General features: G+C 43.7%; 4 protein-coding genes and 1 long non-coding RNA gene across 15 annotated transcripts; 3 read left to right on the forward strand and 2 right to left on the reverse strand.

The window, feature by feature from the left end:
- The first annotated feature begins 12,742 nt into the window (after positions 1-12,742).
- Positions 12,743-36,552, forward strand: LOC135559068 (MAU2 chromatid cohesion factor homolog). Of its 2 annotated transcripts, none has more exons than XM_064993420.1 (19): positions 12,743-13,193; positions 13,406-13,423; positions 16,590-16,655; positions 17,037-17,132; positions 20,732-20,826; positions 20,971-20,998; positions 21,299-21,454; positions 24,770-24,916; positions 25,007-25,097; positions 25,234-25,337; positions 25,425-25,502; positions 25,626-25,691; positions 25,791-25,874; positions 25,969-26,018; positions 26,096-26,173; positions 28,429-28,540; positions 28,660-28,750; positions 31,889-32,016; positions 34,867-36,552. In XM_064993420.1, exons 1-19 carry the CDS (start codon positions 12,960-12,962, stop codon positions 34,942-34,944), a joined length of 1,800 nt encoding a protein of 599 aa, XP_064849492.1. In that variant the 5' UTR covers positions 12,743-12,959; the 3' UTR covers positions 34,945-36,552. The 2 variants fall into 2 exon arrangements, with proteins under 2 accessions (XP_064849492.1, XP_064849491.1); XM_064993419.1 differs by having other exon boundaries at positions 12,745-13,193; positions 25,626-25,700.
- Positions 36,553-46,510: 9,958 nt separating this feature from the next.
- LOC135559069 (transcriptional repressor p66 alpha-like) lies at positions 46,511-103,051 on the forward strand. Of its 8 annotated transcripts, none has more exons than XM_064993421.1 (12): positions 46,511-46,663; positions 61,249-61,384; positions 79,088-79,606; positions 83,369-83,498; positions 86,974-87,123; positions 87,405-87,482; positions 87,602-87,730; positions 88,321-88,521; positions 95,897-96,185; positions 96,352-96,791; positions 100,113-100,344; positions 100,541-103,051. In XM_064993421.1, the coding sequence occupies exons 3-12, from the start codon at positions 79,092-79,094 to the stop codon at positions 100,675-100,677; spliced, it is 2,301 nt and encodes a 766-aa protein (XP_064849493.1). In that variant the 5' UTR covers positions 46,511-46,663; positions 61,249-61,384; positions 79,088-79,091; the 3' UTR covers positions 100,678-103,051. The 8 variants fall into 8 exon arrangements, with proteins under 8 accessions (XP_064849493.1, XP_064849501.1, XP_064849499.1 ...); XM_064993429.1 differs by having other exon boundaries at positions 100,113-100,227; XM_064993427.1 differs by having other exon boundaries at positions 88,342-88,521.
- On the reverse strand, positions 99,558-104,948 carry LOC135559071 (uncharacterized). The gene is made up of 2 exons (XR_010458429.1): positions 104,729-104,948; positions 99,558-100,311 (listed from the first exon to the last, which is right to left on the reverse strand). It is a non-coding gene; the product is annotated as an uncharacterized LOC135559071 (long non-coding RNA).
- Positions 104,109-109,226, forward strand: LOC135559070 (NADH dehydrogenase [ubiquinone] 1 alpha subcomplex subunit 13-like). The gene is made up of 5 exons (XM_064993430.1): positions 104,109-104,276; positions 105,642-105,720; positions 105,835-105,906; positions 108,711-108,780; positions 108,978-109,226. Exons 1-5 carry the CDS (start codon positions 104,183-104,185, stop codon positions 109,095-109,097), a joined length of 435 nt encoding a protein of 144 aa, XP_064849502.1. The 5' UTR covers positions 104,109-104,182; the 3' UTR covers positions 109,098-109,226.
- Positions 109,227-119,183: 9,957 nt separating this feature from the next.
- On the reverse strand, positions 119,184-122,892 carry LOC135559072 (cold-inducible RNA-binding protein B-like). Of its 3 annotated transcripts, none has more exons than XR_010458430.1 (7): positions 122,788-122,892; positions 121,955-122,064; positions 121,766-121,872; positions 121,375-121,519; positions 121,035-121,206; positions 120,393-120,458; positions 119,184-120,041 (listed from the first exon to the last, which is right to left on the reverse strand). XR_010458430.1 is itself a non-coding variant. In XM_064993433.1 (7 exons), exons 2-6 carry the CDS (start codon positions 122,052-122,054, stop codon positions 120,394-120,396), a joined length of 558 nt encoding a protein of 185 aa, XP_064849505.1. In that variant the 5' UTR covers positions 122,055-122,064; positions 122,788-122,892; the 3' UTR covers positions 119,184-120,041; position 120,393. The 3 variants fall into 3 exon arrangements, 2 of the variants coding, with proteins under 2 accessions (XP_064849505.1, XP_064849503.1); XM_064993433.1 differs by having other exon boundaries at positions 120,393-120,454; positions 121,402-121,519; XM_064993431.1 differs by having other exon boundaries at positions 120,393-120,454.
- Positions 122,893-144,179: the final 21,287 nt, after the last annotated feature.

Below are 144,179 nucleotides of genomic sequence, written 5' to 3' on the forward strand. Positions count from 1 at the left end.
AGGACTTCTGGAATTGGGAGGAGAAATTGTTCGGAGAAGGACCCTGGAATCAGCCTGGAGAATATCGCCGCCCCAAAGAAGAACTGGAGGCGACGAGAGCTGAGAGGCGCCGGTATGAGGAGGCAGCGCGGCGATGCGGATGGAAGCCCGAGAGTCAGCCCCAAAAATGTCTTGGGGGGGGGCTCAGGGAGAGTGTGGCAGAGTCAGGAGTCAGACCTGAGCTCACTCTCCCTGTTTATCGTGAGGAGCCAAGGAGGAGACCAGAACCGGTGTTGGAGGTGAGCGAAGCAGAGACTGTGAAGGAGTTAATGGGAAATTGGAGGAGGGAGAAATGAGGGAGTTGCTGTGTTGGTGCCTTTTGCATGGAATTCGCCCGACGGAACGTGTCAGGGATTTAATGGCACCTGGGTCAGCGCTCCATACTCGTCCTGAGGTGCGTGTTAATCGGCTGGTGAAGTTGGTGCCAGCCTCACGCACCAGGCCACTTGTGCACATCCCTAGCCTTGCACATCCTGTGCCAACACTGCTCTCAAGATTTCCAGTGCGCCTTCACGGTCTAGCCCATCCTGTGCCACCTCCACACACCAGCCCTCCGGTGGCAGCTCCCCGCACCAGGCTTCCTGTGTGTGTCAGCGGCCCAGTACCACCAGTGCCAGCACCACGCATCAGGCCTACAGTGCGCCTCGCCTCTCCTGCGCTGCCGGAGCCTCCCGCCTGTTCAGCGCTGTCGAAGCCTTCCTCCTCTACAGCGCTGCTGGAGTCTCCCACCTGTTTAGCGCTGCCAGAGCCTTCCGCCTCTACAGCGTTGCCGGAGTCTCCTGCCCGTTTAGCGCAGCCAGAGCTGCTAGTCTGCATGGAGCAGCCAGAGCTGCCAGTCTGCATGGAGCAGCCAGAGCTGCCAGTCTGCATGGAGCAGCCAGAGCTGCCAGTCTGCATGGAGCAGCCAGAGCTGCCAGTCTGCATGGAGCAGCCAGAGCTGCCAGTCTGCATGGAGCAGCCAGAGCTGCCAGTCTGCAAGGAGCTGCCAGTCTGCAAGGAGCTGCCAGTCTGCAAGGAGCTGCCAGTCTGCAAGGAGCTGCCAGAGCTGTTAGTCTGCATGGAGCAGCCAGAGCAGTCAGCCAGACTCTTCCAGATCCGCTAGTCAGCCAGTCTCTTCCAGATCCGCCAGTCAGCCAGACTCCGCCAGTCAGCCAGACTCTTCCAGATCTGCCAGTCAGCCAGACTCTTCCAGATCTGCCAGTCAGCCAGACTCTTCCAGATCTGCCAGTCAGCCAGACTCTTCCAGATCTGCTAGTCAACCTGACTCTTCCAGATCTGCTAGTCAACCAGACTCTTCCAGATCCGCTAGTCAACCAGTCTCTTCCAGATCTGCCAGTCAACCAGAATCTTCCAGATCTGCCAGTCAACCAGAATCTTCCAGATCCTCCAGCCAGCCAGGATCTACCGGAGCCTACTACCTGCCTGAGCTTCATCTCAGTACTGGGCTTCCTCTCAGTACTGGGCTTCCTCTCAGTACTGGGCTGCCCCTCAGTCCCGAGCTGCCCCTCAGTCCCGAGCTGCCCCTCAGTCCCGAGCTTCCCCTCAGTCCCGAGCTGCCCCTCAGTCCCGAGCTGCCTCAGTCCCGAGCTGCCCCTCAGTCACGAGCTGCTCCTCAGTTCAGTGGGGTTCTGGGTGAGGACTATTAGGCCATGGTCGGCGGCGAGGGTGGATTATCCCAGGACACGAAGGGGAGGAACTATGACATTTCGACAAACGAAAAACGCCGTTACACCCACCCCTTCAGCTGGCAAATTTTCCTCCAACTGATTGCGACGGAACATGCTTCGGATGACAACCTTTGGTAATTGTTTACATATTGTGCATCACATGCAATGTGTCAGGAGATTGAAAATACAAAAAGTCAGGTAAACAATACTTTACAGTGGAAATGTTATCTCCACTTCCTACTGTCTAAAGGACCAACAGCACAAACAGCAGGTAAAGTAAGAGTAATATTTTATTCAACATTCTGGCTTGTAGAGACTATTTGCAATCTATTTGAATAATTCTGAGAACTTGGATTGTAAATTACTGAAGATAATAGCGGACGAGATTGCCACATATTTAATTTATAATTGATTTATTTCACCTTTATTTAACCAGGTAGGCCAGTTGAGAACACGTTCTCATTTACAACTGCGACCTGGCCAAGATAAAGCAAAGCTGTCACGTTCTGACCCTAGTTATTGTGTTAATTGTTTGTTTCAGTTGGTCAGGACGTGAGTTGGGTGGGCATTCTATGTTTTGTGTGTCTAGGTTGTTTTTCTGTGTTCGGCCTAGAATCAGAGGCAGGTGTCGTTAGTTGTCTCTGATTGAGAATCATACTTAGGTAGCCTGGGTGTCACGACTCTGACCAAAAGTGGCTCCCCTTTCTGTTCGGGTGGGGCTCGGCGGTCGTCGTCGCCGGCCTACTAGCTGCCACTGATTCTTTTCTCCCCCTCCGTATGTGTTTATTGAGTACACCTGTTTTGAGTTGGTTATAATTAGTGAGGCTTTATTAGTCAGCCGGCCCGCTTGGTTCTTTGTGCGGGATTGATTATTGTAACCCTGGTGTTTGCATTAGATGTACATGTTCGTGTATTTAGTGCTAGACGGTTTTTGTTTCCCTGTGTCTGGGGCATTTGGTTTAAGCACCCGTAAGTGGGTTGACCGTAGTTCACCGTGTACTGCATTAAAGTAGCACTTTATTGAACTCTGCTTTCCTGCGCCTGATTTCACCCTCACGACACCCAGGACCTTACACTGGGTTTCACTGTTTGTTTGTGGGTGATTGTTTCCGTGTCTGTGTTTTACACCACACGATACTGTTTTGGTTATTCACATTACGTTTATTGTTTTTGTATGGAGTGTTCAGTTCATGTGTTTAAATAAACAACCATGGACACTTACCACGCCGCATATTGGTCCTCCGATCCTTCTTGCCTCTCCTTGTCAGACGAAGACGAGGAAAACCATTACAGAATCACCCACCAAACAAGGACCAAGCGGCGTGGTAATGAGCAGCAACAGCAGCCGAAGACACAAGCCTCCTGGACGTGGGAGGAAATCCTCGACGGGAGAGGACCCTGGGAAAAGCCAGGGGAGTGTCACCGTCCCAAGGTGCAGCAGGAGAAGCAGCAGCAACAGGAGCAGCAGCAGCAGCAAAAGCAGCAGCAGGAGAAGCAACAGAAGCAGCAGAGGAAGTGGCAGCAGCAGCAAAAGCAGCAGCAGGAGAAGCAACAGAAGCAACAGAGGAAGTGGCAGCAGATGCAAAAGCAGCAGCAAGAGCAGCAACAACAGCAGCAGAAGAAGCAGCAGCAGCAGGAGAGGCAGCATTATCTGGACTATACAACTTGGGAAGAGATAGACAGGTGAGCGGTCGACCCAGGGAGAGTGCCGGAGCCCGCCTGGGATTCGCTGAAGCAGTGTGGAGAATGAGGTTGGCAAAACGAGCACGGCGGCGCGGTAGGAAGCCCGAGAGGCAGCCCCAAAAAATTATTGGGGGGGGGCACAGGGAGAGTATGGCAGAGTCAGGAGTCACACCTGAGCCAACTCCCCCTGTTTACCGTAAGGAGCCATGGATGGAATCAGAGCAGTCGGCTAAGCTGAGGGCTGAGTCTGAGAGGGTCGAGGAGTTATTGGACAGTTTGGAGGAGAGTGAACGGATGGGAGATGAGGAGACACTCGAGGAGTTGTTAATTGAATTGGAGGAGAGTGAAGAGAGAGAGAGCTGTTGATTTGGCGTAGTATGCAAGGCATTCGCCCTGAGGTGCGTGTCCCCAGCCCAGTACCACCAGTGCAGGCACCACACACCAGGCTGTCTCTCTGTCCCATCAATACGGGTGCTCCCGCCTGTTTGGCGCTACCAGAGTTTCCGCCCCTCAGTCCAGAGGCGCCAGAGACCCTCAGTCCAGAGACGCCAGTGCTCCTCAGTCCAGAGGCGCCAGAGCCCCTCAGTCCAGAGGCGCCAGAGCTCCTCTGTCGAGCGCTGCCAGAGCCTTCCTCCTCTCCAGTGCCGCATGAGCTGCACGTCTGCCCAGCGCCTCCTGAGCCGCCCGTCTGCCCAGCGCCATCTGAGCCGCCCGTCTGCCCAGCGCCATCTGAGCCGCCCGTCTGCCCAGCGCCATCTGAGCCGCCCGTCTGCCCAGCGCCATCTGAGCCGCCCGTCTGCCCAGCGTCTCCTGAGCCGCCCGTCTGCCCAGCGCCATCTGAGCCGCCCGTCTGCCCAGCGCCATCTGAGCCGCCCGTCTGCCCAGCGCCATCTGAGCCGCCCGTCTGCCCAGCGCCATCTGAGCCGCCCGTCTGCCCAGCGCCATCTGAGCCGCCCGTCTGCCCAGCGCCATCTGAGCCGCCCGTCTGCCCAGCGCCATCTGAGCCGCCCGCCAGTCAGGAGCTGCCAGAGCCGCCCGCCAGTCAGGAGCTGCCAGAGCCGCCCGCCAGTCAGGAGCTGCCAGAGCCGTCAGCCAGCCAGGAGTTGCCAAAGCCATCAACCAGCCTTAGCTGCCCCTCAGTCCTGAGTTAACCCTCAGTCCTGAGTTAACCCTCAGTCCTGAGTTAAGCCTCAGTCCTGAGTTACCCCTTAAGTCCAGAGGTGTCCCCCAGTCTGGTGGGCCTGTTGTTTAGGGTTCCCAGGTCAGCGTCGGCGGTAAGGGTCGCCGTTCCTAGGAGACCACAGAGGCGGACTAAGACTATGGTGGAGTGGGGTCCACGTCCAGCGCCAGAGCCAGAGCCGTGGACAGATGCCCACCCAGACCCTCCCATATAGGTTCAGGTTTTGCGGCCAGAGTCCACACCTTGGGAGGGGGCTACTGTCACATTCTGACCCTAGTTATTGTGTTAATTGTTTGTTTTAGTTGGTCAAGACGTAAGTTGGGTGGGCATTCTATGTTTTGTGTGTCTAGGTTGTTTTTCTGTGTTCGACCTAGAATGGTTCTCAATCAGAGGCAGGTGTCGTTAGTTGTCTCTGATTGAGAATCATACTTAGGTAGCCTGGGTTTCACTGTTTGTTTGTGGGTGATTGTTTCCGTGTCTGTGTTTTACACCCCACGGTACTGTTTTCGGTTTTGGTTATTCACGTTACGTTTATTGTTTTTGTATGGAGTGTTCAGTTTGTGTTTAAATAAACAACCATGGACACTTACAACGCCGCATATTGGTCCTCCGATCCTTCTCGCCTCTCCTCTTCCGACGAAGAGGAGGAAAACCATTACAAAAGCAGTTACTAGAAAGTGGAGGGAAGCCAAAGTTATTCCCCTACCTAAGAATAGTAAAAAAAAAACTTACTGGTGCAAATAGCCGACCAATCAGCCTGTTACCAACCCTTAGTAAACTTTTGGAAAAAAATTGTGTTTGACCAGATGCAATGCAATTTTACAGAAAACAAATTGACAACAGACTTTCAGCACGCTTATAGGGAAGGATATTACATTTACATGTAAGTCATTTGGCAGACGCTCTTATCCAGAGCGACTTACAAATTGGTGAATTCACCTTTTACACAAGCGTTGATCTCTTACCTTGTCAATATCCCCGCACCATCTGTGGATCCCACTGAATAAAATATTCACTTGACAGCCTGCCTCCACCCCAGGGTCTAAGGTTATTTCAGGTTAGTGATAGCGATAGAACTGATTCTGCACCCCAAAATAGCAGGGTTAACTACAGTTGAAGTCGGAAGTTTACACACACTTAGGTTGGAGTCACTTGTTTTTAAACCACTCCACAAATTTTTTGTTAACAAACTATAGTTTTGGCAAGTCGGTTAGGACATCTACTTTGTGCATGACACAAGTAATTTGTCCAACAATTGTTTACAGAGACAGATTATTTCACTTACAATTCACTGTATCACAATTCCAGTGGGTCAGAAATGTACATACATTAAGTTGACTGTGCCATTAAACAGTTTGGAAAATTCCAGAAAATGATGTCATGGCTTTAGAAGCTTCTGATAAACTAGTTGACATCATTTGAGTCAATTGGAGGTGTACCTGTGGATGTATTTCAAGACCAACATTCAAACTCAGTGCCTCTTTGCTTGACATCATGGGAAAATCAAACCTGACTCGGTTACACCAGCTCTGTCAGAAGGAATGGGCCAAAACCCAACTTATTATGGCAAGCTTCCGGAAGGCTACCTGAAACGTTTGACCAAAGTTAAACAATTTAAAGTCAATGCTACCAAATACTAATTGAATGTATATAAACTTCTGACCCACTGGGAATGTGATGAAAGAAATACAAGCTGAAGTAAATCATTCTCTCAACTATTATTCTGACATTTCACATTCTTAAAATAAAGGGGTGATCCTAACTGACTTAAAACAGGGAATTTTTACTAGGATTAAATGTCAGGAATTGTGAAAAACTCAAATGTATTTGGCTAAGGTGTATGTAAACTTCCGACTTCAAATATATCTGTCACGTCGATGTTCAGTCTGTCCACGTTTTGCAAACAAAACTCTTGAAAGTTAATCACTTTCGTGTCATTATCATCTTTAGATCCTGGAGGCACTGACATTATTATCTGTTTCATGGCCCAAACTATGACTTTAGTAACTTGCACCTTCCATGTTGTTTGTATTTGCTGTGACTGACACTTTTCGTAGCAAGGACGAATGCAGTGGGATTGTGGGAAATGAAGACAGTGGGAGGTGACTTTGCTTTACTACATTGTCATTGCTTGGATGGTCCGTTTGAGGGACTTTTAGTGGGAATTTCTTTGAGTCTTCTATGAATTTTGCAAGTAACTAAACATACAACAAATATTGTAATTTACGAAAGCGGGCACACATAGTTATATAAAAAAGTTAATATTATTTATGCAGATTCTAATCAATGTGCACATCAAACAGTGCAAGGTCTTCTTTTATAGTTTAGCAAGTGTGTTAGTGATGGGCTGGAGCAAAAGCCTGCACACCATATAAGCTCTTCTGGACCAGTGTCCTATATAGAGATGAAGTTCATGCATATGGCAGCCTAATCGGTTCTGCGTCAAGAATTCAGCACAGCGAGTTTGTATGAAAGTCTGGTTATTAAATGGGTAAATAGTTACATAGTAATATGCTCTAAAACGCTCTGGTGACAAACAAACTTTGCTGCCCAGTTTGCAATCGTGCACATGGCTGGGAGAACCTATTCAAGTAAATAAATACATGTCTAAAAATGTAAAAAAAAACAACAACAACGTAATATTAGCTAACTACCTACAGTGCATGCTAACTCAAATGAGCTGCTAACTTAGCTAGTTACAGTAGCTATCTAGCCAACTTTACATACTGTATAGACAGCTAGCTAAGTGAATTAAATATCACCACCTAACTTGATGTATTTATCACTGTAAAAAAAAACAAAAAAACCTCGAAATGCATGTGTAGGTTGCTGGCTAACAGCCATGGAGGAAGGTGAATTGATAGCAGCCACAGCTGTCAAAGTGAGAGAGTAACAGTGGTTCTCAGTTCTGGTCCTGGGGACTCAAAAGGGTGTACATTTCTGTTTTTTGCCTTAGCACTACACAGCTGATTCAAATCATCAACTCCTCATCAAGCTTCAAGTGGTATTCATGTATTGATTTGTGATGCTATCCTTGATGTGATACTGCTAGTGTCACCTGCTGTATGTGCACGTGTGTGCACATGCATCTATCAATCCAATGTTATCATTGGGGCGACAGGTAGCGTAGTTGTTAGAGCATTGAGCCAGTTACCGAAAGGTTGCTGGATCAAATCCCAGAGCCGGCAAGTAAAAAGTCTGTCATTCTGCCCCTAAACAAGGCAGTTACTGTTCCCCGGTAGGCCGTCATTGTAAATAAGAATTAGTTCTTAACTGACTTGCCTAGTTAAGTTAATAAAAAAATGTCATGATTTGTTATAAGGGATATTATACTTTAGTAATCCACAATGACCTGGTGTTGTCCAAGTCTAACAATGACATTATATTCCTAGATACCTTGTAACTGGAGATTCCTTCAAAACGATTTGCTACAGTTACCGTGTAGGGCATTGCAGGGTTGGGTGACCAGGGCCATTTTGGACGGCCTCCTGGAGGAATTCAGGTGTGTGAAGGCTGCCTGTGTCCTGCATAACTTCATGACAATGGAGGGGATCTGTAGCTCGCCACCGTCTGCTAGAGAAGTCTACTGCTCAGCAGGATGTTTCATGGATGGGGTCCAAAAACACAGCAAACGAGGCAATCCGTGTGTGGGAGATCTTCAACTCCTACTTCTTCAAAGAGGGTGATGTACCCTGGCAACACCACTATGCAAAACCAAAGGCTCTTTTAAGAGCCATCTACATTGCAATAAGAGTATTTACTTAGCTATGTCAACTGGAGATATTCAATTCCCAGTTCCCACTCTCTCCACAATTCCCAATTACCACTTAGTGGACACCAGGTGAAGTCACACACACAGATTCCTATTGAACACTCTCTTTAATAACAACCTTATTTTCTCAATAACAGTCTCTCTCCTTCACTTCATCCCTCTCCCCATTCTCCCTAAATCCTCTAGGTTATATCAGCTGTGTCAGTGAACCCCTCCCGCATCTGAACTGGCTACATAGAGGGCACAGCATGATCAGAGGTGAGAGGTCACATGGTCAATAGGAAGTATTATTAAAGAGATGCTTTACATTGAAATACAGATAGATGCAGTAGTCCCAGAGTTAATGATCCAAGGTCAGTTTATATTATACAGGAAGTATTATTAAAGAGATGTAGTAGTCCCAGAGTTAATGATCCCAGGTCAGTTTATATTATACAGGAAGTATTACTGAAGAGATGTAGTAGTCCCAGAGTTAATGATCCAGGGTCAGTTTATATTATACAGGAAGTATTATTAAAGAGATGTAGTAGTCCCAGAGTTAATGATCCCAGGTCAGTTTATATTATACAGGAAGTATTATTAAAGAGATGTAGTAGTCCCAGAGTTAATGATCCCAGGTCAGTTTATATTATACAGGAAGTATTATTAAAGAGATGCAGTAGTCCCAGAGTTAATGATCCAAGGTCAGTTTATATTATACAGGAAGTATTATTAAAGCGATGCTTTACATTGAAATACAGATAGATGCAGTAGTCCCAGAGTTAATGATCCAAGGTCAGTTTATATTATACAGGAAGTATTATTAAAGAGATGCTTTACATTGAAATACAGATAGATGCAGTAGTCCCAGAGTTAATGATCCCAGGTCAGTTTATATTATACAGGAAGTATTATTAAAGAGATGTAGTAGTCCCAGAGTTGATGATCCAGGGTCAGTTTATATTATACAGGAAGTATTATTAAAGAGATGTAGTAGTCCCAGAGTTAATGATCCCAGGTCAGTTTATATTATACAGGAAGTATTATTAAAGAGATGCTTTACATTGAAATACAGATAGATGCAGTAGTCCCAGAGTTAATGATCCAGGGTCAGTTTATATTATACAGGAAGTATTATTAAAGAGATGCTTTACATTGAAATACAGATAGATGCAGTAGTCCCAGAGTTAATGATCCAAGGTCAGTTTTGCATTTCAGCTCCTGATGATTATGATCACTGACAGTGTTAGAATTTCTATTAAAAAAACTGCAGATGAGCTATGAACCTCAGCTATCATAGCCAGTTGCCAACCCCCAGTCCTGTCATCACTCTCTTGTTGCAGATATGTTTTGATGTGAGAGAGGATGCCAACCCCCAGTCCCGTCATCACTCTCCATCTGTCTCTCGTTGCAGATATGTTTTGATGTGAGAGAGGATGCCAACCCCCAGTCCCGTCATCACTCTCCATCTGTCTCTCGTTGCAGATATGTTTTGATGTGAGAGAGGATGCCAACCCCCAGTCCCGTCATCACTCTCCATCGGTCTCTCGTTGCAGATATGTTTTGATGTGAGAGAGGATGCCAACCCCCAGTCCCGTCATCACTCTCCATCTGTCTCTCGTTGCAGATATGTTTTGATGTGAGAGAGGATGCCAACCCCCAGTCCCGTCTTCACTCTCCATCTGTCTCTCGTTGCAGATATGTTTTGATGTGAGAGAGGATGCCAACCCCCAGTCCCGTCATCACTCTCCATCTGTCTCTCGTTTGCAGATATGTTTTGATGTGAGAGAGGATGCCAACCCCCAGTCCCGTCATCACTCTCCATCTGTCTCTCCTTGCAGATATGTTTTGATGTGAGAGAGGATGCCAACCCCCAGTCCCGTCATCACTCTCCATCTGTCTCTCGTTGCAGATATGTTTTGATGTGAGAGAGGATGCCAACCCCCAGTCCCGTCATCACTCTCCATCTGTCTCTCGTTGCAGATATGTTTTGATGTGAGAGAGGATGCCAACCCCCAGTCCCGTCATCGCCAACTCACCCTCTCTTAAGATAACCTTCGGGGCGACTGGGAACCCAAGGCTGGTGAAGAGACACCACGAGAGACACTTATGTGATTGTGATGAACTGAGAGAATATTAGGGGAGCACTGTGTTTCTGTCTTTTACATCTCTCGCCACCTGATATTTATTACTGCTTTATAATGCACACCAGATGTGAAGTACAGATTGAACCTGTATTTATAATGCACACCAGATGTGAAGTACAGATTGAACCTGTATTTATAATGCACACCAGATGTGAAGTACAGATTGAACCTGTATTTATAATGCACACCAGATGTGAAGTACAGATTGAACCTGTATTTATAATGCACACCAGATGTGAAGTATAGATTGAACCTGTATTTATAATGCACACCAGATGTGAAGTACAGATTGAACCTGTATTTATAATGCACACCAGATGTGAAGTACAGATTGAACCTGTATTTATAATGCACACCAGATGTGAAGTACAGATTGAACTTGTATTTATAATGCATGTATAATACATTATCTATTTTTAACACTTGGATAATGAACTTATTTCAATAAAGTGTTTCACGTTCTCTACTGGTTTAAATTAAGTCTCATTTGATTAAATACTACACCTATTCCGTGTTAATCAGATCAATGTAGATTAAGGAAATTAGATATTGAGATTAACCGGTTTTAGAGTATTTACATGATGCATATGAAGTGTGTACTGTTTAATTTAAAATATATATTTATATATATGAATAACAAATCAGCCTTTAACTAGTTAAATCATGTTTCTAGTCTATTGCATAGTTACAATGTGTAATCATTGATGTCCCAGGACCAGTAGTGTTAAACACTGTTGAAGTGTATAATTGTAATACATACATGCAGACTCAGCATCATTCAAGAACTAGAGTTTAATACTCCTGGTATTGGATATGACTGAAAAACAATCTCAGACATTCATACCTGAACTGCACCTTTATTTGCCAAGGTAGAGTTACATGATCAGTGAACATATTAAATGTACAGGCTACAATGTGGGGATCTCATGCATGGTAATAACTACATGTATATACGACTTGCATCCTTGGCACAAAGTTATATTCTACTCAATACATAGGCTTCATGTCATTCAAACTGTTTTGAATTTGATACAACTGTCTCTGACAGCTGAGATTCATAGCTAGGTTCTGAACTAACATGTATACTGTAACGACCCTGGGTTTATAAGCGCGGATATCGACTCTGCCGCTCGAACATCCTTTTGCGGTAAAGTCGATAGCCCGCTGGACTTCGGGCTAGAAGGTCGAGGGTTCGAGACCTGCTCCCTGCTGTTTCATTACAATACCAAACGTCTTAGAGTCCATACACAGATCGGATACATATCCGTAGGCATACAGGCAATTTTATCCTCCACTGCACAATAAGCAGGAAAATGGTTTAGCTAGCTAGGTTACTTATTTCTGCATTGCATGGCAAATATCAGCAAGAGCAAGCTTACAAAATGGTACATGATATTTGCAGTAAAAAGCTTTAGCTAGATTATTTATATCCACTGTTTCACAAGACGACAGCCTGGTTTGCTCGTCGTTTCGGGAGTCCCTAAAACATTAAACAACCATAATTACAATTTCATACTCATGTCACAACACCCATAAAGCTAGCCAGGCTATTAGTTAGCCAGCTAGCTTGCTAAATCGCGATTTTCGTAAATTAACTTTGACAATAAAATATGCATAATCGTTTGTCTCTACATTAACTAACATATTCCTCTCAACATGATTCGTTAAGACGTTATAATCACATTTGCTTCCATCCTAGTATTGTTGTCAGTCGCCTTTGAAAGTCTCCAGCCTTGGGTGGCATAGCGTCACATTCGTCATGGGAACCACTCGATATGATTGGCCATCGCCCAGCCGTCTCCGCTGGTGATTTGCATAACAGTGTATATGTTTCAGCGCCTTCTTAGCTTCTTTAAAGGCGGGCTATTTGGCCCCATTAACACCCGGTAACCCGTCCGGTCACCCTGTGCACATATAGGCCCAACTCCACGGATAATCTCTCCCTCCAGCAGGTGGTGTTTCGCCCATCAAGCAATACGTTTTGTATGGCGAGTGTCAACAAAAAAAAAGAAACGGTTTATTTGCTACATGAGTTTTATTTGATCGAATATATATTTAATTTGTTACGAGTGTACTGCTGTAGGACACGTGACTCCCAGGAAACAGAAAAAATCACTATCGGAGTTGTCTCGATGGTAATGCATATTCATGTCATGAGGCTCGTCGCACAGCGTCTCTGTCCATTGAATACATGCGGCTGACGTCAACCCGTACCGAATATTTAAAAAGGTGTTACAATAATGAGATGTATCCACCAATCCAAAGCCTAAACTGGACAGCCCGCTTTGTGGATAACGACCCCCACTATTAGGGCGGAGAGACATGTAGTATCTTGTTAGTATATCCATCATCTTTGTCAATGACAATTTACCCAATTTAACCACGACATTCACAAGTCAGAGAGCATAACCGATGTTAGATCAGCGCCCTGGAGCAAACTATCGCTGAACTGCGGCAGTCGTGTGATAGCGACTGTTGCTTTTGTTAGCAAAATGGCGACAAGCGGAGAAGCCCCGGAATCTTGGTATCTGGCTCTGCTCGGCTTTGCGGAACATTTTCGCACCTCAAGTCCCCCCAAGATCCGTCTCTGCGTCCACTGTCTGCAGGCGGTGTTCCAGTTTAAGCCGCCGCAGAGGGTCGAAGCCCGAACTCATCTCCAACTGGGCTCGGTACTCTACCACCACACCAAGAACACGGAACTCGCCCGGAGCCACTTGGAGAAAGCGGTGAGCAGTCCATAGGAAACTTCCTGGATATTGTGGAGGGGAAAGTAAAGGCCGCAGTTATGGCAAAGCGGTCTGTGTGTTGCAGATCAGAAAAGTGAACCAACGTTGTTGATTTCATCAGTGAGAATATTACATTAATTGTTAGGACATCAACATTCCATGTACAAAACGGATGCTTGAAACTAACTTTCGCACTCTGTTTTCTTCCACAGTGGTTCATATCACAACAAGTATCCTTTTGCATTAGAATGGTTTTGTGTGTGTGTGTGTGTGTGTGTGTGTGTGTGAGAGTATGCATCTAACGCAGTAGTTCTCAAACGTCTCCTCGGGGGAGACCGTTCCATTTATTTATTTATCTATAGAACAGCTGATTCAACTTGTTAATGAATCATCAAACCCTTGACTAGGTGAATCAGGTGAGCTAGTTCAGGCCTACAACAACATAGTGAAACATCCTGCGTTCCCCGAGGAGGGGATAGACCGTTTATATGGTTGTTGTTGCGAGCCACATAGTCAATAAGCATCGTTGTGTAAATACTATCTCAGGGATGTGCAACTCCAGTCCTGGGGGGGGGCCTGACTTATGTCACTTTTCCCCAGCTAACACAGCTGACTTCAATAATCAACTAATCCTGATTTTCAGTTTAGAATGCAGATAGTTTAATCAACTGTGTTTGCTAGGGATGGGGAAATGATGTCACGCTGTACTTTCGTGGTTCCTGTTGCGTAAAATGCTGCCACCACTTCCACACTGAGTTCTTGAAGACAAGGCTGAGAAGCAAGGGACTTTTTGGTGGTTCGAGGCCCGGGGTTTTGAATATGGAGGATGGGGAAGGGACTTTTTGGTGGTTCGAGGCCCGGGGTTTTGAATATGGAGGATGGGGAAGGGACTTTTTGGTGGTTCGAGGCCCGGGGTTTTGAATATGGAGGATGGGGAAGGGACTTTTTGGTGGTTCGAGGCCCGGGGTTTTGAATATGGAGGATGGGGAAGGGACTTTTTGGTGGTTCGAGGCCCGGGGTTTTGAATATGGAGGATGGGGAAGGGACTTTTGGTGGTTCGAGGCCCGGGGTTTTGAATATGGAGGATGGGGAAGGGACTTTTTGGTGGTTCGAGGCCCGGGGTTTTGAATATGGAGGATGGGGAAGGGACTTTTGGTGGTTCGAGGCCCGGGGTTTTGAATATGGAGGATGGGGAAGGGACTTTTTGGTGGTTCGAGGCCCGGGGTTTTGAATATGGAGGATGGGGAAGGGACTTTTTGGTGGTTCGAGGCCTGGGGTTTTGAATATGGAGGATGGGGAAGGGACTTTTTGGTGGTTCGAGGCCTGGGGTTTTGAATATGGAGGATGGGGAAGGGACTTTTTGGTGGTTCGAGGCCTGGGGTTTTGAATATGGAGGATGGGGAAGGGACTTTTTGGTGGTTCGAGGCCTGGGGTTTTGAATATGGAGGATGGGGAAGGGACTTTTTGGTGGTTCGAGGCCCGGGGTTTTGAATATGGAGGATGGGGAAGGGACTTTTTGGTGGTTCGAGGCCCGGGGTTTTGAATATGGAGGATGGGGAAGGGACTTTTTGGTGGTTCGAGGCCCGGGGTTTTGAATATGGAGGATGGGGAAGGGACTTTTTGGTGGTTCGAGGCCCGGGGTTTTGAATATGGAGGATGGGGAAGGGACTTTTTGGTGGTTCGAGGCCCGGGGTTTTGAATATGGAGGATGGGGAAGGGACTTTTTGGTGGTTCGAGGCCCGGGGTTTTGAATATGGAGGATGGGGAAGGGACTTTTGGTGGTTCGAGGCCCGGGGTTTTGAATATGGAGGATGGGGAAGGGACTTTTTGGTGGTTCGAGGCCCGGGGTTTTGAATATGGAGGATGGGGAAGGGACTTTTTGGTGGTTCGAGGCCCGGGGTTTTGAATATGGAGGATGGGGAAGGGACTTTTTGGTGGTTCGAGGCCTGGGGTTTTGAATATGGAGGATGGGGAAGGGACTTTTGGTGGTTCGAGGCCTGGGGTTTTGAATATGGAGGATGGGGAAGGGACTTTTTGGTGGTTCGAGGCCTGGGGTTTTGAATATGGAGGATGGGGAAGGGACTTTTTGGTGGTTCGAGGCCTGGGGTTTTGAATATGGAGGATGGGGAAGGGACTTTTTGGTGGTTCGAGGCCCGGGGTTTCGAATATGGAGGATGGGGAAGGGAGGTTGATAGGGGTCAAGAACAAGGGGGAAAACCTGATACAAGAGAGGAGGTTGAGAGAGAGAAGTACATGCATGGGACATAATGCTACAGCAGTTCAGAAGGTGGCCTTGACACGAGGAAGATGGGGACCGGGTCAAGGGAACAAGGAAAAACATTGGGGAACGAGTAGATGGGTGTACAAAAAATGGAAACCATACTTTTAGTGGCTCAGAAAGTGAAACTGATGAGTGACATGGAGTTGAAGAGAGCGAGGATAACGTTTAAAAAAAATACAATGGAGGAGAGGATTTAGTGCGTCGCTCTGTGGAGAGAGTGAAACGGATGCCACTGATGTGAGAAGAGTGCAGTTCGGGCATGAGACAAAGGAATGTGTAGTATCGGTGGGAATAGGTGTGTGTGTTACCTGTAGGGGTACCCATGGTGCTGGAGATCAGAAGGGTCCTGTGAGAGAGGGGCAGGTTGAGGTTGCCAGGGTCAGAGACAAAGGAATGTGTAGTATCGGTGGGAATAGGTGTGTGTGTTACCTGTAGGGGTACCCATGGTGCTGGAGATCAGAAGGGTCCTGTGAGAGAGGGGCAGGTTGAGGTTGCCAGAGTATTACAGAAGGTGTCGTATGTTGAGTTAGTGAAGAGAGGAAGATGGGATCCCTCGCCCTGAACCCAAGAGGCACCCCTTTGAGTAGGCAGAGACCAATAGAGAGTGATGGGAATAATGTGCTTCAGAAAGGTTGGTTTCTTCCCTTTCAAAGCTGTGGTTATCAACTGTAGCGCAGAAATTGACCGTGAATCTCAGAAGATAGATGTGGCGACAACTGCAGAGAAGAATACTCGGGTGTAGATTTTACTGCAGAAGAGTTACAAGGTGTGTGAAACGATAGCGTCCCGTCCTCCAAGGCTATTTTTCTCCACTTTTCCCTGGCCCTTCTCCCTTCACAAAGTTGAATGAATTCACACTCCAGAAGAGTAGGTGGAAACACAGGGCTAAATAGAAATGTAATCTGGCCTCATACTCCAATATAGTAGGTGTATGCACCTCTCGGTTGCAATCCGCCAATACATATTTACAGAAAGGTCTCCAGGGAGGTGTTAACCTCTGATCTAACTGGAGAAGTGTTGACCTTTGCTTTCAATTATCTATATTTTAATCTTCATTGATTGTAGTGTTGTGCAGATTGCAGTGAGACATTTTTTTCCTTTACAAATAATACCAGATCCCTCAGTTTGAAGATGTCAAATTTGAGGCTGCAAGTCTTCTGTCAGAGCTCTATTGCCAACAGGTAAGTGAAGTGTTGTTATCTTTGGCACCCTGTTGCCTTCCTTCACCATGCCCTTCCTTCACCATGCACTAGGCCACTTCCTGCATTCAAACAGTTCTGTTCACATGTTTGTCTTTGTGATTTTATTTGTCACCCTTTCTGTAGTCATTCAACCGTTTTTCAAGACAATGTCATACTCATTCATTTGACTTTTTGGCTGTTATGTCATCACAAAATAAGCTTGATCAGTAATCTTTGCATTGTCTTTTCCCTCATTGAGCTGCTTTTGCATGTAAGTGAACTCTGAAACTAAGATAAAGTAGCATATGGTAGTTTAGAAAACACTTTTGATTGTAGGTTTTGGTATTGTAGTGAAAGTGATTTTCTCTGGTCTGTTTTTAGAATCTGGTTGACTCTGCGAAGCCCTTGCTGCGGAAGGCCATTCAGATCTCCCAACAGACTCCCTACTGGCACTGCAGATTACTCTTCCAACTGGCGGTACGTCAATCTAACAACTAAACTTGTACGTTTTGAAATAACCTCTATTTAGTGCCTTAGGAAAGTAGTCATACCCCTTGACTTATTCCACATTTTGTTGTTACAGCCTGAATTCAAAGTGGAATAAAACTAAAAACAATATCACACATCTACACACAACACCCCATAATGACAAAGTTAAAAAAAATTACAACGTTTTTAAATGCTTGCTAATGTATAGAAAATGAAATACAGGTCTCGTGTTAGAACCACCTTTGGCAGCTATTACAGATGTGAGTCTTTCTGGGTCTTCAAGAGCTTTGGACACCTGGATTGTATAATATTTGCAAAAATCCTTCAAGCTCTGTCAAGTTGTGTTTTGATCCTTTGCTTGACAGCCATTTAAGTCTTGGCATAGATTTTCAAGTAGATTTAACTAGGTCGCTCAGGAACATTCAATGTCGTCTTAGTAAGCAACTCCTTGTGTTTTAGGTTACTGTCTCTCTGCTGGAAAGCCGACTGAACCAGATTTTCCTCTAGGATTTTGCCTGTGCTTAGCGCTATTCTGTTTGTTTTTATCCCAAAACACTTGCTTGTCCTTGCCGATGACAAGCATACCCATAACATAATGCAGCCACCACCATGCTTGAAAATCGGAAGTGGTAGTCAGTGATGTCATATTGGATTTTAATTTCTTTGCAACATTTTTTGTCTACAGTTTTGTATTCTCATTCTCTTTTTTTCCCCTGCAAACTTTGCTCCCCTGCTTACGCAAATGAAATCTGATTTTCAGAGCTGTGGTAGCTTACCACTGTCACTTATAGGAAGGGTTGATGCTGTAAAAATGAACAGTTTACCCAAATTCCTTTATCTATTTCAATCTATCCCATTGTTATTTTTTATAAAGAATTAAAAAATGTTGTTTTTTAAAAGTCAATCAGGCTGTTACTACATTTATCTGGGGAGGAAAGGTACCCAGAGTTAGATCTTTACTTCAGAGATGCAAGGTTAGGAGGGCTGGCACTACCCAACTTTTACACCATTACCGGGCAGCCAACAGAATTGCCATTCTGGTTACAAGTTCCAGATACCCTGTGCTGCCACCTAGAGGCACATTCTGGTATTTCTGCTTCTCTTCCTGCTTTACTCTGCTCTTCTCTCCCAGCATCGCCCTCTCGCTATACTGGCAACCCTGTAGTGCTTTCCACACTTAACGTACCAGTTTCGACAGCATTTTAAAATTCTCCTCTGCATCTACTATGGGCCTTATTGATAAGTCACTTATTCTCTGCTTCCCTAATGGAAAAGGAAAGGTATTATCTAGTGAGAGAAAGCATCAAGTCCTTCCAAGACTTCTATATGTAAATGACAGAGTTTTCCCAACCTGGCCTCTAAATACTCTTTGCCTCCATCTCACTTTTTCCGTTACCATCAGATTAGGCATTGTGTCTCCTCCCAATTTTCTGGCTCCACCCCCTTGCCAACCCTGGGATGGCTTATTGCCTCTGACCCCGACAGAGAGCAGTCTTTTCTCAGATGTATCTGTGTATTATGTCATTGGACAAACACACCACCAACAACTAACTCTGCTTTGGTACGGGAAATGGTTGTTGAATTTACACAGGGGTGGTGGGATGAAGCTATTGATAGAGTAGAGCTCCACCACATCTTGTGCTCGACCTCATACAATTTTAAGGTTTTACATAGAGTGCATCCATCCACCTGACAGGTGTGGCACATCAAGTATCTGATTAAACAGCATGATCATTACTCAGGTGTATCTTGTGCTGGGGACAATAAAAGGCTGCTCTAAAATGTGCAGTTTAATCACACAACACAATGCTACAGATGTCTGAAGTTTTGAGAGTGTGCAATTGGCATGCACGCCAACCCAGGACCTCCACATCCACAGACCACGTGTAACCACGCCAACCCAGGACCTCCACATCCACAGACCACGTGTAACCACGCCAGCCCAGGACCTCCACAGACCACGTGTAACCACGCCAACCCAGGACCTCCACAGACCACGTGTAACCACGCCAGCCCAGGACCTCCACAGACCACGTGTAACCACGCCAACCCAGGACCTCCACATCCACAGACCACGTGTAACCACGCCAACCCAGGACCTCCACATCCACAGACCACGTGTAACCACGCCAGCCCAGGACCTCCACGTGTAACCACGCCAGCCCAGGACCTCCACGTGTAACCACGCCAGCCCAGGACCTCCACGTGTAACCACGCCAGCCCAGGACCTCCACGTGTAACCACGCCAGCCCAGGACCTCCACGTGTAACCACGCCAGCCCAGGACCTCCACAGACCACGTGTAACCACGCCAGCCCAGGACCTCCACAGACCACGTGTAACCACGCCAGCCCAGGACCTCCACAGACCACGTGTAACCACGCCAGCCCAGGACGTCCACAGACCACGTGTAACCACGCCAGCCCAGGACCTCCACAGACCACGTGTAACCACGCCAGCCCAGGACGTCCACAGACCACGTGTAACCACGCCAGCCCAGGACCTCCACAGACCACGTGTAACCACGCCAGCCCAGGACCTCCACGTGTAACCACGCCAGCCCAGGACCTCCACAGACCACGTGTAACCACGCCAACCCAGGACCTCCACATCCACAGACCACGTGTAACCACGCCAGCCCAGGACCTCCACATCCACAGAACACGTGTAACCACGCCAGCCCAGGACCTCCACGTGTAACCACGCCAGCCCAGGACCTCCACGTGTAACCACGCCAGCCCAGGACCTCCACATCCACAGACCACGTGTAACCACGCCAGCCCAGGACCTCCACATCCACAGACCACGTGTAACCACGCCAACCCAGGACCTCCACGTCCACAGACCACGTGTAACCACGCCAGCCCAGGACCTCCCAGCTTCTGAAACTGGGATCATGAGACCAGCCGCCTGGACAGCTGATGAAATGTAGGAGTATTTCTGTCTGTAATAAAGCCCTTTTGTGAGAAACTCATTCTGATTGGCTGGGCCTGACTCCCCAGTTGGTTGGCCAAGTCAAGTGAAATCCATAGATTAGGGCCTAATACATGTATTTTAATTGACCGATTTCTTTATATGAACTGTAAAACAGTTTTTCTTTCAGTATGCTTTAGTGCCTTATTGCAAACAGCATGCATCCTTTTCACTCTGTCATTTAGGTTCGTATTGTGGAGTAACTACAATGTTGTTGATCCATCCTCAGTTTTCTCCTATCACAACCATTAAACTCTGTTAAAATCACCAAAATCAGTCATAGTGAAGTCCCTGAGCGGTTTCTTTCCTCTCCGGCAACTGTGTTAGGAAGGACGCCTGTATTTTTGTATTGACACACCATCCAAAGTGTACAGAGATGAGGTAGAAAAAATCATGTCAAACATTGTACACCGTGAGTCCATGTGACTTGTTTAACAAATTGACTCCTGAACATGTTTTGTCTTGCCATAACAATCTAGATTGAAACCATTTCAAGTTCAGGCTGTAACACAACAACATGTGGAACATGTTAAGGGATGTGAATACTTCCTGAAGGAACTGTATATATCGATCATTAGTGACTTTGCTCTATGGTCCTGTTTTTCTTCCCCTCAGCAACTGCACACGCTGGAGAAGGATCTAGTGTCTGCCTGTGACCTCCTGGGGGTCGGGGCAGAGTATGCCCGGGTAGTGGGCTCCGAGTACACCAGGTAGTGTATCATGGAACAACATAAGTTGAACCATTTGAGCAGTTCTCGTCACACCCGTACATTGTCAGGGTGTTTTACTGCTCTGATGACAAGTAGTCTGGCTATACGATGTTACTGAACCTTGTTTTCTATCCTCCCGCATAGAGCCCTCTTTCTTTTGAGTAAAGGAATGGTAAGTTGAGAAACATACCGATCATCTCAAGTTTCTCTCTTCATTGAATTCAAATTAAGTCATGATCATTTTTATGATGTAAACTCTATTAAATTCTGCTGGAGGCACTTGGACCATTGCTTCCTGCACTGTTTTAATGAAAGTCTCAGCCCACCTAATACACAAGACACGTTATTTAGTGCTGTTTAATTAAAGGGATAACCGCCCCTATCCACTAATTCCTACGATTAACAGTGTTAAATAACACACTGTTCCTTTTTTTAAGGAAAGTGAAATGTCACCCTGTGTGTTTGTCCAAAGCTGCTGCTGATGGAGAGGAAGCTGGGGGAGGTGCACCCCCTGCTGACTCTGTGTGGGACCATCGTGGAGAACTGGCAGGGAAATCCCATCCAGAAGGAGTCCCTCAGGGTGTTCTTCCTGGTGCTGCAGGTCACACACTACCTGGACGCTGGACAGGTACAGAATCAGTATCGCCTTCTATTCGCCAAGAGCATTTACACATACCAGGATAGAATATATATATATATATATTATTAATTACACACACACACACAGTTGAAGTCGGAAGTTTACATACACCTTAGCCAAATACATTTACACTCAGTTTTTCACAATTCCTGACATTTAATCCTAGTAAAAATTCCCTGTTTTATGTCAGTTAAGATCACCACTTTATTTAAAGAATGTGAAATGTCAGAATAATAGTAGAGTGATTTATTTCAGCTTGTATTTCATAACATTCCCAGTGGGTCAGAAGTTTACATATTAATTGAGTGTATTTGGTAGCATTGCCTTAAACAATTTAAACTTGGGTCAAATGTTTCGGGTAGCCTTCCAGAAGCTTCCCACAATAAGTTTGGTGAATTTTGGCCCATTTCTCCTGACCGAGCTGGTGTAACTGAGTCAGGTTTGTAGGCCTCCTTGCTCATGCATGCTTTTTCAGTTCCGCACATTTTGTATAGGCTCGAGGTCAGGGCTTTGTGATGGCCACTCCAATACCTTGACTTTGTTGTCCTTACGCCGTTTTGCCACAACTTTGGAAGTTTGCTTGGGGTCATTGTCCATTTGGAAGACCCATTTGTGACCAAGCTTTAACTTCCTGACTAATGTCTTGTGATGTTGCTTTAAAATATCCACATAATTTTCTTTCCTCGTGATGCCATCTATTTTTTTCATCTATCATCTATCTCCTCCCCAGCTGCCCACAGCACTGAAGATAGGAAACACTGTCACCACCAATAAATTCACTATAACTGAGAATTTCAATAAGCATTTTTCTACGGCTGGCCATGCTTTCCACCTGGCTACCCCTACCCCGGTCAACAGCACTGCACCCCCCACAGCAACTCACCCAAGCCTTCCCCATTTCTCCTTCTCCCAAATCCAGTCAGCTGATGTTCTGAAAGAGCTGCAAAATCTGGAACCCTACAAAGCAGCCGGGCTACACAATCTGGACCCTTTCTTTCTAAAAATTATCTGCTGAAATTGTTGCCACCCCTATTACTAGCCTGTTCAACCTCTTTTGTGTTGTCTGAGATTCCCAAAGATTGGAAAGCGGGGATACTCTTGACCCAAACTGCTACAGACCTATATCTATCCTACCCTGCCTTTCTAAGGACTTCGAAAGCCAAGTCAACAAACAGATTACCGACCATTTCGAATTCCACCATACCTTCTCTGCTATGCAATCTGGTTTCAGAGCCATGGGTGCACCTCAGCCACGCTCAAGGTCCTAAACGAACAATACTGGCCAAGGCTTTCGACTCTGTCAATCACCACATCCTCATCGACAGACTCGACAGCCTTGGTTTCTCAAATGATTGCCTCGCCTGGTTCACCAACTACTTTGCAGACAGAGTTCAGTGTCTAATCGGAGGGTCTGCTGTCCGGACCTCTGGCAGTCTCTATGGGGGTGCCACAGGGTTCAATTCTTGGATCGACTCTCTTCTCTGTATACATCAATGATGTCGCTCTTGTTGCTGGTGAGTCTCTGATCCACCTCTACACAGATGACACCATTCTGTATACTTCTGGCCCTTCTTTGGACACTGTTAACTAACCTCCAGGCGAGCTTCAATGCCTTACAACTCTCCTTCCGTGGCCTCACTACTCTGGACAACTCTGACTTAGAATATCTGGACAACTACAAATACCTAGGTTTCTGGTTAGACTAGACTGTAAACTCTCCTTCCAGACTCACATCAAACATATCCAATCCAAGTTAAATCTAGAATTGGCTTCCTATTTCACAACAAAGCATCCTTCACTCATTCTGCCAAACATTCTTCCACTGCAAATCTACCATTCCAGTGTTTTACTTGCTATATTGTATTTACTTTGCCACCGTGGCCTTTTTTTTTGCCTTTACCTCCCTTATCTCACTTAATTTGCTCACATCGTATATAGACTTATTGTTCTACTGTATTATTGACTGTATGTTTGTTGTAACTCTTTGTTGTGTGTGGAACTGCTTTGCTTTATCTTGGCCAGGTCGCAATTGTAAATGAGAACTTGTTCTCAACTGGACTACCTGGGTAAATAAAGGTGAAATAAAAAAAATGGTTGAGATAGTGTTCTTCAGGTTGCAAGCCTCCCACATTTTCCTCCAAACATAACGATGGACATCATGGCCAAACAGTTCTATTTTTGTTTCATCAGACCAGAGGATATTCCTCCAAGAAGTAAGATCTTTGTCCCCATGTGCAGTTGCAAACCGTAGTCTGCTTTTTTTTATGCCGGTTTTGGAGCAGTGGCTTCTTCCTTGCTGAGCGGCCTTTCAGGTTATGTCGATATAGGACACGTTTTACTGTGGATATCGATACTTTTGTACCCGTTTCCTCCAGCATCTTCACAAGGTCCTTTTCTGTTGTTCTGGGATTGATTTGCACTTTTCGCACCAAAGTACGTTCATCTCTAGGAGACAGAACACGTCTCCTTCCTGAGCGGGATGACGGCTGTGTGGTCCCATGGTATTTATACTTGCGTACTACTGTTTGTTCAGATGGAAGTGGTACCTTCAGGCGTTTGGAAATTGCTCCCAAGGATGAACCAGACTTGTGGAGGTCTACAAATGTTTAGGACTTGGCTGATTTTAGATTTTCCCATGATGTCAAGCAAAGAGGCACTGAGTTTGAAGGTAGGCCTTGAAATACATCCACAGGTACACCTCCAATTGACTCAAATGGTGTCAATTAGCCTATCAGAAGCTTCTAAAGCCATGATGACATTTTCTGGAATTTTCCAAGCTGTTTAAAGGCACAGTCAACTTAGTTTATGTAATCTTCTGACCCACTGGAATTGTGATACAGTGAAATAATCTATCTGTGAACAATTGTTGGAAAAATTACTTGTGTCATGCATAAACTAGATGTCCTAACTGCCTTGCCAAAACTACAGTTTGTTATCAAGAAATTTGTGTTGTGGTTGAAAAACTAGTTTTAATCACTCCAACCTAAGTGTGTGTATCTAAATCAGGAATTCACACTCTCTAGGTACAGTAGCTATATACACTTAACAGACAGTATGGCCTGAGTAATCATCAAAGGCCTGCTTTCTGTATTTGAGAGTGGTCACTAGTCACAAAATATAAGGGCCTGTTATTGAAACCTGTTTGAAATGGGACTTAATCAACACGACAGGAATTGGGAGCAATAAGCACACAGAGATATTATTATAAGAAGTTATTATACAACGCTCAGGCATTATTTCATATGTAGCCCCACTTGCAAAGGCACAGCTGATGTGATGAATGCATTGTATTTGGGCTGATAGGTGAAGAGTGTGAAGCCGTGTCTGAAGCAGCTGCAGCAGTGCATCCAGACCATCTCTACACTCCACGACGACGAGATCCTACCCAGTAACCCTGCCGACCTGTTCCACTGGCTTCCCAAGGAGCACATGTGTGTCCTCGTCTACCTGGTGGGATACAGACACTGCACATGACGTTTGACCTCTATGGGTCATATTGTTGTCACTACATATGTTAAAAAAGGGGGCTTCCTCCCACAGGTGACAGTCATGCACTCCATGCAAGCAGGCTACCTGGAGAAGGCCCAGAAATACACAGACAAAGCTCTCATGCAGCTGGAAAAGCTCAAAAGTAAGTCCTGGGAATCATCACCTATAGAGGTAATTTAATAGGATCTCTGTGGTCCTCTGAACCAAACCCTCTCAGCAGCAGTAGTAGTATTCATGTTTGTTGGTAACGTTCTGTTATTGATTGTTGTGTTTTCCAGTGCTGGACTCCAGCCCCATCCTCTCCACGTTCCAAGTCATCCTGCTAGAACACATCATCATGTGTCGTCTCGTCACTGGTCACAAGGCCACGGCACTGCAGGAGGTGTGGAACTAGCTTAGCATGCGCATTCATGTATACAGAGCGTTAGACTGAAGCGCACGTGACCTGCTTGATTTTTCATCTTCTCAGATCTCTCAGGTGTGTCAGCTGTGCGCTCAGTCCCCAAGGTTGTTCACCAACCACGCATCCCAGCTACACACCCTGCTAGTGAGTATCAGTCATTTCCCTTTTAATGTGACTTATTATATCTATACGTTATAAATGGCAGCCATTTTGTCCTGTTTTTCCTGTGTCAATCACATCCCTTATCACGCTTGTGGTCTGTTCCAGGGTCTGTACTGCATCTCCGTGAACTGCATGGATAACGCAGAGGCGCAGTTCACTGCTGCCCTGCGGGTGAGTGACGTGAGTGTGTCTAAGATACCTATTGCCAACATTTAGTAACCTCTTATATTTCTTGGCGTGTTTACTGAAATACTTGTTTCACTCTTCCAGCTGACGACGCACCAGGAGCTGTGGGCGTTCATCGTGACCAACTTGGCCAGCGTCTACATTAGGGAAGGCAACAGGCACCAGGAGGTCAGAGGGCATCGGCTGCATTCAGAATCGCATGGTTGTAGTGCTGAATGGCACTTTTTGACTTGGGTCTAATGTCCCTTTTTTGTAATGACAGCTTTATAGCCTGTTGGAGAGGATAAACCCAGATCACAACTTCCCTGTCAGGTAAGTGTTTATGTATTTCGGCAGCTCCAAGTGCAATGTTTGAGTCTAAATGGACTCCTCTACCCCTCCTGCTCCAGCTCTCATTGTCTGCGAGCAGCAGCCTTCTACATCCGTGGACTGCTCTCCTTCTTCCAGGGACGATACAATGAGGCCAAGTAAGTTCACCTACGACTCACCAGACATTGTAGCAACAATTTATGTTTCCAATACATGACATACAAATAATACCTTCAACACTTTGAATACTTGCTCAGTTGGAAAGAAAGCCTAAGAGCTGTGAAGCCTAAACAAATAATACCTTCAACACTTTGAATACTTGCTCAGTTGGAAAGAAAGCCTAAGAACTGTGAAGCCTAAACAAATAATACCTTCAACACTTTGAGTACTTGCTCAGTTGGAAAGAAAGCCTAAGAGCTGTGAAGCCTAAACAAATAATACCTTCAACACTTTGAGTACTTGCTCAGTTGGAAAGAAAGCCTAAGAGCTGTGAAGCCTAAACAAATAATACCTTCAACACTTTGAATACCTGCTCAGTTGGAAAGAAAGCCTAAGAGCTGTGAAGCCTAAACAAATAATACCTTCAACACTTTGAATACTTGCTCAGTTGGAAAGAAAGCCTAAGAGCTGTGAAGCCTAAACAAATAATACCTTCAACACTTTGAGTACTTGCTCAGTTGGAAAGAAAGCCTAAGAGCTGTGAAGCCTAAACAAATAATACCTTCAACACTTTGAATACTTGCTCAGTTGGAAAGAAAGCCTAAGAGCTGTGAAGCCTAAACAAATAATACCTTCAACACTTTGAATACTTGCTCAGTTGGAAAGAAAGCCTAAGAGCTGTGAAGCCTAAACAAATAATACCTTCAACACTTTGAATACTTGCTCAGTTGGAAAGAAAGCCTAAGAGCTGTGAAGCCTAAACAAATAATACCTTCAACACTTTGAATACTTGCTCAGTTGGAAAGAAAGCCTAAGAACTGTGAAGCCTAAACAAATAATACCTTCAACACTTTGAGTACTTGCTCAGTTGGAAAGAAAGCCTAAGAGCTGTGAAGCCTAAACAAATAATACCTTCAACACTTTGAATACCTGCTCAGTTGGAAAGAAAGCCTAAGAGCTGTGAAGCCTAAACAAATAATACCTTCAACACTTTGAATACTTGCTCAGTTGGAAAGAAAGCCTAAGAGCTGTGAAGCCTAAACAAATAATACCTTCAACACTTTGAGTACTTGCTCAGTTGGAAAGAAAGCCTAAGAGCTGTGAAGCCTAAACAAATAATACCTTCAACACTTTGAATACTTGCTCAGTTGGAAAGAAAGCCTAAGAGCTGTGAAGCCTAAACAAATAATACCTTCAACACTTTGAATACTTGCTCAGTTGGAAAGAAAGCCTAAGAGCTGTGAAGCCTAAACAAATAATACCTTCAACACTTTGAATACTTGCTCAGTTGGAAAGAAAGCCTAAGAGCTGTGAAGCCTAAACAAATAATACCTTCAACACTTTGAATACCTGCTCAGTTGGAAAGAAAGCCTAAGAGCTGTGAAGCCTAAACAAATAATACCTTCAACACTTTGAGTACTTGCTCAGTTGGAAAGAAAGCCTAAGAGCTGTGAAGCCTAAACAAATAATACCTTCAACACTTTGAATACTTGCTCAGTTGGAAAGAAAGCCTAAGAGCTGTGAAGCCTAAACAAATAATACCTTCAACACTTTGAGTACTTGCTCAGTTGGAAAGAAAGCCTAAGAGCTGTGAAGCCTAAACAAATAATACCTTCAACACTTTGAATACTTGCTCAGTTGGAAAGAAAGCCTAAGAGCTGTGAAGCCTAAACAAATAATACCTTCAACACTTTGAATACCTGCTCAGTTGGAAAGAAAGCCTAAGAGCTGTGAAGCCTAAACAAATAATACCTTCAACACTTTGAATACTTGCTCAGTTGGAAAGAAAGCCTAAGAGCTGTGAAGCCTAAACAAATAATACCTTCAACACTTTGAATACCTGCTCAGTTGGAAAGAAAGCCTAAGAGCTGTGAAGCCTAAACAAATAATACCTTCAACACTTTGAATACTTGCTCAGTTGGAAAGAAAGCCTAAGAGCTGTGAAGCCTAAACAAATAATACCTTCAACACTTTGAGTACTTGCTCAGTTGGAAAGAAAGCCTAAGAGCTGTGAAGCCTAAACAAATAATACCTTCAACACTTTGAATACCTGCTCAGTTGGAAAGAAAGCCTAAGAGCTGTGAAGCCTAAACAAATAATACCTTCAACACTTTGAATACTTGCTCAGTTGGAAAGAAAGCCTAAGAGCTGTGAAGCCTAAACAAATAATACCTTCAACACTTTGAATACTTGCTCAGTTGGAAAGAAAGCCTAAGAGCTGTGAAGCCTAAACAAATGTGCTGTGTCCCGTTAGGCGGTTCCTGAGGGAGACTCTGAAGATGTCCAATGCTGAAGACCTGAATCGTCTGACTGCATGCTCTCTGGTCCTACTGGGCCATATCTTCTACGTACTGGGGAACCACCGGGTGAGGGCACTCCACTGTTTCCCATAATGCACTGTTTCCCAGACCACATAATGCCTCAGAGCAATGCTAGGAGGTGTGATTCAATCTGAACCATGCGTTTGGTGCTGTGTTTCCTCCAGGAGAGCAACAACATGGTTGTTCCAGCTATGCAGTTGGCCAGCAAGATCCCCGACATGTCAGTCCAGCTCTGGTCCTCAGCTCTGCTCAAGGGTAAGATGATGTGTGTGTGTGTGATACTGACTGGGACTGGTTTCCTCCCTGTAGATCTGAACAAGGCGTGTGGGAACACCATAGATGCCCACGAGGCGGTGTGTGTGTGTGATACTGACTGGGACTGGTTTCCTCCCTGTAGATCTAAACCAGGTGTGTGGGAACATCATAGATGCCCACGAGGCGGTGTGTGTGTGTGTGTGTGTGGTTTCCTCCCTGTAGATCTGAACAAGGCGTGTGGGAACACTATAGATGCCCACGAGGCGGTGTGTGTGTGTGTGTGTGGTTTCCTCCCTGTAGATCTAAACAAGGCGTGTGGGAACACCATAGATGCCCACGAGGCGGTGTGTGTGTGTGGTTTCCTCCCTGTAGATCTAAACAAGGCGTGTGGGAACACCATAGATGCCCACGAGGCGGTGTGTGTGTGTGTGTGTGTGTGTGGTGTCCTCCCTGTAGATCTGAACAAGGCGTGTGGGAACACCATAGATGCCCACGAGGCGGTGTGTGTGTGATACTGACTGGGACTGGTTTCCTCCCTGTAGATCTAAACAAGGCGTGTGGGAACACCATAGATGCCCACGAGGCGGTGTGTGTGTGTGGGGTACTGACTGGGACTGGTTTCCTCCCTGTAGATCTGAACAAGGCGTGTGGGAACACCATAGATGCCCACGAGGCGGTGTGTGTGTGTGTGATACTGACTGGGACTGGTTTCCTCCCTGTAGATCTAAACAAGGCGTGTGGGAACACCATAGATGCCCACGAGGCGGTGTGTGTGTGTGTGTGTGTGTGTGGTTTCCTCCCTGTAGATCTAAACCAGGCGTGTGGGAACACCATAGATGCCCACGAGGCGGTGTGTGTGTGTGGGGTACTGACTGGGACTGTTGTCCTCCCTGTAGATCTGAACAAGGCGTGTGGGAACACCATAGATGCCCACGAGGCGGTGTGTGTGTGGTACTGACTGGGACTGTTGTCCTCCCTGTAGATCTAAACAAGGCGTGTGGGAACACGATAGATGCCCATGAGGCGGTGTGTGTGTGTGGGGTACTGACTGGGACTGTTGTCCTCCCTGTAGATCTGAACAAGGCGTGTGGGAACACCATAGATGCCCACGAGGCGGTGTGTGTGTGGTACTGACTGGGACTGGTTTCCTCCCTGTAGATCTGAACAAGGCGTGTGGGAACACCATAGATGCCCACGAGGCGGTGTGTGTGTGATACTGACTGGGACTGGTTTCCTCCCTGTAGATCTGAACAAGGCGTGTGGGAACACCATAGATGCCCACGAGGCGGTGTGTGTGTGTGTGTAGGGTACTGACTGGGACTGTTGTCCTCCCTGTAGATCTGAACAAGGCGTCTGGGAACACCATAGATGCCCACGAGGCGGTGTGTGTGTGATACTGACTGGGACTGGTTTCCTCCCTGTAGATCTGAACAAGGCGTGTGGGAACACCATAGATGCCCACGAGGCGGTGTGTGTGTGTGTGGTACTGACTGGGACTGGTTTCCTCCCTGTAGATCTGAACAAGGCGTGTGGGAACACCATAGATGCCCACGAGGCGGTGTGTGTGTGGTACTGACTGGGACTGTTGTCCTCCCTGTAGATCTGAACAAGGCGTGTGGGAACACCATAGATGCCCACGAGGCGGTGTGTGTGTGGTACTGACTGGGACTGGTTTCCTCCCTGTAGATCTAAACAAGGCGTGTGGGAACACCATAGATGCCCACGAGGCGGTGTGTGTGTGGTACTGACTGGGACTGGTTTCCTCCCTGTAGATCTAAACAAGGCGTGTGGGAACACCATAAATGCCCACGAGGCGGTGTGTGTGATACTGACTGGGACTGGTTTCCTCCCTGTAGATCTGAACAAGGCGTGTGGGAACACCATAGATGCCCACGAGGCGGTGTGTGTGTGGTACTGACTGGGACTGTTGTCCTCCCTGTAGATCTGAACAAGGCGTGTGGGAACACCATAGATGCCCACGAGGCGGTGTGTGTGTGTGATACTAACTGGGACTGTTGTCCTCCCTGTAGATCTGAACAAGGCGTGTGGGAACACCATAGATGCCCACGAGGCGGTGTGTGTGTGGTACTGACTGGGACTGTTGTCCTCCCTGTAGATCTAAACAAGGCGTGTGGGAACACCATAGATGCCCACGAGGCGGTGTGTGTGTGTGATACTGACTGGGACTGGTTTCCTCCCTGTAGATCTGAACAAGGCGTGTGGGAACACCATAGATGCCCACGAGGCGGTGTGTGTGTGATACTGACTGGGACTGGTTTCCTCCCTGTAGATCTAAACAAGGCGTGTGGGAACACCATAGATGCCCACGAGGCGGTGTGTGTGTGATACTGACTGGGACTGGTTTCCTCCCTGTAGATCTGAACAAGGCGTGTGGGAACACCATAGATGCCCACGAGGCGGTGTGTGTGTGGTTTCCTCCCTGTAGATCTAAACAAGGCGTGTGGGAACACCATAGATGCCCACGAGGCGGTGTGTGTGTGGTACTGACTGGGACTGTTGTCCTCCCTGTAGATCTGAACAAGGCGTGTGGGAACACCATAGATGCCCACGAGGCGGTGTGTGTGTGTGATACTGACTGGGACTGGTTTCCTCCCTGTAGATCTAAACAAGGCGTGTGGGAACACCATAGATGCCCACGAGGCGGTGTGTGTGTGTGTGGTACTGACTGGGACTGGTTTCCTCCCTGTAGATCTGAACAAGGCGTGTGGGAACACCATAGATGCCCACGAGGCGGTGTGTGTGTGGTACTGACTGGGACTGTTGTCCTCCCTGTAGATCTGAACAAGGCGTGTGGGAACACCATAGATGCCCACGAGGCGGTGTGTGTGTGGTACTGACTGGGACTGGTTTCCTCCCTGTAGATCTAAACAAGGCGTGTGGGAACACCATAGATGCCCACGAGGCGGTGTGTGTGTGTGTGGTACTGACTGGGACTGGTTTCCTCCCTGTAGATCTGAACAAGGCGTGTGGGAACACCATAGATGCCCACGAGGCGATGTGTGTGTGGTACTGACTGGTTTCCTCCCTGTAGATCTGAACAAGGCGTGTGGGAACACCATAGATGCCCACGAGGCGGTGTGTGTGTGATACTGACTGGGACTGGTTTCCTCCCTGTAGATCTGAACAAGGCGTGTGGGAACACCATAGATGCCCATGAGGCGGCTCAGATGCATCAGAACTTCTCCCAGCAGCTCCTGCAGGACCACATCGCTGCCTGCAGCCTCCCTGAGCACAACCTCATCAGTGTAAGGATCCATCTATCAGGCTATTAATATGTATATAATTCATGTTCATTATATTCATACATATTCATGTTCATATATAATATAATGTCATGTTCATTATATTCATGTTCATATTATAATATAATTCATGTTCATTATATTCATATTCATGTTCATATTATAATATAATTCATGTTCATTATATTCATATTCATATTATAATATAATTCATGTTCATTATATTCATATTCATGTTCATATTATAATATAATTCATGTTCATTATATTCATATTCATGTTCATATTATAATATAATTCATGTTCATTATATTCATATATTCATGTTCATATTATAATATAATTCATGTTCATTATATTCATACATATTCATGTTCATATTATAAAATAATTCATGTTCATTATATTCATATTCATGTTCATATTATAATATAATTCATGTTCATTATATTCATATTCATGTTCATATTATAATATAATTCATGTTCATTATATTCATATTCATGTTCATATTATAATATAATTCATGCACAGCCTTCTAAAGCATAACTTCATTAGGATAAGAACTCGTCAATCGATATCAGTTCGTCATCATACGTCAATATTTTTGTACTGCACCATGGTGAATATTTATCCACCCAAAATGTCCAACACACACTACCGGTCAAAAGTTTTACAACACCAACTCATTCCAGGGTTTTTCTTTATTTTTACTATTTTCTACATTTTAGAACAATAGTGAAGACTTCAACTATGAAATAACACATATGTAATCACGTAGTAACCACAGTGTGTTAAACAAATCAAAATATATTTGAGATTCTTCAAATATCCATCCTTTGCCTTGATGACAGTTAGATGGTGCTTGATGGTTTTTGCGACTGCACTTGAAGAAACTTTCAAAGTTCTTGAAATGTTCCGTATTGACTGACCTTCATGTCTTAAAGTAATGATGGACTGTCATTTCTTTTTTCTTTATTTGATCTGTTCTTGCCATAATATGGACTTAGTCCTATTTGGTAAAAGACCATCTTCTGTATACCACCCCTACCTCGTTACAACACAATTGATTGGCTCAAATGCATTAACAATGAAATTCCACAAATTAACATTTAAAACCTCTTATGGCTGGGATCGACTTAACAGCCAGTGAAAGAGCAGGGCACCAAATTCAAACAGAAATCTCATAATTAAAATTCCTCAAACATACAAGTATTATGCACCATTTTAGAAATAAACTTGTTAATCCCACCAGTGTCCGATTTCAGAAAGGCTTTATGACGAAAGCTTACCATGCGATTATGTTAGGTCAGCACTAGTCACAGAAAAACAGCCATTTTTCCAGCCAAAGAGAGGAGTCACAAAGCAGAAAGAGATAAAATGAATCACTAACCTTTGATCTTCATCAGATCACACTCATAGGACTACATGTATGTTTTGTTCGATAAAGTTCATATTTATATCCAAAAATCTCAGTTTATATTGGTGTGTTATGTTCAGTAATGTTTTGCTTCCAAAACATCTGGTGATTTTGCAGAGAGCCACATCATTTTACAGAAATACTCATCATAAATGTTGATGAAGATACAAGTGTTATGCATGGAATTATAGATATACTTCTCCTTAATGCAACCGCTGTGTCAGATTTCAAAAAAACTTTACGGAAAAAGCACACCATGCAATAATCTGAGTACAGCTCTCAGACACAACAACAAGCCATACAGATATCCGCCATGTTGTGGAGTCAACAGAAGTCAGAAATGGCATTATAAATATTCACTTACCTTTGATGATCTTCACCAGAATGCACTCCCAGGAATCCCAGTTCCACAGTAAATGTTTGTTCAATAAAGTCCATTTATGTCTAAATACCTCCTTTTTTGTTCGCGTTTAGTTCACAAATCTAAATTCATGAGGGGCGAGCACTAGGTCCAGACAAAGTCAAAAAGTTCTGTTACAGTTCGTAGAAACATGTCAAACGATGTATAGAATCAATCTTTAGGATGTTTTTAACATAAATCTTAAATGTTCCAACCGGACAATTCCTTTGTATTTAGAAATGCAATGGAACGCAGTTCGCTCTCACGGCCGCGCGGATGACTTGGCTCAAGGCCTTCAGGCAGACCTCTTACTCAATCAGCTCTTATTCCCTCCTTCTTCACAGTAGAAGCCTGAAACAAGGTTCTAAAGACTGTTGACATCTCGTGGAAGCCTTAGTGTAAATTTGGTCCGATTGCACTTCCTATCTTGGATAGGCAAAGTGTTAAAACTACAAACCTCAGATTTCCCACTTCCTGGTTGGATTTTGTCTCAGGGTTTTGCCTGCCATATGAGTTCTGTTTATACTCAGACACCATTCAAACAGTTTTAGAAACTTCAGAGTGTTTTCTATCCAAATCTACTAATAATATGCATATCTTAGCTTCTGGGCCTGAGTAGCAGGCAGTTTACTCTGGGCACCTTATTCACCCAAGCTACAATACCGCCCCCCAGCCATAAGAAGTTTTAACAAGGCACACCTGTTAATTGAAATGCATTCCAGGTGACTACCTCATGAAACTGGTTGAGATAATGCCAAGAGTGTGCAAAGCTGTCAAGGCAAAGGGTGGCTACTTTGAAGAATCTCAAATTTAAACTCTATTTTGATTTAACACTTTTTTTGGGTTACTACATGATTCCATAAGTGTTACTTCATAGTTTTGATGTATTCACTATTCTTGTACAATGTAGAACATAGTAAAAATAAAAACCCTTACATGAGTAGTTGTTCTAAAACTTTTGACTAGTAATGTACATGCACAGCTCGAGGAATTAATGTGAGACGGTGAGCTGATGGACTGATTGTTGTTGCAGTGGACGGATGGACCACCTCCAGTGGGACAGTTTCAGGCACAGAACGGACCCACTACCAGCCTGGCCAGCCTGCTCTGAGCACCACCACGCCATGACCGGATGAGAGGGGAAGGGACCGGATGAGAGGGGAAGGGACCGGATGAGAGGGGAAGGGACCGGATGAGAGGGGAAGGGACCGGATGAGAGGGGAAGGGACCGGATGAGAGGGGAAGGGACCGGATGAGAGGGGAAGGGACCGGATGAGAGGGGAAGGGACCGGATGAGAGGGGAAGGGACCGGATGAGAGGGGAAGGGACCGGATGAGAGGGGAAGGGACCGGATGAGAGGGGAAGGGACCGGATGAGAGGGGAAGGGACCGGATGAGAGGGGAAGGGACCGGATGAGAGGGGAAGGGACCGGATGAGAGGGGAAGGGACCGGATGAGAGGATAGAAGTGAAGGGAAAGAAAAGAAGAGGGAGACTCGTAATGCTGCTGATCTGCATACAGCCTGGATGCCGGTCTGTTTGAACATTGTTGTTACCATGCCAATGAGAAGCGCTAACTAATGCTGAAATGGAGAGAGAACCTCAGACTGCCACCGGCCATTTAATGAAAGTATAGTACCTTTGAGTTGAAACCTCACATCAAATCTTTATTTTTTTCTCAAGTTTTTACTGATATCCACATGGCAGTCCAAGCTAGCTTTTTGGTCTAGCCGGTGGTGTGTATGGTTGACTTTGAATTGCTGACAACAAGGGTTCCGTAGAAGGTTTTTACACGCAGAGAGAAAAGACACCGCCCCTACCCCAAGCTCAGAGCAGAACAATAAACCAGTGAGAAGACGGTCACTGGAGCGAGAGAACTTTAAAAAAATGGTTAGGTCCTACACAACAGTCCTAGTGGGCAGTAAAGGCATTGGATTGGGTGAATATTTTAGTCGTTTTTATTATTTGTTTTTTTACTCAACTTTTTAATGGCAGCGGTGTTGGCACCCCCTTTTTTCGCATCTAAAAAGTATTGTCCGCCTGAACTCTACTACAGTACCCATTGCAGCCAGAGGGGGGCACTGCATAGTCATATTTGAGAAACCTGTTGGTGAAATGGCAAAGGACACTTAGTTGTATTTTATGAAAGTTTTTAAATGGTGGTAGGGTTTTCAAGAATACCACAATTCTTATTCACTGTGTAACTATATGTGAGTCACTTTTTTCTTTGTATGGTGTATCCCAATGCTGATTCTTATTTTCCAGACTTACAAACCATTTTGCAATGACACCTATGTGTTGTAAATATTAACAATTTATTTTACCAAATGAATCATTTATTAGATTTTGTAAAGTTTAACTATTTATATACCAGGTTTGACAATATATTAGTTTCACTTTTCTTTCTTTATGCAGATATGTTTTTGTAAAATGGCATGTGAACATTTAGACTTTTTCCCCATTGTGTATTCTGCTGTTTTTTATGAATGATTTAAACATTTTAAAAGCCAGGTTTGGTCAGTTGTGGAGCAAACTGCTCGAGCTACGCCAGCCTTATCAAGTCTTTTATACTATGGGGTTATTATGGGTTGGTTATTTTCTTTATGCTGGTATTGTTTTAAATAATTCAACACGTTATCATAAAGTCTCATAGAATTGCTAAATGAAATTGAGTTATTTTGCATTGATTTAAAAAAAATAAAAAAATAATGCTGATCTGAACACTGCAACATACAAACGTTACCTTCAACTTTTCTTTTGAGACCAAATAAATAGGCTATTACAGAGCATCGGTCCTGGTTTGATTTGAGACAACAGATCATCTAACCGCTCTGCTCATTAACAGACACCTCGACCCCAATCCTATGAGAATTGGCTTTACACAACACTTAAAATGCTCATTTTTGCTTAAGGGCACATTTATGCCCACAATGTAGGCTGGAAGAGATGTGTTGAAATGGCTGAAGGCCAGGCAATGGTACTTTGAAAGGAACTATTAATTGTTTCTGTCTCTTCCCCTCTGTACCCCTTCCTGAGAGAATGGTAACCAAAGGTCTAATTGTGTGTAGTAACCAAGGTTTGAATTACACGTTTAAAAAATTGTTGGCCAGACCAATCTTCACCTTCTTAACCTTTCTGGAGGTTTACATGTTGATATTGTGAAGCTTATGGGAGAGCCCAGCCCTTCAATGGTCTTGGTTTTTGTCCTCCAGACATTTGTCAAACCTAAATGAATAATGATGTGAACAGAAAGAAATGTATAGAAGTCCCAGTGGCCCTGTCCCAGTGTGGTATCTGAGGTTGTACACAGAATTCTACTCCTTATTCCATATGAAACTAGTCTAACCTTGACTCTGTGTCCATTCCTCAACCTCTTTCACAAAACGCAAGTTTCTCCCTCAGACCTTCTCCAATGTGTTTTGAGAAGGTTGAATCAATGACTCAAGGAAAGACATGAGATTTATTCAATGGTTGCTACCTCAGGGACATAGGAAGTGAGGCACTTAACCCTAATTTGCTCCAGTGGCAACATACTACTATGGCTAGGGTTGTGGGGGCCTAAACTGATCCTACATTTGTAGTTAGAGGCGTCTTCTACCTCGAGCGGACCGGGCCAGTTACTGAGATCGGTCCTTCAGAGACTTGTCCCATTATTCTCTTTATGTCTGACTTGCCGAGGAGACTGACACCACGGCGTAAGGTAGAAGTGCACTTAACCACAGGTCTAGGATCTGACTCCCCCTGATCTAAATCTTAACTGTTAGGGAGATGACAAGATATGAATGAGCCAATGTCTGCAGTAGTCTTCTATAGTAATATTCTACTCTTTGCTCCTAGCCCTCAATGACCATAATGCTGGTTGTTCACAGGAAAGGCCAGGCAAACAGAGAGAATCAAATCAAATTTTATTTGTCACGTGCCGAATACAACAGCATTTCACCTTACTGTGAAATGCTTACTTACAAGCCCTTAACCAACAATGCAGTTCAATAAATGGAGTTAGTAAATATTTTCTTAAATAATCTAAAGTGAAAAATAAAATAATAACAAGGCCATATACAGGGGGTACCGGTACCGAGTCAATGTGCGGGGGTACAGGTTAGTCGAGGTAATTTGTACATGTACGTAGGGGTAAAGTGACTATGCATAGATAATGTAAAGGGGGGGGGAATCAATGTAAACAGTCTAGGTGGCCATGTGATTAATTGTTCAGCAGTCTTATGGCTTGGGGGGGGGTAGAAGCTGTTAAGGAGCCTTTTGGACTTAGGCTTGGCGCTCATGGTACCACTTGCCGTGCAGTAGCAGAGAGAACAGGCTATGACTTGGGTGACTGGAGTCTACATTTTTTGGTCCTTCCTCCACCTAGTATATACAGTTGAAGTCGGAAGTTTACATACACTTAGGTTGGAGTCATTACAACCAGTTTTTCAAACACTCCACATTTCTTGTTAACAAACTATAGTTTTGGCAAGTCGGTTAGGATATCTACTTTGTGCATGACACGCAATTTGTCCAACAATTGTTTACAGACAGATTATTTCACTTATAATTCACTGTATCACAATACCAGTTGGTCAGAAGTTTACATACACTAAGTTGACTGTGCCTTTAAACAGCTTGGAAAATTTCAGAAAATGATGTCATGGCTTTAGAAGCTTCTGATAGGCTAATTGACATTTGAGTCAATTGGAGGTGTACCTATGGATGTATTTCAAGGCCTACCTTCAAACTCTGTGCCTCTTTGCTTGACATCATGGGAAAATCAAAAGCAATCAGTCAAGACCTCAGAAATAAATGGTAGACCTCCACAAGTCTGGTTCACCTTTGGGAGCAACTTCCAAACGCCCGAAGGTACCACATTCATCTGTACAAACAATAGTATGCAAGTATAAACACCATGGGACCATGCAGCCATCATACTGCTCAGGAAGGAGACGCATTCTGTCTCCTAGAGATGAACGTACTTTGGTGCGAAAAGTGCACATCAATCCAAGAACAACAGCAAAGGACCTTGTGAAGATGCTGGAGGAAACTGGTACAAAAGTATCAATATCCACAGTAAAACGAGTCCTATATCAACATAACCTGAAAGGCCGCTCAGCAAGGAAGAAGCCACTGCTCCAAAACCGCCATAAAAAGCCAGACTACGGTTTGCAACTGCACATGGGGACAAAGATCTTACTTCTTGGAGAGATGTCCTCTGGTCTGATGAAACAAAAATAGAACTGTTTGGCCATGATGTCCATCGTTATGTTTGGAGGAAAATGTGGGAGGCTTGCAAGCTGAAGAACACCATCCCAACCGTGAAGCACGAGGGTGGCAGCATCATGTTGTGGGGGTGCTTTGCTGCAGGAGGGTCAGGTGCACTTCACAAAATAGATGACATCATGAGGAAATAAAATTATGTGGATATATTGAAGCAACATCTCAAGACATCAGTCAGGAAGTTAAAGCTTGGTTGCAAATGGGTCTTCCAAAGGGAAAATGACCCCAAGCATACTTCCAAAGTTGTGGGAAAATGACTTAAGGACAACAAAGTCAAGGTATTGGAGTGGCCATCACAAAACCCTGACCTCAATCCTATGGAAAATCTGTGGGCAGAACTGAACAAGTGTGTGCGAGCAAGGAGGCCTACAAACCTGACTCGGTTACATCAGCTCTGTCAGGAGGAATGGGACAAAATTCACCCAACTTATTGTGAGAAGCTTATGGAATGCTACCCGAAATGTTTGACCCAAGTTAAACAATTTCAAGGCAATGCCGAATACTAATTGAGTGTATGTAAACTTCTGACCCACTGGGAATGTGATGAAATAAATAAAATCTGAAATAAATTATTCTCTCTAATATTATTCTGACATTTCACATTCTTAAAATAAAGTGGTCATCCTAAATTACCTAAAACAGGGAATTTTTACTTGGATTAAATGTCAGGACTTGTGAAAAACTGAGTTTAAATGTATTTGGCTAAGGTGTATGTAAACTTCCGACTTCAACTGTAGGTATTCCTCTTGTCCAGATGGGATAGGGCAGTGTGATGGCGATTGAATTGTCTGTATACCTGTTAGGGTGGTATGCAAACTGGGTCGATAAGGTGGAGGTGATTTGATCTTTGACTAGTCTCTCTTCATGATGACAGAAGTGAGTACTACGGGGCGGGAGTCATTTAGCTCAGTTACCTTTGCCTTCTTGGGTACAGAAACAATGGTGGCCATCTTGAAGCATGTGGGGACAGCAGACTGGGATAGGGAGCAATTGAATATGTAAACACACCAGCCAGCTGGTCTGCGCATGCTCTGAGGACGTGGCTAGGGATGCTGTCTGAGCCAGCAGCCTTGCAAGGGTTAACCCTTTTAAATGTGTTACTCACATCAGTCACAGAGAAGGAGAGGGGGGGGCACAGTTCTTATTAGCGGACTGCGACTGGCACTGTATTATCCTCAATGCGGGCAAAGGGACCTTAGTCTTGGCTGATTTCTTTTGATTTTCCCATGATGTCAACCAAAGAGGTAGGCCTTGAAATACATCCACAGGTACACCTCCAATTGACTCAAATTATGTCAATTAGCCTATCAGAAGCTTCTGAAGCCATGACATCATTTTCTGGAATTTTCCAAGCTGTTTAAAGGCACAGTCAATTTAGTGCATGTAAACTTCTCACCCACTGGAATTGTGATACAGTGAAATAATCTGTCTGTAAACAATTGTTGTACAAATGACTTGTGTCATGCACAAAGTAGATGTCCTAACCGACTTGTCAAAACTATAGTTTCTTAACAAGAAATATGTGGAGTAGTTGAAAAACGAGTTTTAATGAGACCAACCTAAGTGTATGTAAACTTCCGACTTCAATTGTATGTAAGAATGCGGTTCACTGACAACAGCTCAGCATTCAACACCATAGTACCCTCCAAGCTCATCATCAAGCTGGAGGCCCTGGGCCTCAACCCCGCCCTGTGCAATTGGGTTCAGGACTTTTTGACGGGCTGCCCCCAGATGGTGAAGGTAGGAAACAACATCTCCACCTCGCTGACCATCAACACTGGGGCCCCACAAGGGTGCGTTCTCAGCCCTCTCCTGTACTCCCTGTTCACCCATGACTGCGTGGCCATGCGCACCTCCAACTCAATCATCAAGCTTGCAGACGACACAACAGTAGTGGGCTTGATTACCAACAACAACGAGACCGCCTGAAGTAGGAGGTGAGGGCACTCGGCGTGTGTTGTCAGGTAAACACCCTCTCACTCAACAAAACAAAGGAGATGATCGTGGACTTCAGGAAACAGCAGAGGGAGCACCCCCCTATCCACAGAGGGGACAGCAGTGGAGAAAGTGGAACGTGTCAGTTCCTCTGCGTACACATCAGCAACAAACTGAAATGGTCCACGCACACAAACAGTGTGGTGAAGAAGATGCAACAGCGCCTCTTCAACCTTAGGAGGCTGCTGAAATTTGACTTGTCACCCAAAACCCTGACTAACTTTTACAGATCCACAATTGTGAGCATCCAGTCGGGCTGTATCACCGCCTGGTACGACAACTGCACCACCCACAAACGCAAGGCTCTCTAGAGGGTGGTGCGGTCTACACAACGCATCACCGGGGGCAAACTACCTGCCCTCATGACACCTATAGCACCCGATGTCACAGGAAGGCAAAAAAGATCATCAAGGACATCAACCACCCGAGCCACTGCCTGTTCACACCGCTACCATCCAGAAGGCGAGGTCAGTACAGGTGCATCAAAGCTGGGACCGAGAGACTGAGAAACAGCTCCTATCTCAAGGCCATCAGACTGTTAAACAGCAATCACTAACTCAGAGGCTGCTGCCTACATGAATAACCAATCACTGGCAACTTTAACAAATGGATCACAAGTCACTTTAAATAATGCCACTTTAATAATGTTTACATATTGTACATTACTCATATCATATGTCTACTGTATTTTATACCATCTACTGCATCTTGCCTATGCCGCTCGGCCATCGCTCATCCATATATTTATATGTACTTATTCTCATTCACCCCTTTAGATTTGTGTATATTAGGAAGTTGTTGGGGAATTGTTAGATTACTTGTTAGATATTACTGCACTGTCGGAGCCAGAAGCACAAGCATTTCGCTACACTTGCGTTAACATCTGCTAACCATGTGTATGTGACCAATAAGATTAGATTTGAATTGAACTAACATTACATTTATGTTTTAGTCATTTAGCAGATGCTCTTATCTAGAGCGATTTACAGGAGCAATTAGTGCCCTCGCTCAAGGGCACATCTGCTCAGGGATTCAAACCAGGGACTTTTTGGTTACTGGTCCAATGCTCTTAAGCGCTAGGCTCCATGCCACCTTCATTATATGTAAGAAGGGCTTTATTAATACATTTGATTGATTGATTAGGGAGGGGGAACACAAAACTGACCTCAGATCAGTTTATAAGGCCACTTCGTCCTGCTTCTCCTTGTGTTTCTTTGGAGAAGAACAGTTTATAAGGCAACTTCGTCCTGCTTCTCCTTGTGTTTCTTTGGGGAAGATCAGTTTATAAGGCAACTTCGTCCTGCTTCTCCTTGTGTTTCTTTGGGGGAGAACAGTTTATAAGGCAACTTCGTCCTGCTTCTCCTTGTGTTTCTTTGGGGAAGATCAGTTTATAAGGCAACTTCGTCCTGCTTCTCCTTGTGTTTCTTTGGGGAAGATCAGTTTATAAGGCAACTTCGTCCTGCTTCTCCTTGTGTTTCTTTGGGGAAGATCAGTTTATAAGGCAACTTCGTCCTGCTTCTCCTTGTGTTTCTTTGGGGGAGAACAGTTTATAAGGCAACTTCGTCCTGCTTCTCCTTGTGTTTCTTTGGGGGAGAACAGTTTATAAGGCAACTTTCCTGCTTCTCCTTGTGTTTCTTTGGGGAAGATCAGTTTATAAGGCAACTTCGTCCTGCTTCTCCTTGTGTTTCTTTGGGGAAGATCAGTTTATAAGGCAACTTCGTCCTGCTTCTCCTTGTGTTTCTTTGGGGGAGAACAGTTTATAAGGCAACTTCGTCCTGCTTCTCCTTGTGTTTCTTTGGGGAAGATCAGTTTATAAGGCAACTTCGTCCTGCTTCTCCTTGTGTTTCTTTGGGGAAGAACAGCAGGACAATTAGCTGACAAAGCATTCAATTTAAGTTTCCCTTCTTGAGTATCCCTCCATAGAAACTCCAAAGAGCAGGGGGACCGATCTCCCCACTTCTCACCCATAACCTGAGGACTTTGGAGTAGGATGAAGTTCACACTGGTCTAAGGTCAGTATGGTTAGCATTTGGGCAGAGCAAGGTAAACTAATCTGATCCAATATCTGTTTGTAGAGGAAACCTAAAAACTCACATCTCCCCCCTTCCCTCTCACGCAGAGCATGCATTTAGGTGAGCTGTGGTCATTTCTCATTTGGAGATAAACTAGATTAGAAGACTGAAAATGAACATTACACCAAAGGTGGGGTCTCAGTCATACATGCCCAAGGGCAGGCTATTCACGATGGTATGATATTGCTGACGTAGAGACAGTTTGTGCATTATCTTCTGACCTGTTATGAAGAGAGAAGGGGATTTGGCATCCATCACTGTGCATGTGAATAGGGCGACTCAGACCCATGGCAACTGATCTGGGATCAGTTATACATACTAAAGTTCTCAGTGTGGCCATTGTAGGCTGAAAAGATACAGGGTATACCCTGAATTTAATAAATACATTGAATAATCGGAGCAGATTGTCACCATAAATACTAGTGGCCCGTCTCGGCTGTGTTGCGTACAATCTGTATTTGAGGTTGTCGTACACAAAATTCAAATTCTTATTCCATATGAAGCTCTAGTCTTACCTTGACTCTGTGTCCTTGATTCCTCAACCTCTTTCACAAAACGCAGGTTCCTCCCCTCAGACCTTCTCCTCCAATGTGTTTTGAGAAGGAGGTTGAGGAATCAAGGACACAAGGAATCAAGGAAAGACACTTGAGATTTACCTCATGGTTGTGCTACCACAGGGACACTGAAGAAGTGGGTAGAAGTACCCCCATACTGAAACAGGGTCATTTATTATGTGGATTGGGAATTGGGCCAGTGACCCCAGAAGCCCGCAGTGAAAGGTCGCTGGTTCGAATACCCGAGCCGTCAAGGTGAAACATCTTCCATAAGACTATGGCTACGGTTGTGGGGGCATAAACTGATCCTACATATGTAGTTAGAGGCGTCTTCTACCTCGAGCGGACCTGGGCCAGTTACTGAGATCGGTCCTTCAGAGACTTGTCCCATTATTCTCTTTATGTCTGACTTGCCGAGGAGACTGTGACACCACAGCGTAAGGTAGAAGTGCACTTAACCACAGGTCTAGGATCTGACTCCCCCTGATCTAAATCTTAACTGTTAGGGAGATGACAAGATATCTGAACCTGTATCAGAGAGTAGAGGCCACTTCTACCCCCTCAGACAGCTCCACTGAAAGGGCAGGAGAAAAACACAAATACCCCCACATAGAATCTGCTTCATCTCAATGCACATGTGTACCCCCCCAATGGTTTTTGAAAGAATAGAGTGAAAAGAGATGAGCTTGGAAAGAGAGGAATAGAGAGAGAAGGAAAAGGAGAAGGAGAAGGGGAGGGGGAGATATTCCAAGGCACTGCTGTAAGCGTGATACGAGCCACGATACTTATTAGGTAATAGGTGTCTTAGCAAAGCTATGAGGAGGAAGCCACTTCCTGCCAAATAGTGAGTGGGGCTGATAGTGACTGGGACAGCCACTTTGTGCTTTGTTATAGTACTTAATGGGAATTAAGTTGAAGCTGTCATGTTGTTACTGGTGGCCATTACTTCATGCAGGGAGAGTAGAGAAGCCGCAGTCCTGACCAAGCCACAGTCAAAGAAACGCAGTGTGAATCTGAAATTAGGACGTGGTTCTTTGTTCTCATCGATTGATCATTATAATGTGTTGTGGTTGATGAATATTTAGCAGAGAGCATTCATTCACATTGTCACGTCTTTATGAAAGACGCATAATGAATGTGGTCTGTTTTCTCACTAATGCTTACTGTAAATAGAGAGAACAACAGAGTGAGTTAGAGAACGTGAGGGAGTCAGGGAGTAAACGGGGGCCATAGCATGAACAAACTTCCATCACAAGCACAACACTTCCATTGTATTACTACATTTACAAACTTACAAGTGTATAGGAAATAAAGTTGTACGACCAATGGTCGCTGGTCCGAATCTGCCATTTAACGCTAATTGCTCCTGTAAGTCACTCTGGATAAAATGATCTGCTAAATGACACGGCAGTGCTAGGAGGAGGGCTGAGAGTGTCTTCGGTCTTCGATGGATGGGTCACTTCTCGGACTGCAGTAGGTCGTTTCTCACTGAGAGACCAGAACAAAGAAGCAACCTGAATGTCTGCAGTAGTCTTCTATAGTAATATCCTACCCTTTGCCCCTAATCCTGGGGGGCTGTAGGCTATTGTCTCAGCCTAATGCCACATAGATGAATCCCACCATTAAGTACCCTACGCAAACGGTGCGACGGAGGGTCATATGTGGTTCGTTACAGAATTTGAGCTGGACAAAAGTACATAAAATGTATGCTCTCCGTCACTGGGGCGGGCACCAAAGCATAGCACACACAATTGCCTCACGGACTATATTGCTGGTTGTTCACAGGAAAGGAAAGAGCAGGCAAACAGAGATGGAGAGGTCTGACATCATTCAGGCAAAGGGAGAACGGCCCCATTCACTGCATTATAAAGAAGCAACAGGGCTTTCCTCTGACACCAGCAGACACAGGAACCTGTGAAGAGATGATAGAGATGGTGTTGTAACTTAGGGACGGAGATAAGAATACCCTGCAGCTTACAGGATTTATCAGGGGCCTTTTGTGCTCCAGGTATGAGTTACCCATATGCACAGCCTAATCTATAACTAACATTACATTTACGTTTGAGTCATTTAGCAGACGCTCTTATTCAGAGCGATTTACAGGAGCAACTAGGGTTAAGTGCCTTGCTCAAGGGCACACAGATTTTTCACCCAGTCGGCTCAGGGATTCAAACCAGCAACCTTTTGGTTACAGGTCCAACGCTCTTAAGCGCTTGGCTACCTGACGCCTTCATTAAGGAGGGGGAAACAGAAAACTGACCTCAGATCAGTGTTTATGGCAACTTCATCCGGCTCCTCCTTTTGTGTCTTTTGGGATAAACAGCAGGACAGTTAGCTGATAAAGCATTCACTTTAAGTTTCCCTTCTTGAGTATCCCTCCCCCGGTCCCCCTGCTCTTTGGTGTATCTATCTCACCACTTCACCCACCTGAGGACTTTGGAGTAGGATGAAGTTCACACTGGTCTAAGGTCAGTATGGTTAGCATTTGGGCAGAGAAAGGTAAACTAATCTGATCCAATATCTGTTTGTAGAGGAAACCTAAAAACTCACATCTGGGATCAGCTCTACATATTACAGTTCTCAATGTGGCCATTGTAGGCTGAAAAGCAAGTCGGATCCTGTTACAGGTATTGAAGGCAAGAAGCAACCACAAGACCCAGGGACCCTGGCATGGTGGTGCTGCTTTGCCCCTTGATGGTCAGTGGTTAAGATGTGCACTTGGTCCCCCTGGCGTGTTGAAGGGCGCATGCCCACTGCGGTGACGCCGCCGCAGCTCCATGTGTGTTGAGAAGCGCACTATTTGGCAACAGAGGCGGTAGCGGGGAGGGCAGAAAAGATACAGGGTATACCCTGCATTAAAAAAAATACATCGAATAATCGGAGGAGATTGTCACCCTAAATACCTTGGACGAAGCGCAGTCGACGGATCGCTGTCGAATCGACCGAGTAAGTTGATTGAGGTGTTCCGAAGTTTTTTTGGGGGGAAGTGGATTGAGGGAAGCCTTTTATTTGGACTTATCGAGAGCCAGCTCCTCTTCCTCCACCTATCTGTGACGATAGAGAAACTGATGGGCTGTTGAAAAGTAGCACTTCTCCCCAGAATGAAAGCGTTTACGGTTGGGAACGGGCTTCATACGTTTATAGAAGTTGCATCTCCGTGCTTTATTCTAATGGACACACATAGTTTGATAATATTTCGTATTTTAATTTCACCTCGCCAATCTAATTTTAGAATGGGCTCGATCGAACAGAGACTGTCAATCTGGATTGTCGTGGACTGGGATTATTTTTAGAGCAGCACTTCGTTATTTAGTTATCTTTTTTTGTCAACCCAGGTAGATGGCCTGCCAGTGCGAATATTCATTATCACGAAGTACTTAACACATGTAATACGTTGTACTACTATTTAAATAGAAAGCGACTAGATTTAGCCAGCTTTGGAGTTGGCATTCTCCCCAACGAAGACAAGCTAGCCCTGCTAACGTCCTAGCAGCTACTTGTTTCTCACGCCTGCTACATTAGGTTAGTCATTTACTCGATTGGCTTGGTCCTGGTACCTGGTTTATTTTCTAATGCAACAAAAAAACTCGCTACCGTAGCTCAATTTGAGCTGTTCATGTCACTTAAATGTACCAAGTTGTGGTTTCGTGAACTGCGTGTTGGTGTTTCACTTTTTTGGGGGGCAAATAAATAACTGGACAGGTACTGGTTGCTGGCAAGGTGGACAATACTAATTCCTTGGCATTATTTATGCTCGCTGGCAGCTAGGTTATTTTCACGGTTGCCCGGTTTCTAGACATGTTGTGGTCGAACGGTCAGAATACAGCGTGGGCTGTGTTTCGTTTTTAAAGGGGGGAGTTTGCCTGTTCGGGATTTTGATGGTTAATGTGGGGTGGACGGTGCCTTGGTTTGAGCCCCGAGGCGTGCCACTTAACCCTACCGGCTGCCTGTGTTCTACTGTATCAAAATAGTCCTTGGTAATCTTCCTACTTCTGCAACGACCATGGTCTTCCTCCTCTTAAAGCTGAACGCACACACATTTACACAAACTCGCACACACTTTCTCTCCTCCCTAGCGGTATGAGTCGGTTGATGCAGTGCAAAAGTATCTGAGCCAGTCACTGTATTGTAAAGCATGCACCGATTCAGTGAGTTGTGTTCAGTTGTCAGTGACCGGTTCCTGTACACCTCGGGTGTGTCCAGTTTTCTTTCGGCTGCTCGGAAAAGTGCTTTTTTTAAATGTGCTTTTTTGGTTCACTTATGTCAGTTTTGGGCTCACTTTGGTTGGTGAGAAATAGGCCAATAATGCAGAGGATTCTTGTAGCCAGAGTGTCAGCTAAGAGTAGCCTCTGGGTATGGGTCCTTAGTTGTTCAAGTCACATAGTCAGGAAATACTCAGGCCCCTAGTTATGTGTAACAAAGTAGTATGCTACAGGCTCCTGTTTTAAAAACAATTAGCATATGAAAATGGTTTGCATGAGAAGGCCATCTGCCTGCTGTCGTGCTGACTGGTTTATCTTAGGGATTCTAGAGTAATATGAAAGAAAGGTTCTGGAATGGTCAATCATTTGTTCGTCATAGCGATCGCTTTGGGGCTTCTTTGCAATGTGTTATCACATGGTTGCATTAATAAGCACCCTAATGGAGACAGAGATCTGTATAAAATGACAAGATGCTCATGTTTCCACCCCAGCAATGGGAGTCGTTGTCCCGAAGGCAGGCAACAAGCATAGGTTCAAAATAAGCCCATAGAAACGCAGTCCAATCTATTGCTTTGCCTCTTCTCTGATGGGGGCTTCTTTAATCAGGGGGACCTTATAGGGAAAGGTGGATACCTAGTCAGTTATGCAACTTAAAAGTGTAATGCATTTAACCCAACTCCTCTGAATCAGAGAGGTGCAGGGGGCTGCCTTAATCGGCATCCACATCTTCGGTGCCCGGGGAACAGTGGGTTAACTGCCTTGCTCAGGGGAACAGTGGGTTAACTGCCTTGCTCAGGGGAACACTGGGTTAACTGCCTTGTTCAGGGGAACACTGGGTTAACTGCCTTGTTCAGGGGAACACTGGGTTAACTGCCTTGCTCAGGGGCAGAACAATACATTTTTACCTTGTCAGCTCGAGATTCGATCCAGCAACCTTTCGGTTAATGGTCCAATGCTCTAACCACTAGGCCATTCAGTAAGACATTCTGGGCACATTGTAATATGGACTAGGGTGGAGAGTAGCAGAGTAGAGACTTTGTATCACTTGGCAGGCCTAAACAGGCTGCCATTTTCATGGCAGTCTTTTCAAAGAGCTCTTACACTGAAAGGGCATCATCAATTTCCCAGTATTGTTCCAGCCTCAGTGTGTGGAAATATATATCAAACACAGGACAATCATGTTTTTGACTGCACTGGGTCTTCAACAAGTTAGGAGCACAACATATCATTTAATATTTTTTCAATCAATTTAGATATAGCCTATGGGCATTTTCATGTAAAAGGACCCATGATCACCAAAATGTGAAGTTCATAGGAGCATATCAAAATGGGTGTAAAATGAATGCTAAGAGTATATATTTTTGGGAAATGAAGGCTTAGATACATTTTACATCTTAAAAATAAGTAAGTAAAGGCTTTGATTTCTGATGAAACACATGGAAAAGGGGTCTTAGAAAACATCTACCAGAAAAAGTCTTCAGAAATACATCAAAGCACAATGTTGATAAAGACCCCTGCAAACTAATATGAACACTTTTTGTATTTCGATTTGGATAACATTTTGCATTTTGTAAATTTAAGAAACATTGCCCTTTGCCTTGAAATTCCATTTCCAAAAACCCACCAAAATATTTTCAAATTTCTCTCCCTTACAAGGGAGAATAAGGAAAGTTCACAGAAGTATCAAGTTATGTAGACTTACCAATTAGTTATAGTGATTTTACCAATATAAATGTTGTTTTTGAAGTGATTAAAACTCATTCTGTTGTTGGGTCACCTGCTACTGTCCTCCCTTCCATACTGTTATGTTCAGTTCATAACTTTTTTCTTTGTCTTTCTGTCATCTGGTGTTCAAACTAAGAGTGTTAAACCAGTCTAAGTCTGGAGTCGAGTCTGGACTCTCGCTCTCATATATAGATATATATATTTATAACTCAGCAAAAAAAGAAATATCCTCTCACTGTCAATTGCGTTTATTTTCAGCAAACTTAACATGTGTAAATATGTGTATGAACATAAGATTCAGCAACTGAGACATAAACTGAACAAGTTCCACAGATATGTGACTAACAGAAATTGAATAATGTGTCCCTGAACAAAGGGGGGGGAGGTCACAATCAAAAGTAACAGTCTGGTGTGGCCACCAGCTGCATTAAGTACTGCAGTGCATCTCCTCCTCATGGTTTGCACCAGATTTGCCTGTTCTTGCTGTGAGATGTTACCCCACTCTACCACCAAGGCACCTGCAAGTTTCCTGACTTTTTTGGGGGAATGGCCCTAGCCCTCAACCTCCGATCCAACAGGTCCCAGACGTGGTCAATGGGATTGAGATCCGGGCTCTTCGCTGGCCATGGCAGAACACTGACATTCCTGTCTTGCAGGAAGTCATGCACAGAACGAGCAGTATGGCTGGTGGCACTGTCATGCTGGAGGGTCATGTCAGGATGAGACTGTAGGAAGAGTACCACATGAGGGAGGAGGATGTCTTCCCTGTAACACACAGTGTTGAGATTGCCTGCAATGACAATAAGCTCAGTCCGATGATGCTGTGACACGTCCCCCCAGACCACGACTCATCAGTGAAGAGCACTTTTTGCCAGTCCTTTTTGTGTCCAAAGACGACATTGTTGCCAGTGATGTCTGGGGAGGACCTGTCTTACAACAGGCCTACAAGCCCAGTCCAGCCTCTCTCAGCCTATTGCGGACAGTCTGAGCACTGATGGAGGGATTGTGCATTCCTGCTGTAACTCGGGCAGTTGTTGTTGCCATCCTGTACCTGTCCTGCAGGTGTGATGTTCGGATGTACCAATCCTGTGCAGGTGTTGTTACATGTGGTCTGCCACTGAGGACGATCAGCTGTCCGTCCTGTCCCTGGAGCGCTGTCTTAGGCATCTCACAATACAGACATTGCAATTTATTGCCCTGGCCACATCTGCAGTCCTCATGCCTCCTTGTAGCATGCCTAAAGCGCGTTTGCACAGGTGAACAGGGACCCTGGGCATCTTTCTTTTGGTGTTTTTCAGAGTCAGTAGAAAGGCCTCTTTAGTGTCCTAAGTTTTGATAACTGAGACCTTAATAGCCTACCGTCTGTAAGCTGTTAGTGTCTTAACGACCGTTAGATTTGTATGAATTATCTTTGAAAGAGTCCTGATTAAGGGATGTTTCTTTTTTTTGCTGAGTTTATATACACAGTACAAGTCAAAAGTTTGGACACACCTACTCATTCCAGGGCTTTCTTACATTTGTACTATTTTCTACGTTATACGGAAAATTCTACGGAATAATAGTGAAGACATCAACACTATGACTTAACACATGGAATCATGTAGTTGGCAAAAAAGTTTTAAACAAATAAAAAAATATTTGATATTCTTCAAAGTAGCCACCCTTTGTCTTGACAGCTTTGCACACTCTTGGCATTCTCTCATGAGGAAGTCACCTGGAATGCATTTAAATTAACAAGTGTGTCTTGTTAAGTTCATTTGTGGAATTTCTTTCTTTCCTTAATGCGTTTGAGCCAATCAGTTGTGTTGTAGCGGTGGTATACAGAACATAGCCCAATTAATAGCTCAAATAAGCAAAGGGAAACGACAGTCCATCATTTCTTTCTTGTCAGTCAATCAAGAACTTTGAAAGTTTCTTCAAGTGCAGTCGCAAAAACCATCAAGCGCTATGATGAAACTGGCTCTCATGAGGACCACCACAGGAAAGGAAGACCCAGAGTTACCTCTGCTGCAGAGGATAAGTTCATTAGAGTTACCAGCCTCAGAAATTGCAGCCTAAATAAATGCTTCAAAGAGTTCAAGTAACAGACAAATCTCAACATCAACTTTTCAGAAGAGACTGCGTGAATCAGGTCTTCATGGTTGAATTGCTGCAAAGAAACCACTACTAAAGGACACCAATAATAAGAAGAGACTTACTTGGGACAAGAAACATGAGCAATGGAGATTAAGACCGGAGGAAACCTGTCCTTATGTCTGATGAGTCCAAATTTGAGATTTTTGGTTCCAAGTGCCGTGTCTTTGTGAGATGCAGAGTAGGTGAACGGATGATCTCCGCATGTGTGGTTCCCACCTTGAAGCATGGAGGAGGAGGTGTGGGGTTGCTTTGCTGGTGACACTGTTTGTGATTTATTTAGAATTCAAGGCACACTTAACCAGCATGACCACCACAGTATTTTGCAGCGATACGCCATCCCATCTGGTTTGCGCTTAGTCCCACTATCATTTGTTTTTCAACAGGACAGTGACACCAACACACCTCCAGGCTGTGTAAGGGCTATTTCACCAATAAGGAGAGCGATGGAGTGCTGCATCAGATGATCTGACCTCCACAATCACCTGACCTCAAGTGTGCAACGCTGTCATGAAGTCAATGGGTGGCTACTTTGAAGAATCTCAAATATAAAATATATTTTCATTTGTTTAACTTCTTATGGCTGAAATCACGTTAACGGGACCGATTTGACAACAGCCAGTGATATTGCAGGGCGCCAAATTCAAACAACAGAAATCTCATAATTAAAATTCCTCAAACATACAAGTATTATGCACCATTTTAAAAATAAACTTGTTAATCCCACCAGTGTCCGATTTCAAAAAGGCTTTACGACGAAAGCTTACCATGTGATTATGTTAGGTCAGCACCTAGTCACAGAAAAACAGCCATTTTTCCAGCCAAAGAGAGGAGTCACAAAAAGCAGAAATAGAGAGAAAATTAATCACTAACCTTTGATGATCTTCATCAGATGACACTCATAGGACTTCATGTCACACAAAACATGTATGTTTTGTTCGATAAAGTTCATATTTATATCCAAAAATCTCAGTTTACATTGGTGCGTTATGTTCAGTAATGTTTTGCTTCCAAAACATCTGGTGATTTTGCAGAGAGCCACATCATTTTACAGAAATACTCATCATAAATATTGATGAAGATACAAGTGTTATGCATGGAATTATAGATATTCTTCTCCTTAATGCAACCGCTGTGTCAGATTTCAAAAAAGCTTTACGGAAAAAGCACACCATGCAATAATCTGAGTACAGCGCTCAGGCACTAAAACAAGCCATACAGATACCCGCCATGTTGTGGAGTCAACAGAAGTCAGAAATAGCATTACAAATATTCACTTACCTTTGATGATCTTCATCAGAATGCACTCCCAGGAATCCCACTTCCACAATAAATGTTTGTTTTGTTCGATAAAGTCCATCATTTATGTCCAAATACCTCCTTTTTGTTCGCGCATTTAGTTCACAAATCCAAATTCACGAGGCGGAAGCACTTAGTCCAGACAAAGTCAAAAAGGTATATTACAGTTCGTAGAAACATGTCAAACGATGTATAGAATCAATCTTTAGGATGTTTTTAACATAAATCTTCAATAATGTTCCAACCGGACAATTCCTTTGTATTTAGAAATGCAAAGGAACGCAGCGCACGCTCATGGCTGTGCGCGAGACTTAGCTCATGGCATTCTGCCAGACCTCTTAATCTCTTGAAACTCTGGGGGTGCTATTTCATTTTTGGATGAAAAACGTTCCCGTTTAAACAAGATATTTTGTCACAAAAAGATGCTCGACTATGCATATAATTGATAGCTTTGGAAAGAAAACACTCTGAATTTTCCAGAACTGCAAAGATATTGTCTGTGGGTGCCCTAGAACGGGAGCTACAGGCAAAACCAAGATGAAACGGCAACCAGGAAATCAGCAGGATTTTTGAGGCTCTGTTTTCCATTGTCTCCTTATATGGCTGTGAATGCGAGAGGAATGAGCCTGCCCTATCTATCGTTTCCCCAAGGTGTCTGCAGCATTGTGACGTATTTGCAGGCATATCATTGGAAGATTGACCATAAGAGACTACATTTTCCAGGTGTCCGCCCGGTGTCGTCCGTCGAAATTGGTGCGTCATTTTCAGCTTCTAGTATTTTTCCATGCGATTCTGAGGGGAAAGCAGGCTTCCACGAACTGCATATCAATGAAGAGATATGTGAAAAAACACCTTGAGGATTGATTCTAAACAACGTTTGCCATGTTTCGGTCGATATTATGGAGTTAATTCGGAAAAAGTTTGACTTTTTGGTGACTGAATTTTCGGTTAGTTTCGGTAGCCAAATGTGATGTACAAAACGGAGCGATTTCTCCTACACAAAGATTCTTTCAGGAAAAACTGAACATTTGCTATGTAACTGAGAGTCTCCTCATTGAAAACATCCGAAGCTCTTCAAAGGTAAATGATTTTATTTATTTGGTTATCTGGTTTTTGTGAAAATGTTGCGTGCTAAATGCTGCGCAAAATGCTAAGCTTGCTTGCAATACTCTTACACAAATGATTGATTTGCTATGGTTCAAAAGCATATTTTGAAAATCTGAGATGACAGTGTTGTTAAGAAAAGGCTAAGCTTGAGAGCAGGCGCATTATTTTCATTTTATTTGCGATTTCAGAAATCGTTAACGTTGCGTTATGCTAATGAGCCTGAGGCTTTATTCACGATCCCGGATCCGGGATGGGGAGTATCAAGAGTCAATCAGCTCTTATTCTCTCCTTCACAGTAGAAGCCTGAAACAAGGTTCCAAAGACTGTTGACATCTAGTGGAAGCCTTAGAAAGTGCAATCGGACCAAATCTTTCACTGTATATTGGTTAAGCAAAGACTTGAGAACCTACAAGCCTCAGATTTCCCACTTCCTGTTTGGATTTTTTCTCAAATTTTTGCCTGCCATATGAGTTCTGTTATCCTCTCTGGGATAGGGGCTATTTCCTCTTGGCCAATAGCCAGGGAAAATGTAGGGCGCCAAATTCAAATAAAATAAATACTATAAAAATCAAACTTTATTAAATCACACATATAAGATACCAAATTAAAGCTACACTCGTTATGAATCCAGCCAACATGTCAGATTTCAAAAAGGCTTTTCGGCGAAAGCATAAGATGCTATTATCTGATGATAGCACAACAGAAAACAAAGAGAGAAAGCATATTTCAACCCTGCAGGCGCTACACAAAACTCAGAAATAAAATATAAATCATGCCTTACCTTTGATGAGCTTTTTTTGTTGGCACTCCAATATGTCCCATAAACATCACAAATGGTCCTTTTTGTTCGATTAATTCCGTCAATATATATCCAAAATGTCCATTTATTTGGCACGTTTGATCCAGTAAAACACAGCTTCCAATTTGCGCAACGTCATTACAAAATATCTCAAAAGTTACCTGTAAACTTTGCCAAAACATTTCAAACTACTTTTGTAATACAACGTTAGGTATTTTTAAACGTTAATAATCGATCAAATTGTATACGGGACTATCTGTGTTCAATACAGGAAGACAACAAACTAACGCTACCTTTCTGATCTTGCGCAAACAGCACACATAACGTGACAGTCATTCAAGATGGCTGTACTTCTTCATTACACAAAGGCATAACCTCAACCAATTTCTAAAGACTGGTGACATCCAGTGGAAGCTGCAAACAAGTCCTTTAGAAATCTAGTTTCCCAATGAAAACTCATTGAATAGACAGTGACCTCAAAAAAAAAAAAAGAATCTGAATGATTTGTCCTTGGGGTTTTGCCTGCTACATAAGTTCTGTTATACTCACAGACATGATTCAAACAGTTTTAGAAACTTCAGAGTGTTTTCTATCCAAATCTACTAATAATATGCATATATTAGCTTAACACCTTTTTGGTTTCCATGATTCCATGTGTTATTTCATAGTTTTGATGTCTTCACTCTTATTGTACAATGTAGAAAATAAAGGAAAAACTCTGGAATGAGTAGTTGTGTCCAAACGTTTGACTGGCACTGTGTGTGTGTACATATATATATTTTTTTGTGTGTGTACATGCACAAACACTAACTTTCAAAAGTTTGTCACTTATTAATGTCCTTATTGTTTTGAAAGAAAAGCAAAAAAAATATTTGCCATTAAAATATCAAATTAATCAGAATTACAGTGTAGACATTGTTAATGTTGTAAATGACTATTGTAGCTGAAAACTCCTTATATGCCCATTATCAGCAACCAATACTCCATGTTCCAATGGAATGTTACCTAATCCAAGTTTATCATTTTTAAAGGCTAATTGATCATTAGAAAACCCATTTTGCAATTATGTTAGCACAGCTGAAAATTGTTGTGCGGATTGAAAGAAGCAATAAACCTGGCCTTCTTTAGACTAGGTGAGTATCTGGAGCATCAGCATTTCTGGGTTTGATTACAGACTCAAAATGGCCAGAAACAAAGACCTTTCTTCTGAAACTCATCAGTCTATTCTTGTTCTGAGAAATGAAGGCTATTCCATGCAAGAAGTTGCCAAGAAACTGAAGATCTCGTACAACACTGTGAACAGTTCCCTTCCCAGAACAGCGCAAACTGGCTCTAACCAGAATAGAAAGAGGAGTGGGAGGCCCCGGTGCACAACTGAGCATGAAGACAAGTACATTAGTGTCTAGTTTGAGAAACAGACGCCTCACAAGTCCTCAACTGGCAGCTTCATTAAATAGTCCCGCAAAACACCAGTCTCAACATCAACAGTGAAGAAGCGACTCCGGATGCTGTCCTTCTAGACAGAGTTGCAAAGAAAAAGCCATATCTCAGACTAGCCAATAAAAATAGAAGATTAAGATGCTCAAAAGAACACAGACACTGGAGAGAGGAAGATTGGGAAAAAGTGTTATGGACAGACAAATCTAAGTTTGAGGTGTTCGGATCACACAGAATAACATTTGTGAGAATCAGAAAAATGAAAAGATGCTGAAGGAGTGCTTGACGCCATCTGTCAAGCATGGTGGAGGCAATGTGATGGTCTGGGGGTGCTTTGGTGGTGGTAAAGTGGGAGATTTGAACAGGGTAAAAGGGATCTTGAAGAAAGAAGGCTATCACTCCATTTTGCAACTCCATGCCAAACCTTGTGGACGGTGCTTAATTCGAGCCAATTTCCTCCTACAACAGAACAATGATCCAAAAGCACAGCGCCAAAAGATGCAAAAACTATTTAGGGAAGAAGCAGTCAGCTGGTATTCTGTCTATAATGGAGTGCCCAGCACATTCACCGGATCTCAACCCCATTGAGCTGTTGTGGAACCTGCTTGACTGTATGGTACGTAAGAAGTGCCCATCAAGCCAATCCAACTTGTGGGAGGTGCTTCAGAAAGCATGGGGTGATCTCTTCAGATTACCTTAACAAATTGACAACTAGAATGCCAAAGGTCTGCAAGGCTGTAATTTCTGCAAATGGAGGATTCTTTGATGAAAGCAAAGTTTGAAGGACACAATTGTAATTTCAATTAAAACTCATTATTTATAACCTTGTCAACATCTTGACTATATTTCCTATTAATTTTCCAACTTTCTAAGTGACTCAAACTTTTGAACGGTAGTGTATGTGTGTGCGTCATCTCTCCTGGATCTTACTGACACCTACCCATGAGCCTCCTCTCTTTACGTTTAATGTAACCAGCATCCTCACCCACTGAGTACCAACCGAGGTGAAATATACTTGACATTTGGTCAGTCCACCCTAGCCTGGATGTTAACGTCCACAGACTGACTGGACCAAATCCAAACCCATCATTGATGTTTGGATAACACAGTATTGAGTACAGACCAGTACAGCACCATACTGTACAGTGAGTTGAGCACAGTACAATACAGTAAGTACAAGTACTGTATTGTACTGCACTGTGCTCTACTGAAATCAAGAAATATATATATATATATATAAATATATATAAATATTCCAGCCTCGTTCTGATATTTCTTGATTTCAGTAGAGCACAGTGCAGTACAATACAGTACTTGTACTTACTGTATTGTACTGTACTGTGCTCAACTCACTATATTATATGTACATATATTTATATCTACATATAGTGGTGTGTTTTGTATGTAACATTATCAAAGTGACCAGTGTTCAATGACTAGAATACAGTATATACCTTGTGTTCAATGACCAGAATACAGTATATACCTTGTGTTCAATGACCAGAATACAGTATATACCTTGTGTTCAATGACCAGAATACAGTATATACCTTGTGTTCAATGACCAGAATACAGTATATACCTTGTGTTTGAAAAGTATTTAGACCAATTGGCATTTTCCACATTTTGTAATGTTACAGCCTTATTCTAAAATTGATTAAATTGTTCACACAATATCCTATGATGATGAAGCAAAAACTGTTTCATTAATTTTGGCAAATGTATTAAAAATAAAAAACTGAAGGGCTTCCCGGGGTGGTGCTTGAGTCATAACTACAGTCCCGGGTTCGATCCCAGGCTGTGTCACATTGCATTTCCTTGTCCCATTGCGCTCTAGCAACTCCTTGTGGCGGGCAAGGGCACCTGCAAGCTGACTTCAGTTGCCAGCTGGATGGTGTTTCCTCCAACATGTTGGTGTGGCTGGCTTCCGGGTTAAGTGAGCAGTGTGTCAAGAAGCAGTGTGGCTTATATTGTGCTATAGATTGCAAAATAAACAAATGTGACTCAACATTTAAGGAAGACTGTTTTTTCCAACATTGGTACTGTTTACCTCAAAACATTTATTCAAATCAAAGGACATTTTATTTGTCACATGCGCTGAATACAACAGGTTTACAGTGGAATGCTTACTTAGAAGACCTTAACCAACAATGCAGTTTTAAGAAAAATAAGTGTAAAGTTAACATTTAAAATAACAAATGGTGAAAAGGCAAAAGTAAAATAACAGTAGCGAGGCTTTATACAGGGGGTACCAGTACAGAGTCAATGTGGAGGTTATATACAGGGTATTACGGTACAGAGTCAATGTGGAGGTTATATACCAGTACCGAGTCAATGTGGAGGCTATATACAGGGGGTACCAGTACCGAGTCAATGTGGAGGCTATATACAGGGGGTACCAGTACAGAGTCAATGTGGAGGCTATATACAGGGTATTACGGTACAGAGTCAATGTGGAGGTTATATACAGGGTATTACGGTACAGAGTCAATGTGGAGGTTATATACAGGGTATTACGGTACAGAGTCAATGTGGAGGCTATATACAGGGTATTACGGTACCGAGTCAATGTGAAGGTTATATACAGGGGGTACCAGTACCGAGTCAATGTGGAGGCTATATACAGGGGGTACCTGTACAGAGTCAATGTGGAGGCTATATACAGGGGGTACCTGTACAGAGTCAATGTGGAGGCTATATACAGGGGGTACCTGTACAGAGTCAATGTGGAGGCTATATACAGGGGGTACCAGTACAGAGTCAATGTGGAGGCTATATACAGGGGGTACCAGTACAGAGTCAATGTGGAGGCTTTATAATGGGGGTACCTGTACAGAGTCAATGTGGAGGCTATATACAGTGGGTACCACTACAGAGTCAATGTGGAGGTTATATATAGGGTATTACGGTACAGAGTCAATGTGGAGGCTATATACAGGGGGTACCAGTACAGAGTCAATGTGGAGACTTTATAATGGGGGTACCTGTACAGAGTCAATGTGGAGGCTATATACAGGGGGTACCACTACAGAGTCAATGTGGAGGTTATATATAGGGTATTACGGTACAGAGTCAATGTGGAGGCTATATACAGGGGGTACCAGTACAGAGTCAATGTGGAGGCTATATACAGGGGGTACCAGTACAGAGTCAATGTGGAGGTTATATATAGGGTATTACGGTACAGAGTCAATGTGGAGGCTATATACAGGGGGTTACCAGTACAGAGTCAATGTGGAGGCTATATACAGGGGTTACCAGTACAGAGTCAATGTGGAGGTTATATATAGGGTATTACGGTACAGAGTCAATGTGGAGACTATATACTGGGGGTACCAGTACCGAGTCAATGTGGAGGCTATTTACAGGGTATTACGATACAGAGTCAATGTGGAGACTATATACTGGGGGTACCAGTACCGAGTCAATGTGGAGGCTATATACTGGGGGTACCACTACAGAGTCAATGTGGAGGCTATATACAGGGGGTACCGCTACAGAGTCAATGTGGAGGCTTTATACAGGGGGTACCTGTACAGAGTCAATGTGGAGGCTATATACAGGGGGTACCGCTACAGAGTCAATGTGGAGGCTTTATACAGGGGGTACTGGTACAGAGTCAATGTGGAGGCTTTATACAGGGGGTACCTGTACAGAGTCAATGTGGAGGTTATATACAGGGTATTACGGTACAGAGTCAATGTGGAGGCTATTTACAGGGTATTACGGTACAGAGTCAATGTGGAGACTATATACAGGGGGTACCAGTACCGAGTTAATGTGGAGGCTATATACAGGGTTACCGCTACAGAGTCAATGTGGAGGCTATATACAGGGGTTACCAGTACAGAGTCAATGTGGAGGTTATATACAGGGTATTACGGTACAGAGTCAATGTGGAGGCTATTTACAGGGTATTACGGTACAGAGTCAATGTGGAGACTATATACAGGGGGTACCAGTACCGAGTCAATGTGGAGGCTATATACAGGGGGTACCAGTACAGAGTCAATGTGGAGGCTATATACAGGGGGTACCAGTACAGAGTCAATGTGGAGGCTATATACAGGGGGTACCGAGTCAATGTGGAGGCTATATACAGGGGGTACCAGTTCCGAGTCAATGTGGAGACTATATACAGGGGGTACCAGTACAGAGTCAATGTGGAGGCTATATACAGGGGGTACCAGTACCGAGTCAATGTGGAGGCTATATACAGGGGGTACCAGTACCGAGTCAATGTGGAGGCTATATACAGGGGGTACCAGTACCGAGTCAATGTGGAGGCTATATACAGGGGGTACCAGTACCGAGTCAATGTGGAGACTATATACAGGGGGTACCGGTACAGAGTCAATGTGGAGGCTATATACAGGGGGTACCGGTACAGAGTCAATGTGGAGGCTTTATACAGGGGGTACCGGTACCGAGTCAATGTGGAGGCTATATAAAGGGGGTACCAGTATAGAGTCAATGTGGAGGCTATATACAGGGGGTACCAGTACCGAGTCAATGTGGAGGCTATATACAGGGGGTACCGGTACCGAGTCAATGTGCGGGGGCACAGGTTAGTTGAGGTAATTGAGGTAATATGAACATGAACAGTTGAAGTCGGAAGTTTACATACACCTTAGCCAAATACATTTAAACTCAGTTTTTCACAATCCCTGACATTTAATCCTAGCAAAAAGTCTCTGTCTTAGGTAAGTTAGAATCACCACTTTATTTTAAGAACGTGAAATGTCCGAATAATTGTAGAGTCATGTATTGTAGCTTTGACGGCTGCGTGGGCCCATGGTGTTTATACTTGCGTACTATTGTTTGTACAGGTGAACCTTCAGGCGTTTGGAAATTGCTCCCAAGGATGAACCAGATTTGTGGAGGTCTGCAATTTCTTTTCTGAGGTCTTGGCTGATTGCTTTTGATTTTCCCATGATGTCAAGCAAAGAGGCACTGAATTTGAAGGTAGGCCTTGAAATACATCCACAGTACACCTCCAATTGACCCAATTGTGATGCAATGAAATTATAAGTGAAATAATCTGTCTGTAAACAATTGTTGTAAAAATTTGCGTGTGTCATGCACAAAGTAATTGTCCTAACTGACTTCCCAGAGCTAATTTGTTAACAAAAAATTTGTGGAGTAGTTGGAAAAATGAGTTTTAATGACTCCAACCTATGTGTATGTAAACTTCCGACTTCAACTGTAGGTAGAGTTAAAGTGACTATGCATAGATAATTATCGAGAGTAGCAGCAGCGTAAAAGAGGGAGTGGGGGGGGGGGCAAATGCAAATAATCTGGTTAGCCGTTTGATTAATTGTTCAGCAGTTTTATGGCTTGAGGGTAGAAGCTGTTAAGGAGCCTCTTGGATCTAGAATTGGCGCTCCGGTACTGCTTTTCATGCGGTAGCAGAGAGAGTCTGGAGTCTTTGATAAATTTTAGGGCCTTCCTCTAACACCGCCTGGTGTAGAGGTCCTGGATGGCAGGAAGCTTGGCTCCAGTGATGTACTGGGCCGTATGCACTACCCTTTGTAGTGCCTTGAGGTCGGAGGCTAAGCAGTTGCCATACCAGGCAGTGATGTAACCAGTCAGGATGCTCTCGATGGTGCAGCTATAGAACTTTTTTAGGATCTGAGCACACATGCCAAATCTTTTCAGTCTACTGAGGATAGTCTTTGTTGTGCCCTCTTTATGACTGCCTTGGTGTGTTTGGACCGTGATAGTTTGTTGGTGATGTCAACACCAAGGAACTTGAGTCTCTAAACCTGCTTCACTACAGGATGAGAATGGGGGCGTGTTCCGTCCTCCTTTTCCGGTTGTCCACACTGCCAGGTCTCTGACCACCACCTCTCTCATTGTTGTCGGTGATCAAGCTGTTGTGTCGTCTGCAAACGTAATGAGGGTGTTGGAGTCGTGCCTGGTCATGCAGTCATGGGTGAACAGGGAGTACAGGAGGGGACTAAGCACGCACCCCTGAGGGGCCCTCCTGTTATGGATCAGCATGGCAGATGTGTTGTTACCTACCCTTTCCACCTGGGGGCAGCCTGTCATGATGTCCAGGATCCAGTTGCAGAGGGAGGTGTTTAGTCCCAGGGTCTTTAGCTTAGTGATGAGCTTTGAGGGCACTATGGTGTTGAATGCTGAGCTGTAGTCAATGAACAGCATTCTCACATAGGGGTTCCTTTTGTCCAGGTGGGAAAGGGCAGTGTGGAGTGCAATAGAGATTGCATCATCTGTGGATCTTTTGGGGTTTTATTCAAATTGGAGTGGGTCTAGGGTTTCTGGGATAATGGTGTTGATATGAGCCATGACTGGCCTTTCGAAGCACTTTATGACTACAGACATGAGTGCTACGGGTCAGTAGTCATTTAGGCAGGTTGCCTTAGTGTTCTTGGGCACAGGGACTATGGTGGTCTGCATGAAACATGTTGGTATTACAGACTCTGTCAGGAACAGGTTGGAAATGTGAGTGAAGACACTTGCCATGTCCTGGTAATCCATCTACGGCCATATGAATGATGAATGTTGACCTGTTTAAAGATCTTACTCAGATTGGCTACGGATCAGTGATCAGCGTTGTCCGGAACAGCTGATGCTCTCATGCATATGCCTCTCATGCATGTGCCTCTCATGCATGCCTCAATGCTAGCATAGAAGTAATTTAGCTGGTCTGGTAGGCTCGTGTCACAGTGCAGCTCAGTCTGTAATAGTTTGAAAATCCTGCCACATCTGACAAGTGTCGGAGCCAATGTAGTATGATTCAATCTTAGTCCTGTATTGATGCTTTGCCTGTTTTTAATGGTTCGTCTGAGGGCAGAGCGGGATGTTTTTTTGTAAGTGTCCGGGTTAGAGTCCTGCTCCTTGAAAGCGACAGCTTTCATTGTGGATGTTGCATGTAATCCATGGCTTCAGGTTGGGGTATGTACGTACAGTCACTGTGGGGACGATGTCATCGATGCACTTATTGATGAAACCAGTGACTGATGTGGTGTACTCCTCAATTTCATCAGAAGAATCCCGGATCATATTCCAGTCTGTGCTAGCAAATCAGTCCTGTATTGAAGCTTCATCTGACCACTTTCTTATTGACCGAGTCACTGGTCCTTCCTGCTTTAGTTTTTGCTTGTAAGCAGGAATCAGGAGGATAGTCTTATGGTCAGATCAGGTTCTTAACTGACTTGCAAAGTTAAATATTTAAAAAATCAAGGAAGATTACCCGCTCGCCGTCAGTTCCTTACACCCAGACCTTTGCCCTTTTCGGTCGTAAGACACCAATGAGAAGGCCCACATTTGCATCAATACTGTTAGATTGACCTCATTCAAATTTGACCATTGCTGATGTGATCTTGATTTCCTTTGTGATGAGAATGTCTCTATGAGTGTATACTTCTGGAAGTTTGAAGACCACAAGTCCATGTGTTTTGTAACAGCCCACCAGTTTCCTCTGTCCCAGTGTCTTTAACAGAATGTTCTCTTTCCCCTGCCGTTGAGGTCTGACAAGCTTCTCCGTACAGAATGTTGCTGAGCTGCCGGTATATAAAAACTCATAGGTCTGTATGATTTTGTTTTCTTTAGTATGTTTGATTTGCACAGGCACGATGGCGAGACGGTAGCCTTTGTTGCCGACCCCAGTGTGGCCACTTGTGGAAAGAGAAACCATAGCATTGCACACAGTGTCCTCTGTTGTCTCTCCAGCAGACTCTCTGGAAGACCTTTCAACCCTGTCCTTTAGCGTGTGGAGTGTTTTTTTCCGGCAGAGTTTTTCTATACAGGCAGCTCAGCAACATTCCGTACGGAGAAGCTTGTCAGACCAAGTGTTGCATAGCTTCCTGACTTCAACTGAAGCTTTGGTTTGAGAGTTTGGCTTTTGGAGTTCTATTCCTATTGAAAGGGTCTTGCCTCGCAATGAAAAGCACAAGGTTAGTTCATTCTTGAATATCACAGGCTACAGAACTCAAGTTTGAATGGTCATTTTAAAAGGATTATTCTCATGTTTGAGGTGCTATTCACTTAATCCATAAATCCAATATGTTGTATCGCATTGCAGCATCCTTGCACGAAAAGTGCGTTTGTGTGAAGAGCTGACTTGCCTAGTTAAATTAAATAAATACAATTACCATCCTCAGTTTCAATGGCAGACCAGCCCAATTCTCCATGTAAGCAGTAGATATTATCATTTCACTTCTAAAATGCTGTTCTAATAGCCTCCTAGCTTCCCTGTAGCCCACCCCAACTTCCATATGATGACAGCTGCAGACTAGTTCTCTTGCCTGACCATTTGTAAGAAATACATCTTGTCTTGACTCCTGTCAGCTTTGCTGTCTATACTGTGCTCAAAGGCTCTTATGAATGACTGGAATTTCTCTGACAGGAAGTAGTGACAACCTTTGCTGCTTGACAATGTGTTCAGTCACTTTGCTTTATCTGTGTCGAACAGCAGCAAATATATAAATTATATAAATTGTTTGGCATATTGGTGCCACCTGTTGGCCATGATGATATGCTGGTGGCTACTCCTAGGCCGTACATCTTGTGCTTTGGGTTCAGGCGAGGACTAGTGTACATTTCATCCTCCTCTGGTGAGTTCTCCACAGAAGACGGATTGACCTTTTCCAGGGTCCTAAGAGGCCTCAATATTCTGAACTCCTCATGATATAAATTCATGCAAATCCTTTTGTGTCTTTGGTCCCATTTGTAAGGAATCTTCATGTTCTTCCAGAACTTTTACTTTGGCATTAGATGGGCTTGCATTTCCAGGTTTTCCTTTTTGGCGTTTTAGCTCAGCTAGTATTCCTGCTTCTGAGTGCTTCTGCCTTGGCCAATAGAGCAGCTCTTATCCTACTTGAAGTTGTGGAGGAAGCCTCTGAGGATCTCCTCGAGTTTTGTGACGTCATCGGCATCTATTTCAGGGTGATGTTCAGTGACCAGAGATTTTGCATCACCAACCCATTTATCCATAAATTCAACAAACCTTATCATTTTTTGGGTCAAACTAATCCATTTGATCCCCACCCTTGTCATCATCCGATAATAGAGTTTGAACGGATTTATGAAGCTATATTTTTATTTAAAAAATTACATTTATTTAACCTTTTATTTAACCAGGATGGGCTCATTGAGATTTGAAATCTCTTTTTCAAGAGCATCCTGGCCAAGATAGGCAGCACCAAGTCATTACACAATTAGAGACAGACAACATGAAAAACTACAAGTAATCTAGTAAAAAAAACAATAAAATTCACAAGAGTATAACAATAAAACAGCAAATGTAAAAACTTTGACAGGTCAGGGAATCAGCCTCACATCCTTCATCAATTATTTTTAAAATACCAATAGGGACAAGTTCTTCCAGTTTAAAAGTATTTTGTTCCAAGTAAGGGTCGACCGATTATTATTTTTCAACGCCGATACCGATTATTGGAGGACCAAAAAAGCTGATACCGATTAATTGTCTGATTTAAAAAAAAAAAAAATTTATATTCTTTTATTATATTTATTTTTTAATATATTTGTAATAATAACAATGACAACAATACTGAATTAACAATTATTTTAACTTTAATATAATCCATCAATAAAAATCCATTTAGCCTCAAATAAATAATGAAACATGTTCAATTTGGTTTAAATAATGCAAAAACAAAGAAGTAAAAGAGAAGTAAAAGTGCAATATGTGCCATGTAAAAAAGCTAACGTTTCAGTTCCTTGCTCAGAACATGAGAACATATGAAAGCTGGTGGGTCCTTTTAACATGAATCTTCAATATTCCCAGGTAAGAGGTTTTAGGTTGTAGTTAATATAGGACTATTTCCCTCTATACCATTTGTATTTCATATACCTTTGACTATTGGATGTTCTTATAGGCACTTTAGTATTGCCAGTGTAACAGTATAGCTTCCGTCCCTCTCCTCGCTCCTCCCTGGGCACGAACCAGGAACACATCGACAACAGCCACACTCAAAGCAGCGTTACCCATCTCTCCACAAAAGCCGCGGGGGGAATAACTACTCCAAGTCTCGGAGCGAGTGACGTTTGAAACGCTATTAGCGCGCACCCCGCTAACTAGCTAGCCATTTCACATCGGTTACACCAGCCATTAGGCTGATAGGCTTGAAGTCATAAACAGCACTGTGCTTGCGAAGAGCTGCTGGCAAAACGCACAAAAGTGCCGTTTGAATGAATGCTTATGAGCCTGCTGCTGCCTACTATCACTCAGGCAGAATGCTCCATCAAATCATAGACTTAATTATAATATAATAACACACAGAAATACGAGCCTTTGGTCATTAATATGGTCGAATCCGGAAGCTATCATTTCGAAAACAAAACGTTTATTATTTCAGTGGCATCCCTAAGTCTAAATATTCTTGTTACATTGCACAACCTTCAATGTTATGTCATAATTACGTACGATTTTGGCAAATTAGTTCGCAATGAGCCAGGCTGCCCAAACTGTTGCATATACCCTGACTCGGCGTGCAATGAACGCAAGAGAAGTGACACAATTTCACCTGGTTAATATTGCCTGCTAATCTGGATTTCTTTTAGCCAAATATGCAGGTTTAAAAATATATACTTCTGTGTATTGATTTTAAGAAAGGCATTGGTGTTTATGGTTAGGTACAGTCCTCCAACGATTGTGCTTTTTTCGCAAATGCGCTTTTGTTAAATCATCCCCCAGCGTTGCATCGATTATATGCAACGCAGGACACACTAGATAAACTAGTAATATCATCAACCATGTGTAGTTATAACTAGTGATTATGATTGATTGATTGTTTTTTATAGGATATGTTTAATGCTAGCTAGCAAATTACCTTTAATGCTAGTTAGCATCTTACCTTGGCTTCTACTGCATTCGCGTAACAGGCAGACTCCTTGTGGAGTGCAACGAGAAGCAGGTGGTTATAGCATTGGACAAGTTAACTGTAAGGTTGCAAGACTAGATCCCTCGAGCTGACAAGTTGAAAATCTGTCATTCTGCCCCTGAACAAGGCAGTTAACCCACCGTTCCTAGGCCGTCATTGAAAATAAGAATGTGTTCTTAACTGACTTGCCTAGTTAAATAAAGGTATAATTTTATTTTTTTATTCTGCAAAATCAGCGCCCAAAAACACAGATTTCCGATTGTTATGAAAACTTGAAATCGGCCCTAATTAATCGGCCATTCTGATTAATCGGTCGACCTCTAGTTCCAAGCTGATGGCGTGGAGTAGAATAAAAGCCCTTTTTACCAAGTTCAGTTCGGACATTTGGAACAGCAGGATAAAGTCCTGCGAACGAAGGGGGTCCCACCACATTTCTGAACAATAAAAATGCCCAAATAAAAAGGTACTAAACCAAAATGGCTTTGTAAATAAACGTATACTAGTGACTGAGCCTACGATTGACTAGAGAAGGCCAGTCAACCCTGGTATATAAAGTGCAGTGGTGTGTAAGGGTTTTGCAGTTGAAAATACATCTCAATGCTAAAATACAATCCCAACTTCCGATTAAATTTTTTTGTAAGTTGAATATGCAATTTAAAAGAGGCCGTCATCAATTAGAATTCCAAGATATATATGAGTTTACAGTCTCAATCTCATTGCCCTGACAGGTCGTAATAGGTGAAAGGTTCAGAGGTCTATTTCTTGCTTTAGAAAACACAATTATTTTAGTTTTTATTGAGGATAAGCTGTTATGGCTGTTTCGACAACATCCGGTGAAATTGCAGAGCGCGAAATTCAAATTAAATTATTAGAAATATTTAACTTTCATAAAATCACAAGTGCAATACACCAAAGAAAAGCTTAACTTCTTGTTAATCCAGCCACCGTGTCAGAATTCAAAAAGTCTTTATGGTGAAAGCAAACCATGCGATTATCTGAGGACAGTGCCTCATCATACAAACGCATAACAAATCATTTTCAACCAGGGAGGTGCGACACGAAAGTCAGAAATTACAATATAATTCATGCCTTACCTTTGAAGATCTTCTTCTGTTGGCACTCCAAAATGTCACATAAACATCACAAAAGGTCCTTTTGTTCGATAAATTCCTTCGTTATATCCCCAAAATGTCAATTTATTTGGCGCATTTGATTCAGAAAAACACCGGTTCCAACTCGCCCAACATGACTACAAATGATCTAATAAGTTACCTGTAAACTTGGTCCAATCATTTCAAACAACTTTCCTAATCCAACTTTAGGTATCCTAAAACGTAAATAATTGATCAAATTTAAGACATAATATACTGTGTTCAATAGCGGATAAAATCAAAATGGAGCGAGCTGCAGGTCGGGCGCCCCAAACAAAAGAGTCCACTTGGCTTGACACTCACTCAGTCTGAACAGGGCAACTTCTTCATTACTCAAAAGAAAAACATCAACCAATTTCTAGACTGTTGACATCTAGTGGAAGCCATAGGAACTGCAACCAGGTGCCTCAGAAATCTAGTTTCCCATAGAAAACCAATTGAAAACACAGTGAACTAAAACAATAAATATTCACCAGACTTGTGGAGGCCTACAATTTGATTTTCTGAGGTCTTGGCTGATTTCTTTTGATTTTTCCCATGATGTCAAACAAAGAGGCACTGAGTTTGAAGGTCGGCCTTGAAATACATCCAGAGGTACACCTCCAATTGACTCAAATTATGTCAATTAGCCTATCGGAATCTTCTAAAGCCTGGAATTTTCCAAACTGTTTAAAGGCACAGTCAACTTAGTGTATGTACACTTCTGACCCACTGGAATTGTGATACAGTGAATTACAAGTTAAATATTCTCTGTAAACAGTTGTTGGAAAAATTACCTGTGTCATGCCCAAAGTAGATGTCCTAACCGACTTGCCAAAACCATAGTTTGTTAACAAGGAATTTGTGGAGTAGTTGAAAAACTAGTTTTAATGACTCCAATCTAAGTGTATCTTGTTTCTTGTCACAAGTTCAGGAATGGTTAAAAAAGCACAACGTTCACTTAAAATTAACCTTACAAATAGCAATGTTGGGTGATTTGGAAAGCCATAGTCAGTCAATAAATAATATAATAATACTGGTAGGAAAGGGTTTCATCTTTAGCTCACAATCTGTGGATACTGTATGATTTAGATTATGTAAAACATCACTGCACAATTGAAAAATATATGGCACATGGAAACCAAACGAGGATGGTCTATGGTGATAGGTGGGATGGACTGAGGGTTGGGTTAGAGAGCTGAGGTCTATGGTGATAGGTGGGATGGACTGAGGGTTGGGTTAGAGAGCTGAGGTCTATGGTGATAGGTGGGATGGACTGAGGGTTGGGTTAGAGAGCTGAGGTCTATGGTGATAGGTGGGATGGACTGAGGGTTGGGTTAGAGAGCTGAGGTCTATGGGGATAGGTGGGATGGACTGAGGGTTGGGTTAGAGAGCTGAGGTCTATGGTGATAGGTGGGTTGGACTGAGGGTTGGGTTAGAGAGCTGAGGTCTGGTGATAGGTGGGATGGACTGAGGGTTGGGTTAGAGAGCTGAGGTCTATGGTGATAGGTGGGATGGACTGAGGGTTGGGTTAGAGAGCTGAGGTCTATGGTGATAGGTGGGATGGACTGAGGGTTGGGTTAGAGAGCTGAGGTCTATGGTGATAGGTGGGATGGACTGAGGGTTGGGTTAGAGAGCTGAGGTCTATGGTGATAGGTGGGATGGACTGAGGGTTGGGTTAGAGAGCTGATGTTTGGTAAAGTGTTATTGTCATGTGACTGCTTTATATAAACGTACCATGTACGCAGAATGTATGTATATGTAGCAAAAAAATCTGTAAAAAAACTACAATATATTTCTCCTCCGAAGAGGGGGTTGGTGGAGGGGTTAATAATTTCAAAAAACAGCATTTGCAAAAATGGATTTATTCCATGTAGTTATTAAACCCGGTAACACACAATCTATTTATCGATAGCTTTTACACCCACAAGCCCTTTGTTCAATCATACATCCCACGTCGGTATTCCATTATTTCATGCACTCCTTGTGCTTTGCTTCACAATAGCCGTTGACTGGCGTGTGAAATCTATAGCGTGTACATTTTCCAACGTGATGTCGTGGCCTCCAAGTCTAAATTATCCACTGCCATAAGAATAGGTGATCTCCGTTTCAACACCCCTTTTTGTTCCGTTGTTCTCCTTTACATCCAGGGTCCTGTAGTTTGCCACACGTCTTCATTCATTTATAAAGTCAACTTTCAGGAACAATGCCTTTTGTACATCAGTGTGTTATGTGTAAAGGATCATATGAAATGTGTTGGTAGTGGTTGGAAATAGTGTAGCCTCCAACCAGTGCTAGTACCCCCCCCCCCTTAGCTTCCCCATATAACTACCTCCCCATATTGACTTTTGCTTCCCTGTAGAGTGGGCGGGTTCAAGAGGTCAATCATGGCTCAGGTCAATAAGTGGCCATAATATGGGAAGCTCATCTAAATTATAATGCATATCCTTCAAATGACTCATAAATGATACGTCTTGTTTAAAGGGCCTTTTGACTCCTTCAATCTATGTTTCCAAGTTCTATTCTTGTAGATCAAGGGGTATTCAATTAGTTGGAATGACTGGAAATCAGATTTTAATGTAAAGATACTCGTATTAATAGGCTTATCTGTAGTAGAAAGCAGTACGTTAGGAAAAAGCCAGAACTGAGCGATTTCCTCTAAATGGGTCAACTGCAAAGTCATAATGGGTATATTGTAAAAATTCTGAAAACAAAAATGGGCTTTTTGGTGTCAATTTAAGGTTAGAGTTAAGTATTAGGGTGAGCAGTGGGGTTAAGGTTAGGTTTAAAAAAATCTGATTTTATGACTTGAGGCAGAGCAAGCTAGTGATGAATGATGATGAAAAACACTAACCTTCGCCTCCTCAAGGGAAACTGATCTAAAAGTAACTTAAAGTAATCAGATCATGTTACTGAGTTTGGGTAATCCAAAAGTTACATTACTGATTTCAATTTTGGACAGGTAACTCGTATCTAAAGTAACCTACCAGTTCTGAAAAACCTAGCCGTCAGCTATCAGTGTAGAATGTTGAAGTAGCTTAGAGGGAGGTACTGTAGCTCATCCAAGCAGCTCATTGAAAAACTATACATTTTCTCTCTATCACCTTTTACCTGTCTGTCATTATAGGCCTAAAATCTAGTCTGAAAGAGAAGATTAGACATATGGTTTAATACATAGAGAAGGGTTTCAGCCCCCCCCCCACCCCCCGTGTGTCTGTAATTTTTAAAGATCACATGTGTTTTAGAGGAGCTTTATGTTGGCAAAATGCCAGGCTCAACCATGATTCTAGAGCTATCATAACGTGTGGCTCATAGATCCTTCGAGATGGGTCGAATCCCGCGGTGCGGATTGAAAAATGTCTTCTCACCAGGGTTAAGGTCTGTATTGGTGAGTAAACAGCAGGCTGAAGACTGATGTGGCTGCAGATGGCTGCTGCTGAGAGTAATTTTTTTGCTGATTATCTGATCTTGGAAAATCAGCAATATCATTGCAAGCATACCTACATCTGTATCCAATAGTTGGAATCAACCTGTCAAGTAGCCTGTTTCCTGTTTTCTCCATGTCGTGTGTTGATGATGTCCTAAAGTTGATACTTGGATATCAGGAACAAATGATATAGATATGATACTCAAAACAATCTTCAACATCTTGTCTTCAATTAGGCCTAGTTGGACAGGGACGTACAGAGATTGGGTGAATAGCGGAGTAAACAAAAATAGTATAATTTGGTCAGGAAGGACAAGATGTCACTGACACAAAGGACTGAAATACCACAGAACAAACAGATGCAGTGATTCAGACAGAGACGTTAACTTCTATTGGTCGGTGGTGGTTGTGCAGACACCCTCAGCGTAATCTGCAAAAGTCTGGTTTTCAGGGGAAAAGGAAGAGCCCTGTAACGCAACTTCTGCTTTTGGACGTGCCTCGCTGTTTACAGTCCCCGGTGAAACGTGTTGCTTTTGGACGTGCCTCGCTGTTTACAGTCCCCGGTGAAACGTGTTGCTTTTGGACGTGCCTCGCTGTTTACAGTCCCCGGGGAAACGTGTTGCTTTTGGACGTGCCTCGCTGTTTACAGTCCCCGGTGAAACGTGTTGCTTTTGGACGTGCCTCGCTGTTTACAGTCCCCGGTGAAAGGTGTTGCTTTTGGACGTGCCTCGCTGTTTACAGTCCCCGGTGAAACGTGTTGCTTTTGGACGTGCCTCGCTGTTTACAGTCCCCGGTGAAACGTGTTGCTTTTGGACGTGCCTCTCTGTTTACAGTCCCCGGTGAAACGTGTTGCTTTTGGACGTGCCTCGCTGTTTACAGTCCCCGGTGAAAGGTGTTGCTTTTGGACGTGCCTCGCTGTTTACAGTCCCCGGTGAAAGGTGTTGTTTTTGGACGTGCCTCGCTGTTTACAGTCCCCGGTGAAAGGTGTTGCTTTTGGACGTGCCTCGCTGTTTACAGTCCCCGGTGAAACGTGTTGCTTTTGGACGTGCCTCGCTGTTTACAGTCCCCGGTGAAACGTGTTGCTTTTGGACGTGCCTCGCTGTTTACAGTCCCCGGTGAAACGTGTTGCTTTTGGACGTGCCTCGCTGTTTACAGTCCCCGGTGAAAGGTGTTGCTTTTGGACGTGCCTCGCTGTTTACAGTCCCCGGTGAAACGTGTTGCTTTGTACGTGCCTCGCTGTTTACAGTCCCCGGTGAAACGTGTTGCTTTTGGACGTGCCTCTCTGTTTACAGTCCCCGGTGAAACGTGTTGCTTTTGGACGTGCCTCGCTGTTTACAGTCCCTGGTGAAAGGTGTTGCTTTTGGACGTGCCTCGCTGTTTACAGTCCCCGGTGAAAGGTGTTGCTTTTGGACGTGCCTCGCTGTTTACAGTCCCGGTGAAACGTGTTGCTTTTGGACGTGCCTCGCTGTTTACAGTCCCCGGTGAAACGTGTTGCTTTTGGACGTGCCTCGCTGTTTACAGTCCCTGGTGAAACGTGTTGCTTTTGGACGTGCCTCGCTGTTTACAGTCCCGGTGAAAGGTGTTGCTTTTGGACGTGCCTCGCTGTTTACAGTCCCCGGTGAAACGTGTTGCTTTTGGACGTGCCTCGCTGTTTACAGTCCCCGGTGAAACGTGTTGCTTTTGGACGTGCCTCGCTGTTTACAGTCCCCGGTGAAAGGTGTTGCTTTTGGACGTGCCTCGCTGTTTACAGTCCCCGGTGAAACGTGTTGCTTTTGTACGTGCCTCACTTTGTCACATATTTGTCACATGTGCTGAATACAACAGTGACATTACAGTGAAATTATTACTTACAAGCCCTTACCCAACAATGCAGTTTAAAAAAAAGTAAGTGTTAAAGTATTTACTAAAATATAAGCTGAAGTAAAAATATATATATATATATATATATAATAATAAATTGAAGGAAATAGAAAAATAACTTTGGGGTAGAAGCTGTTAAGAAGCCTTTTGGACCTAGACTTGGTAGCAGAGAGAACAGACTAGGGTGGCTGGAGATTTTGGCAATTTTTGTGGTCTTCCTATGACAATGCCTGGTATAGATGTCCTGGATGGCAGAAAGCTTGGCCCCAGTGAAGTACTGGTCTGTATACACTACCCTCTGTAGTGCCTTGCGGTTGGAGGCCGAGAAGTTGCCATATCAGGCAGTGATGTAACCAGTCATCTGATCAGGGGACCCATGCCAAATCTTTTCAGTCTCCTGAGGGGGAATAGGCTTTGTCGTGCCCTCTTCACGACTGTCTTCGTGTGTTTGGACCATGGTAGTTCGTTGGGGATGTCGACGCCAAGTTTCTTGGAAGGTCTCAACCTGCTCCACTACAGCCCTGTTGATGAGAATGGGGGCTTGCTCGGCCCTCCTTTTCCTGTAGTCCACGATCATCTCCTTTGTCTTGATTACTTTGAGGGAGAGGTTCCTATCCTGGCACTGCACGGCCAGGTCTCTGACCTCCTCCATATGGCTGTCTCGTTGTTGTCAGTGATCAGGCCTACCACTGTTGTGTCATCAGCAAACTTAATATTGATGTTGGAGTCGTGCCTGGCCATGCAGTCATGGGTGAACAGGGAGTACAGGAGGGGACTGAGCACGCACCCCTGAGGGGCCCCTGTGTTGAGGATCAGTGTGGCAGATGTGTTGTTACCTACCCATACCACCTGGGGGCGGCCCGTCAGGAAGTCCAGGATCCAGTTGCAGCGGGAGGTGTTTAGCACCAGGGTCCATAGCTTAGTAATGAGCTTTGTGGGCCCTATGGTGTTGAACGCTGAGCTTTAGTCAATGAATAGCATTCTCACACAGGTGTTCCTTTTGTCCAGGTGGGAAAGGGCAGTGTGGAGTGCGATAGAGATTGCGTCATCTGTGGATCTGTTGGGGTGGTATGCTAATTGGAGTGGGTCTAGGGTTTCTGAGATAATGCTATTGATGTGAGCCATGACCAGCCTTTCAAAGCACTTTTTGGCTACAGACGTGAGTGCTACAGGTCAGTAGTTTATTTAAGCAGGTTACCTTGGTGTTCTTGGGCACAGGGATTATGGTGGTCTGCTTGAAACATTTTGGTATTACAGAATTGGTCAGGGACAGGTTGAAAATGTCAGTGAAGACACTTGCCAGTTGGTCTGCGCATGCTCTGAGTACACGTCCTGGTAATCCAGGAAATTAGGTAATTTTTTACCAAGATGGCATAGCAGTTCAGACGTCTTTTGTCCTCTGTGCAGCCGTGTTCATTGATCTGGCCAAGGCTTTCGACTCTGTCAATCACCACATCCTCATCGGCAGACTCGACAGCCTTGGTTTCTCAAATGATTGCCTCGCCTGGTTCACCAACTACTTCTCTGATAGAGTTCAGTGTGTCAAATCGGAGGGTCTGCTGTCCGGGCCTCTGGCAGTCTCTATGGGGGTGCCACAGGGTTCAATTCTTGGACCGACTCTCTTCTCTGTATACATCAATGATGTCGCTCTTGCTGCTGGTGAGTCTCTGATCCACCTCTACGCAGACGACACCATTCTGTATACTTCTGGCCCTTCTTTGGACACTGTGTTAACAACCCTCCAGGCAAGCTTCAATGCCATACAACTCTCCTTCCGTGGCCTCCAATTGCTCTTAAATACAAGTAAAACTAAATGCATGCTCTTCAACCGATCGCTACCCGCACCTACCCGCCTGTCCAACATCACTACTCTGGACGGCTCTGATTTAGAATACGTGGACAACTACAAATACTTAGGTGTCTGGTTAGATTGTAAACTCTCCTTCCAGACCCATATCAAATATCTCCAATCCAAAGTTAAATCTAGAATTGGCTTCCTGTTTCGCAACAAAGCATCCTTCACTCATGCTGCCAAACATACCCTTGTAAAACTGACCATCCTACCAATCCTCGACTTTGGCGATATCATTTACAAAATAGCCTCCAATACCCTACTCAACAAATTGGATGCAGTCTATCACAGTGCAATCCGTTTTGTCACCAAAGCCCCATATACTACCCATCATTGCGACCTGTACGCTCTCGTTGGCTGGCCCTCGCTTCATACTTGTCGCCAAACCCACTGGCTCCATGTCATCTACAAGACCCTGCTAGGTAAAGTCCCCCCTTATCTCAGCTCGCTGGACACCATAGCATCTCCCACCTGTAGCACACGCTCCAGCAGGTATATCTCTCTGGTCACCCCCAAAACCAATTCTTTCTTTGGCCGCCTCTCCTTCCAGTTCTCTGCTGCCAGTGACTGGAACGAACTATAAAAAGCACTGAAACTGGAAACACTTATCTCCCTCACTAGCTTTAAGCACCAACTGTCAGAGCAGCTCACAGATTATTGCACCTGTACATAGCCCAGCTATATTTTAGCCCAAACAACTACCTCTTTCCCTACTGTAATTAATTTATGTATTTTGCTCCTTTGCACCCCATTATTTTTATTTCTACTTTGAACATTCTTCCATTGCAAATCTACCATTCCAGTGTTTTACTTGCTATATTGTATTTACTTTGCCACCATGGCCTTTTTTTGCCTTTACCTCCCTTATCTCACCTCATTTGCTCACATCGTATATAGACTTGTTTATACTGTATTATTGACTGTATGTTTGTTTTACTCCATGTGTAACTCTGTGTCGTTGTATGTGTCGAACTGCTTTGCTTTATCTTGGCCAGGTCGCAATTGTAAATGAGAACTTGTTCTCAACTTGCCTACCTGGTTAAATAAAGGTGAAATAAATAAAAAATCCGTCTGGCCCTGCGGTCTTGTGAATGTTAACCTGTTTAAAGGTCTTGCTCACATTGGCTACGGAGAGCGTGATCACACAGTCATCCGGAACAGCTGGTGCTCTCATGCATGCTTTAGTGTTGCTTGCCTAGAAGCGATCATAAAAAAAGACACCCCTCTCCTCTCCCTGAAAGCTCTACCCTTTAGCTCAGGATGTTGCCTGTAATCCATGGCTTCTGGTTGGGGTATGTACGTACTGGCACTGTGGGGAAGACACCTGCTACGTTAGGTTATTGTGCAGAGGCCTGATTGTGTGTTGTTATTGGCTGATAACTGTTGTATAAGAAAACCAGCGGTCCACTTCCAAAGGTGATGGTGGAGATGATGTTGGTGATGATAAAGATCATGCCGATGTAGACCTGGTAGCCTAGTGGTTAGAGCGTTGGGGTTGCTGGATTGATTCCCCGAACTGACGAGGTAAAAATCTGTCGTTCTGCCCCAGAGCAAAGCAGTTAAACCACTGTTCCCCGGGTGCCGAAGACGTGGATGTCGATTATGGCAGCCCCCACACCTCTCTGATTCAGAGGGGTTGGGTTAAACGTGGAAGACACATTTCAGTTGAAGGCATTCAGTTGTGCAACTGACTAGGTATCCCCCTTTCTCCTTCCTTTGTGTAGCGAAGGGGGAGAGCGTTCTGATGGACCTATCATCTTGGTGGATGTGTGTGAGCTGCCATAGAGATGTAACCTGATACATGTCTGCCATTACGTCATTCAGAACCTTCCCTGTTAAAAAGCTGAACTGTCCTTGGGCCGGCTGCTGACGGGGTCAACTTCCACTACAGACAGTGACACTGCACTTTTCACTGTAACAATAGGATCAAGTAGACTTTAAACCAGGGGTGGGAAATGAACTAAATATACTTTAAAATGACTGAAACCAAACGGTGTAGAAATGATAATGGACTTACGTTCATAGACAGTCAGGGAGCATCGAAAATGACACTAATCGAAAGTTACTTTAGCGTTTTCTGCCCTAATAGATGAGGATTTGAGGAGGGTGAGCTGATCCTAGACCTGTGCCTTGTGGGCCCTACTGCCTAGTGCCTACAGAAAAGTTCTACCCAGAGTTGTAGTCTTGACAGCAGCAGACGTGCTTCAGTATTTTGGGTGATTTAATCCTCCCTCCTTCTCTTTTTTTCCTTCCCTCATCTTCCCGGCAGACATGTGTTTTGGAACGCTACCTCCCTCAACCCCCCCCCCCTTTCCCCCTCCCTCTCCCCCCTCTTTCTCACTCCCTATCCCTAATACAAGCGTCTGTTAGTGTAGAAACTGAGTTTCCGTTCTGGCCCTCAAAGGGTTAAAAACTGCTTCAGCCTCACTCGCACACACACACACACACACACACACACACAAAATCACTCGCCAACCGGTTTAGACTGGTTCTTAGAAAAAGTGCTTTGTGTCTCCCTATGAATCCTGGGAAGGGTCATGTGTGCCTCAGTGATGTCAGAGAGGTTGAAAACAACTTGAGTCAGCTTTCTGTTATCAGATGAGATGTGTGAGCGCGTCTGTGTGGCCCAGGTACAGCCATGAGTGTGGCAGTGTGTGCTGCATATTTGGCGCCATAACTACCCTGTTCTGAGAAAAGGAAAAAGGAGGGTGGTGAAAGGGTTAATGTGGCAGTTTTTTCCCGAAGCCGTAGCTTCCTGCCCGTGCGTCACTGGGCAGACAAGGGGCCTGAGTGAGTGAGTGTTCTGTTTATTTATGGAGGACAGCAGTGGGACCCCAGTTCACATGTATGACGCAGGACACAACTCCTCACACTACTGTCTGTCTGTTTCTTAGTATGACTGTGATTAGTCTCGGAGTATCTCCTACAGACAGTCTAGTCTTGTCTCAGTCTAGTCAAGTCTCTCAACTTAATGTTTCCTGGCACCTCCTCTGTCGTGTGTGTGTGTGTGTGTGTGTGTGTGTGTGTGTGTGTGTGTGTGTGTGTGTGTGTGTGTGTGTGTGTGTGTGTGTGTGTGTGTGTGTAAACGGGAGGTAGGGATTAAGACCCGTTAGCATCTGGGTAGTGGGCACCAAGGTGGTCATGTGTGTTCCAATCCCATAGCCATCGGTCGCATTGACAGACAAGGGAGAGGAGAGAGCGAGAGAAAGAACTAGCTACTATAAGTCTGTCTCCATTCTGTTCCACAGGACAACTTCGGGAGCCCACTTAGCGAGCTTAATAGAGAGGGACTGAATCTGGCGTTGTGTTTTGCCTCTGTTCTCAGTAAATGCTTCAAGGTCAGCTGGGCTTTATCTCTAAAAAGGGATTCAAGGTCAGCTATGCCTATCCAAGTTCTATAGACTTTATGTTTTACAACTGATTTGAGGTCAGCTATACCCATCCTGGTCCAAGGCTTTACTGTCTATTGTTGTCAGCTTTGTCTATTCAAGTGAATGTCTGACCAAGTCTTCTTCTTCTGTCTCTTTGTAGGGGGATGTCTGAGGAGGCTGTTCGCCAGACGCGCAGTCAGAAGAGGGCGCTAGTGAGAGAAGTCCCTCCCACTGAGTCTGACCGCAAGAAGCCCAAACTAGACCGGGCAGAGATTGGAGCTCCAGACCAGGATGATGAGAGCTCAACTGAACCGAAACCACAACCCGAAACCACAAAAGATGACCTAGACCAATTTAAACATGTGGTCATGCCTGAGAAGGCACCAGAACTACCCAAGTTAAAATTATCGCTAGTGTTACCATCCCAACCAGCAAAGGAGCCAGAGCGGGACTGGGCCCCGAAACGGTCAGACCCAAGCTTAGACAACCGGACTGAGAGGAATGACCACAGCGACCAGGTTAGGGTGAAGAGTGAGGTGCCTCTAGCTGGGCGGAACAGGACCGTGAAGTTGGAACCGATGGTGGCTAGTGGTATGATGACGGCAACGGAGGTGAAGGCTACCATTAAAGTTGAGGTCCAGACAAGAGAGCAGGCGCTGGACATGAGCACCTCTAGAGGGTGAGACCACACTATTTATTATCCTAAAAACTGATGTGAGATCAGCTCCTTTTACTATAGTTCTAGTACCATTTACTCTATGCCATTCAAAACTGACTTGAGGTCAGTTTCCCTGTCTACTCAAGTAGTTTCAAGATGGCACTTAGTTAGTTTTAGAATTCTGTTCTGACTGAAGTCAAGTCTTTAAAACCTGTTTGGTGTGTGGTGGGGGGGAGGTGGCATAGTGTGAGATCAATGAGAGTATGTTTTTAAGAAGATTTTGTAATTGTTATCTAAATTGCTTTTATTGAACGGAGTACCTATTATTGGGGGGGTGCAGTTAAAAAAATAAAAAAAAAATTCAAAAGAAAACTGTCCTTCAAAACTTCCAGTGTCTGGCCCTCCCTCCATTTCCCCTGTCACCACCTGAACCCTAAAACTCCCCTCCACAAAATGAAGCCTGTTTTGTCACAAACCGGTTCCAACCAGCCGTTGCCATGGTTTCCACTGTGGAAGGGGGGGGCGTGAGAGGCAGGGTCACGTGATGATGCCTGAGTGGAGGGTCATGTGACCTGCTTTGGATGAGTGATTAATCCACAGGAAGTGGTAATGGGGCGACACACACACGCTCTCAAGGTGCTAAGCCCTGGGGGGGAGAAGGCTGCATATTGTAATGCCCACTTCTGAGGATTGACAATCTGTCTCATTAGAGTTCATCATTTACTCTACATTTAACTTTCATTTTCCAATCTAAACTGGGTTATTCATAACCATAAAAGTTTACAGCAATCCACATTTCATTGATGCTGATCAAACTCAAACAGAATGTCATTAGACTAGCGGCAACTGGCAAGCCCACAGAAGATTCTGAACCCAGGTCGATCATACAACAGATATAAACTGGTAGCCTTCCAATACAAACCCTGCTACTCCTTAACAAATCAAATCAAATTGATTTGTCACGTGCAGAATACAATGGATGTAGAATTGACCATGAAATGCTTACTTACGAGCCCTTTCCCAGCAATGCAGAGTTAAGATGTATGACAATTTGCAACAACAACAATAAAGACAGTAACACAATAAAATAACAATAATATACAAGGAGTACAAGGAGTCAATGTGCTGGGGTTATGAGGTAATTGAGGTAATACTGTGTGTACATGAAGGTAGGGGTAAAAGTGACTAGGCAGTCAGGATAGATAACAAACAGTAGCAGCAGTGTAATGAATAATGGCGCCAGAGGGGATAGCTGCCGTTTTACGGGCTCCTAACCAACAGTGCTATTTTGTTTGTAACTCATTTTGTACATAATGTTGCTGCTACCGTCTCTTATGACCGAAAAGAGCTTCTGGATATCAGAACAGCGATTACTCACCTCGAACTGGACAGAGATTCTTTCTTTAATGAGTCCGACGCAAAGGATTACCCGAGACCAGGCCCAAATCCCCGTCATCAGCTTGAAGAAATAATGGAAATACAGGGGGCGGGTGCCTTGTGAGAATGAATTGGCGAGTGGGTAAACCGCCTTTTACCATCCGTTGTATTGGCCAATGTGCAATCACTGGAAAATAAAAAGTGGATGATCTTTGATCGGGACTATACCACCAACGGGACATTAAACTGTAATATTTGTTTCACCGAGTCGTGGCTGAACGACGACACAGAGAATATAGAGCTGGCTAGATTTTCCATGCAAGAGAGTTATCATCAATATTATTCGTAGCCATCGATCTACCACCGCAAACCGATACTGGCACTAAGACCTCACTCAACGAGCTGTATAAGGCCATAAGAAAATGCTCATCCAGAAGTGGCGCTCCTAGTGGCCGGGGACTTTAATGCAGGAAAGCTTAAATCCGTTTTACCTCATTTCTACCAGCATGTCACATGTGCAACCAGAGGAAAAAACAGAGACACACACAAAGCTCTCCCTCACCCTCCATTTGGCAAATCTGACCATGATTCTATCCTCCTGATTCCTGCTTACAAGCAAAACTAAAGCAAGACATACAAGTGACTCGCTCAATATGGAAGTGGTCAGATGGCGCAGATGCTAAGCTACAGGACTGTTTTTCTAGCACAGACTGGAATGTGTTCCGGGATTTATCCAATGGCATTGAGGAGTATAGCACCTCAGTCACCGACTTCACCAATAAGTGCATTGACAACGTCGTCCCCACAGTACGTACATATCCCAACCAGAAGCCATGGATTACAGGCAACATCTACACCGAGCTAAAGGCTAGAGCTGCCGCTTATAAGAAATCCCCCTCAGACAAACAATCAAACGGGCAAAACGTCAATACAGGAATAAGATTGAATCCTACTACACCGGCTCTGACACTCGGTGGCTGTGGCGGGGCTTGAAAACTATTACGGACAACAAAGGGAGACCCAGCTGCAAGCTGCCCAGTGACGCAAGCCTACCAGACCAGCTAAATACCTTTTTTCATGATCGCTTCTAGGCAAGTAACACTAAAGCATGCATGAGAGCACCAGCTGTTCCGGATGACTGTGTGATCACGCTCTCCATAGCCGATGTGAGCAAGACCTTTAAACAGGTTAACATTCACAAGACCGCAGGGCCATATGGATTACCAGGACGTGTACTCAGAGCATGCGCAGACCAACTGGCAAGTGTCCTCACTGACATTTTCAACCTCTCCCTGACCGAGTCTGTAGTACCTGTTTCAAGCGGAACACCATAGTCCTTGTGCTCAAGAAAGCGATGGTAACCTGCCTAAATGACTACTGCCCCGTAGCACTCACGTCGGGAGCCATGAAGTGCTTTGAAAGGCTGGTAATGGCTCACATCAACACCATTATCCCAGAAACCCTAGACCCACTCTAATTTACATACTGCCCCAACAGATCCACAGATGACGCAAGCCATGAAGTCGAAGGAATTGTCTGTAGAGCTCTGAGACAGGATGGTGTCGAGGCACAGATCTGGGGAAGGGTAACAAAACATTCCTGCAGCATTGAAGGTCCCCAAGAACACAGTGGCCTCCATCATTCTAAAAAATGGAAGACGTTTGGAGCCCACAAGACTCTTCCTAGAGCTGGCCACCCAGACAAACTGAGGAATCATAGGAGAAGGGCCTTGGTCAGGGAGGTGACCAAGAACCCGATGGTCACTCTGACAGAGCTCCAGAGTTCCTCTGTGGAGATGGGAGAACTTTTCAGAAGGACAACCATCTCTGTAGCACTCCACCAATCAGGCCTTTATGGTAGAGTGGCCAGATGGAAGCCACTCCTCAGTAAAATGCATATGACAGCCCGCTTGGAGTTTGCCAAAAGGCACCTAAAGGACTCTCAGACCATGAGAAACAAGATTCTCTGGTTTGATGAAAACAAGATTGAACTCTTTGGCGTGAATACCAAACATCTCATCTGGAGGAAACCGGGCACTATCCCTACGGTGAAGCATGGTGGTGACAGCATCATGCTGTGGGGATGTTTATCATTGGCGGGGACTGGGAGACTAGTTATGATAGAGAAAAAGATGAATGGCGTAAAGTACAGAGAGATCCTTGATGAAAACCTGTTCCAGAGCACAAGACCAGTGCCAAGTATGTAGCGTCATATCCAAGAAGACTCAAGGCTGTAATTGCTGCCAAAGGTGCACCAACAAAGTACTGAGTAAAGGGTCTGAATACTTATGTAATATTTCAGTTTATTAATTTTTATTAATTAGCAATCATTTCTAAAAACCTGTTTTTGCTTTGTCATTATTGGGTATTGTGTGTAGAATTAATCACTCTTTTCTTCTTTGATTAGCACTTTAAAGAGGGAGAAGTGTTCCCTGTCCCCAGACGATGATGTCATTGTCCTGTCGGACAATGACTCCTGCAGTCCGCCAATGAACGGCTTGAACCACCTCAAGGAGCTGAACACAGACCTACTTATGGTTAGTGAAAGAACTATACCAGTACCCTGAACTTTAGTCACTGTTTCTACCCAGTACTTAATCCTGCACCTTCGAGACTGATGCCCCATGTACATTGAACACTGGTCCCTTTAATAATGTTAGTTTTTTACCCACTTCATATGAACAGCACATTGGGAAAGTATTCCGACCCCTTTTCACACATTTTGTTACTTTCCAGCCTTATTCTAAAATTGATTCAATCATTTTGAAATATACCAATTACTTAAGTATTCAGACCCTTTACTCAGTACTTTGTTGAAGCACCTTTGGCAGTGATTATGGCTTTGAGTCTTCTTGGGTATGGCGCTACAAGCTTGGCACACCTGTATTTGGGGAGTTTTGATAATGATTATGGCTTTGAGTCTTCTTGGGTATGACGCTACAAGCTTGGCACACCTGTATTTGGGGAGTTTTGATAATGATTATGGCTTTGACTCTTCTTGGGTATGACGCTACAAGCTTGGCACACCTGTATTTGGGGAGTTTTGATAATGATTATGGCTTTGAGTCTTCTTGGGTATGACACTACAAGCTTGGCACACCTGTATTTGGGTATGACGCTACAAGCTTGGCACACCTGTATTTGGGTATGACGCTACAAGCTTGGCACACCTGTATTTGGGTATGACGCTACAAGCTTGGCACACCTGTATTTGGGAATGACGCTACCAGCTTGGCACTGGTGATGCACCAATATGACATTTTTGATAACTAATATTTTCCTTGACAAAAAAAACAGATACCGATATTTCAACTTTTAGCGGCCTTTTAAGCATTCTAGTACAGTTTAAATAGTTAACGCACACACATGGACACAGTGGCCTAAGGCACTGCATCTCAGTGCATGAGGTGTCACTACAGTCCCTGGTTCGAAACCAGGTTGTATCACATCCGGCCGTTATTGGGAGTCCCGTAGCGCGGCACACAATTGGTCCATCATCGTCTGGGTTTGGGTTTGGCCGGGGTAGGCCGTCATTGTAAACAAGAATTTGTTCTTAACTGACTTGCCTAGTTAAATAAAGGTTACACACACACACCACACTGACCAAAAAGTTATTTTTATTAGGATTTACATATGTCCCAAGTACCAGTAAAACATAATCAAAACCTATTTCTTTCACTGTGCTGTTTCATTGTTCATTTGTTCAGTCTCAACCAGGATTTCATCATACATGTCAAGCAGTGAAGTTTCAGCTCTTTCTGTCCGTGGCCTCTTCCTCGGTGCGCACTGCCACTGTGTCCGTTTCCGTTCTGTCCAGCTGTGTCTAACATTCCACGTAAACCCTGTTTCTTGTCTGCATCGAAGTAGCGGTCCTCGTACCTAGCATCGAGCATAGTTCACAGCCTGTGGACCATGCTCTTGTTCACAGCCTGTGGACCATGCTCTTGTTCACAGCCTGTGTCGGCAGTTTTGTTGAGCAGGCGTTGAAGTTAATGGATTTCGCCATTGAGTTGTCTCTCTGAAATTTTCTTACTCTTTCAAATGACTGCAGGACTTGTTGACTGCTCGGTCCACACAGCAGACATTGTGGGCTAGGTTAGGAATTCTGTGTTGCACGTGTAGCGCCACATTTTACGTTTTATAGGAATGCATGTCAGCTTTGACATCAGTTTTTAATATTGGCGTTAAACTAGACATCGGGTCGATACAGATGTTGGCATTGTTAGCTAATATTGTCCGATTCCAATATGTTCACCGATATATCGCGCATCCATTCTTAGCACACCTGTACTTGGAGAGTTCCTCACATTCTTCTCTGCAGATCCTCTCAAGCTGTGTTAGGTTGGATGGGGAGCGTCACTGCACAGCTATTTTCAGGTCTCTCCAGAGATGTTCGATCAGGTTCAAGTCCAGGCTCTGGCTGGGCCACTCAAGGACATTTAGTGACTTGTCCCAAAGCCACTCCTGCTTTGTCTTGGCTGTGTGCTTGGGGTTATTGTCCTGTTGGAAGGTGAACCTTCGCCCAGTCTGAGGTCCTGAGTGCTCTGGAGCAGGTTTTCATCAAGGATCTCTCTGTACTTTGCGCCGTTCATCTTTCCCTCGATCCTAACTAGTCTACCAGTTCCTGCTGCTGAAAAACATTTCTACAGCATGAAGCTGCCACCACCATATTTCACCATAGGGATGGTGCCAGGTTTCCTCCAGAAGTGATGCTTCGCATTCAGGCCAAAGAGTTCAATCTTGTTTTCATCATACCAGAGAATCTTGTTTCTCGTGGTCAGAGTCCTTTTAGGAGGTTTTTGGCAAACTCCAAGCGGACTGTCATATTTTCCTGAGGAGTGGCTTCTGTCTGGCCACTCTACCATAAAGGCCTGATTGGTGGAGTGCTGCAGATGTGGTTGTCCTTCTGTAAGGTTCTCCCATCTCCTCATAGGAACTCTGGAGCTCTGTCAGAGTGACCATTGGGTTCTTGGCCACCTCCCTGACCAAGGCCCTTCTGCCCCGATTGCTCAATTTGGCCGGGCTGCCAGCTCTAGGAAGAGTCTTGTTGCTTACAAACTTCTTCCTTTTTAAGAATGATGGAGGCCAATGTGTTCTTATGGACTTTCAATGCTGCAGACATGGTACCCTTTCTTTGACCTCATGGCTTGCTCTGACATGCACTGTCAACTTTGGGACCTTTATATAGACTGTGGGACGTTATTTTCACAAGTGTGTGCCTTTCCAAATCATGTCCAATCAATAGAAATTACCAAAAGTGGACTCCAATAAAGTTGTAGAAACATCTCAAGGATGATCAATGAAACAGGATGCACCTGAGCTCAATTTCAAGTCTCATAGCAAAGGGGCTGAATACTTATCTAAATAAGGTATTTCAGTTTTTTTATTGGCAAAACTTTCTAGAAACCTTTTCTAGAAACTTTAGCATTTTAGATAATTAACAACTTTAGCATTATAGATCATTAACCACTTTAGCATTATAGATCATTAACCACTTTAGCATTATAGATCATTAACCACTTTAGCATTATAGATCATTAACCACTTTAGCATTATAGATCATTAACCACTTTAGCATTATAGATCATTAACCACTTTAGCATTATAGATCATTAACCACTTTAGCATTATAGATCATTAACCACTTTAGCATTATAGATCATTAACCACTTTAGCATTATAGATCATTAACCACTTTAGCATTATAGATCATTAACAACTTTGCAACTACTTACTACTTTTTAGCTACTTCTCTCTGTCTGCTGTACTGGCCTTTCTCACGCTGGTCTCTCTCTCTCTCTCTCTCTCTGTCTCACTCTGTCTCTGTCTCTCTCTGTGTCTCTCTCTCTCTGTGTCTCTCTCTCTCTGTGTCTCTCTCTCTCTGTGTCTCTCTCTCTCTGTGTCTCTCTCTCTGTGTCTCTTTCTGTGTCTCTGTGTCACTTTCTCTCTCTCTCTCTCTGTCTCTCTGTCTCTCTCTCATCTAATTTGTCTTTATCTGGTCTCTGTGTGTAGAAGACCAGTCCAGAGGACAGGGATCGCATCATAAAGCGGTTGAAAGAGAAGCTGAGGCAGGAGGAGGCCAAGCTGGTGCTGCTGAAGAAACTACGACAGAGCCAGATACAGAAGGACACACTGCAGAAGGTATGGACGCATATAGCCAAGGTGAGTTGTCGTGATGAGGCAGCCCTGCCTGTGACATAAAATCAGTGTCACCCTCTGCCCAAGAAGGAATTTGATTTCCCAAAGCAAAAAACAGGAGTTCAGATCCCAGCTCACTCACTCACTCACTCACTCACACACACACACACACACACACACACACACACACGATACAGAAAAAGCCACACAGGTAAACACACACATTCACCCAGATGCATACTTCCACAAACTTACAAATAGACACATACCCAGCTCATTCTATCCATCTCTGTCTTGTTCCACAGCCCTCAGTATTGTCAGGTTCTGCAGCTCCTCCATCTCTGATCCGGGGATCCATTACAGCCAGCAAAGGCTCCCAGCAGGTCAGACATCTCTCTCACACAAACAGGCTTGTATGCACACACAAGTTTTTAAAAATGTTTACCACGTTTCATTGAATAGTTTAAGACGGGAGAGTCTGAAGACTTTATTTCCTCCCCAGGTGGGGTCAAGTAGGAGTTTAGGCACAGTCATTCCTCCTCCTCTGGTGAGGGGCGGGCAGCAGATCTCCTCCCAGCATGGCTCCCACAACTCCCAGATCATCATGCCACCCCTAGTTCGAGGGGCACAGGTAAGAGAGACCACAATCTATCATCAGATGATATCAATCCTCACTACTAATGACTGACACAATCTACCTGCCAAACTGGTCATCAGATGATATCAATCCTCACTACTAATGACTGACACAATCTACCTGCCAAACTGGTCATCAGATGATATCAATCCTCACTACTAATGACTGACACAATCTACCTGCCAAACTGGTCATCAGATGATATCAATCCTCACTACTAATGACTGACACAATCTACCTGCCAAACTGGTCATCAGATGATATCAATCCTCACTACTAATGACTGACACAATCTACCTGCCAAACTGGTCATCAGATGATATCAATCCTCACTACTAATGACTGACTTTTGTGTCACCTGTTTTTCTCTTTTCTCTCTCTTTTTGTCTCGGTCTTTCATTCCCCTCTTGTCTCTCCACCCTCCCTCACATACTCTGCTGCGTCCCTCATCCTCTTCTTTCCCATGAGCTGTCCAATGCTCTCTTCTATATTCCCCCTCTCTGTCCAATGTTGGCCCTCTTTTATCCCTGCCCTGTCCCTCTTCTCCTCCTCGGTCCAATCTCTCCCCTGACCCCCTTTTGTAGCCAATTGCTGTGTCTCCTCAGCAGATCCAGTCTCTCCGGCAGCAGCAACAGCAGCAACTGTCAGGGTCTGGCTCTGGAGGCTCTGGCCCACCTCCCCTGCTGCTGGCCTCCAGGGCCAATGTACCCGGCACCCAGGCCCAGAGAGGCCTCATCAGGATGGGAAACGTCAACAATGCCAGCCTGCTGGTCAACATCTCACAGGTGGGGCAGAGGCAGGGCTCTATTTTTTTTTATTTGATTCAAATACAGCCTATATGAATTCTAGCTACTTCTGAAGCACATGTTGTGCCCTCACCTAATGTGTAACCTTGTAAAGACATTTGTTTTATCATAAAAACCTAAAATGTTGATATAAATACCTGTGATTCAAATTAAAAAGTAATTTGTGGAATATTAGGTTTCTACATGATTTAAAAGCACTATTTTCCTAAAATTGTACACTGCCTCTTTTAAGAGCATCACGTTAGCAATGATAATAATAACAACCAGATGTTTTTTTTCCATTAATAAAAAATTGTGACTTCCTTCAGTATTTTTGTGGCGGTGGATAGAATAGCCTGAACGTGTGAAAATTGCTTTGGTGTCTCCAGTTTGAACAGTTCAAGAGTTAGGAAAGGGAAAGGGGGATACAGTCAGTTGACCAACTGAATGCATTCAACCGAAATGTGTCTTCCGCATTTAATCCAACCCCTCTGAATCGGAGAGGTGCGGGGGGCTGCCTTAATCTACTGTTGGTGGGACATTTTTATGCTAATTTATACAGTTATAGTTGATTAACATTTTAAAGAATTTGTAGTTAGGATAGCCAGAACATGTGCAAGTTGGTTTGGTGTATCTAGCTTGAACGGTTCAAGAGTTACTGTTGGTATGTTACTTTATGCTAATTTATGCAAATGTTTATGTAGGTAGTTGATAAAGATTCTAAAGAACTTGAAGTTTGCATAGCCTGAATGTTTTGAAGTTGGTCTTGCAGCTTCATTGGCTAAGGAGCAGAACCATTTGAATTCCTATGGTTCTCATTCAAACCCGCAATGTCTGCTGTGTTTATGCACATTTTAAATGGTTATAGTTCCAAAAGTATATATAAACTCAGCAAAAGAAGAAACATCCTCTCACTGTCAACTGCGTTTATTTTCAGCAAACTTAACATGTGTAAGTATTTGTAGGAACATAACAAGATTCAACAACTGAGACATAAACTGAACAAGTTCCACAGACATGTGACTAACAGAAATGGAATAATGTGTCCCTGAACAAAGGGGGGGAGGTCACAATCAAAAGTAACAGTCAGTATCTGGTGTGGCCACCAGCTGCATTAAGTACTGCAGTGCATCTCCTCCTCATGGACTGCACCAGATTTGCCAGTTCTTGCTGTGAGATGTTACCCCACTCTTCCATCAAGGCACCTGCAAGTTCCCGGACATTTCTGGGGGGGAATGGCCCTAGCCCTCAACCTCCGATCCAACTGGTCCCAGACGTGCTCAATGGGATTGAGATCCGGGCTCTTCGCTGGCCATGGCAGGACACTGACATTCCTGTCTTGCAGGAAATCATGCACAGAACGAGCAGTTTGGCTGGTGGCATTGTCATGCTGGAGGGTCATGACAGGATGAGACTGCAGGAAAGGTACCACATGAGGGAGGTGGATGTCTTCCCTGTAACGCACAGCTTTGAGATTGCCTGCAATGACAACAAGCTCCGATGATGATGCTGTGACACACCGCCCCAGACCATGACGGACCCTCCACCTCCAAAACGATCCCGCTCCAGAGTACAGGCCTCGGTGAAACACTCATTCCTTCTACGATAAACGCAAATCTGACCATCACTCCTGGTGAGACAAAACATGACTCGTCAGTGAAGGGCACTTTTTGCCAGTCCTGTCTGGTCCAGCGATGGTGGGTTTGTGCCCATAGGCGACGTTGTTGCCGGTGATGTCTAGTGAGGACCTGCCTTGCAACAGGCCTACAAGCCCTCAGTCCAGCCTCTCTCAGCCTATTGCGGACAGTCTGAGCACTGATGGAGGGATTGTGCGTTCCTGGTGTAACTCGGGCAGTTGTTGTTGCCATCCTGTAACTGTCCCGCAGGTGTGATGTTCGGATGTACCAATCCTGTGCAGGTGTTGTTACACGTGCTCTGCCACTGCGAGGACCATCAGCTGTCCTTTCTGTCTCACTGTAGCGCTGTCTTAGGCATCTCACAGTACAGACATTGCAATTGATTGCCCTGGCCACATCTGCAGTCCTCATGCCTCCTTGCAGCATGCCTAACAGGCAACCCACACCGCTCGCGTCGCGTCGCGTGCACGAGCATTGCAAAATAAATTTTAAAATCCATGTTTTTCAATTATTGCAACCACACTGCTCGCTTGCGCGCGCCAACGAGCGTCTGCGTTGCCAAGGGCTAAAATAGAATATATATGTATGTATATCTCTATATATATATCTCTCTATATATATATCTCTATAAATTCCCCCTTTTCTCCCCAATTTTGTTTCCACTTGTTAGTAGTTACTATCTTATCTCATCGCTACAACTCCCATACGGGCTCGGGAGAGACAAAGGTTGAGAGTCATGCGTCCTCCGAAACACAACCCAACCAAGCCGCACTGCTTCTTAACACAGCGCGCATCCAACCCGGAAGCCAGCTGCACCAATGTGTCGGAGGAAACACTGTGCACCTGGCGACCTGGTTAGCGTGCACTGTGCCCGGCCCGCCACAGGAGTCGCTGGTGTGCGATGAGACAAGGATATCCCTCCCGGCCAAGCCCTCCCTAATCCAGACGACGCTAGGCCAATTGTGCGTCGCCCCACGGACCTCCCAGTCGCGGCCGGCTGCGACAGAGCCTGGGTGCGAACCCAGAGTCTCTGCAATGCAGTGCCCTAGACCATTGTGCGATCCGGGAGGCCAAAAAATGTATATAATTAATATAAATTAATATGTGTGGTTGTGGTCAGTAGTAGTGTGGTTGTGGTCAGTAGTAGTGTGGTTGTGGTCAGTAGTAGTGTGGTTGTGGTCAGTAGTAGTGTGGTTGTGGTCAGTAGTAGTGTGGTTGTGGTCAGTAGTTGTGTGGTTGTGGTCAGTAGTAGTGTGTTTGTGGTCAGTAGTAGTGTGTTTGTGGTCAGTAGTAGTGTGTTTGTGGTCAGTAGTAGTGTGTTTGTGGTCAGTGGTTGTGTGGTCAGTAGTTGTGTGGTTGTGTGGTCAGTGGTAGTGTGTTTGTGGTCAGTAGTAGTGTGTTTGTGGTCAGTAGTAGTTGTGTGGTCAGTAGTTGTGTGGTCAGTGGTTGTGGTCAGTGGTTGTGTGGTCAGTGGTTGTGTGGTTGTGGTCAGTAGTTGTGTGGTTTTGGTCAGTGGTTGTGTGGTCAGTAATTGTGTGGTTGTGGTCAGTGGTTGTGTGGTCAGTGGTTGTGTGGTTGTGGTCGGTAGTTGTGTGGTCAGTGGTTGTGTGGTCAGTGGTTGTGTGGTTGTGGTCAGTAGTTGTGTGGTTTTGGTCAGTGGTTGTGTGGTCAGTAGTAGTGTGTTTGTGGTCAGTGGTTGTGTGGTCAGTGGTTGTGTGGTTGTGGTCGGTAGTTGTGTGGTCAGTGGTTGTGTGGTCAGTAGTTGTGTGGTTGTGGTCAGTGGTTGTGTGGTCAGTAGTTGTGGTGATTAGATGTGTGGGCCGTAGTAGTGTGGTTGTGGTCAGCAGTTGTGTGGTTGTGGTCAGTAGTTGTGTGGTTGTGGTCAGTAGTAGTGTGGTTGTGGTCAGTAGTAGTGTGTTTGTGGTCAGTAGTAGTGTGTTTGTGGTCAGTAGTAGTGTGTTTGTGGTCAGTAGTAGTGTGTTTGTGGTCAGTAGTAGTGTGGTCAGTGTTTAGTAGTTGTGTGGTCAGTGGTTTTGGTTAGGAGTTGTGTGGAAGTGGTCAGTAGTTGTTGGGTCGGGAGTTGTGTGGTTCAGTAATTGTGAGAGGTTATTTATTAGATTAAAGAGGTTATTTATTAGATAGAATTATAGCTAGTAATCAGTAGGTCTACATACAAACCTATTCTAGATAGTTCTTCAACTAACACAAAAATACTTTTAAAGAGCTGTCATCCCTAGATGCACCATCATATTTCTCTCCCCAAATAATAACCTAAAACATTCTAATCATTACATCATCATTCAATTAAAATCAAACCTAATTTACACTGAACGCTTTACAAAAGTGTATTGTGTATCTATTTATCTGAAACCCACTGCATGAATCTGATTGTTGCTTTGCTTTCCTACGGCTGCTGTCCACATCATGCCCTTTAATGCCACCTTCTGACAGAAGATCACTTTGTCTTTCTTCTTTCAATTTTTGTGATCTAACTGCCCCACAATTCAAAGTCAGAACGTTTGAGAAAGTAGTCTATCAAAGTAATCAGACCAATTATTTTACTAAATTTAACTTTGACTATATTAAACTGCTTTGCTTTAAATATTAGAGTAAAAAAAATATAAACTCCATAACGTAAAATGTTATAGAAGACTAAAGTACTGACGACGTGCCAGGTTTTGTTCTTGAGAGTTCAATATCTTGAAATCTTGACTTCTGACGTGCAAACATTTTAGAACTGTATCAGTGGACTAATGGGGGGGAAATAAAAACATTTTAGAACTGTATCAGTGGACTAATGGGGGGGAAATACAAACATTTTAGAACTGTATCAGTGGACTAATGGGGGGGAAATACAAACATTTTAGAACTGTATCAGTGGACTAATGGGGGGGAAATAAAAACATTTTAGAACTGTATCAGTGGACTAATGGGGGGGAAATACAAACATTTTAGAACTGTATCAGTGGACTAATGGGGGAAATACAAACATTTTAGAACTGTATCAGTGGACTAATGGGGGGAAATAAAAACATTTTAGAACTGTATCAGTGGACTAATGGGGGGAAATACAAACATTTTAGAACTGTATCAGTGGACTAATGGGGGAAATAAAAACATTTTAGAACTGTATCAGTGGACTAATGGGGGGGAAATAAAAACATTTTAGAACTGTATCAGTGGACTAATGGGGGGAAATAAAAACATTTTAGAACTGTATCAGTGGACTAATGGGGGGAAATAAAAACATTTTAGAACTGTATCAGTGGACTAATGGGGGGGAAATAAAAATATTTTAGAACTGTATCAGTGGACTAATGGGGGGGAAATAAAAACATTTTAGAACTGTATCAGTGGACTAATGGGGGAAAAATACAAACATTTTAGAACTGTATCAGTGAACTAATGGGGGGAAAATACAAACATTTTAGAACTGTATCAGTGGACTAATGGGGGGAAAATACAAACATTTTAGAACTGTATCAGTGGACTAATGGGGGGAAAATACAAACATTTTAGAACTGTATCAGTGGACTAATGGGGGGAAAATACAAACATTTTAGAACTGTATCAGTGGACTAATGGGGGGAAAATAAAAACATTTTAGAACTGTATCAGTGGACTAATGGGGGGAAATAAAAACATTTTAGAACTGTATCAGTGGACTAATGGGGGAAATCAAAACATTTTAGAACTGTATCAGTGGACTAATGGGGGGAAATACAAACATTTTAGAACTGTATAGTGGACTAATGGGGGGAAAATAAAAACATTTTAGAACTGTATCAGTGGACTAATGGGGGGGAAATAAAAACATTTTAGAACTGTATCAGTGGACTAATGGGGGGAAATAAAAACATTTTAGAACTGTATCAGTGGACTAATGGGGGGAAATACAAACATTTTAGAACTGTATCAGTGGACTAATGGGGGGAAATACAAACATTTTAGAACTATCAGAGGACTAATGGGGGGAAATACAAACATTTTAGAACTGTATCAGTGGACTAATGGGGGAAATAAAAACATTTTAGAACTGTATCAGTGGACTAATGGGGGGAAATAAAAACATTTTAGAACTGTATCAGTGGACTAATGGGGGGAAATAAAAACATTTTAGAACTGTATCAGTGGACTAATGGGGGGAAATAAAAACATTTTAGAACTGTATCAGTGGACTAATGGGAGAAAATACAAACATTTTAGAACTATCAGTGGACTAATGGGGGAAAAATACAAACATTTTAGAACTGTATCAGTGGACTAATGGGGGGGAAATAAAAACATTTTAGAACTGTATCAGTGGACTAATGGGGGGGAAATAAAAACATTTTAGAACTGTATCAGTGGACTAATGGGGGGAAATAAAAACATTTTAGAACTGTATCAGTGGACTAATGGGGGGAAATAAAAACATTTTAGAACTATCAGTGGACTAATGGGGGGAAATAAAAACATTTTAGAACTGTATCAGTGGACTAATGGGGGGAAAATACAAACATTTTAGAACTGTATCAGTGGACTAATGGGGGGGAAATAAAAACAATTTAGAACTGTATCAGTGGACTAATGGGGGGGAAATAAAAACATTTTAGAACTATCAGTGGACTAATGGGGGGAAAATACAAACATTTTAGAACTGTATCAGTGGACTAATGGGGGGAAATAAAAACATTTTAGAACTATCAGTGGACTAATGGGGGGAAATAAAAACATTTTAGAACTGTATCAGTGGACTAATGGGGGGAAAATACAAACATTTTAGAACTGTATCAGTGGACTAATGGGGGGAAATAAAAACATTTTAGAACTGTATCAGTGGACTAATGGGGGGAAATAAAAACATTTTAGAACTGTATCAGTGGACTAATGGGGGGAAAATACAAACATTTTAGAACTGTATCAGTGGACTAATGGGGGGAAATAAAAACATTGTAGAACTGTATCAGTGGAAATTCACCTCAAATATGATCATTTATATAATTATAAATTAGAACACACACGCAATGCATTTAATAAACTCATAGCATGATGTCATCTGAACTTTTTCATTGCTCGCGCGAGTTTTCAGGCAAGATATACAGTCCTTGTGTATGTCATGTAGCAAGTCAAAACAATATTTATCACGTCTCAACCTACTGTCTATGATATCAGCATATTGCACAAAATAACGTTTTGCGTGTATACTTTTAGCAATTTCTAATTAGCTAGCCAGCCACTCAATACTGTTGCACCTTTTCTGACCTCCCTGTAGTGGGCATTCAAACTGTAGCCAGCTAGCTTGTGCAGAATCATAGAGTGGTGCAATGGAGACTTGCAGATTTGATTCATCAATTGCATTCATGTTTCAGATATATTGAACCACTGGAACTCAGCTACCCTTTCCCCCTGAATGGGACACAGTTTTAATGAATCTGATCTGTCATGCTGTATTTGTATGACAACCTCAACTGGACACCTCTCCCCACTTGTCTCCGGAGTGGCACAGCGGTCTAAGGCACTGCATCGCAGTGCTAGAGGCGTTACTACAGACCCGGGGACGATCCCGGGCTGTATCACAACCGGCCGCGATTGGGAGTCCCATAGGGCGGCGCACAATTGGCCCAGCGCCGTTCGGGTTTGGCCGGGGGAGGCTGTCATTGTAAATAAGAATTTGTTCTTAACTGACTTGCTTGGTTAAATGAAGGTTAAATAAAAAGATCTTACCCCCTTCTTTCTCCCTCTCAACCCCTTCTCAGTCCTCTCTCCCCCAGGCCTCCGCAACTAACATGAAGGTTCCTTCCATGACCTCCCAGTCTGGAAACAGCAGTGTGTCTGTGGTCAACGTGAACCACTCTCCTGCTGCCTGTCAGGCCGCAGCTAAGCAAGCCCTGCGTAAGCAGCTGGAGAAGACCCTTCTGGAGATCCCTCCTCCCAAACTTCCCACCCCAGAGCTCAACTTCCTGCCCTCGGCAGCCAACAACGAGTTCATCTACCTGGTGGGCCTGGAGGATGTGGTGCAGAACCTGCTGGACTCTATGATGAGAGGTACTATACATATTATGCTTGTGTAAACACTATATAACACTATGCTATCAGAGGTGCAAACACTACCAACAGTATTCCATCATATTACATACAATTAATTTACACAATCATATCACTTCCTTACCCACCCCTCCCCCTGCTGCGCTATCCTTTTTGTCTTCCCCAGCTAAGACAGGGAAGCCCCCGGTCAAGCCCTCCATCAAAGAGCCCTTCACCTGCACCCAGTGCAGCACCGATTTTACCTGCCGTTGGAGGCAAGACAAGGCCAAGGGCGGGACCATCCTCTGTGCGGATTGCATGTCCTCCAATCAGAAGAAGGCCCTGAAGGCCGAGCACACCAATAGGCTGAAGGCTGCGTTTGTCAAGGCCCTGCAGCAGGAACAGGAGATCGAGCAGCAGATCCTCCAGCAGGCTGCCTCTCCCGTCTCTCACACCCCCTCCTCCTCTTTCTCCTCTTCATCCACCTCTCCGTCGGTGAAGGCGGAGCATCTAGTGTCCCAGCAACTGAAACAGGCCCAGGCTAGGGCCTCCTCTCTGCATCACCATCACCAACAGCACAACAGAGGACAGAGCATTGCACGCCACCACTCAACCAACATCAAACAGGTAGGGGTGACGCACTACTCCGCAGTTCCCTGAAACTGTCACATCACCTGTGCCACTCCAGGCCCTGTCACGTTCAATGACTACAGGTCCCGTCACATTCAATGACTACAGGTCCTGTCACATTCAATGACTACAGGCCCCGTCACATTCAATGACTACAGGTCCCGTCACATTCAATGACTACAGGCCCCGTCACATTCAATGACTACAGGTCCCGTCACATTCAATGAATACAGGCCCCGTCACATTCAATGACTACAGGCCCCGTCACATTCAATGACTACAGGTCCCGTCACATTCAATGACTACAGGCCCCGTCACATTCAATGACTCCAGGTCCTGTCACATTCAATGACTACAGGCCCTGTCACATTCAATGACTACAGGCCCTGTCACATTCAATGACTACAGGCCCCGTCACGTTCAATGACTACAGGTCCCGTCACATTCAATGACTACAGGTCCTGTCACATTCAATGACTACAGGTCCTGTCACATTCAATGACTACAGGCCCCGTCACATTCAATGAATACAGGTCCTGTCACATTCAATGACTACAGGTCCTGTCACATTCAATGACTACAGGCCCCGTCACATTCAATGACTACAGGTCCCGTCACGTTCAATGACTACAGGCCCCGTCACATTCAATGACTACAGGTCCTGTCACATTCAATGACTCCAGGTCCCGTCACGTTCAATGACTCCAGGTCCTGTCACATTCAATGACTCCAGGTCCCGTCACGTTCAATGACTCCAGGTCCTGTCACATTCAATGACTACAGGCCCCGTCACATTCAATGACTACAGGCCCCGTCACATTCAATGACTACAGGTCCTGTCACATTCAATGACTACAGGTCCTGTCACATTCAATGACTCCAGGTCCCGTCACGTTCAATGACTCCAGGTCCTGTCACATTCAATGACTACAGGCCCCGTCACATTCAATGACTCCAGGCCCTGTCACATTCAATGACTACAGGTCCTGTCACATTCAATGACTACAGGTCCCGTCACATTCAATGACTACAGGCCCCGTCACATTCAATGACTACAGGTCCCGTCACATTCAATGACTACAGGTCCTGTCACATTCAATGACTACAGGTCCTGTCACATTCAATGACTACAGGTCCTGTCACATTCAATGACTACAGGTCCTGTCACATTCAATGACTACAGGTCCCGTCACATTCAATGACTACAGGCCCCGTCACATTCAATGACTACAGGTCCCGTCACATTCAATGACTACAGGTCCTGTCACATTCAATGACTACAGGCCCCGTCACATTCAATGACTACAGGCCCCGTCACATTCAATGACTACAGGCCCCGTCACATTCAATGACTACAGGCCCCGTCACATTCAATGACTACAGGTCCTGTCACATTCAATGACTACAGGCCCCGTCACATTCAATGACTACAGGCCCCGTCACATTCAATGACTACAGGTCCTGTCACATTCAATGACTACAGGCCCCGTCACATTCAATGACTACAGGCCCCGTCACATTCAATGACTACAGGTCCTGTCACATTCAATGACTACAGGTCCCGTCACGTTCAATGACTACAGGTCCTGTCACATTCAATGACTACAGGTCCCGTCACGTTCAATGACTACAGGTCCCGTCACATTCAATGACTACAGGCCCCGTCACATTCAATGACTACAGGCCCCGTCACATTCAATGACTACAGGCCCCGTCACATTCAATGACTACAGGTCCCGTCACGTTCAATGACTACAGGCCCCGTCACATTCAATGACTACAGGCCCTGTCACATTCAATGACTACAGGCCCCGTCACATTCAATGACTACAGGCCCCGTCACATTCAATGACTACAGGTCCCGTCACGTTCAATGACTACAGGTCCTGTCACATTCAATGACTACAGGCCCCGTCACATTCAATGACTACAGGCCCTGTCACATTCAATGACTACAGGCCCCGTCACATTCAATGACTACAGGCCCCGTCACATTCAATGACTACAGGTCCCGTCACGTTCAATGACTACAGGTCCCGTCACGTTCAATGACTACAGGTCCTGTCACATTCAATGACTACAGGTCCTGTCACATTCAATGACTACAGGCCCCGTCACATTCAATGACTACAGGTCCCGTCACGTTCAATGACTACAGGTCCTGTCACATTCAATGACTACAGGTCCCGTCACATTCAATGACTACAGGTCCCGTCACATTCAATGACTACAGGCCCCGTCACATTCAATGACTACAGGCCCCGTCACATTCAATGACTACAGGCCCCGTCACATTCAATGACTACAGGCCCCGTCACATTCAATTACTACAGGCCCTGTCACATTCAATGACTACAGGTCCCGTCACATTCAATGACTCCAGGTCCTGTCATATTCAATTACTACAGGTCCTGTCATATTCAATTACTACAGGCCCTGTCACATTCAATGACTACAGGTCCCGTCACATTCAATGACTACAGGCCCCGTCACATTCAATGACTACAGGCCCCGTCACATTCAATGACTACAGGCCCCGTCACATTCAATGACTACAGGTCCCGTCACATTCAATGACTACAGGTCCCGTCACATTCAATGACTACAGGTCCCGTCACATTCAATGAATACAGGTCCTGTCACATTCAATGACTACAGGTCCTGTCACATTCAATGACTACATGTCCTGTCACATTCAATGACTACAGGTCCTGTCACATTCAATGACTACAGGTCCCGTCACATTCAATTAGATATAGACGGTTATAATATTCACTTACATATGGTTGCCTTTTTAATATTTTGAACAACTACAATACAACATCAATACAAATGGCTGCTCCCATCAGTGGGTGTTCTGATCAGTGGTTCCGCTCGCCCCCACCCGGCCTGAGATGCTTTTCCAAGGGCGGGAAGGACCAAGACCCGCCAACGCCCGGGCAGGCATGAAAGCAAGTGCACACATAACCACCAGGATCAGCACACCCTTCGCTCACAGCGTGAAACGAAAACACAAAACACACATAACTCAACTCACCCCCACCCTCACCCCTGATTAGAGGACCTCAAACCTTTCCACTGTGCATGTGTGTATGTATTTATCCCATCACTCATTCATTCCACAGATCACCCCATCTTTCCCATTAGATCAGCATTGTACCATTTCCTCTTGCAGTACATCCCTACATTCTACCATGGTGTCTCACTAGGGACTTGAACCTCCCCATCTGCAACAGCCCAATGGTTCCCTTGGCTTGTGTTGTATGTTCTTGTCACTCAATCTTCTTTTTCCTTCTCCCCCCCTCCCTTCCACCTCAGGGCCAGCTCTCCCGTGGCAGTGTCCCGTCTGTTGGGGTGAGGGGCGTGTCCCACTCTTTCTCCTCCTCTCAGCTGCAGAGTGCAGTGGCCGCTGCAGGCTTGGTCAGCCGGCCAGGTAAGCATGCCCATGTGCGCTCGGCTGCCCAGGGTTCAAAGGGCAGCTCCAGTGGGAACAGCAGCGGTGGTTGCGCCCAAGCCACTGCATGGAGGAAGCAGAACAACATCAACACAGGTACACCAATACCGTCTCGGACTCCAACCACACCTCACTGCCCCCACTGGCATTCTCCTTTGACTCCCTGGCTAGCTCACCTCCCCAATAGTAGAGTTGGTCCATGATTTCCCTGCTATGATATCAATGTGTGTTTTATTCTGCTCAGTGCATCCTCCCATTCAGAGACTGACCCCTCTCCCCTCTTTCTCTCCAGGTGTGACCATGGCCTATGTGAACCCCAGCCTGTCAGTCCATAAGACCTCGTCCACAGTGGACGCCCGGCAGAGAGAGTACCTCCTGGACATGATCCCCTCGCGCTCCGTCTCCCAGACAGCTAACACGTGGAAATAATCATCTCATACTCATTATCAATAACCTTTAACCTTTTACCAATAGCTACTGTTGTCAACGCAAACAATGCAATTTACGGTTAAGGAAACGCAGTCTTCAAACTTTTGAGGAGAATCATTCTCCTTTTTTGTTTTTGTTTCTCTTATGTTATTTTTCATGTCTATTGTTTGTTCTGAAGTTCACCGATGTTTGGTCAATGTGTATAAACAGCGATTTACTCCGAAGGAAAGAAATAAACGTGCCTAAAGGGCTTCCTTCCATATGTTCGTCAGCCACGATGTCTGCGAGTTCATGATGGTTTGAGAAAGAAATAAACGTGCCTAAAGGCTTCCTTCCATATGTTCGTCAGCCATGATGTCTGCGAGTTCATGATGGTTTGAGAATGCTGCTTTTCTCTCAAGAACTCATGAGACGGCGTTCTGACAACTGTGCGTTGATATCCGACCATGAAAACGATGTATGGAGCTTTACCTATTGGACGGAACAATGAGCTGATTGCCCTTTTGTCATCACAGACTCCGCAATGGGATGCAGACAAACTGTCGGGGTGTGTTCAAGATTAAATGACTGACTAGTTGAACTGTTTGCCTTATATTCAAGAGTACCCCCCAAAAATATAAAAGACAAAAAATATGATCAATAAACATCCTCTTTAACTGAAAAGTTAGCTTTTTACAACCAAATCTCTATTTTTTGATGTAAATTGCATGTTATAGAAGGGTCCACACACTTTCTGCGATTTCCCTTCAAAAAAAATTGTACTTACCTGAACCAACAATTCACTTCATGTTCATTGTCCAGTACGGGGGCTCTGAAAAAACATGAACAAATGCTCCAAAAACACCTAAATACGGAAACGCTCTCAGTATAGTGACGCAGGTCTTTAGATGTTGTACACATGCAATTGTGTCATTCCAAACTTCATCCGCATCGTTATATTCCATTGTGTACAACATCTAAAGACCTGCATCACAATAGAGCATTCCAGTCTCTACAAGGGTGTTTTTGGAGCATTTGTTCATGTCTTTTCAGAGCCCCCCGTATGGCACAACGAGGGTGAATGGCTGTTTGGGGTAAGTTTCTCAAAAACAAGTGAAACTGGGGGAAAAAGTGTCTCGGCCTTTCGAAAAGATGCTATTTGCTTATAGAAAAGGAAAATTATCTTTTTAAAGAAACTGAGCAGTGATGTTTTCAGTGAATAAACTCAAACGGTTGATTTAGATTTGTTGGGGTATTTACAGTAAGTTATTGGTTATTTTTTGGGACTGATGTATAAATGAACAATTCCTGTTTTGGTGTTATGGTTTTAAAAACTGAACAAGTAATACTAGCCTCATACACATGTATGTTATTCAGCTATTTACAGTTTGACAGAGCCTCTCTCCTTTCATATGTTTTACATACGCAGAACAAGTAGAGATGATCTCTTTATTATATTGTCTGTAGCCTCTGCTTTGGTTTTACATGATTTAATTCCCGAGTTGCCCCTTCGTATGTGTAATAACATGTCTGTAAAGAGAACTAGTGGCATAATAAAGACTGTCTGAATTACATGCAAACAAAGTTTCAGTGGAAGACAATACTCACACAGGAGTCCTATCCCAGATCATTTTACAAAATGTTCTCATCCGGTGATAAGAAAGTTAACATTGCAGGTATTGTTACCTGCTCAGGTGCATTTCAGGTTTTGGTTTCCATGTCATGAAGCTTGGTTAGGTACAGCAACCTTTTGGTGAAGTTTGAGGATGTACAAAAGACTGAGGAGAGAATAAACATGTCTTATATTGAAATGACTCATTGTGTATGCTTGGCATCAGGACCAATAACTTGTATCCCAGACAGGTTGCTTGGCATCAGGACCAATAACTTGTATCCCAGACAGGTTGCTTGGCATCAGGACCAATAACTTGTATCCCAGACAGGTTGCTTGGCATCAGGACCAATAACTTGTATCCCAGACAGGTTGCTTGGCATCAGGACCAATAACTTGTATCCCAGACAGGTTGCTTGGCATCAGGACCAATAACTTGTATCCCAGACAGGTTGCTTGGCATCAGGACCAATAACTTGTATCCCAGACAGGTTGCTTGGCATCAGGACCAATAACTTGTATCCCAGACAGGTTGCTTGGCATCAGGACCAATAACTTGTATCCCAGACAGGTTGCTTGGCATCAGGACCAATAACTTGTATCCCAGACAGGTTGCTTGGCATCAGGACCTGTGGTGAGGAAATTGGGTTTACTACAGTGCTCCTGTAGGCTCCTTACTTCCTAGTCTCATACTCGCTTTTCGGTTTTGTTCTCTTCTACTGTAATTCTCTTCTGTAAAAGGTCCATTGCCTGCTGTGTGGTTTATAAATGAATTAACATCTGTGTTTGGGTTTCTGTCTTCTGCTGTAAAAATTGTTTAGGAAATCATTTTCAGTGCTAGTTCAGATGCCATCGCTGAGAAATATGAAAAACGTGACACCTAGCGCAAGAACTGAAGTTGGACCACAGAACCACTACACAACACTGACCGCCAGAAACCACCCCGTTTCTTAGGGCAGATTGGGCTCTTCACTGTCAAGCGTAACCCTCCCACCCCTTCATGGGAACTGATTGTCCAATTGGTTTGGTTTGATGTTTCCCAGCTCCATGAAGTACCAATAAAAATACGAAGTCATTCGAACCCTTTCATTTAATGGGAATGTGTCATTAAATTGTTGCTTCTGCCAGTCAAAGTATTATTTTTCAGGACTTGATTTTCTATTACACTTCTGCTTGGCCGGGGCCGAAAGAGCCCATTCTCCTGTGTTTTGTCGCGCTAGACAAGAAGTAGATTAATATGGCATCACGCTCAGATGACCGAAAGTGACTTTTCGTAGCAGGTTAGGATCGCATTTTACCTAACCCTAAACGTGTTCCTAATGTAACCTTATTCTCCTAACCTGCTGCACAAAATATCCTACCTCCTCAATTACACAGACAGGGAATTTGCGTTTTTGGACACCAAAAGTAGATACATTTCCAATGGAACGCTCCATTTGCGTTGCAGAGGCAGTATGTTGTCGAACATATGCATAACGTGTATGTGTTGAAGGCTTGGCAGAAAGGGGAGCAGAAGGTGAATGTGGTCGCGCACATATCCATATGATGCTTACCATTTTGCGATTGGACACTCGGTGTGATCGAGGCGTTATTGTGCAAATTGGCACGCAGCATCATCTGGATATGTGTGCAACATAAATTCAACATTCACCTTCTGCTACCATTTCTGTCAAGCAGTTTGCATACAATGTGATGTATACATTCGATAAATGCAACGCCACCCAGAACAGATCGCACTGCAACTGCCTCTGCAACGCAACACTGAAAGGCACTTCTGGTGTTCCAAAACGCAAAACATTGTGTGGGTGATCGAGGAGTAACCTCCTACGAAAAGTCACTTCCGGCCGTAACTGTATACCATCTAGTCAAAACCGTCACGCTCCGGTGTGTTTTGGAGAAGGGACGGAGTGGAAGATGGCGGCGTCCAAGGTGAAGCAGGACATGCCTCCTCCTGGAGGTTATGGCCCTGTCGACTATAAGAGAAATCTCCCGAAACGGGGACTTTCTGGTCAGTATACCAGTTACAGTTGTAATGGCCGAAGTTCTGAGGAGATCATTTTACAGTCAAACAATTACGCCAATGCTAGTGGCTAACTAGTGATATTAGCTATTTATTCTACCATATTTATTATCCCACTATTGTACTTTATAAATATGGAAACGAAGCGAAGTGTAGTTGCTACCAACTATAGTTTGTTGGTTCAGCTTGCTAGCTTAGCTGGCAAACTAATCAGTTGCCTAGCTTCATGGTGAAGTCTAATCGGTGAAACATCATGTACATTTCCCCCTTGTCATTTGTTTGAAAATCAGGGCTGTGTTGGCTTTATTTGAATGTATGCCATGCATGGCGCAGTAATGTCAACAATTAACAGATCAGTCCAAGTTCAATTTAACAGATCTAACAACAAAACAGTAGAAGCTAGGTTTCCAAAGATTTTCATTGGAATATTCAAAACTCACCATAAAAACAATGTGCATTATTTTCCCACCAGAGAAGCGTTTCCATCAAATTGACTTGTTGCGGATAAAAGTATTTTCTTGATGAAGTAGTGCACATAAATATACAGTTTGAGGTTAAATTCACATGTACCAAATAAAACAGTAGAAGTTAAATGAGTTTCCATAGAATTTGAAATAGTGAGTGAGCCCAGTGTGGTATATTGGCATATGCGCGCTAGCCAACAGCTCACAGATACAGTGCAGGTAGGATAGTCTACACCAGGTGTTCCAAACTTTTTCACTCAGGCCCCCCTTCCAGCATTGGGGAACATCTTGTGCCCCATCCTTCTATTTCTATGAGCACAAACAGTGTTCATGACAGTTTGCCTAATTTAAGTTTGTGACAAAACTACTTAGTATAGCATAGAGAATCATTGTACAATATAAACCAATGTGAAATATATTTTCCATAACCAAAAATATTAGATTTTCAGCTGTTTGAAGCTGGTGTACAAAACAAAGTAAAATATGAAAAAATGAATCTTAAGCATGGGAAGCATGGAAATAGCACACAAAATATATCTATGTCTTCTTAGACTTGCTTTCAATGCCAGTAACATCTATAACACCGATTTCTGTGTGAATTTGGTCAGGTGACCCAAAAAGTTACATATTGCAGCTTTAAAGCTAAGTGTCTTCAATTCTACATATTTTGCCATGTCTAATGTGTATTCATGTGATATTTGAGTGATTCAAACATTACAACAAAAGGCCTGTTCACATTTTTATTTTTTATTATCAGATATGTAGTTTACTCACATAAAGGTTGGATGGAAACCTGATTAGTAACTTGCATTAGTGGTCAAATTGGTTGTGGTGATTATTATCTTGCTGAAATAAATGGCTGACAATTAATGTACATTCTTATTTTCAGGGTATAGCATGCTCACCATTGGAGTTGGTGTCATGTGTTTCGGTTATTGGAGACTCTTCAAATGGAACAGGGAGAGGAGGTAAGAATGGCCATAATCCAGTTAATGTCACTGATTCATTGTACAAATTCAGATCATTGTGACAAGTTATTGTTGGTCAATGTCCTTCTGTTATGTTCTGCTGGTGTGTTGTAGGCGGTTGCAGATTGAGGAGCTGGAAGCGAGGATAGCTCTTCTGCCTTTGCTGCAAGCAGAGCAGGACCGGAGGTAAGGGAGAGAGAGTCAAAGGCTACTTCAACAGGGGTAAAGGTGATGTGCCAATGAACAGTGTTGGGGGTAATGCATTAACATAATCAGATTACTTTTATGAGTAAGTGAAGTTAAGCATTCTTTTTCCTAATTAGGTAATATTATTAGTCTGTACAGCTGTTTGGCTTACTGTACAGCTGTTTGGCTTACAGTACAGCTGTTTGGCTTACTGTACAGCTGTTTGGCTTACAGTACAGCTGTTTGGCTTACTGTACAGCTGTTTGGCTTACAGTACAGCTGTTTGGCTTACTGTACAGCTGTTTGGCTTACTGTACAGCTGTTTGGCTTACAGTACAGCTGTTTGGCTTACAGTACAGCTGTTTGGCTTACTGTACAGCTGTTTGGCTTACAGTACAGCTGTTTGGCTTACTGTACAGCTGTTTGGCTTACAGTACAGCTGTTTGGCTTACTGTACAGCTGTTTGGCTTAGTGTACAGCTGTTTGGCTTACTGTACAGCTGTTTGGCTTACTGTACAGCTGTTTGGCTTACAGTACAGCTGTTTGGCTTACAGTACAGCTGTTTGGCTTACTGTACAGCTGTTTGGCTTAGTGTACAGCTGTTTGGCTTAGTGTACAGCTGTTTGGCTTACTGTACAGCTGTTTGGCTTACTGTACAGCTGTTTGGCTTAGTGTACAGCTGTTTGGCTTAGTGTACAGCTGTTTGGCTTAGTGTACAGCTGTTTGGCTTAGTGTACAGCTGTTTGGCTTACTGTACAGCTGTTTGGCTTAGTGTACAGCTGTTTGGCTTAGTGTACAGCTGTTTGGCTTACTGTACAGCTGTTTGGCTTAGTGTACAGCTGTTTGGCTTAGTGTACAGCTGTTTGGCTTAGTGTACAGCTGTTTGGCTTAGTGTACAGCTGTTTGGCTTAGTGTACAGCTGTTTGGCTTACTGTACAGCTGTTTGGCTTACTGTACAGCTGTTTGGCTTAGTGTACAGCTGTTTGGCTTAGTGTACAGCTGTTTGGCTTAGTGTACAGCTGTTTGGCTTAGTGTACAGCTGTTTGGCTTACAGTACAGCTGTTTGGCTTACAGTACAGCTGTTTGGCTTACTGTACAGCTGTTTGGCTTACAGTACAGCTGTTTGGCTTACTGTACAGCTGTTTGGCTTACTGTACAGCTGTTTGGCTTACTGTACAGCTGTTTGGCTTAGTGTACAGCTGTTTGGCTTACAGTACAGCTGTTTGGCTTACAGTACAGCTGTTTGGCTTAGTGTACAGCTGTTTGGCTTAGTGTACAGCTGTTTGGCTTACAGTACAGCTGTTTGGCTTAGTGTACAGCTGTTTGGCTTAGTGTACAGCTGTTTGGCTTACAGTACAGCTGTTTGGCTTACAGTACAGCTGTTTGGCTTACAGTACAGCTGTTTGGCTTAGTGTACAGCTGTTTGGCTTACAGTACAGCTGTTTGGCTTACAGTACAGCTGTTTGGCTTAGTGTACAGCTGTTTGGCTTACTGTACAGCTGTTTGGCTTACTGTACAGCTGTTTGGCTTAGTGTACCGCTGTTTGGCTTACAGTACAGCTGTTTAGCTTAGTGTACAGTTGTTTGGCTTAGTGTACAGCTGTTTGGCTTACTGTACAGCTGTTTGGCTTACAGTACATATGGCTAATTAAGCAGCTGATATGATAGTGCAGCACTTGTAGACTAGCGCAGGAAAGCAGCGCCACGGATGAAAGGAGAAACTAGTGATCAAACCTATCTTTTACCTCCCCAAAGTAAATACTTTGTAGAGCCACTTTGTAGAGCCTTTGTAGAGCAATTATTTGAAACAAGTTGTTTTTTTGTTTTTTTGGGGGGGGGGGGGTTGTGTCATTTGATTTACACAAAATGCCTACCACTTTGAAGATGCAAATTATTTTTTTATTGTGAAACAAACAAGAAACAACATCAGAACTTGAGCATGCATAACTATTTACCTCCCCAAAGTCAATACTTTGTAGAGCCACCTTTCGCAGCAATTACAGCTGCAAGTCTCTTGGGGTATGTCTCTATAAGCTTGGCACATCTAGCCACAGGGCTTTTTACCCACATGTTTCCCCTTAAACCACTCAAGTGTTGCTTTAGCAGTATGCTTAGGGTCATTGTCCTGCTGGAAGGTGAACCTCCGTCTCAGTCTCAAATCTCTGGAAGACTGAAACACGTTTCCCTCAAGAATTTCCCTGTATTTAGTGCCATCCATCATTCCTTCAATTCTGACCAGTTTCAATTATTTGAAACAAGTTTTTTTTTCACTTCACCATTTTGGACTATTTTGTGTTTGTCCATTACATGTAATTCAAATAAAAATACATTTAAATTACAGGTTGTAATGCAACAAAAAAGGAAAACGCCAAGGGGGATGAATACTTTTGCAAGGCACTGTAATAATCTCATCATGTAGACTAACCTACCTGCACATATCTGCACTGTATCGTGCTATTGGCTAGCGCAAACATGCCAAGACCAGATTAGGCACATGTACTATTTAAGTGTTTGTGACAAAATTATCAGATAAAAATATGAGGGAAGCACATTGAACCTTTTATTCGTTACATAAAAAATGTAAGCAGAAAAAGTACACATTTTCTGTGGACGACATCACTCAATTACATTTGTTTTGATCCGCAATAACTCAGTTTAATGGAAACAACACTTGGGAAAATGTGAATATTTTCTTTGTGTAGAATATTCACATGAACATGTGTCGTCAATTGGATAGAAACCTAGTTACTGGATTATCTGTTTTAGGAGCTCTAAATTTAGCTGATGATTTTTTTCTCTCTCGAGGCAACTACGGATGCTGAGGGAGAATCTGGAGGAGGAAGCCGTTGTGATGAAAGGTGTCCCTGGCTGGAAGGTAAAGAGAAGCTTGATTTCCATTTCAGTCTAGACACACACATCTGTTTTATTTGTCAATTGTCATGAAGCGGGAAATGGTAGTTCTAAATGTTCTAGAATCTGCACTAAAATGAAAGCAAGAAAAGGTAATAACCCTGCAATGCTGCTTATTCTATGGTGAGGATGAATACTAAGCTTCTATTTGTTTCCGTCTAGGTGGGCGAGAATGTCTTCCACACAGACCGCTGGGTGGCCCCCCTCACAGAGGAGCTGTTTAACCTTCGACCCCGTGAAGAGCTTCTCCACAAGCGCTTTGGCTTCCTGTGGTACGTGTAGCCGCACCCCAGTCCAACTGTGTACACCTCAGCTACCATACCAGCCACAGCCAGTACCTTTTTGACCGGAGTCCACAACTCCACACAGCTTGTAAATGTTCTATATTAAAGTCATCTTTTCTGTACCCCATACTGATTCTCTGTCGGTTTTGTTTATTTTAATTACTGAAGGAATATTACCAGGCTCTTGAATGTATTCTATAGCCAGGCCTACATGGTTGTCATCGAGTTTCTGCTTATTTTCCCTCCAGGTAAAAGTGTGTAGTCTACCCAACATGCAAGCACCTATTCAAATCACAAGCCTGAATTCTTCCCTTATAACAATATGCAATAGAATAACGTGTTGTCAATGCAATGTGGATTTCCTTTATTAACAATGGCTGTCTGTGCAGCCCCGAACACAGTCTTCCAGCCCTAATGGACGGAGTGATTCTGTTGAGCAGTGCCAAACAAGCTTCAGACTCCTTTGAGCCTTGTTGGGGAATTTCAACCAAATAAAGTTGTTTTCCTTTGAGCCTGCTATTCAGTGAGATGCAGTCATGTTAACTTGCTCTTCGTTGTGCTGGCACCTGTTACAACAGGAAGCCTGACTGCAGCGGTCAGCCATCACCAAGCTTATTCAGGAGCGCTCTATATAACAGAATGCCACATGATACAAATGTGTTGTGTAGAACTGCCAACTACACATTACTATTTGCAACCAAAATCCAGTCCAAACAGGCCAACATATCTGATTTTAAGTCAGTTGTGCATGTTATTTATTGTTTTGTTATGGTTACGATTGGAGCAAGAGGTAGGGAACTGGTCTATCTTCCCAATATAAAAGATCAACTGGCAGACAAACAAAAATAGCATACATAGGAAAGTATACCAGTTTAATTTGAGGACCAGGATGTTGACAGCTGCAGAGGGGGAGGTTTTTCGGGCGGTTGAGGGACAGCTCTCGGGGAACTGTGGGGGAATCTTGAATGGTTGGCCTTGCGGTTGGGAGCTTGGGCTGATGGCCGATAGGTCGCTGGCTCGTGTCTCCGATTTGACTTGGCTGGAGATCTGTTGACATGCCCTAAGGTGGGGCGCTTGACCCTGTTGCTCCTGTGGGTCGCTCTGGATGGGAGTATCTGCTAGATGACTGAATTTAATGTCAATGTTGTGCGGCTTCACTGCAGGTAGATTGTATGTTTTAAAATACAATAAATGTCCCCCCAAAAAAAAGATTGGGGCAAGAAACGCTGATCCTACATCTGCTTCAGTGGTAATGTCTTCAGCAATTATTTTGTCCCGTTCAACAAAGGGGGCCAACACTTGTCACTACACCCAGACCATGTTCAACATTGACACTGAAAGAAAAACTGTGACAGGTGAAAAGAGACTTGCCCTTTCCTTGTTCTTTTCAGCCTCTTGCGGTCTCTGGATGACACCTATCTGCTGTTGGTAACACTGCTTCATTATGTGTGTGAGGCCTCAATGCTTTGTTATGTCCAGTTCATCGGTGGGAGCTTGAAAATCAGTTACTAGGTCCCTGCATCTGGCACACACCCACATACCCCTCTCAACTGCTTTGCATTCCAGCGGTGTGTTACCCTTTACTTTAGCTTAGACTGTTTACTTTGAACTAATCAGATTCACCCACAAAGTCCTGGAAGGGCATCACTCACACAGGAGGTGTGCATCACTGTGAGTTTGAGAGACGAGACAAACAAAAATACCAATTTGTGACAGATTCTGAAGATGAACTACAGCTGTTCTGACCTGGAGGAAATGCCCAGAAAGCCTCCCTCAGATGAGACTGAACACCGTCTCACTCATGTAGCTACTCTTGTTAAGGCATTGGATTATGTTTTTTGATGTGTCGTGTTTGAGGAAGTTCTCTCTCCTTCCACAATGCTGAAAAATTTTTGTTTCCACGTCATGATTTGCTGTCATTCTCTCAAAATTCTCACATTCCTGTTACAAGTATTTCTGTAAATATTCTTGTAAAAGTTGTGACAGACCGGTGTCAGATTGATGGTATGTTGTGAATAATTCCGCTGTGTGACGTTTGAGGATTACCGTGGCCCCATAGGGATTAGTAGAGGGGTTGGGAGGTCTTTACCTGCCTATAGATGTTCTCTTTTAAATCAGACCATCAATCTAATTGAAATTTAGTAGTGTTTAGAATATTTTCTCACAGAACTCCTAACGAATCGTCTAAATCCCATAAAAGACAGAATTTAGTGTAATATCAGATGAAGAAAAAACTCCCTATGGAAGAAGAACCATTTAGAGAAACCAGTTGCAGCAGTCCAGCCCTCCACCCACCATGCCACACTCCCCTACACATCACCAGCTTCCAATCTGGGGCAAAGAGGCCGTGCTAGATACCCCCCAGCATCACTCATTCATGATGGATATACACTGAGTATACAAAACATTAAGGACACCTGCTCTTTCCTTGACATAGACTATCCGGGTGAAAGCTGTAATCCCTTATTGACGTCACCTATTAAATCCACTTCAATCTGTAGAGATCAGGGTTCCCCAACTGGCTGCCTGCGGGGGTTTTATTTTGTCATGTTTTCTGAGCTCCCCAAAGGTATAATAGAGAGATCATATACAAATGTAAGCAAGGTTGGAAATAATGTTTTTGTCCAATTATCTGTTCAGGCTTCTTGCAGTCAATTTACAGTATACAAATTATTACCCACGGATGTATCTAGTTGATGGTCCCTGCTGTAGATGAAGGGGAGGAGACATGGTAAAGAAGGATTTTAAAGCCTTGAGACATGAATTGTGTATGTGTGTCATTCAGAGGGAGAATGGGTAAGAAAAAATATTTAAGTACCTTTGAACGGGGCATGGTAGTAGGTGCCAGGTGCATCAGTTTGAGTGTCAAGAACTGCAACGCTGCTGGGTTTTACACGCTCAGCGGTTTCCCGTGTGTATCAAGAATGGTCCACCACCCAAAGGACATCCAGCCAACTTGACACAACTGTGAGAAGCATTGGAGTCGACATGGGCCAGCATCCCTGTGGAACACTTGACAGCATGTAGAGTCCATGACCCTGCCCTGATGAATTGAGGCTGAGGGCAAAGCGAGGTGTAACTCAATATTAGGAAATTGTTCCTAATGTTTTGTACACTCATTGTATATGCTGTTAATAGAGCTGTGTATTAGAGCAGGATGCACTGAAAGTTCAACGCTTGCTTGCTGATCTCACAGTGGCCATTGATTAGACAGCAGAGGGTAGTGCCCAGTACATCACTGGGGCCAAGCTTCCTGCCACCCAGGACTTTTATACCAGGTGTCAGAGGAAGGCCCTAAGTGCTCTATTCTTGCCCTGCACCGGGACTTTACAACTGACTTCCCTTTCCTCTCATTTCTCCCCGTAGAGGTAAGGGAACTACTATGAATCAATGAATGCTAACCAAGGTTCAAGCATCTTGCTTTCCCTCAGACACAGAGGCATCGCCAGCGAGGACATCCCCTCATGTGACTACAACGTACACACTTGGATGAAAGCATCAAGACTGCCTAATCAATAATGAACGGCTTGATATGATATCTACCTGCAGGATTACCAGGGGCTAAAAACCTTTCCAAGGTTAGTGTTATTTGATTGGTTGGACTGATGATGATGCCGCAATGTGTTCTTTTACTGCCAGTGTGAGAGAAGACATATGATATTGTTGGATAATGGTGCTGGAGGTGATGGCTGCCGTTTTACGGGCTCATAGCACAGTTGGTTATTTTGTTTGTTTTTGTTTGTAACTCATTTTGTACATAATGTTGCTGCTACCGTCTCTTATGACCGAAAAGAGATTCTGGGCATCAGAACAGCCATTACTCACCTCGAACTGGACAGAGATTCTTTCTTTAATGAGTCTGACGCGAAGGATATACTGCTTTGTCAAGACAAGGACCAAATCTACAATTAAGACTGTCATATCTTATGTTTCACCGAGACGTGTCTGAACGACAACACGGATAATATAGAGCTGGCTGGCTTCTCCATGCATCGGCAGGACAGAGCAGCTACGTCTGGTAAAACGAGGGGCAGGAGTGGGTGTCTATTTGTCAATAACTGCTGGGCGCAATGTCTAATATTAAAGAAGTCTTGGCGGTATTGCTCGCATGAGGTAGAATACTTCATGATAACCTGTAGACCACACTATCTACCAAGAGAGTTCTCATCTATATTATTCTTAGCCGTTTTCTTACCACCACAGACCGATGCTGGCACTAAAACCGCACTCAACAAGCTGTATAAGACCATAATATCACATATAATGCTCACCCAGAAGTGGCGCTCCTAGTGGCCGGGGACTTTAATGCAGGCAAACTTAAATCTGTTTTACCTCATTTCTACAAGCATGTCACATGTGCAACCAGAGGGAAGAAAAACTCGAGATCACCTTTACTCCACACACAGAGATGCATAAAAAGCTCTCCCTCCATTTGGCAAATCTGACCAGAATTCTATCCTCCTGATTCCTGCTTACAAGCAAAAACTAAAGCAGGAAATACCAGTGACTCGGTCAATACGGAAGTGGTCAGATGACACGGATGCTACGCTACAGGACTGTTTTGCTAGCACACATTGGAATATGTTCCGGGATTCATCCATGAGTATAGCACCTTAGTCACCAGCTACATCAGTAAGTGCATCGACAACGTCGTCCTCACAGTGACCGTACGTACATTTTCCCAACCAGAACCAATGGATTACAGGCAACATTAGCACAAGCTAAAGGCTAGAGCTGCCGCTTTCAAGGAGCGGGACACTAATCTGGACGCTTATAAGAAATCCCGCTATGCCCTCAGACGAACCATCAAACAGGCAAAGTGGCAATACAGGACTTAGATTGAATCCTACTATACAGGCTCTGATGCTTGTCGATGTTGCAGGGCTTGAAAAACAGACTACAAAGGGAAACCCAGCAGCGAGCTGCCCAGTGGTGCAAGTCTACCAGACGAGCTGAATGCCTTTAATGCTCGCTTCGAGGCAAGCAACACTGAAGCATGCATGAGAGCACTAGCTGTTCCGAACGACCAACATGTTTCTAACAGACCACCATAGTGTCCCTGTGCCCAAGAAATCGAAGGTAACTTGCCTAAATGATTACCGCCCCATAGAACTCACGTCGGTAGCCATGAAGTGCTTTGAAAGGCTGGTCATGGCTCACATCATGCCGGAAACCCTAGACCAACTCCAATTCGCATACCGCCCCAACAGATCACGCAATCGCACTCCACACTGCCCTTTCCCATCTGGACAAAAGGAACACCTATGCGAGAATGCTGTTCATTGACTACAGCTCGGTGTTCAACACCATAGTGCCCACAAAGCTCATCACTGAGCTAAGGACCCTGGGACCTAACACCTCCCTCTGCAACTGGAACCTGGACTTCCTGATGGGCCGCCCCAGGTGGTAAGGTTAGGCAACAACACATCTGCCACGCTGATCCTCAACACTGGGGATCCTCAGTGGTGTGTACTTAGTCCCCTCCTGTATTCCCTGTTCACCCATAACTGTGTGGCCAAACACGACTCCAACACAATCAATAAGTTTGCTGACGACACAACAGTGGTAGGCCTGATCACTGACAACAACGAGACAGCCATATGGAGGAGGTCAGAGAACTGGCCGTGCAGTGCCAGGATAGGAACCTCTCCCTCAACGTGATCAAGACAAAGGAGATGATCGTGGACCACAGGAAAAGGAGGGCTGAACAGAACCCCATCCACATCGATGGGGCTGTAGTGGAGCGGGTCGAGAGTTAAGTTCCTTGGTGTACACATCACCAACAAACTATCATGGTCCAAACACACCAAGACAGTTGTGAAGAGGGCACGACAACACCTTTTCCCCCTCAGGAGACTGAAAAAAATGTAACATGGGTCCCCAGATCCTCAAAAAGTTTTACAGCTTGTCAATCGAGAGCATCCTGACCGGTTGCATCACAGCCTGGTATGTTAACTGCTCGGCATCGGACCATAAGGCACTAGTGCGTACGGCCCAGTACATCACTGGGGCCAAGCTTCCTGACATTCAGGACCTATATACTAGGCGGTGTCATACTGTCCTCTCTGCTACCTCATGTCCTTAACAGCCTTTATGCCCAAGCCACAAGACTCCTGAACAATTATTCAAATGGCCACCTGGACTATTTAGTGTCATTTTTCCCCCCTTCACTTTAGCTCTATTTCTTGAACTGCATTGTTGGTTAAGGGCTTGTGAGTTTACCGTGAAATGTAAGGTTTACATGAGGCCAATGTCGACTGTATAAACCCGACTAATACATGGCACCAAAGAAGTGTGCTGTCAGTTTCGGTGGGACACATTACCTGGTGGGACTGGTGCTTCATTTGATCCTGATCCCATTCATCTCTCAGGAACCCATTTCCCAGTACCTTTCATGACATGAGACATTTTCAGTTTCGGTGGGACACATTACCTGGTGGGACTGGTGCTTCATTTGATCCCGTTCATCTCTCAGGAACCCATTTCCCAGTACATTTTCAGTTTATGCAACACTGTAGCCTATATAGACCCATGTGTGGCCAGAAGTGCACCTATCTATTATCTCTCCCTGCTGTGATAGACATGAGCATGCAACTCATCTCGCCAGTGTTGCACTGAATCATGGGTGCTGGAGGTGCCGTAGCACCTCTGATACATTTGTGAAAGTTATAAAATTGTCAGCCAAATCAGGCCTTTTGTGACATTTCAAATACAATCGCGGGAAAAGACGAATTGTTTGTAGGCTACCAAGTTAAACTTCCAAATAGACCTGAGCAAAGGGAATTGATAGGCAACAGCGCATTGGCCATCGTCGGTGAGCTCCACATTATTCCAGTTTCACTGAGCAGAAGGTTTTTTTAGGGTTACTTCATCATATCGTACAATGTCTCCAGACCAAGGCTGTTTTCATTGATTTCAGATTGTCAAAGGAGCCTGTCATGTGTGAGGTATTAAATTCTCCAGGCATCTAAAGTGGTATAGAACTGTATGAAATCAAAGATGTTCCCCATGTGCGCAACTTCTGCAAGCACCTCTTTACACCAGTACGTAAAAGCGATAAGGCATGCAATGCTCTATGGGATTTCTTTCATGCGTTCCAATTCCCCAATTTACAAATTAAGCACTGGGCAGGATACATCTTTCCCTTTGATAAATGCTCCAGAGTACTGCAGCACAATGTCTGAGCTGGGATGACCAAACATTGCTTGCCATCTTTCAGGGGTTTTAACCGATCAATTCGATGTCTAATTGACTCAAGAGGTTTGACCCCATCGTCTATTTCCTTAGAGAAATAATTTGATAAGCAATATGGGATTGAGCACTTAATGATTTGCACCTTTATTGAAGATACTTGAATTGACAATAGATCATGTACAAATTCATCACATTAAAACTAGTTGAACACATGCGCCAACATGTTGCACAGCCATGAACACCACTGAGCCATGACATGTTGAAACTCAAATTAAAACAAGTGCATTTGTTTCTTCTGTAACATGTCAGTAAAGCAAAAATCATCACCTAACAGCAGTTTCCTAAATGAGGTGCAGCTTGTAGGACCTTAATTGTTGATTCTTTGGATTTTTTTATATTTTAATGTACAAAAGTCTTCAGACTAATGCAGATTTCTGACTCCACTTCTGTGCACACGCACGTCAACGCCATACACTGGACCTGAGGAATGCAAGAAAAATTATAATCAATGTATTGTCAGAGCATTAGAACAGTAGCTGCTTAATGGACACTTAAAAGATCGTAATTTTTTTTTTGCATTGAAATTTAAAAAAAATGTCCTTAATATCTGCAGTAATATTGTTTCAATAATTGTGCATTTTAATGAAAAATTGCCTTCTAATTGTGCAGCCCTCTGATTTCTCAACCAAAGCTGGTCTGTCTCTCGTTATCAAAGCGGAAGGCTGCACCATCCCTCTCTTCAGTCACGCTGAGGCATCTCGAGCAAGCGTTCAAAAGATATCACTGCCATTTCCTGGTAACCAAAATCCTACTGCATTAGCCTAATTTCAGTTTGACAAAACAAGCTAGCGTGAAGAATCATTGTACCATCTAAATTGCTGCAAAGTGCTGTCTCTTTTCAACAAAAAAAAAAAAATTGTTCAGCTATTAGACAAAAACAGAAGACTAAAAAGCTCCAACGAGGTTGTGGTGGAGGGGAAGCATCTGAATTCTGTGGTTACAAGTCACCCTAGTTTCCATTAGGAGACTTCATTTTACATTATGCCCCTTTAAAAAAAGACAATGTCACCCGTAGACAATTCCCACCCTAGAGCGGAAATGCTTGTTTAGGTTCCACCTCCGAAGAATGACACGACCATTTTGGCCATGATAAACAGTTGAAATTAGCAGGAAGGGGTTTGGCCTTGAGTATCATTTTGCGAAGGAGGAGCCTAAGCTTCCTTCACACCACGGTTAATCAATTGTTAACGACATTCCCCATACGAACACAAAATTAAACTTCCGAAAGAACTTTCCTTCCGGGTAGTTAATTTTCAGGTCAAAAACATGTTTGCAACATTTTATTTTAATTTGCTCTATGGCTCAGACAACCAAGTGTAGGCTACGAAAAAAAGATATTTGGATTAGTCAAAGAATTGAAGGTGTTTCTTTCTGATTAATAAACAACGCCATGCTGGTGAGTGGTAATATTCAAATACAACCCAGCCCTGAAAAGAAGAACAAAAGCACTAGCACATATCAAATAGTAAAGCACGGCATTGCCAAAAAAATAAAAGAAAATTTACAGGAACAAGAGACAAACCTGAAAAATTTAGCTGCAGCAGTAACTGCAACTCCAGCTCATCACCATCTGACACACTGGAGAGTTCAGGACAGGTTAGTCTCCAGAGGGTAAACTCATCCTAACGAGAAGACATTCATGAGATTAGAACAGAAGCTCAAACACCAATACTTTAGCAAGCAGTCGTTTCATCACATGTTCATCTACCCAGACCTAACAATGCTTAGGACCACACTATAAAAACAAAGGGGGGGGGGGTTGTTAAAAATCAGGCCTGAACGAGGGGACAATTGAGCCAGTTGAGGTGATCAGATAATTTCTGAAGGACATGATGCAAAAGTAATTGGACTGAGGCCAGATGAATGGTAATTTTGCTAAGGCACATTTGAAAAGGGGGGCAGTTGTTTTCTATGGATTTAAGAGTGTAGAGTAGTGACATTCAGAAGTGGCCAAGGAACATTGGACTGTGGCAATCTTTGCAGCAGAGGGGGACAATGGATAACATATTTCTGGAAATAATGAGAACTCAGTTTGAAGGATGTGAGCAGGAGAGCAAAAGGAGATTACCTCACGTGAACTGGCCTATCGATTCTCCACAAATGAACTAGGCAAGAGAGCAGCTTTCACTTCTGACGAGCACTTGTTGGTAGGCGCAACACTTCATTCTCCAAGGACTTGTAGGCATTTTCTGTAGCTGAGCAATGGAGCATTAACAGGACCACCACCTACTTCCCACTATTAGGCCCCACTTAAGTCATGGAAGATTAGTCAACCCAAGAGGTTGAAATGTACCCCTCAATTGTCATATGCATGTCTTAGCACTGTTTGACAAACTTTTGAAACAAAGTCATACTGAACTGCCAATTTGGAAACTGCCATTGACTACAACTAGAGGATATTATGACCAGTTACCAACCACTGCTGTGCCCTGCGGTGGCAAGCCAGCAGAAAATGAGAACAATACTTCAGTGAAATTTTGCTTTGAGGAAACTGGAAAAGTGCATTGACTATACTTTACCAGTACCCCACTCACTGTTAATAACCACTTAAAGGCAAACACCACACTTAAGTCAGTGGCAACATAAGCCACCAGAGAAGCATCACTTAAACAGGCCCAAGACTAGACAAATACTGGAACCATGTCACTTCCTATGAATCTCTGTAAAATTTCAAAGTTCTTGTTCTCACTTTTGGAAAGTTTAAACCATAGAAATTAGCTCTAAAGCCCCACATAAGGGAAACAAGCCAACGCTATGAAGATAAACTATTATAAATCACTGACAATAAACCAGCCAATTCCCCCATAAGCATGTTCAAGGCACAAGAAAGTATTTTCAACAAATCGTTTTAATAGGCTCCATGAAGCCAAAATTGACAAAATAATCTTCAATGTTGATGATACAAAGAACAGAAAGTACAAAATCGTTCCCAGGTGGAATACTATTGGGCAAGAGCAGTAACGTTGATCTGTGTGTTCAGTCCATTATAACAAGCACATTTAAAATGCAGGCATTGAGCAGAGCAAAATAACAAAACACCGTGAGCAGACTGTAGCATGCTGCAATTTGCAACTTCATGAACAGTTTTACCAGTCTGAAAGGAATTCACTCTGTTTGGAAACTGAACATACAGGACCCTCAGCTATTTTAAGAACCTCAATTGTATAGATAAAGGTTGTCAAAGGAATCATTTTATTTCTCGCTCAGTTTAAAACTTGGCAGGAGGTAGGTCGGACATTGTCGTTTAAAACAAAGGAAAACAGGAAGGTAAACTAGCCTCGTTGATATCCACAATACTCATATCAAGGATTTAAATGGAGATGTCAGTGCTGATAGGGACAAGGAGTAGAATGTAAAGAACAGTGGGCGGTTATATACAAACAGCCATGTGAAGCAACCTTTTGGTTTTTACAGCACCAACAAGTCAGACATTATGCTTTATCAATGGAACTAAATGCCATAAGAGCAAATGGAGATGCATCCTTTAGAGATCATTAACTTTTTAAACATGGTTTGTAAATTAATGGCCAAAACTCATGGCTAAATTTAAAGACGCTCGAGCTACTTAAACACAGAATAGGACTACAAAAATCAGGTCAACATGTGGACAAATTTCTTGAGGAGCTTTTTAAATACAGCCAGCCAAGGGATGATCTTGAATCAGGGGTGGATTTTTACTCGTGTGCAGCTGAGGACAAGAATTGGGCACACAGGTAAAGACACTGAGTTTAGGAAACAAGTTTCACGAACATTTGAGCTTGATAACATCCCCACTTGCCCACTAAACCAGGGTTCTCCCAAAAATATTCCTAGAGAGCTACCCCCTGTAGGATCACTCCAACCACTTGTAACTAAACCGACTCAGCCAGCTAAATATGAGAATCGGGTGTGCTAGATTAGGGTTGGAGCAGAACTACATCTCATCCTAAACTATTCAGCCGCAACCTAGTAGAAGGCTCAAGTCCAGAACCTTGGAATGAGGAAGTGGCCTAACGCAGCCTAGGCCTATGAAGAAACAAACAAATACATGAGCACATACCTTAACTGTCGTAGCTGTCTCTATAGGAACCCCCAGAGCGGTCCCCGTAGCCTCCCTGGCCCCTAACATTGGAAGGGAAAAAATATAGGTAAGGTCCCTGCTCATTAGTGCTTTGGGGTCAGTTTGGTTCCAGCACAATTGTTAATAAATAACCACTGTTTGAATTATTTTCAACATGAAATGCCATTAGCATAAAAAAAACATTTCCAAAGTCAAATATTCAATTGCCAAAACATTCCATTGTTTGGCAGGTTCACATTGTCTAGACAATAGAAAGTCACTATGAAATAAGATGTACACAATGACGTGATTATCATGTCCATGCCCCAACAATAGATGGTCCCAGAAATATATATCGGGCTTATTTTTGGGCAGACTTTAGCAGGCATGAAACCTCTTAAACCCCTTCTGCTGAGATGGGGGGTACCAAGCTGAAAACTTGCAGAAAGAAAACCTCAACTCCCTTCAACCCAGCATCCCCCAGTTCTTGACATCAAGAAGGGGCACGGTGGGCTCAAACACCTGAGCTAAATGGAATTTATAACATCAGTAAATCGTTCACCACTACAGTTCACTGTAAAGGATGCAAGAGGGGAATGTCCACAAACACCAATTTAGGAAATGTGTAATCAGACGCCTCACCTATTGTCTCTGTATCCTCCGCCACCAGAAGAATACCCTCCACCGCCGCCGCTCCTGTATCCACCGCCACCCCCGTAACTCCGGTCTCCACCCCCATAGCTGCGGTCTCCTCCTCCACCACCATAGCTCCTCTCACCATATCCCCTGTCACCGCCACCATATCCTCCACCACCTGGGAACAAACACCGCAAGACTTCAAAAGCAAACTCACGGCTAAAGCAAACTCACACTAAAATGTAACTACGGCTAAGAGGGAGGGCAAGACAAAACGCTAATGGATGATGGGGAGCACACCATCTTGCAGATTGCCTGCCCATACCTCGCGAGTAAACTCGCCCACCTCTTCCTCTCCCCCCTCCATAGCCACCTCCACCACCATATCCGCCACCGCCTCTGGAACCTCTGAATCCTCCGCCACCTCCACCTCCTGAGCGACCGCCACCCTTGCCGGCTTCATCCACACGAATGGTTCTGCCATCGACAGACTGCAAGAGACAGGAGAGTTACTCAGCACGGGCCATAAACACGTGACTTTTCATAATGGGATAACGATTTAACAGGATTAATAAATTACCTGGCTAACTTCGATATGATAAAACCAGAAATAACTTGATGGTTCATTAAGCTACACCTAGATGTATTCTTAGTAATCTAGTCAGTTATGTCATTAAGGTTATTAAAACAAAAGCAACTCCGATAATTGGTAAATATAAGTAATGATAACGATATACCTTGCCGTTCATTCCCTCCAATGCGTCCTTCGCATCCTCGGCATTATCGTACTTTACGAAGCCGAATCCACGAGACCTTCCCGTTTCTTTGTCCCTGATGACATCAACTGTGCGAGAGAAACATAAAATTAATATTTATGGAAGTAGCCAGCGATCACTTAGCAAATGAAATACAGGTCTAGAACGCACCTTTTGCGATGTTTCCATACTTGGCGAAAGCTTCCGCCAGAGACTCCTCTGTGGTGTCGAAGCTCAGGCCTCCGACGAACAGTTTTCCTTCGTCGGACATGATTCTGTGTCTGCAAGGGATCAATCCGGGTCAAGTAGAAACACCTTTTAACATTGTGATACTTGCAGCTAGGAGTTGTAAACGTAGGTCACGCCGTGTGCGGGAGCGGTTGTCCGACATATTGCGCACAGAATTAGCCAGATAGCTAGCGGTAGGCCAACCAAGGTGCGGTAGTTAGCTAGCTGTACATAGTTAATCCAATTCAGGCAAATAACAATTTTAATGTTATTTGACATAACGTGTTAAGGTTTGGACAACAGACTAAGCTCACTGAATGAGTCTGGCTAAATGCGTGTTGGGGGGAAAAAGCAGGCCAAGAATGTAAGCGCCATTTTGCACCACGTTGGCCTGCTTCGCCACTTGGTGCTAAGCTAACTGGCTAAAGGCGGATGCAGAAATCGTTACAATGAAGTTGATCACTAGCGTAGTTAAATACGGTTCATTATATATTTGTAAGAGAGTGAAACCCCCGCCGTGTGTTTGACAGATGTTAATATAGCCCGTATAAAATGTTCACAGGTCAAGTAAACTGGTTAAGTAAACTGGCAAATTGCTGCGTGTGAAGATATCTAACATTAGCTGTAGTAGCTAACAGCTAAAGCCGCATTCCAACCATGTTTATTCACAATAACTCAAGTCTTGTCATTTACACATTAACTACTACTTAGAATACTTAAATAATAATATGACGAAATTGTATAGTCAGATAAACACGACCTTGTATAAAATGTACCTTTGACAGACCGAGTGAGAAGAGCTGGTGCTTGAAGAGGCTCGTCGTCGCAAGATAAATGGAAGGTGGTGCTCTGTGGAGAGTGCTGGCTAAATAGGAGGAGGGCGTCATCTTGTCTTATTTGAATATGGACACGTCTTTTTGGCGGTAACATTCTGTTGGAAATGTCCTGATCAAACGAATTGATCAAATTATAACAGCTATTCAATAATATATGAGTTTGCTATTTATCAATTAAGCAGACACTAGTTTTATTTCGGCAACTTTTCAAAACATTTGTACTGGAAGTGGAAAAGAGACAAATAATGATTGTGTCCATGTATCTATCCCACAGTCCACATTTTCTGCAAGCATGGCACTCTTTCTGCATATAGCACTTAAAAGCTTTTTTAGTTGTCTCCATGTGTGTGATGGGGATTTAGCCTACAGAAGACAATATACAAAATTCAGACATTTAAATCTCTGTCTTGCCTACTCTGAGATACTCTATATCACCTTCTTTATACTGCCTTTTTGAGAGGGAAAATTACATTGGAAAGATGAAGAGATCGATCAGTGGCGACCCGTCATTCAGGGCATGTGGGCTTGCTTGTTTTGCATGTTATTTTGGCATTAATACGTGTCACATATAAGTTTGCAAACATTGTAAAAAAAAAAAAATGTAATCATTGAGTTAGTAAAGCTGCATAAAAACTATTTTTTTGCTTTCTTGCATATGTTAGCTCCAAAATGCAGGTGTTTCAGCCTAGCTCAATGCTTTCTGTGGTGGTGGGGCAGCCAGCAGAAAATATGGAGTGTAGGGGATGGTAATGTTCTCTAGTTGCACTGTGATTGGCTCAGTGTTCAGTCACTCATGGGAACACTATGTCACCGCCAAATCTACGGGAAGAGCTTGAAAATTCAAGCCCCTTGGGTGCTGCCATAGAGTTACATTAGAAGTGCCCATCCAAGAAGGCTCAAGGTCATTGGCCACAGATAAAATAATGTCAAATCACATTGTATCTACAGTTGCTTTGATTGGACTGATCATGTCAACATAATACTTTCAAAATCTTAGCTAGCAGTCAAGTAGACAATGTCCTGGCAAATCCTTTTTAATCCTCGTCATATGAAGAGAAATAATGAAGATAAATTATAGATAAAACGTATCAATGCTCATCGACCATTGGACATAAACATTGCACAACAAGTTGGAAAACACAAATTCAACAATGAGTGGTTTGGAAGGAATCAGTGGCTAACTGCAAGCTTGGCAAAACAATCACTAGCCTGCTATTCAGTGGAGTGGGTGTGTGGTCCCAAGTCTGTGTTTAAGGGTATCTTTTCCATGCTTAAAATTATAAACATTCAACATTGGCCATGCTGTCAATCCAGCATGATTTCTGCCACGCACAAAACAACTGTTAACTCTGGAACTGGGAAATCTGACTTCACTGAGTTCAAGACAACTGGGAACTCAGGAAAAACGAGTTCCGACTGGGAAAATAAGTTTTGAACGGTCATTGAACTTGGAATTGTAAGTCGGGAACTCAGGCCTCTTTCTAGAGCTACGACGTGAAGATTACCGACGTCATCATGATTCAACTTTGTTTCTTTCAGAGTTCGAAGTTGTCTTGATAGCACCATAAATCCAGATATTTACAGACTTTGATGACAAAATTTGCCCACGAAGGACCTCCGTGCCACCTCCTGTTCAAGTGAGCACAGCACAACAGGTGAGTCCAAAAATGTCTTGTATGTTGCTGCATAAATGATGTAATATGGGAGGGAGATATGTATCCTGTCATTTAGAAAGTAATACTAAGTGTATGTTGTGTAGTAAGCTGTTTGTAGACTATTCCCTCTTAATTTCACCTACTGTTCTGACTTGGTGATGCACATGTAGCCTATAACCTAGAGAAATGTAATCATTGAATATTGTAAGAGCTTTCATTGTCTGCTTATATGCCTCCTTTATTTATTCTATGGTTCTGACTTGGTGTACAGGGATAATTCTGTCACTGTACGTTTCCAAAGTGCTGAACAAATAGTGATAATGACTATGTCCGTCCTAGCTCGCTCATTAATGTTTTTAATTGAAATTACGTATTGCCTCGTATTCGCTTGTTGTCCCCTTATGGTATAGTTTGTACATCTCAATTGTCAGTATGAAATCACATTTGCAAGTTAGCTGATATGGCTATGTTTTTTAAAGGCAGTAAATGAGGCTGCCAGACCAGGCTCCCCTGATAGCCAGGTGTTGCAGTGGTAAGGTGTTGGGACTGCTGTTGGGACTCTGCTGTTGGGACTCTGCTGATATAGGCCCTAACAGTTTGTGGGCATCGTTTGTCACCGTTATAGTGCAATTAATGTATTATTTTTTATTTCTCCTTTATTTAACCAGGTAGGCTAGTTGAGAACAAGTTCTCATTTGCAACTGCGACCTGGCCAAGATAAAGCATAGCAGTGTGAACAGACAACAACACAGTTATACATGGAGTAAACAATAAACAAGTCAATAACATAATTTTTTTCTACTATCTATCTACATTGTGTGCAAAAGGCATGAGGAGGTAGGCAATACATAGGCCATAGGAGTGAATAATTACAATTTAGCAGATTTACACTGGAGTGATAAATGATCAGATGAACATGTGCAGGTAGAGATACTGGTGTGCAAAAGAGCAGAAAAGTAAATAAAATAAAATAAACAGTATGGGGATGAGGTAGGTAAATTGGGTGGGCTATCGTGTTAGTGTAGTGCCTTTGCTTGCATGCATCTCAAATTAGTTTATTTTGTTTGCCCCACCAAGATTTACATGCTAAAAAATGCAACTGGAAGAGAGTTGGTTTTGTTTGGAAGTGTGCAAGGTTCTACGCTCCACCAGGGAAGGTTGGTCCCTTCAGGTTTCATGACTGTACTTTGGATACATGTCCCAACAGGGGTGACACATCTACCCCTCCCATCTAGAACAACATTGAAGGGACCATCCCCCACATCACTGAATACAATGAGAGACACCCTGGGGTGGATGGCTGTCCCATTCACAGTCAACTCTTGATTGTGTGAATGGAAATGAGACAATGCTGTCCACCTGGCCAAGATATCAGCATTTACATTAACAACAAAACCTCTACAGAATATACAGAATATACAGTAAATGTAAAGCTGTTGGGGTTAAGGGAAGGCTATAGGTGGAACATGAGGGACAGTGTTCAAATGGTAGCAAAATCGTCAATTACAAAGCAGGTCCTGAAATGTTGAAGTATTTAAATCTATTTTAATTATCTATCGAATCCTTTACATGTGGAATGTGGAACTTTTCCATTCCTTTGTCTTTTCACAAAGTATATGATCAAAAGTGTTACTCTTAAATATCCCAAATAGTGCAACAGGGCCATCTGCTGGCAGACAGTATGAAAAGATGTAGTTTTCTTGGTCCTGAGATGTCCTCAACCTTTCTTTATCTTCCTCCTCCCCCTTCCTGTATGGCTTCTAGTTTTCTTGGTCCTGAGATGTCCTCAACCTTTCTTTATCTTCCTCCTCCCCCTTCCTGTATGGCTTCTAGTTTTCTTGGTGCTGAGATGTCCTCAACCTTTCTTTATCTTCCTCCTCCCTCCCCCTTCCTGTATGGCTTCTAGTTTTCTTGGTGCTGAGATGTCCTCAACCTTTCTTTATCTTCCTCCTCCCCCTTCCTGTATGGCTTCTAGTTTTCTTGGTCCTGAGATGTCCTCAACCTTTCTTTATCTTCCTCCTCCCCCTTCCTGTATGGCTTCTAGTTTTCTTGGTCCTGAGATGTCCTCAACCTTTCTTTAACTTCCTCCTCCCCCTTCCTGTATGGCTTCTAGTTTTCTTGGTCCTGAGATGTCCTCAACCTTTCTTTAACTTCCTCCTCCCCCTTCCTGTATGGCTTCTAGTTTTCTTGGTCCTGAGATGTCCTCAACCTTTCTCTATCTTCCTCCTCCCTCCCCCTTCCTGTATGGCTTCTAGTTTTACATGTACATTTTTCTTTTTTAATTCTCTGTTATAACATAATAACGTTGTATTTAAAATAATTGCCAAATGTTATCCTCACCCATCCGAATTAGCTATTTGATGAGGAAACGGTTTACTGGGACCAGAAGAGCAATGAGATACAATATAAATATTCTATTTCATGTGGCTGAGGGACAAACAAATACAAACTCAATCATTTTGAGTCAATGGTGTGATGATAAAGTCCAATCCTGATGGAAATCTGCTTCCATATTTATAAAGTGTCTCAGAGTAGAAGTGCTGATCTAGGATCAGGTCCCCGCTGTTCATATAATTTTATTCTGGATCAGTATATTATGAATACTGGTCTACATTCTTCAGATCTATCCAGAGACATTAAATGCATCACAAACATATCCACTGTTTATTGAATCAAATATAAAATCTAAATGTAATTGTATTTGTCACATGCTTCGTAGACAGCAGGTGTAGACTAACAGTGGGGTATTGTCGCTTTCCAGCCAGACTCTTCAGCCATCAGACATCATCGTAGGGAGGTAACCTAAGCTCATCATGCAACAACCAAAGGATCAAGGTAAAACCCCAACCTTCCTTCAGCATCCAGATGTAGAGGGCTGCCCATAGAACGCCCTGGGGACTAGGTCACGGTGCTCAAGCTCTAGAGACTCTAGGTAATCAAACCTGACATCAGCTAGTGCTGAAGCTGCAATGTCACAACGCATGAGTTCCACGCATTCAAGTCACTCTAACCTGTCATCAGCTAGTGCTGCAGCCACTAAGGCTTGTCCTAATGCAGAGGCAGCACGCGCACTGGCTTCCTATACTATACTTGAAGAGGATATCATTAGAGAACAAACCTGCATAGAAGAAGAGCAGCAAAGGGTCACGACTGAAGCAGCTGCCCTGGCAGCGAGAAGGAAAGCAGAGGTGAACGTCCATTTGCATGTTCTCAAACAGGTGAAAGCTGCTAGTGCAGCCATAGCGGAAGCTGAAGTTCTGGAAGCAGCCGCCGAAGATGAAAACATGGAGTCACATCGTCTGATAGAAACACAGACCTCTCAGCACAGCTCAATGCATCAGTGAGTATGTACAATCGCACACAACCATGTACACTGCTCCATCTCATCATGACCCAAGGTCATTGGAGGTCCATTCAGCAGAGGTCAACGTTTACACAGCCAGATGCTACAAAACTGAACCAGTCCTCCGATTTGGCAAACAAAGTGGTCAGGAGCACAGAGGTCTACCTGTCAGTCCTTCAGGTAACCAGCAGAACATATTCCCCCCTCTCCAGAACACCATTAAAAGCTACAGAAGAGAGATCATGTCTGGAGGAGAACAACTCCACAACATTGGGCCATCCAACCAAGCTCACCTGCCGTCTCCTCAGCCACAACCACGGCCTGTAACTGCCTTCAGAGAGGATCCACCTGATTCATCAGATGTAACGAAATACCTGATACGTCGTGAAATGGTGCGTTCCGGCCTACTGAAGTTTGATAACCTTCCAGAAAACTACTGGGCCTGGAAAACATCCTTTCTTAGCAACAACCAATATCTAAATCTGATAGCCAGAGAAGAGCTGGACCTACTCTCCAAATAGCTTGGACCCGTGTCATCTGAGCAGGCCCGAGAGGATCAGATCGGTGCACGTCCACAACGCAACAGCAAGGCTGACGATGGTTTGGCAGAGACTTGAAGACTTTCCGAATAAGTGCTTCTAGAGCTGGAGGCAGCTAAAGCTAGTGGACACGTGCCAGGCCTCTCGTATTTGGACACATCTTGCGGTGTCAATACAATCACAAGAGAAGCTTCCCTACAGCCTACAAGAAAGATGGATCTCACAAGCATCAAAATACAAGGAAGATCATCGGGTTGAATTCCCACCGTTCTCCTTCTTCGCCAGTCTTATTGTCAACCAAGCGAGGACCCGCAATGATCCAAGCTTCACCTTCCTAAACACAGGAGGTTAAAGATCCACAAAGACTGAAAAATCACCAGAGAAGCACAACAGAGAACACAGAACTCCAGTGTCCGTACAGAAGACAGGCGTTTCATCCGTCTAAAGCTAACCAGGCTCATCCCTCAGGAAAGACATTTGAGGACCTAAAGAAGCAGAGTTCATTACACAACAAGCCTCACCCTCTGAGAAAATGCTGCAGCTTCAGGAGCAAGACACTTCACATAACAACCTTGACCACTGCTATCAAGGTGTCCCAAGAATTAGACAATACCTTCACATAACAACCTTGACCACTGCTATCAAAGTGTCCCAAGAATTAGACAATGCCTTCACATAACAACCCTGACCACTGCTATCAAGGTGTCCCAAGAATTAGACAATGCCTTCACATAACAACCCTGAACACTGCTATCAAGGTGTCCCAAGAATTAGACAATACCTTCACATAACAACCCTGACCACTGCTATCAAGGTGTCCCTAGAATTAGACAATGCCTTCACATAACAACCCTGACCACTGCTATCAAGGTGTCCCAAGAATTAGACAATACCTTCACATAACAACCCTGACCACTGCTATCAAGGTGTCCCAAGAATTAGACAATGCCTTCACATAACAACCCTGACCACTGCTATCAAGGTGTCCCAAGAATTAGACAATGCCTTCACATAACAACCCTGACCACTGCTATCAAGGTGTCCCAAGAATTAGACAATGCCTTCACATAACAACCCTGACCACTGCTATCAAGGTGTCCCAAGAATTAGACAATGCCTTCACATAACAACCCTGACCACTGCTATCAAGGTGTCCCAAGAATTAGACAATGCCTTCACATAACAACCCTGACCACTGCTATCAAGGTGTCCCAAGAATTAGACAATGCCTTCACATAACAACCCTGACCACTGCTATCAAGGTGTCCCAAGAATTAGACAATGCCTTCACATAACAACCCTGACCACTGCTATCAAGGTGTCCCAAGAATTAGACAATGCCTTCACATAACAACCCTGACCACTGCTATCAAGGTGTCCCAAGAATTAGACAATGCCTTCACATAACAACCCTGACCACTGCTATCAAGGTGTCCCAAGAATTAGACAATGCCTTCACATAACAACCCTGACCACTGCTATCAAGGTGTCCCAAGAATTAGACAATGCCTTCACATAACAACCCTGACCACTGCTATCAAGGTGTCCCAAGAATTAGACAATGCCTTCACATAACAACCCTGACCACTGCTATCAAGGTGTCCCAAGAATTAGACAATGCCTTCACATAACAACCCTGACCACTGCTATCAAGGTGTCCCAAGAATTAGACAATGCCTTCACATAACAACCCTGACCACTGCTATCAAGGTGTCCCAAGAATTAGACAATGCCTTCACATAACAACCTTACCAGATTTACAGATCCTATATCCACATTTTTATGTCGAGAGAGTAGGCTTCAATATGCACAAATAAGTAAAAAAACATTTTTATAAATTCCTAACTTTGTGGTACAACTGTTTATTAGAAACAATAAATACGTAGCAAAATCAGGAGCCCATGTTGTATTATAGCCATATAGAGTTAAAGTTTGTGTCTGAGCTGCTGTCTTGCTGTAATCGGGATATTTCCAACGAACCTTTACTTGGTGATACTTTCTTCGTTATTCGTTCGAAACGTTCCAGTGTTTATGTAGGAAATGCCTGGAGTAGCGCACTTCTGTGTCTAGTTGCAAGTGGAACTAAAAAAAAGAGAGAATATTCAGAAAATTATTATATCCACGTTTTGCATAGATTGAGAAACGCCTCTTGCACGTGTATAGATCTTTGTTTTGGACGCACTGTGTGACATGCTGTCAGCCGTGGCCATGTCGCATAGAAACGACTAGTTCCTGCAAAGATGTTGGGAAATGCAAGATGTCTGGCAGCTAAAACCGGGAGGCCACCTCTCACTCTGTGCAAAAAGTGGATTTAATATGTTTCTGAATATTCTCAGATTTTTGGAGTACCACCAGCAACTGGACACTGACGTTTATAAGAGACAAGTTTCTTCCAAATCAAGAACAAAGAAAGTATCGTCAAGAAAAATGCCGGTATGGAAGTACAGAGTACATTATTTCATACCCCATTACAAACTGTAGCTGGTTGAATTAGTGGTCTGAAGGGGAGACAGGCTTTTTGTCAACCAGGATCACTTCTCCACTGGAGACCACAGCAGTCTGTATAGTCTTCCTCTGAGCAGCAGCAACATCTCTCCCTGAAAAACACCACGGAAACAGATAAGAACAGAACCTGGGTCACATTCACAATAACAAAGCATCTGAACATAGACGTGTTGATCTCGGATCAGTTGTCTGTTAAATCATAACGATTAAGATTATGGACAGGGAGGATCTGATTGGAGATCAGCACTCCTACTCTGAGACACTTCAAATATGGGCCATGGTGCCCAAGCAAGGCCTTTATAAAGGGAGAACCACTACCTACTTTGCCTGTTGCATTTCGGTTCACAGGAGACCCCTGGAGTAGGGTAGCACACAGAGGTACTACAGTGGATGAAAATCTGTAGAGAGAGTACAGAATAAAAGAAGTTAGTGAAAAGTAAATAGCATATCAAATGAAGTTTCTATTATAAAAAAGCCAGCCAATTACCCGCTCTTTCTGGGGAGACAGAGTGTGATCCACAAAGGTGAACATCTCGAGGGTAAAGCGTTTGTAGTGGTTGGGGTACAGAAGGCCAGAGGAACGTTCCACAGGGACCATGGTGGTCAGGTAATTATCATTGGGGTAGGAACAACTGGAAAGAGAGAGAGGAGTAATAGATAGTTCATGTTGCAAAATCCAACCCTTCTGGTCTCTGAGTCTGTAGTTGTGGTCCCTGAGGAGTCTGTTGCTGTGGCCACTGGGACTCTGGTCTCTGGGGAGTCTGTTGCTGTGGCCACTGGGACTCTGGTCTCTGGGGAGTCTGTTGCTGTGGTCCCTGGGACTCTGGTCTCTGGGGAGTCTGTTGCTGTGGCCTCTGGGGCTCTGGTCTCTGGGGAGTCTGCAGCTGTGGCCTCTGGGGCTCTGGTCTCTGGGGAGTCTGCAGCTGTGGCCCCTGGGGCTCTGGTCTCAGGGGAGTCTGCAGCTGTGGCCACTGGGGCTGCCTAGGCGTGGAGGTTGTAATTTGGGGATGGGGGTTGTTGTATGGAGGAAACCTCTAGTTAGGATGTGCATCAGCATAACATGCGAACACTACCAACAACACAAACCCAAAGGAACACCACCTCACTGCCATACCTGCTCAATAAGATACAAGCTATCTTCATTAAGACACAATACTGCCTATACTGCCTAATACAGATTTATACCTGATTGAGTATGATAGAAACTGCCTCCTGTAACCAAAATCAACCCCTTTCCAACCCTGTGAAATAATCTTATTGTCTAGAGTCCGTGGACGTATACTGAAATAGCCCCTAGTCGTCTCAGTGGATAAAATAACACAATGCTGAACACAGCTTCCACAGCCTGAGAGGTACGGTTTAATAGATCACTATGTGTGTCCGTGTTCCTGTGTGTCCTTCAGCGATGAGCTCATGCTGATTACTATCATCAGTGAACGAGACAAATGTGGAATCATTCCAAATACGCCACCTTGAGTCTATGTCTGTAGACTGAATAATATGTGAATAATGTGGGTTACAGAGACTCTGAATATGTTATGCATTATGCCAATGACACACAACCTAAATACAGTATTTCTTGGTCGACTCATGTCAACGTCTCTGCGCATTAGTGGCGGAGTAGCCTAAATAAATACAACAGATAGGCCTAATTATAAGAACGGTAATGAAGGAAATACAAAATGCTGGGCAAATCATTATCCAGAGCTCGTGGCTGAGCGCAGTGGAGGCTCCTCAGAGGAGGAAGGGGAGGACCATACTCTTCAGTGAATTTCATAAAAATAGTGAAACATTTAAAAAGTTATCAGTTTTAGATAAAACTATAATCAATATATTCACGTCACCAAATAATTGATTAAAACACACTGTTTTGTAATGAAGGTCTACAGTAGCATCAACAGCTCTCTGTGGGGTAGCACCATGGTGGAGCCGGAGGACAGCTAGTTTCTTCCTCCTCTGGGTACATTGACTTCAATACAAAACCTAGGAGGCTCATGGTTCTCACCCCCTTCCATAGACTTACACAGTTTTATTTTATACCTTTATTTTACTAGGCAAGTCAGTTAAAGAAAAAATTCTTATTTTCAATGACAGCCTAGGAACAATGGGTTAACTGCTTTGTTCAGGGGCAGAACAACATATTTTTACCTTGTCAGCTCAGGGATTCGATCTTGTAACCTTTACGGTTACTAGTCCAACACTCTAACCACTAGGCTATCTGCCACAGTAATTATAACAACTTCCGGAGGATGTCCTCCAGCCTATCAGAGCTCTTGCAGCATGAACTGACACTTTGTGTGTAAGACAGTTACATGACCTACAGCAAGATTAAGCAGGTTAATCTTTCTGACATTTTCGCACCACTAAACCCCTATTGATTTAGAACCACAAGTCGCAAAGAAATCAGGAGCTGCCTTCACTATTCCAGCACCATTTCAACATCACCTCTGCTTAGTCTACTTCAGTGACAACTAAAAGATACTAAAAATAATTTGTCCAATCATCACAAACTAAATATGATGTGGCTGTCAATGGTTCTGATTTCATGCACGCAAGTAGAAAAACATGTTGACTCATCCAAAGTGTAGAGAATTGCCAATGTCACCCTCTCTTTCATTCTGTCATACAGTACACACTTTTATTCTAAGTTGTCTTAAACAAATCTTCTGTGAAACAAAAGTGTACACTTTACACAGATGTTTTTTGACTTATGAAAACAGTAACATGTCAAATATAGTTCAAATGCTACAAAATCTGTTAGTTATGTTATTTAATGTCTTTAGCTTTAAGTGGGGATGATTATCATGTATTCCTGGCCATGATGAAAAAGGATGTGAACTATTTCATGTCTTTAGCTTTAAGTGGGGATGATTATCATGTATTCCTCCTAACCATGATGAAAAAGGATGTGAACTATTTCATGTCTTTAGCTTTAAGTGGGGATGATTATCATGTATTCCTCCTAACCATGATGAAAAAGGATGTGAACTATTTCATGTCTTTAGCTTTAAGTGGGGATGATTATCATGTATTCCTCCTAACCATGATGAAAAAGGATGTGAACTATTTCATGTCTTTAGCTTTAAGTGGGGATGATTATCATGTATTCCTCCTAACCATGATGAAAAAGGATGTGAACTATTTCATGTCTTTAGCTTTAAGTGGGGATGATTATCATGTATTCCTAACCATGGTGAAAAAGGATGTGAACTATTTCATGTCTTTAGCTTTAAGTGGGGATGATTATCATATATTCCTCCTAACCATGATGAAAAAGGATGTGAACTATTTAATATCTTTAGCTTTAAGTGGGGATGATTATCATGTATTCCTCCTAACCAAGATGAAACAGGATGTGAACTATTTCATGTCTTTAGCTTTAAGTGGGGATGATTATCATGTATTCCTCCTAACCATGATGAAAAAGGATGTGAACTATTTCATGTCTTTAGCTTTAAGTGGGGATGATTATCATGTATTCCTCCTAACCATGATGAAAAAGGATGTGAACTATTTCATGTCTTTAGCTTTAAGTGGGGATGATTATCATGTATTCCTAACCATGATGAAAAAGGATGTGAACTATTTAATGTCTTTAGCTTTAAGTGGGGATGATTATCATGTATTCCTAACCATGATGAAAAAGGATGTGAACTATTTAATGTCTTTAGCTTTAAGTGGGGATGATTATCATGTATTCCTAACCATGATGAAAAAGGATGTGAACTATTTCATGTCTTTAGCTTTAAGTGGGGATGATTATCATGTATTCCTAACCATGATGAAAAAGGATGTGAACTATTTCATGTCTTTAGCTTTAAGTGGGGATGATTATCATGTATTCCTCCTAACCATGATGAAAAAGGATGTGAACTATTTCATGTCTTTAGCTTTAAGTGGGGATGATTATCATCTATTCCTAACCATGATGAAAAAGGATGTGAACTATTTCATGTCTTTAGCTTTAAGTGGGGATGATTATCATGTATTCCTCCTAACCATGATGAAAAAGGATGTGAACTATTTCATGTCTTTAGCTTTAAGTGGGGATGATTATCATGTATTCCTCCTAACCATGATGAAACAGGATGTGAACTATTTCATGTCTTTAGCTTTAAGTGGGGATGATTATCATGTATTCCTCCTAACCATGATGAAAAAGGATGTGAACTATTTCATGTCTTTAGCTTTAAGTGGGGATGATTATCATGTATTCCTCCTAACCACGATGAAAAAGGATGTGAACTATTTCATGTCTTTAGCTTTAAGTGGGGATGATTATCATGTATTCCTAACCATGATGAAAAAGGATGTGAACTATTTCATGTCTTTAGCTTTAAGTGGGGATGATTATCATGTATTCCTCCTAACCATGATGAAAAAGGATGTGAACTATTTCATGTCTTTAGCTTTAAGTGGGGATGATTATCATGTATTCCTCCTAACCATGATGAAAAAGGATGTGAACTATTTCATGTCTTTAGCTTTAAGTGGGGATGATTATCATATATTCCTAACCATGATGAAAAAGGATGTGAACTATTTCATGTCTTTAGCTTTGATGAAAAAGCTGGACAAGCTTTTCCAAAATCGTGAACAATTACGTTGCTGGGTGCTTCTATCCTTAAGCCATACCCAGGGTCTACATGCAGGACGTATGATCTATCCATGGAGTGAAAGCTTCCGGAACGTGGAATGGGTGGGATATCTAGCGAGCAAGAGAGCCTGTCTCGACGACGGGGAATTGGAGACGGATGGATGTCAGGGCTGACCCTGTAGCCGGCCCCTTTATCTGTAAGAAAGGAATAGTCAGAAGAATTGTAGTAATTATAGCATGTTTTAAAAGGTCTGTATTACATTTTTAGAATTAAATAAAGGGTTTTAAAAATGTATCTCACCTTTAACGCCTGGAATATCACGCTCCCTCTCTCCCTGGATGTCTGAGACAAGCGGGCGTGCATGTGTGTGTGTTTCAAAAACAATGGGTTTTTCGAGGTTGTGTGTCTGCATAGTGTGTTTGGAACCAGGTAGGCACTTTTGTGTCATTAACACACAAGCCTTTCAAATTCTAATTTATTTCCACCCCCTAAAGGATGTGGGGGCTCAAAAGTCAAAACCCACAGCCACAATAAAAACGGTCTAACGGTTCATTATGCATACTGGGTGTCCCCAAAAACAGCAGGCGCTATATCCCCCCGAGGATGTAGGAAGCAAAAGGCATCGCCGCCATTCCTGCATATAACAGGTCTCGACTGCCCCCCCAGGTGTGCTTTTTACAGAAAAACAATGCTTATTTTATAAACAATCCCTTTACTATCAGTTAATTTTTGCATAGAGGATGTCGCCCAAAAAACACTGCACTTCCCCTCATGTTCTGTAAATTCATTCCATGCTCTGTGCCAGTCAGGACAGAATGCTACGGCTTTCTAGGTGTGAAGGAGAGTCGGACCAAAATGCGGCGTGTAGATTGCAATCCATGTTTAATAAACAAACGTAAAACATGAATCACTTACAAACACTACAAAACAAAGAACATAACGAAAACCGAAACAGCCTATACTGGTGTAAACAAACACAGAACAAGGACATCAGGGCACTAAGGACAATCACCCACGAAACACTCAAAGAATATGGCTGCCTAAATATGGTTCCCAATCAGAGACAACGATAAACACCTGCCTCTGATTGAGAACCACTTCAGACAGCCATAGACTTAACTAGAACCATAGACTTAACTAGAACAACCCACTAAGCTACAATCCCAATGCAAACACACCACATACAAAAACCCATGCCACACCCTGGCCTGACCAAATAAGTGAAGACAAACACAAAATACTTCAACCAGGGCGTGACAGAACACCCCCCCCCCCCAAGGTACGGACTCCTGGACGCACACCAAAAACTATAGGGGGGGGGTCTGGGTGGGCGTCTGTCCATGGTGGCGGCTCCGGCGCGGGACGTGGACCCCACTCTATCAAAGTCTTAGTCCCTCCTCCTCGCGTCCTTGGATAGTCCACCCTCGCCGCCGACCATGGCCTAGTAGTCCTCACCCAGAACCCCACTGGACTGAGGGGCAGCTCAGGACTGAGGGGCAGCTCGGGCCTGAGGGGTAGCTCGGGACTGAGGGGTAGCTCGGGACTGAGAGGAAGCTCAGCACTGAGAAGAAGCTCAGCACTGAGAGGAAGCTCAGCACTGAGAGGAAGCTCAGCACTGAGAGGAAGCTCAGGCAGGTAGTTGGATCTGGCAGATCCTGGCTGGCTGGCGATTCTGGCAGATCCTGGCTGGCTGGCGATTCTTGCAGATCCTGGCTAACTGGCGGATCTGGAAGAGTCTGGCTGACTGGCAGATCTGGAAGAGTCTCGCTGACTGGCGGATCTGGAAGAGTCTGGCTGACTGGCAGATCTGGAAGAGTCTCGCTGACTGGCGGATCCTGGCTGACTGGCGGATCTGGAAGAGTCTGGCTGACTGGCGGATCTGGAAGAGTCTGGCTGACTCGCAGATCTGGAAGAGTCTGGCTGACTGGCAGACCTGGAAGAGTCTGGCTGACTGGCGGATCTGGAAGAGTCTGGCTGACTGGCGGATCTGGAAGAGTCTGGCTGACTGGCGGATCCTGACTGACTGGCGGACCTGGAAGAGTCTGGCTGACTGGCGGATCCTGGCAGACTGACGGATCTGGCTGCTCAATGCTGACTGGCGGCTCTGGCTGCTCCATGCTGACTGGCGGCTCTGGCTGCTCCATGCTGACTGGCGGCTCTGGCTGCTCCATGCTGACTGGTGGCTCTGGCTGCTCCATGCTGACTGGCGGCTCTGGCTGCTCCATGATGACTGACGGCTCTGGCTGCTCCATGCAGACTGGCAGCTCTGGCGGCTTCTTGCAGATTGGCAGCTCTGGCGGCTTCTTGCAGACTGGCAGCTCTGACGGCTCCTTGCAGACTGGCAGCTCCTTGCAGACTGGCAGCTCTAGCTGCTCCATGCATACTGACAGCTCTGGCTGCTCCATGCAGACCGGCAGCTCTGGCTGCTCCATGCAGACTGACAGCTCCTTGCAGACTGACAGCTCTAGCTGCTCCATGCATACCGGCAGCTCTGACTGCTCCATGCAGACTGGCAGCTCTGGCTGCTCCATGCACGCTGGCAGCTCTGGCTGCGCTGAACAGGCAGGAGACTCAGGCAGCGCTATAGAGGCGGAAGGCTCTGGCAGCGCTGGACAGGCGGGAGACTCCGGCAGCACTGGACAGGCGGGAGACTCCGGCAGCGCAGGAGAGGAGGAAGGCTCTGGCAGCGCTGGACAGGCGGGAGACTCCGGCAGCGCAGGAGAGGAGGAAGGCTCTGGCAGCGCTGGACAGGCGGGAGACTCCGGCAGCGCAGGAGAGGAGGAAGGCTCCGGCAGCGCTGGAGAGGCGAGGCGCACTGTAGGCCTGATGCGTGGTGCTGGCACTGGTGGTATTGGGCCGAGGACACGCACAGGAAGCCTGGTGCGGGGAGCTGCCACCGGAGGGCTGGTGTGTGGAGGTGGCACAGGATGGGCTAGACCGTGAAGGCGTACTGGAGATTTTGAGAGCAGGGCTGGCACAGGACGTGCAAGGCTAGGGAGGTGCACAGGAGGCCTGGTGCATGAGGCTGGCACCATCTTCACCAGCCGACTAACACGCACCTCAGGACGAGTATGGAGCGCTGACCCAGGTGCCATCAAATCCCAGACACGCTCCGTCGGGCGAATTCCATGCTTAAAGCACCAACACAGCAATTCCCTCATTTCTCTCTCCTCCAATTTCCCCATTAACTCCTTCACAGTCTCTGCGTCGCTCACCTCCAACACCGGCTCTGGTTCTGGTCTCCTCCTTGGCTCCTCACGATAAACAGGGGGAGTTGGCTCAGGTCTGACTCCTGACTCTGCCACACTCTCCCTGAGCCCCCCCCCAAGACATTTTTGGGGCCGACTCTCGGGCTTCCTTCCACGCTGCCATGCTTGCTTCTCCAACTCCATTCTTCTATAACCCTTTTCGCACTGCTCCAGCGAATCCCAGGCGGGCTCTGGCACTCTCTCTGGGTCGACCGCCCACCTGTCTATTTCCTCCCAAGTCGTATACGCCAGACATTGCTGCCTCTCCTGCTGTTGCTGCTGCTGCTGCTGCTGCTGCCTCTGTTGCTTCTCATGCTGCTCCTGCCTGTTGACACGCCGCTTGGTCCTGTTGTGGTGGGTGATTCTGTTACGGCTTTCTTGGTGTGAAGGAGAGTCGGACCAAAATGCGGCGTGTAGATTGCGATCCATGTTTAATAAACAAACGTAAAACACGAATCAATTACAAACATTACAAAACAAAGAACGCAACGAAAACCGAAACAGCCTATACTGGTGTAAATAAACACAGAACAAGGACATCAGGACACTAAGGACAATCACCCACGAAACACTCAAAGAATATGGTTCCCAATCAGAGACAACGATAAACACCTGCCTCTGATTGAGAACCACTTCAGACAGCCATAGACTTAACTAGAACACCCCACTAAGCTACAATCCCAATACAAACACACCACATACAAAAACCCATGCCACACCCTGGCCTGACCAAATAAATGAAGACAAACACAAAATACTTCAACCAGGGCGTGACACAGAGGTCCTGATGAAAACTCTTTTCCTGCGTTTCTGCAAGCCTATACATATGGATCATTTTGAAGGCTATTAATATAATTGATTTTGCGGAGCGTTAGGTATTTTCTGGGATTTGTTTGGATATTACGAAAATAATGTCCTGTTGGGAACTATCTCTCTCTCTCTCTAATATTAAACCGGTGTTATATACATTTTTACAGATATTCGAAAACGGGTGGACATTTATTCTTCTTAACAATTGCACATATTTTTATAAGTTAAAATGTATATATTTCATATAAATATATAAAATATATATAATATATAAATTATTTGGATAATTCAAAACCTACAGTGGGGCAAAAAAGTATTTAGTCAGCCACGAATTGTGCAAGTTTTCCCACTTAAAAAGATAAGAGAGGCCTGTAATTTTGATCATAGGTACACTTCAACTATGACAGAGGAAATGAGAAAAAAAATCCAGAAAATCACATTGTAGGAGTTTTAATGAATTTATTTTCAAATTATGTTGGAAAATAAGTATTTAGTCACCTACAAACCCACAAGATTTCTGGCTCTCACAGACCTGTAACTTCTTCTTTAAGAGGCTCCTCTGTCCTCCACTCGTTACCTGTATTAATGGCACCTGTTTGAACTTGTTATCAGTATAAAAGACACCTGTCCACAACCTCAAACAGTCACACTCCAAACTCCACTATGGCCAAAACCAAAGAGCTGTCAAAGGACACCAGAAACAAAATTGTAGACCTGCACCAGGCTGGGAAGACTGAATCTGCAATAGGTAAGCAGCTTGGTTTGAAGAAATTAACTGTGGGAGCAATTATTAGGAAATGAAAGACATACAAGACCACTGATAATCTCCCTCGATCTGGGGCTCCACGCAAAATCTCACCCCGTGGGGTCAAAATGATCACAAGAACAGTGAGCAAAAATCCCAGAACCACACGGGGGGACCTAGTGAATGACTTGCAGAGAGCTGGGACCAAAGTAACAAAGCCTACCATCAGTAACACACTACGCCGCCAGGGACTCAAATTCTGCAGTGCCAGACGTGTCCCCCTGCTTAAGCCAGTACATGTCCAGTCCCGTCTGAAGTTTGCTAGAGAGCATTTGGATGATCCAGAAGAAGATTGGGAGAATGTCATATGGTCAGATGAAACCAAAATATAACTTTTTGGTAAAAACTCAACTCGTCATGTTTGGAGGACAAAGAATGCTGAGTTGCATCCAAAGAACACCATACCTACTGTGAAGCATGGGGGTGGAAACATCATGCTTTGGGGCTGTTTTTCTGCAAAGGGACCAGTGCGACTGATCCGTGTAAAGGAAAGAATGAATGGGCCCATGTATCGTGAGATTTTGAGTGAAAACCTCCTTCCATCAGCAAGGGCATTGAAGATGAAACCACGCTTGGGTCTTTCAGCATGACAATGATCACAAACACACCGCCCGGGCAACGAAGGAGTGGCTTCGTAAGAAGCATTTCAAGGTCCTGGAGTGGCCTAGCCAATCTCCAGATCTCAACCCAAGTTGAAAGTCTGTGTTGCCCAGCAACAGCCCCAAAACATCACTGCTCTAGAGGAGATCTGCATGGAGGAATGGGCCAAAATACCAGCAACAGTGTGTGAAAACCTTGTGAAGACTTACAGAAAACATTTGACCTCTGTCATTGCCAACAAGGGTATATAACAAAGTATTGAGATAAACTTTTGTTATTGACCAAATACTTATTTTCCACCATAATTTGCAAATAAATTCATAAAAAGTCCTACAATGTGATTTTCTGAATGATTACAGGCCTCTCATCTTTTTAAGCGGGAGAACTTAATACTTTTTTGCCCCACTGTATCTACAGTTTTTTTTCCTCCTGTATTGAACACAGATTATCCCGTCTTCAATTTTATCGAGTATTTACGTTAAAAAATACCTAAAGTTGTATTACAAAAGTAGTTTGAAATGTTTAGGCAAAGTTTACAGGTAAGATATTTTTTTTTTAGATATTTTGTAGTCACGTTGCGCAAGTTGGAACCGATGTTTTTCTGGATCAAACGCATTTGTGATGTTTATGGAACATATTGGAGTGCCAACAAATATGCTTCTCTCTCTTTGTTTACTATGGTGCTATCCTCAGATAATAGCATCGTTTGCTTTCGCCGAAAAGCCTTTTTGAAATCTGACATGTTGGCTGGATTCACAACAAGTGTAGCTTTAATTTGCTATCTTGCATGTGTGATTTCATGAAAGTTTGATTTTTATAGTAATTTATTTGAATTTGGCGCTCTGCATTTAGCGTCCCACATATCCCAGAGAGGTTTTAAAAGCAGTAAATGAGGCTGAATGAACGTTTTGCTGCCAGACAAGGCCCCACTGATAGCCAGGTGTAGAGGTAGTAAGGATTCACTCCATGGTGTTGAAAAGAAAGCTCTGCTGTTGAGACAGCTTTATGTTGGCCCGACAGTTTGTGGGCACAGTTTGTCACCGGTATAGTGCAATTAATGTATTGTTTAGTGTTGTGTTGTGTTGTGGCTTTGCTGGCATGCATCTAAAAAAAACGTTGTTTCTCCCACCAAGATATACATGCTAAAATCACCACTGGCTCTAGCCAAGAGCTGGCAGATACAGTGCGGTTAGGCTGTGCTGGTAGGCTAGTCTACATGATGAGATTATTATGGATTAGAGCAAGAATATTTTTATTTGTCAATAAAAACGATGGTTATTAGATCGGTATGATGGTTATTATATTGATATGATGGTTATTATATTGGTATGATGGTTATTATATTGATATGATGGTTATTATATCGGTATGATGGTTATTATAGTGGTATGATGGTTATTGTATCGGTATGATTGTTATTATATTGATATGATGGTTATTACATTGATATGATGGTTATTATATTGATATGATGGTTATTATATTGGTATGATGGTTATTATATTGGTATGATAGTTATTATATTGGTATGATGGTTATTATATTGATATGATGGTTATTATATTGGTATGATGGTTATTATATTGATATGATGGTTATTATATTGATATGATGGTTATTATATTGATATGATGGTTATTATATTGGTATGATGGTTATTATATTGGTATGATGGTTATTAAATTGGTATGGTGGTTATTATATTGGTATGGTGGTTATTATATTGGTATGGTGGTTATTATATCGGTATGATTGTTATTATATTGATCTGATGGTTATTATATTGATATGATGGTTATTATATTGGTATGATGGTTATTATATTGGTATGATGGTTATTATATTGGTATGATGGATATTATATTGGTAAGATGGTTATTATATTGGTATGATGGTTATTATATTGGTATGGTGGTTATTATATTGGTATGATGGTTATTATATTGGTATGATGGTTATTATATTGATATAATGGTTATTATAGTGGTATGATGGTTATTATATTGGTATGATAGTTATTATATTGGTATAATGGTTATTATATTGATATGATGGTTATTATATTGATATGATGGTTATGATGGTTATTATATTGATATGATGGTTATTGTATTGGTATGATGGTTATTATATTGGTATGATGGTTATTATATTGGTATGATGGTTATTATATTGGTATGATGGTTATTATATTGGTATGATGGTTATTATATTGGTATGATGGTTATTATATTGATATAATGGTTATTATATTGTTAGGATGGTTATTAGATTGGTATGATGGTTATTATATTGAAATGATGATTATTAGATTGGTATGGTGGTTATTAGATTGGTATGATGGTTATTAGATTGAATTGATGGTTATTAGATTGGTATGGTGGTTATTAGATTGGTATGATGGTTATTATATTGGTATGATGGATATTATTTTGATCTGATGGTTATTATATTGATATGATGGTTATTATATCGGTATGATGGTTATTATATTGGTATGATGGTTATTATATTGGTATGATGGTTATTATATTGATATAATGGTTATTATAGTGGTATGATGGTTATTATATCGGTATGATTGTTATTATATTGATATGATGGTTATTATATCGGTATGATTGTTATTATATTGATCTGATGGTTATTATATTGATATGATGGTTATTATATTGGTATGATGGTTATTATATTGGTATGATGGTTATTATATTGGTATGATGGATATTATATTGGTAAGATGGTTATTATATTGGTATGATGGTTATTATATTGGTATGATGGTTATTATATTGGTATGGTGGTTATTATATTGGTATGATGGTTATTATATTGGTATGATGGTTATTATATTGATATAATGGTTATTATAGTGGTATGATGGTTATTATATTGGTATGATAGTTATTATATTGGTATAATGGTTATTATATTGATATGATGGTTATTATATTGATATGATGGTTATGATGGTTATTATATTGATATGATGGTTATTGTATTGGTATGATGGTTATTATATTGGTATGATGGTTATTATATTGGTATGATGGTTATTATATTGGTATGATGGTTATTATATTGGTATGATGGTTATTATATTGGTATGATGGTTATTATATTGGTATGATGGTTATTATATTGGTATGATGGTTATTATATTGATATAATGGTTATTATATTGTTAGGATGGTTATTAGATTGGTATGATGGTTATTATATTGAAATG

Source organism: Oncorhynchus masou, chromosome 17 (genome assembly GCF_036934945.1).
Source record: "Oncorhynchus masou masou isolate Uvic2021 chromosome 17, UVic_Omas_1.1, whole genome shotgun sequence".
Taxonomy (NCBI): domain Eukaryota; kingdom Metazoa; phylum Chordata; class Actinopteri; order Salmoniformes; family Salmonidae; genus Oncorhynchus; species Oncorhynchus masou.

Excerpts from the sequence above, each read along its gene's own strand:
- LOC135559068 (XM_064993419.1), top strand. The coding sequence starts at position 12,960 with ATGGCGACAAGCGGAGAAGCCCCGGAATCTTGGTATCTGGCTCTGCTC. Across the intron at positions 20,999-21,298 it reads TTCTTTTGAGTAAAGGAATG|CTGCTGCTGATGGAGAGGAA; the intron begins GTAAGTTGAGAA and ends GTTTGTCCAAAG. Across the intron at positions 21,455-24,769 it reads ACTACCTGGACGCTGGACAG|GTGAAGAGTGTGAAGCCGTG; the intron begins GTACAGAATCAG and ends TTGGGCTGATAG.
- LOC135559069 (XM_064993421.1), top strand. The coding sequence starts at position 79,092 with ATGTCTGAGGAGGCTGTTCGCCAGACGCGCAGTCAGAAGAGGGCGCTA. Across the intron at positions 88,522-95,896 it reads TGCTGGTCAACATCTCACAG|TCCTCTCTCCCCCAGGCCTC; the intron begins GTGGGGCAGAGG and ends ACCCCTTCTCAG. Across the intron at positions 96,792-100,112 it reads ACTCAACCAACATCAAACAG|GGCCAGCTCTCCCGTGGCAG; the intron begins GTAGGGGTGACG and ends CTTCCACCTCAG.
- LOC135559072 (XM_064993431.1), bottom strand. The coding sequence starts at position 122,054 with ATGTCCGACGAAGGAAAACTGTTCGTCGGAGGCCTGAGCTTCGACACC. Across the intron at positions 121,207-121,374 it reads TGGAGGGGGGAGAGGAAGAG|GTGGTGGAGGATATGGTGGC; the intron begins GTGGGCGAGTTT and ends GTTTGTTCCCAG. Across the intron at positions 120,455-121,034 it reads GGAGGATACAGAGACAATAG|GGGCCAGGGAGGCTACGGGG; the intron begins GTGAGGCGTCTG and ends TTCCAATGTTAG.
- LOC135559070 (XM_064993430.1), top strand. The coding sequence starts at position 104,183 with ATGGCGGCGTCCAAGGTGAAGCAGGACATGCCTCCTCCTGGAGGTTAT. Across the intron at positions 105,721-105,834 it reads AAATGGAACAGGGAGAGGAG|GCGGTTGCAGATTGAGGAGC; the intron begins GTAAGAATGGCC and ends GGTGTGTTGTAG. Across the intron at positions 108,781-108,977 it reads AAGGTGTCCCTGGCTGGAAG|GTGGGCGAGAATGTCTTCCA; the intron begins GTAAAGAGAAGC and ends GTTTCCGTCTAG.